Source organism: Nymphalis io, chromosome 30, assembly GCF_905147045.1.
Source record: "Nymphalis io chromosome 30, ilAglIoxx1.1, whole genome shotgun sequence".
Lineage (NCBI taxonomy): Eukaryota > Metazoa > Arthropoda > Insecta > Lepidoptera > Nymphalidae > Nymphalis > Nymphalis io.
The window spans coordinates 3,891,931-3,995,446 of record NC_065917.1 but is presented as its reverse complement, the minus strand read 5'-3'; the positions used below and the strand labels follow the sequence as shown (position 1 = coordinate 3,995,446).

The window sequence follows — 103,516 nt, the reverse complement described above, 5'->3', positions numbered from 1 at the left end:
GAACGTTGTGGTAAAAAATATTCAAAATCATGGCGGATATAGAAAAATATACAAATATGCGTTCTGTTTATTACGAATTATCCAATTAAAGTTTTCGAATAACATTATCCAATACTTAAGTAGAGTACTAATATCTGAGCAATTACCCCTAGGCTTATTATTATTAAATAGAAGAAGTCCAATTAACTTATCACAAGATTTAGACTCATAACCACCGAGAAGCACAGCAATCTCATCAAATTTAATTCGATTATAAGGTATAAAGTATGATATAATGCAAAGAATTACATAAAAAATATAAGAATATAAAAAATATAACGATTGCCTATAATAAATTAAGTAAGTAAAAAAAATATTAAATAACGAGTTAACGCTTATGAAATTTTTTTTAAAGATTCCTCAGATGTAATGTGGAGTACCGGCGAGTTATCTGTTCTTCGTACCATAATCGTGCAATTCCGGACCCAACAATAGACATAACCTTTTTCCTTAGAAAGACGTTTGGCTTCTCTCAATAATGCTTTGTTACGCGTGGAGAGGTGATCATTAACATATATTTGATTTTGCACCCCTGGAAATCCAATGTCAGACGCCTTGATGCTTCCTAATTTGCGAAGTGATGACAAGAAATCATCCTTTTTATATCGAGCCTGCATCTTCACAATAATAGGTTTAGGCTTTTTAATGTCTAATTCATTTTTGGTGGCTACTCGAGTAACAAAGTCAATGTCAGTGTCAGGGCACAATTTAAAGTTTGATCTTTCAGCAAGTAATTTAACTATATTTATTAAATTCTCACCCTTTTTTTGAGGTATGCCATTAATCTGTATATTAGAGCGCCGAACCCATTGCTCATTCTTACTGTGGCTTTCCTTTAAGTCCTTGATCAATGTCTTTAAGTAATTTAATTCCGCTTGCAAACTATGGATTTTACATAATTCGACCTCAAAATTATCTATTCTTTCATTAACACTTTTTACAGATGACTCGATGTTTACAATTCTTTCAGTCCACTTCTTGACCGTATCAGTAACTTTTTTCAATTCCTCAGTTATAAAAGTTTTGAATGACTCGATAGTTGAGCTTAATCTTTTAAAACGCTCATCGAAATGAGACATTAAAGAGTTTGCATCAACGTTTAAAATAGAATGCTGTTGAGACGCGGTCAGCTCCTGGGGACTGCTTTGACCAATCTTTTTAGAAATTTTACAATTAGGACACTTCCATTTGGCCTTATTCATTGGCAACATTTTCTTAAAATCATCTTCTGATAATCCAATACATTCGTGATGGAAGTTACCTTGACATCTAACGCATTTAATAGATACTTCAGGTTTTAACATATCCATACATTGTTTGCAATCCATTTTGTTTTATAATGTGAGGCAGGTAAACAAAAAGAAACACTGCATAAGTATTACTTTGCTTAATAAAAATGTCACGTCCAAAACGTCGTAAGCGCCGTGTATTCCGTGTCGCTTACGCGTTTTATACAACACACTGGCCACTCCACTAGTTTACACCAATTATTTCGATATTTTCGTTAATTTTAAGTTTTAATGTTTATTATTTTAGTTTTTATCAAGCACATTTAAACTTGAGTATCTAATACACTTTAAAATAGTTGTTCACTTCAAAAATATATCTTTTAATTTGTTATAATTAATTAATTAGTACGAATGGGTAGACGACGTATGCGTATCGTGCCGATAATATTTATCGACACTTACGAGCGAAATTAGCGCTTTTGCGGAATAGTCACTATTAATATGCGTCACTACACAGTACACTAAAGCGATCAAGCGCAGCGGTGATTTTGAATCGCATCTCGATAGTGCGAGTTGTCGTAGGTCATGAGCACATTGAGTTATTAGAATTATTTGATAATGTTTTTGTTTATAACATCTGAATCCTTGAGTTTATTTATAATTTTACATAGTTAGTTTACACTTTTCACAGGTAATAAGTAAATGTAACTTTTAAAACCAGATTCGAAATTTAACCACAATAACTAAAAAACAACGGAGCGTAATGTTATGCGTCTGCGAGCTCAATTAAGTACAGATGGTCTAGTGGCCTTTTTGGGAGCACGAATCATAATTTTAGAATGGAGGTAACTACAGTCGATTGTTCCGTTCAATAACTTATAAGGGAAAACGCTATCGAAGAAGCGTCTTCGTAACTTGGCAGCTTTTTAGCTAATTTTGACTATAAGATAAATGCCATAAGGACCTTTTTTGTACACTTTCAAGCCTATTCTTGTAAATATCGTAGTGAGGATTCCATACAATGCTACCGTATTCTAAAATACTGCGAAATAAAGCAGTGTATGAAGTAGTTTTAGTCTGAGGCTTTTTAAAATCCCTACAATTACGTATGTTTGAAACATGAACAAATGTCATTAATAAAGATGTTAAACAGTAAAGGCCCCAGGTGGGATTCCTGAGGTACTCCAGAGTGAGATATAAAGTTGGATGAGTAGCCATTGATAACCACAGTTGATTTGCGATCGTGGATTATCTCCACGACACCAGTTAAGAAGAGTGCCCGTTATACCAATCGATTCGAGTTTTTGCAACAGTTTATGATGATTAACTTTATCAAAGGCCTTACTAAAGTCGGTATAAATAGAATCAATGGGGTTGCCACTATCCACCGCCTCAGTAAGGTCTTCAACAAACGAAACAAGGTTAGTTGTAGTAGAACGGGCCCTCAAAAAACCGTTTTGTTGCGGTACAATGGTCTGTTTTGGTTGTGATAAGATACATGGGTATACAAGAAGTTCGAATATTTTACCAAACACTGAGATTACAGATATCGGTCTATAATTTTCTACAGAAGCCCTATCACCTTTTTATGCAATAGTATAACCAAGGCTTCCTTCCAAGCTGAGGGGTAGACAACCGTACTCAATGAACGGTTGATGATTAAGGTAAGACTTGACTAATTCATCAACACACTTGGTAACAAATAATGCTGGTATACCATCCGCACCAGCCCCTTTTGAAGAATCTAGACCTTTTAAAACTTTAAGGATTTGACCGGAAGAGAATGGTAGAGACAACTATTAACAGTTAAGGCTTTAACAGGATTAGGCTGAGTAGAAATAGACACAGAACGATTAAAGACCGAGGAAAAATGTTTAGCAAAGAGATTACTTATATCCTCATCCTGGGTGGCCGCATTAGAATTGTAATTTATTTTAATTAGGTATGTGTTAATTGCCTTTTTTCAGTTTAACATAGGACGAAATAAGCTTAGGATTTGACCTTAATGATAACTCAAGACGCTCCAAGTACTTTGAGTAGGAATCCCATAAAAGTTTATTGCATCTTTTTCTTAATAAATCAAACGTTAGAATATCACGTGGATTATTTTATATTTACGTATTTCATATGCATATATATTTTTCTTTAATGCAGTTAATTAGCCCGTAGCTAAACCAGAATAAATATTTATTACTACAATGACTTGATTTAGATACATGTTTCCGAATTAGAACTTGTAATTGTTCATAAAATACTGCAACCATAAAGAATGCCTCGTGCAAATAACGTGATACGCATTTTTACAACTCGTACAACACAGCGAAGCATTTAATACGTTAAGGCAACCGGCGCATTTATTTCGTTCATTTTTAATTAAATTAACTAATGGAAATAAAATAATCACGAAACTGTTATACATATAAATATTTATTTATATAATCATAAACTAAAGCCATTCTCTGGCAAATATTGCATGACCGGCAAGAATGACTGCTGAGGATCACCAGTTTGATTCCCGATCTTCATTTTCTTGCAGAGGTACCTCTTAGATTTAATATTTAAATGTACCTGTAATCAAAAAAACACATTGGTCACAATTGAACAAACGAGCTTATTATTAATTTTCTTATTAAACATTTGAAAAAGAAAACTTTGTTGTATGAATATCGTTAATGTCTCTTTCAAAGATTTATATTATATATTGTTCTCCAATGGAGTGATTAAAGGTAAACAAACCTATTTACATATTCTATACAATTTGCTAATATCTCTGCTGCATTATGCACTGCAAACAGTTCTCGATATATATTTTTATTATAGAATAAATTGGCGGTCGAGCAAATGGGCCTGATGGTAAGTGGTCACAAACGCCTATAGACATACAGAGTAAGAGATATTAACCATCGCTTACATCTCCAATGCGCCACCAACCTTGGGAACTAGATGTTATGCCTTGTGCCTGTAATTACACTGGCTCACTCACCCTTCAAACCGGAACACAACAATACCAAGTACTGCTGTTTTGCGGTAGAATATCTGATGAGCGGGTGGTACCTACCCAGACGAGCTTGCACAAAGCTCTACCACCAGAGAATAATACAAAACTAATCTACTTATATACACTTTCGATTTACTTCCAAAATTAAAAACGCAATTCAACAATCCACAATGAACACCACAGATTATTAAGATCTCGACCAGTGACGTCATATCAAGTCAGGGTCACAGTTGTTTATTTATCTTTACAATGAAATCGACTATATAAGAACCCATATATACTTCCTTCTAAACCAATTAGTTTATAAAAAGTACACTCCAAGTCATTCGTTCATTCATTTCGCTCACCTGTCGATGATGCTTGTACAAGTTGGACTGTTGCGAGAATGTCGTCGGACAGAACTCGCACATGTAGGGCCGCTCGCCCGTGTGCGTCCGGATGTGGGACTCGAGCTGAACTTTCGTCTGACGAACGAAAACGAGAACTTAATTAATTGTATATTGAAGGATTTTAGAGAAAAATCATAATAAATTAAAAAAAAAATCAAATTTATTTGTATTCATGTTTTTATATTTTATAACTGTAATATACTAAGTAGACAGTTTTAAAATAATTCTAAATCGAGGTCTATTTCGGTGCGTGACTAATTTCCGCCCGTGCATGAGCGGGTGGTACCCACTCGAAATTGCACAAAGCCATGCCGCCATATAAAAATTAATAAGGACGCACATTTCTTCACTTAATTATTCGTTCACTATTTAAGATTATTAACAATAAAATTACGATTATTTTGCCGAAACCTTAAACAATAATAATAATGTCCTCTTGTCAAGAATCCTCGACAGAAAATCCTAATATTTTTTTCTTGTTTCCGACCTAAGGTTTAAGCTCAGGATCTGCGGCCTTGTACCTAGACACTAGACCACCGAAGTCTATAAGACAGATTTTTCAAAATCAAGCTAACAATACACACATTTGTAAAATTTTAAAATTCTCACCGGAAATCCCTTCCCGCAATGGTGACACATCCGGTTATTCGGCCTCCCCTTGTGCACGGCGCGGACGTGTTGCTCGAGACCGACACGATTTTTACTCGGCTGATATGAAATTAAAAATATAAATATATAAAAACTCGTCGCTCAGAGAATGCATTCATGCACAACTGACAGATGTCAGGACCACAGATATAAGACAACATAGACATTTAAAAAAAAGACAAGATAGACGTTAAAAAAAAATGTTTTTTATTTATTTAAATTTAGAACATTATTATAATTCATTATAAGTTAACATAAGTACAAAGTTTAGTTAGTAGGGCAAACAAGCTCCACTTTAAAGTTACATCGTACGTTCGATAATCTGTCAGAAATGCGTCCTCCTAACTGCCAGAGCGGATTGAACTTTTGAACAATTTTGATCTTAAAATGACACGACGTCATCCGCTCGACCAATCTGTGAATACCACAGATTACTTATGTGGTATTTATTGTTGATTCTTTAAATAATGACGTTTTTATTATCGGCAAGTTTTATATCGGAACTGTGGAAGTAAAATTAAAGCGGTTGTACGTGGTTTAACGAAATAGTGTTGTGTTATAAATAAAGATATATTAATCGAGAACTGTTTGTTGGTACAGCAAGCTATTAGCAAATATTTAATTTAATTTAATTCGACTCAAAACAGTTTACTTCCTATTTAAACCGGACAACCGCAATGCTGTTTATACCTGTAATTAATTATTCTAATACAACTAGACCATCATATATATATATATATATAAGCTATTATTTTTAATATTATTTTATTATTTTAAGGACTATAAATAAATAAACTTAAGGTTGCTTTGTATCCAAAGAAACGACATTTAAAGTTTATTATTCCGTTTTTCCTCTCAATTCCTTATTACTTTTCATTTTTTTTCCCTTTTCTGGCATGTATCTACGTTACTTTTCTTACTAAATAATTTTTCTTTTTAAACATCGAATCTTTTGTTAAATGTCATTTCTAATTTTTTTTTTATTATCATATATAAACTATTACACAAAAATTAAATGCCAGTATCAATGCAAACTAATCGAACATTAAAGAAATATAAATACAATTACTTCTTTACATACTACTTCACTATATATACTTTTACTAATTGTTTTCTCTCATATATATATATATATATATATATATATATATATATATATATATATATATATATATATATATTTTACTACGCCTTTAAAGGTATCTAGGAATCTAATCTAGTGTGCAATGAATTGTCGAGGAATCGCTGACTTTGATAGTACAATTTATATTAATTTCGGAATCAGAGATCAAACAATAGTGCTGCTAATTTACTGGTGGTAGGGCTCTGTGTGAGCTCGTCTGGGTAGGTACCACCCACTCATCAGATATTCTACCGCAAAACAGCAGTACTTGGTATTGTTGTGTTCCGGTTTGAAGGGTGAGTGAGCCAGTGTAATTACAGGCACAAGGGATATAAAATCTTAGTTCCCAAGGTTGGTGGCGCATTGGATATGTAAGCGATGGTTGACATATCTTACAATGCCAATGTCTAAGGGCGTTGGTGACCACTTACCATCAGGTGGTCCATATGCTCGTCCGCCTTCCTATTCTATAAAAAAAAATATGTAAATAAAAACCCTAGAGTTAGATAATACTGTAAACAAATTGTGTACATGTATCTTTTGCGTGTGTAAATAAATTATTATTATTATTATTATATAGACTGTTCTAAGAGGATAATTCCTGTGATGGTTGTGGGTTTACCTTGTAACATATCGGGCATTGGAAGGTCCTATGGAGGTGTTTCTCTTCTATATGATCCCTCAGCTTCGTCTTGTCAGCGAACCTCATGTTACAGTGGTCGCAGATGAACCTACAAGTACAATTCATATATATATTAAGTTGGAAGTGTGTACACTCCCGTGCCTCGGAAAGCACGTAAAGCCGTCGGTCCTGCGCCTGAACTCTTTCCGGTCGTGTCGGATTGCCGTCCCATCGGATTATGAGAGTTAGGGAATAGAGAGTGCACCTGTGTTTGCGCACAGACTTGTGCACTATAATATCTCCTGCGCAGTTGAAATCGGTCGGAAATCTGGAGGACATAATTAAATACAAACTTGTATTTAAAAAAGAAAGAGCATCTACAAAATTTCTTGTCGAACCCTCTCGGTAGAATCCACATTCCGAACCGGTGTTACCGCTTAACGAATCATAACTTGCAAAAGTCTATTTGAATAAAAATACTTAAGATTTGATTTTTATATTTGATATTTATAAATGTGGAGACATTTTTAAGAAAAAACTACTCTACCAATAAACGTATATATATAAAACTTATACCGGATGACGAAGACGGTTGGTATTGGAATCGGTGGTGGGGCTTTGTGCAAGCCCGTCTGGTTAGGTTAACCACATCAAATATTCTACCGCCAAACAACAATATATAGTATGATTGTGTTCAGGTTTGTTCCTGAGTGAGCCAGTGTAACTACAGGCACGAGGGACATAACATCTTTGTTCCTGATGTTAGTGGCGCGTTGCACATTAATATTTCTTAATGTGCCAATGTTTATGGGCAGTGGTCATTAATCCATGTTTATTATTAAAAAAAAACTTCCACGCTTCGACTTCAACTGACTGATGTCATGAGCCAGTCACTTTTTACCTAGCTACCTGCCTAGGACCTGGATGTCTACATATATAACCTAGTCACTACAACGCTGCGTTCAATAACAACTAGGAACTAACTTGAGCTGATCGTGCGTTACGTGCTTCAGGCTGTTCCTGAGGTGACGCTGTAACGAACAGACAGACGAAAAGGCGATTTCGCAGGACGCGCAGTACGCCCTCTTCGATGGACTGCTGTCTTTATTCTGTAAAAATAACAATATTTTATCACGTACATATTTTGATCAATATTAATACTTGTGTGGTAGGGCTTTGCGCTAGCCCCTCTGGGTGGGTACCACCGTCTTCTCTTATATTTCACCGCTAAATTTATATAGTATTGTTGTGTTGTGTAATAGTCGAGATGGCCCAGTGGTAAGAACGCGTGAATCTTAACCGATGATCGTTGGTTCAAACCCGGGCAAGCACCACTGAATTTTCATGTGCTTAATTTGTGATTATAATTCATCTCGTGCTTTACGGTGAAGGAAAACATCTTGAGGAAACCTGCAAGTGTCTAATTTCACTGAAATTCTGCCACTTGTGTATTCCACCAACTCACATTGGAGCAGCGTGGTGGAATAAGCCTGTGAATGTCCCACTGCTGGGCTAAGGCCTCCTCTCCCTTTTTGAGGAGAATCCATACCTTCTCCTCAAAAAGGGAGAGGAGGCCTTACCCAGCAGTGGGAAATTCACAAGCTGGTACTTGAATTGTTGTGTTACGGTGTGAGCGGTGATTGAGCCAGTGTAACTACAGGCACAAGGGACATAACATCTTATATATATTCTGTATATATATTTATTTAGGATTACCGACATGACATACAGTAATAATTTACAAATTAGGTGTAAGGGTAAAAATTATATGTTTTACGATTACAATTTAAGAAATATAATATATAACTGGTATTAGTATCTACGGCCAATGGTGACCACTTACAATCAGGTGACCCATTTACCAGTCCGCATACCTTTTCTTTTTATAGAATAGGAAGGCGGACGAGCATATGGGCCACCTGATGATAATTGGTCACCAACGCCCATAGACATTGGCATTGTAAGAAATGTTAAACATCGCTTCCATCGCCAATGCGCCACCAAACTTGATAACTAAGATGTTATGTCCCTTGTGCCTGTTATTACACTGGCTCACTCACCCTTCAAACCGGAACACAACAATACCAAGTACTGCTGTTTTGCGGTAGAATATCTGATGCGTGGGTGGTACCTACCCAGACGAGCTTGCACAAAGCTCTACCACCAGTACGGTACCAGTAGAATATCAGATGAGTTGATACTCAGACGGGCACAAAGCTTACCATATAAGTATCAAGCGACAATAACTCCAAAACATTTTTTTTGGATTTGTTTAATTTTAAACTCACCTGCGTGTCATGCTTCTCCAAATGCCGCTTCAGGCTCGTTTTCCATCTGAATACTTTATTGCACACCGTGCAGGGGAACTCGTTCTGTGATTCGTGCACCGTGCTGGAATCATGACACAGTATTGAATATATTAACATTAATATCAACATAAACTAACGTGGTTTCGCACCGTAGACATGTGTCCGCGCATTTTAACAAAATATATTGTTTTGTCGAAGTGTATTAATCTCGAAACGTAACAGCCTGTGAATGTCCCACTGCTGGGCTAAAGGCCTCCTCTTCCTTTTTTGAGGAGAAGGTTTTTGGAGCTTATTCCACTACGCTGCTCCAGCGCGGGTTGGTAGAATTCACATGTGGCAGAATTTCAGTGAAATTAGACACATGCAGGTTTTCTCACGATGTTTTCCTTTACCGTACAGCACGAAATGAATTATAATCACAAATTAAGCACATGAAAATTCCGTGGTGATTGCCCGGGTTTGAACAAAATCGGTTATCGGTTCAGATTCACGTGTTCTTACCACTGGGCCATCTCGGCTTAATCTCGAACAGATATAACAAAACCTGTCACACGAGAACGAAGCCGCGGTCGTATTTCACAAATATTATATATAATTTGTGAAATCGATTTGTAAATCTGAAATCGGATAAAAATCAGTTAGCGTTAAAAACCAAAAACGCCCATGTCTAATATATATATATGTACATAATATATCCGATTTCGGTAACGCCTAGCCTCACCAAATCGCTTACGCTCAGGCAAATATAGTCTTTAAGTACTTAATAGTAAGGTCGATGATTGTGTAATAGATTTCCATAGCAGAACCAACAAATCGAAATCCGAATCGCAAAATTCGCGCTATCCTTTTTATTCCGCTTTATGCCAATCGGTTAGAAAGAGAGAAAGCTAATTATATATCACGCAACAATCAGTTTGCGTTTGGATACCATACACGATTCGTTTGGTGATACGAATCGATTTGTGTTTGAAATCGGATTTTGAATTCGTTTTGATATATCGGACGCATGCATAAGTATATACTAGACTAGCTGACCCGTGCCCACTTCGTTGGGCGGTAAACATTCATCACAAGTAAATGATTAAATTATGACTATGGTTCGGTTAGTACTGAGTGCTATGATTGATTTCCTGACTGCCAAAAGTCGCGTTGGCCGAACATTAATAAAATTGTCTCGCGTATTATTGATATTTTAAATTATCTCTTAAACAATGCAACCAAAAACATACGTAAAAAAACCGAATGTTATCTCAATAAAATTTCCTTGGTGATAGAGCAATTTATTTCTAAATAGACTGATGAATGAATGAATGAATGACGTGTTGTATATGAAAAAAAACCGTCTAATAGAAATATCATTCGATAGATTAGGACACGCACGCGGTTCAATACCTACGTCGTATTATCTCTTTGGCCATTGGTCCAAATTATATGCAGTAAAAGGGAAAAGTCTTTTGTGTTACACACTTGAGACGATAAGTTTACTTATTTTGATAATAATTCATAATTGCTGATAATATAAACATGACGTAAAATGACCTTAAAATTATTATTTTTTTAATATAAAAAACTACTTTTTGTGACTTAAATATAAAAGTTAGACATATGCTGTCGCTGATTTTTTTGTAGGCATTATCAAGCTCTACAACTTTTCTCTAGAACTCAATTATATCTCTCATCGTTAAGGCAGCGTTCGTAAGAAACGTTTTCGTTCGACCGTTTTTACTCCGACTTTGCAAATCCGACTACCACGAAAAAGTCTTTTCATTCTTCGGGTTGATATATAGCCTATGACACTCACAAATGATATGGCTTTCTATTGATAAAATAATTTTCTGAATCGGTTCAGTAGACCCAGAGATTACCCCCTACAACCTCACAAACTTTACCCCTTTATAATGTTAGTACAGATAGACAAATCACAATTAAAAATAGTAACTGTAAAAATGAACTTGGCGAATGGTGTTTAACGGTGTCTAAGTCTATTAGTTCGAACACACTTACCGACATACACTATTGTATAAACACTTGCCGTTTAGCTTAGCTTAGCCCCGACTTCGTACGGATAATTTAGTTTTTTTTTTTTTTTTTGGTAAGTGGTCACCAAACGCCCTTAGACATTGGCATTGTAAGAAATGTCAACCATCGCTTACATAGCCAATGCGCCACCAACCTTGGGAACTAAGATTTTATGTCCCTTGTGCCTGTAATTACACTGGCTCACTCACCCTTCAAATTTGCTGTTTTGCGGTAGAATATATGATGAGTGGGTGGTACCTACCCAGGCGAGCTTGCACAAAGCTCTACCACCAGTAAAACTAATAATATAGTAATAATTAATGTCATTTTTATAAAAAACGACTTCGCAAATAATATTTAATTTAAGCACAAATTTGATCACCATTAAAAAGCTTATAGTGAGTCAAACCTTAAAACATAGGCATATGCTATCGAGAACTTTTTTTTAGAACTTATCAAGAGAAACAATTCCGTCAGACATGATTGTTGCGTAATTTTAACCGTTTACGCAGCACACGCAACGTTATTTGTCAAAAGGAATCAATTTTTCAGTTTTTGCAACATTTTTCATTAATGAATAATGTCCACTCGTATTGGTCGTAGTGTAATGTTATATAGCCTATAGCCTTCCTCGATAAATGGGCTATCTAACACAAAAATAATTTTTCAATTGGAGTCAGTAGTTTCTGAGATTACCCGGTTCAACCAAACAAACTCTTCAGCTTTATAATATTAATATAGATACTTACAGGCGATGATTCATGAGTCCAGCTCGATGGCTGAAGGTCTTGTCGCACTGCGAACACGGCACACGAGCCTTGTGCGTGTCGCCATGGATCCTATGACTATCTATAGACCTAGAAAAGAATGATTATTAAATGTAATGTATCAAGTTTTATCAAAATCAATTCAGCCAATTAAGGTCTTTGATTTAGAAAGGCATTCTTTTGAGACTAAGGGAAAAAATCTATGACTCCATTAAAACACACCCTAAGTAGAATCGACATTAGTTCGGAAGTACTTAGGACCTTCTTAAATGGATTATTAATAAAAAAAATTATAGAGTAGGCGAACGTCGCTGAAACTAGCCGAGAGAACTAGCCGACAGATGACATTCCTGATTTTTAAATATACTGAATTTGAAATATACTTTTTTTACATTTTCATTTCAAACGCGCTCCCCTCACAATGTCCCTTTACAATTTAAAAATTAAAAAAAAGTGCTTAAAATTTCTGCGTCACTATCTCTTTTGGGTTTATTTTATTGACTTGCATACAAAATTTCAAGTTCCTAAGTCAACGCGTTCAAGAGTTATGTAAGCAACAAAGTACAGTACACTTGCGTAGAAAAATTTAGGCTCAGGAATGTCATCTGTCGGCTAGTTCTGTCGGCTAGTTTCAGCGACGTACTAGGCGACTGGTCAATGGGTCACCTAATAGTAAGAGGTCACCACCGCCCATAACGATTGGCATTGTAAGAAATTTTAACCATCCCTTACATCACTAATGCGCCACTCACCCTTGGAAACTAAGATGTTATATCCCTCGTGCCTGTAATTACACTGGCTCACTACACTGAGCCTTACTGTTTAACGGGATAATAAGCGATGACTTGTATATACCACCACCACTTGGTGATAGGGCTGACATAAGAGTAATATTTCTTATAGCACCATTATCTATGTACGGTGGTGACCACTTAACATCGGGTACCCAAAATTATCGAAAGAACCGTCACATACAGACATGGCAAAGATGCGTTGCTATTTTATATGTAATGTCACTCACTTGGAAATCATCCCACATATGTTACACTTGTATTTCTTCAGAGAGATCTCGTGTCTCTTGTAGAGATGCTGGTACATCGCCTTCAAGTCTGATGAGCGTTTCTTACACACCGAACATTCGTACCTTGAAAAACAAAAATTATATGTAATCATAAAATTATTTGTCCTGTCAATCAAACGCACAGCAAAAACTGAGTCTTGGAGTTTGAGCAATTTTTTTATATTATTAATAAATATATAAATGTTTTTTAAACTATGTTACAAAAACAAAATACAACGAAAACGCCAAAATGGCCCAGTGGTAAGAACGCGTGAATCTTAACAGATGATCGTGGGTTCAAACCCGGGCAAGCACCACTGAATTTTCATGTGCTTAATTTGTGATTATAATTCATCTCGTGCTTTACGGTACAAGAAAACATCGTGAGCAAACCTGCGCGTGTCTAATTTCACTGAAATTCCGCCACATGTGTATTCCACCAACCCGCACTGGAGCAGCGTGGTGGAATACGCTTCAAACCTTCTCCTCAAAATGGGAGAGGAGGCCTTAGCCCAGCCGTGGGACAATCACAGGCTGTTACTATATATATATATATATTGTAAGTGTGCTTAAATAGAATCTGTACTCCTGCCATCGAAATCGTATATATGTACATACCTCTTGGTATGCCTCCTGTAGTGCGCTGTGAACGCCTCCACTGTTGATATAATCGTTTTACATATTGAACATATATAATTCCCGGGAATCTGAAAAGATATATATATATATATTGAATTCCATTTATATATATATGCCATTTATATATAAATATATATATATATATTTGTTGTATAATCTATGTGGAGTATACTGTATGTTTCCCAAATATAATAAAAATAAAATAATCGGAAGCGCTCGTCGCAATGGCTGAACCCTGGAGACCCAGCCAAATCCTTCCCTAAACGAAAATTGACTCAAAAAAAGTCAGTGTTTGTTGGACTAGCGCCGATGTTGTTCACTACAGCTTTCTAAAATCTAGCCAAACGATTACGGCAGATATTTATTGTCAGCAACTGCAAACCATGAAGGAAGAACTAGCCTGCTAAACAACCGATATTGGTCAATCGCTCCAGGCTACTGCTGCTTCACGACAACGCAAGACCACACACAGCACAATAAACAACCACTAAGTTAGATGAGCTACAATTGGAATGTCTGCGACATCCACTGTACTCCCTTGCTCCAACAGATTACCATTTTTTCCGGAATGTGGACAACAACAAGTAAAAAAAAAATTCAACTCCGATGCGGCAGTCTAAACCGCCTTCAAAGAGTTTATTGATTCTTGCCCCCATGGTTTTTTTAGTAACGGGATCAATGAACCACCTATGAGATGGCGAAAGTGCATAGATAACAACGGTGCCTACTTTGGTTCGAATTAAACATATTTTACAAAGAAAAAATTACTTTATATTTCTCCCGTACAAAACGGCAATTTCATATGTAAGGACCTAATATTACTACAACAATTGCCAAGCGGCGCGGCAAAGCATTATATATACATAATATTATTAAATGTTAGAAAAATACAATTTAGAAGAGGGTATCTGTGAAAACTCTGCATTATTGTAGACAGAGAGAAGAGGTATGAGTGAGTGAGTATTTATTAATATTTATTTTATTTATTTATTTTTTATTGCTACTTTTTATACAATTAACTTTAATAAAAATATTTTACATAATAATTATACAGTTTGTTTCATATTTATATATTTGTATTATTTTGTATTGCTTTGAACATGTATTTTTAATAGTCTCTTAAAGTGATGCTTGACTTTTTGCTTCTTTAATATTTTTTGGTAAATTATTAAATCGTTTCGCTCCGTCCAACATAATATTTTTCTTCCCATAGTTAATAGTACGAGGTTTTGATAGTTTTATGTTATTAGCGTTTCTTAATTTCATTCTTTGTGATTGTTGGTTTTTATTCAATTGTATTTCTGTGTGTATATTTTTATCCAATATTTTTTTGATTAGTATGCAAATAAAGTATTGAGAGTTTTAGAGACATTCATTATTTTTGAATCTTTGTAATTTTTTTGTGTTGATGTAAAAAAGTCGTAATAAAAAAGTATTTTTACGAATTTGTTCTGCTTAACTTTTGATTGCGCCAAGTTTGTTGGGGCAGCTGTACCCCAGATTTCTATTAAATAATCTAAATGTGGTTTGATTAGGGAGTTATAAATCGTATACTTTACTGGAATCCATTTAATGATGTTAATTTTGTCGAAGTTAGGTGGCTATCTAAAATTAATCCTAAATACTTTTATTCCCCTACTTTATTTATAACTTGATTATTTATCATTAATGGCTTGTGGTGTGTTATTTTCTTATTATTGGCTGAAAAAATTATATAATTTGTATTAATTGTGTTTATTGTTAGTAGGTTATATCGGAACCAGATATTTATTTTTATTTTTTTATAGAATAGGAAGGTGGACGAGCATATGGGCCACCTGATGGTAAGTGGTCACCAAACGCCCTTAGACATTGGCATTGTAAGAAATGTCAACCATCGCTTATAGCCAATGCGCCACCAACCTTGGGAACTAAGATTTTATGTCCCTTGTGCCTGTAATTATACTGGCTCACTCACCGTTCAAACCGGAACACAACAATATCAAGTATTGCTGTTTTGCGGTAGAATATATGATGAGTGGGTGGTACCTACCCAGACGAGCTTGCACAAAGCCCTACCACCAGTAAACAGTGTGTAAATAGTGACGCAGAACCGAACCTTACAAAAGTGAATTCGAAAGAAGAATTTTCGGGCGCGCTAAAATAACATTTCGCAGCAAACAGAAGCATTATGAGCAGGATGACCATATAAGGGATGAAATGAGTGAAATACGCCAGCAAATCTAATATTATGTCAACATTAACATCTATAAGTAACAGTCAACATTAACATCTATAAAAAATAGATTAAAACTGACCTAACGTGCTTAAAAAATAAAAATAATAATATCCCGGGACATTATTCACACACGGCCATCTGATCCCAAAGTAAGCTTGTACAGAGCTTGTACTATGGAAACCAGGCAACTGATATACTACATATACTACTTTTCTTTTGTAAATACATACTTACATAAATAATTAAACCCAGCCTCATGACAAACAGATATGTTCATGCACAAAAATGTCTGTCCTGAGTGGGAATCGAACCCACAACCTTCGGCGTGAAAGGCAACTTACCACCCACGCCAACCGGCCCGTCAATATATCTCTAGAGAGTAAAATAGAAAACCATCGATCTTTGGTTGGAAAATCAGATTCATCTTCAGAAAAACATTCTTATAATATCAGTGAAAATGTAATAACAGAAATTAATGAACGGAAATTAAGAAGTAAAAATATAATACTTGTTGGAATTCCGGAACAAGTTGACGGACGGACGAAAGAATTGAGAAAGATAAGACAGAGGTAAGTAAAACCTTAAAAAGAATTGTTACAGAGTGTCCAGAACCTGAAAGAATCTTCCGGGTTGGAAAATATGATCCTAAATATAACCGTCCTATTAAAATAATATTTAAATCAAAAGAAACAACATTAACCCCATTACGCAAGAAGAAAAGTCTAACTGATTTAAAAATATGTTCCGATCAGACACCTTTACAGCAAATTTGCTTTAAAGCTTTTGCCCCGTATATGCTCACTTATGATTTTATATACAGAATTTTGATGAAATTAGACACATACAGGTTCCTCACGATGTTTTCCTTCATCGCCAACGAGTTTTTTTTTTTAATTTTTATACTACCTACGTACACTGTCTAATGGATAATCCGAACCTTGGACCTTGGACCTTGGACCCACCGATTTATAACAGCGAGGGAATAGTGCACTTGTGTTTGCGCACAAAATTGTGCAATACATGTCCTGCAGTCAGATCACCACACAACTACAAACCCTACCTCATGTTTCTTCGAATGATGAGCCCTTTGTGATGATGCACAGTTGAACAGAATAAGGCACGTTTCACACTTGTACTGTGCGCGTACGAAGCTCTCTCTGTTCGCGATACGTGATCTCTCCGTTTGCATTTCGTCGTAAGTGAGATCGACGGTTATGAACTTCTTTTTAGTCTGGAAAATTGCACAAAATAATTATTCATACAACTATAAGACCAACACCGCGTCAGTCTGTATGTCCGCGGTAAACTCAAAAACTACTGAACAGATTTTCATACGGTTTTCATCAATGGACGGAGTGATACATGAGAAAGGTTTAGATGTATAATTCGTTAACGTTTCTTGTAAATTTGCTGAAATATCACGATGATTGTTGAAGATGTCGGAAAAATCGTGCCGACTGCAAGCTTTACTTACGTGCCGTGTAAACGAATAGAGTTATATATAATACGATATAAACATTTTATATAAACTCTTAATCTGACCGTGAAAACCCTCGAAATTTTTTTTCGAACTGTCTAGTTGCTGTTGGCCCTAACGGCTTCTACAGCGTCACCGGGCGGGATGGGGGAATTGAACTCAGCCAGATATTGGGAACCACACGAGGGTCTCAAGAGAAACGGAAACCCTAAGGGCGTCTCCTGTGAGGCCGGACCTCGACTTAGGACGCCGTTGAAGTCGGGAGGGAAGGACGTGTGCATTTCAAACACCGTCATAGCGTCGACGGGTCGTAATGAATGAGGGTCGTCGACCCCGCCGGTGGGGTCGATGTGTGTTTATTCTTTAACCTATCGTGTTAATATTAGCCGATGTATTCTTATCATCGGGGGCGATAAAAGCGTCTTTAGGACGCCTACGGATCGATAAGGGACCGTGAAAACCCGAAACGGATAGCTCATATATAGCAACGGATTTTATACTATACGAGACGAAATGCTCGTTGATCGGATGAAATAGTAAATACGGCCGGTAGAAATTGGCTATCCAAAGCCTAAAGGATATCTGGCATACCTTGGAAGAGGCTTTTACCCGAAGGGGCTCCTCACAAACTATGTATAATATTATGATATTTGTTAATTTGTAGTATTCCTTTTTTTATTATATATAAAATAAAGTAGATTCCTAAATAGATTGTTTTTAGTCTTTATTATGTTACGTGGAAAGAAATAAAGCTTTAATATTATTATACTACACGATACGCGCCACTCATTAGGAAGTAAAGGTGCGACGTCACAAGGGAGCGTCATGCCGTTCGCCGACACGGCATACGTCCGATACGCGACAATTCATGTTTCAAAAATAAATAAATACTAACCTTTTTCGGTTTCTTTGCGGACGAACCTTCGTCTTTATCAGCGACTTCACTTAATAAAGATTTAATCTCTTTATCCAAATCATGTACATCAATATCTGAATTGCGGGAACCGTCCATCGAAATGTCGTCTAGAAGAAATATTTATATAAAACTATTACAAACGAAGGCTTAAATCTTTATTAAATGAAACGAACGTTTAAATGACGTCACCTGATGGTCAGTAGTCGGAGGTCAGTGGTGGTGTAAGGAATATTAACCATCCATGAGCTTGAGAACTAAGATGTTATGTCCCTTGTGCCTGTACTTACACTGGCTCACTCACCCTTCAAACCAGAACACAATACTAAATATTAGCCAATCGGAACATATCTAAGGATACAAATATACAGAGTGAAAGCGACGCAAAATACACAAAGACATGTGTGTAAAGGCGTACGGGCGTGCTTTCATGTTTTTTTTTTATTATAGAATAGGAAGGCGGACGAGTATATGGGCCATCTGATGGTAAGTGGTCACCGACGCCCATAGACATTGGCATTATAAGAAATGTTAACCATCGCTTACATCGCCAATGCGCCACCAACCTTGGGAACTAAGATGTTATGTCCCTTGTGCCTGTTATTACACTGGCTCACTCACCCTTCAAACCGGAACACAACAATACCAAGTACTGCTGTTTTGCGGTAGGATATGTGATGAGTGGGTGGTACCTACCCAGACGAGCTTGCACAAAGCCCTACCACCAGTAAATAACATGTACGCATTATTGCGTGTGAGCGCGTCGATATAAAAATATGTATTTACTTGAAGCAACTTGTCGTGCGTGTGCGTTTGTGTGAGTGTATGTATGTGTGTTTGTCTTTGTGTATGTACATCCTATTCCAATCGAAGATGAACAAACCTTAGATTTAGCTCTGCTATATTAAGCACGCTTATATACAACATTATATTAACCTTCTCCTCAAAATGAGGAGAGGAGGCCTTTAGCCAAGCAGTGGGACATTCACATTCTGTTACGGTATATACAACATTATAACGTCATTTTTTTTGGTATTCATAATGAATATCACAGATTAATCTCCAATTATATAGTTTCAAATCAGTGCTACAGCCTATATATATGTATATATGAACGTGTGTGTATGTACGTATGTGTATATACGTGAACTGTATACATATTAGTATATATACAATGTGTGTGTATATTATGTATGTATGTATGCACATATTACCTGTGTCCATTTCCATTTTTAAATCATCAATCCTCAAAAATTCATTTTCAACTTTCAACTCGGGTTGCATTGTTGAACTTTTGTTTAATGAGTTCTGCGAATGAGAAATATTATTTATAATAACAATATTTTTATAATTGAAAACATCGTAAGAAAGCCTGCGTGATATAATAATAATATCCTGGGACATTATTCACACGCGGCCATCTGATCCCAAACTAAGCAGAGCGCGTACTATGGAAACCAGACAACTGTTATACTACATATACTACTTTTCTTTTGTAAATACATACTTATATAGATAATTACACCCAGACTCAGGACAAACAGACATGTTTATGCACACAAATGTCGGTCCTGGGTGGGAATCGAACCCACAACCTTCGGCGTGAAAGGCAATTATCTACCAACCACGCCAACGGGCTCGTCAAATTGGGTACATTTACTTAACTTTTACAAGTTTTAATATAGCATACTTACTCTTTTCTTTATTTGAGTTTTCATTCCATTACTTGTATGTAGGTCCGGCTCATTTTTATCACCTAAACTTAATGTCGAATTTTCACTAATATCGTTTGAATTTTTTCCCGAATCTGTAACAGAAAAAACAAATTACATATATGTAGCTGACTTCATCGACAAGTGCAGTAAAGATTTATAAAAAATATGTCGATGCGCATTTTTAAATAGGTAGGCGGACTGGCATATATGACCATTTGTACACTCGATGGTAAGTGGTCACCACCCGCCCATGGATTGGCACAGTAAGAAATACAAACGCCTACCCATTGGAGCGTAGTGGAATAAAATTTAAAACTTCATATTTAGCTTAATTGGTGGTAAGACGTTGGACACGCCCATCTATGTAACACCAATTTAAGAGAACATAAAAATATATATAGATTCGCATAAATGAGAGAAACAGGTGAATGTTCTATAGACGAGTCGCTTATTTTTGCTTTATCTAACATCGAATGTATGGAGAGACAATTATAGATCGGAGAGACGATTATAGATCGGGGAGACGATTATAGATCGGGGAGACGATTATAGATCGGGGAGACGATTATAGAACGGGGAGACGATTATAGATCTGGGAGACGATTATAGATCGGGGAGACGATTACAGATCGGGGAGACGATTATAGATCGGGGAGACGATTATAGATCGGGGAGACGATTATAGATCGGGGAGACGATTATAGATCGGGGAGACGATTATAGATCGGGGAGACGATTATAGATCGAGGAGACAATTATAGATTGATTGAATTATAATTTGCGGCCCACGTCACGTCGCGTCGTCTTGTGCTCACCGCAACCATCTTAAATTATTATTAAATTAACATACATACACCCTATTACAATCGGAGTTATTTATTTATTTATTTATAATAGCACACTTACAACATACATATAAATCATTGTAAAGATTAATTTATACAACAATAATAGTATATCTAATATGCATGTCCATTACAAGTGCACATAGCACTTCCAGATACAATCTAATCAAATTCAAATTAAAAGTAACAAAAAATCATCAGTAATTTTTAAAAAATGTCAAAATTAAATAATAAATAATGTCATTGTTATAATAAAAAATCAATTAGCGAAATTATAATAAAAAATTATTAAAAGTATTAATTAAAACTAATCATGCATTTTATAATAATTAAATAACTTATTTCTAAAGATTTAGGGAGAGTCACAAAAAATGTAAAAGCCGAGATGGCCCAGTGGTAAGAACGCGTGAATCTAAAGCGATGATCGTGGGTTCAAACCCGGGCAAGCACCACTGAATTTTCATGTGCTTAATTTGTGATTATAATTCATCTCGTGCTTTACGGTGAAGGAAAACATCGTGAGGAAACCTGCATGTGTCTAATTTCACTGAAATTCTGCCACATGTGAATTCTACCAACCCGCATTGGAGCAGCGTGGTGGAATAAGCTCCAAACCTTCTCCTCAAAAAGAGGAGAGGAGGCCTTTAGCCCAGCAGTGGGACATTCACAGGCTGTTACGGTTACGGTCCGGTATCGATTTAACGATATTGTTATATTTATTACACAACCGTACTAAGGGAGCTTGTTTACCAATGGTCTTTACGCAAGGAGTATGAAATATTTTGTGTGTGTACTTCTGTGTGCCCTGAACGGAACAGATATCAGTATTCTTTCAATTAATTTTGAGTTTATTAACTTATAGTTATTTAGGAATTTAAGTGGTAACAATTCGCGCCTACTGCGAAGACAAATCATATTAAATTTTGCCAAGTGTTGTGTTGTGTACTGTCTGTGCGAAAAATCCTTTTCATGATAAGCAAGATGTTTCGTAAAGGCTCGTTGAATACTCTCAATACGCTGAGAGTTTTTTTTTTTTATAGAATAGGAAGGTGGACGAGCATATGGGCCACCTGATGGTAAGTGGTCACCAAACGCCCTTAGACATTGGCATTGTAAGAAATGTCAACCATCGCTTATAGCCAATGCGCCACCAACCTTGGGAACTAAGATTTTATGTCCCTTGTGCCTGTAATTACACTGGCTCACTCACCCTTCAAACCGGAACACAACAATATCAAGTATTGCTGTTTTGAGTGTACGCTATAAAATGGATTCCATATAACACAGTCAAACTCAAGACAGCTACGCACTAATGAATTGTACAAGAGTAATTTAGTTTTTCCTGTAAAAGCCTTGAGTGTTTCGCTTGATGAAACCAAGATTTTGAGCAGCTTTAACAACTATGTTATCAACATGAGTTGCAAAGGTTAGACGCCTGTCAATAGTGAATCCTAAGTCTTTAATTTAAGTTGGAATAAAGGTAATCAAACCTTATATTAACAAATTGCATGCGATTTTCTAATTGTTCTGCTGTATTACTATAAACAGTTCTCGATTAATTTACCATTATTTATAATACAACACTATTCCATTTAACTAGTTATAACCAGATTAAACTAATTTTCGAAGTTCCGATTACAAATCCGCGGTCATTGAAAACGCCATTTTCTACGAATCCATGGTGAATTTCATAGATTATTGAAGATCTCGACCGATGGTATCGCGTTAATTGATATCGGTGACCAATGATATCGATGTAAAAGCTGTTCATTTGGGTTTAATCCTCTTGTGGTTGGAATACGCTATAAATACTTATTTATTAATTTTATTAACTTAATAACCCGATCACCTTTTTTCAGAACGTCATTCGGTTTTTTTAAAAAAAATGTTGCTATGGCAACTATAATAACGAACGTCAGAACGTGTCCATGGCAACGGAAAAATAGCAGTTGTCAAATTAGAAAAAATATTAAGACAAATATAAATTCGATTACTCATAAATTGCTATCATTATTACCTCCCGACATAACATCCTAGTAGCCAAAGTGGGCATTCACCATCAGATGACTCATTTGCTCATTTAAATAAAGAAGCCCAGCAGTGTAAATGCTAGAGACCGTTACATAAAAGTCGATACAAACCGTTCTTCCATTCAATTTTCACTTCTTTCAAATCCGCTCGCAGTTCGATTGCGACAGGATCTTTCTGGAAACGCGCATTGGTTCTCTGTCGCGATTTATTCGTTCTTGTAACGTTCTGGAAAATCGTTTTCCATGTGTGAACATCTTAGCGATGACGTCAGTATAAGATTTGTTATTGTAAGCGCGTTAGTGTGTGCGTGAGATCGGTACACGAGTTCACACATAAATTCTCGTGAGTACCTTAACACACACATAATTTTTTTTATTGTTCACTGACACATTATAGACGTAACTTTTTTGTGACAATTATATTATACACAGATAATACGATGACAGGAAAAAAAGCAAATTTATTTTACTTCCAAAATTCCTGCAACGACTTAAATACCACAGATTATAACAATGTCATGTCAATTCAAGGTCATAGTTAATTATTTGTCTATACTCCTCTCGTGGTTGGAATAGAATATGCTTGAATCATAGGAATGAGATGGAGTTGTTTTTACCTACCTTCTTTTTCTTTCTATCCATTACAACATCACAGAGCACCGTTTGTATTGCCATCTCTGGTTCCGTATCCGATACGTCGGTTGTGACGTCACCATTTTCTATTTCATACTTATTTATACCTGAAAATTATATCGATTTAAGCAAACATGCCTTTATCCATTTCTTTTTGTTCATTGAACACAAGTTTAAGATAAAAAAATATATATTTTTTTTATATTAGGATCTCCAACAAGGAATACACATGACAAGCTTTAATATAATATGCGAGTTATAAATCTATGCGCTCCCGCAGTTACAGGAAACCACAGCACAGATAACTCAGTAACAGCTAATAAAAATAGTGAAATTAAAATTAAGAACTTAACAAATTAAAAGCGATATGACTTAAAGAACTAAAACAAAAAACATAACTTATGTTAAATGACTAAATAATATTAAAAATTTGAAAGCAAATCTGTCTGTCACGCTTTAACGACTAAACCACTAAGCCGATTACGATAAAATTTTATATGAAGCAAGATCGAACACCAAGGAAGGACGTAGGCTACTTTTTTTAAACCTACCTCCCCCCCTTACTAGCGAAAACTAGAGTATATAACTCTTATTACAGATATAGTCAATTCGGTCAAGGTTGTATACAAGATGTTTTTTGCACACACTAGCAAACAAATGCTAAAGCTAAGCCCACTAAAATTTCGCAAGCTTATAAAATGTGTCACATGAAAATCTCCCGTATGTGTATCCTCCAACGCACATTGGAGGCTAAACGCCAAGACTTCTCCACAAAAGGAGAGGCCTTAGCCAAATTTGGGGAATTTAAGACATAATTTCTACAGAAACATCCAAAATAGTTTATAAATTCCTCACCTTCACACCTCTCTACTTTAACTAGCTTGACATCGTTATTAGGAGCTATGGATACTGGGTCGTTGACGTGGACCTTCAACCTTGGTGTACGAGAGACATCACTCAGTAAAAATTCGTTGAGATTCTGGAACATTGAAAGAAGAAATTTGGTACAATACAGTAACAGCCTGTTAACATCCCACTGCTGGGCTAAGACCCCCCCTCCCTTTTGAGGAGAAGGTATGGAGCTTATTCCACCACGCTGGTATAAAATACACATTTGGCATAATTTCAATGAAATTAGACACATGCAGGTTCCCTCACGATGTTTTCCTTCACCGTCAAGCACGAGATGAATTATAAACACAAATTAAGCACATGAAAATTCAGTGGTGCTTGCCCGGGTTTGAACCCACGATCATCGGTTAAGGTTCCAACCACTAGGCCATCAAATTTGGTAAAACTATACAAATAGTAAGTCAAAATATATTTTTATTCGAGCAGGTGATTATAAGCACATTTGTATCATCCACCAGTTCGGAATGTAGATTCTACCAGCAAAAAACTAAATAGTTTCTCTTTTTAAAAATCAGAAAATTAAATGTAATAATCATATATTTACTGGTGGTGGGGCTTTGTGCAAGCTTGTCTTGGTATGTCTCGGTATGGTTGTGTTCCGGTTTGAAGGGTGAGTAAGCCAGTGTAATTACAGGCACAAGGGACATAACATCTTAGTTCCCAAGGTTGGTGGCGCATTGGTGATGGTTAACATTTCTTACAATGCCAATGTCTATGGATATTGGTGACCACTTACCACAGGCCTATATTCCCAACCTATTCTATAATAAAAATAATAAACAATGAACATAACCAACGACTAACTCCAAGTTCTTCTAACATTTATACAATCCTGTACAGTATAATAAGATCAATCTATTACAATGGTGACCTTAACTAGAGAGGTAATGGCTTAGCTAAGTTTGATGAATTTCTATCCAACAGCTTAAAAACCATTTTTTGTGTTTTCCGGTATGAAAAGTAAGGTAGGTGTAATTACACAAGGGACATTAATTCTTAGTTCCCAAGATTGGTGGTGCATTGCAGATGTAAGGAATGTTTAATATTTTTTTTACAGCAACAATGCCTATGGACAGTGATACTTAACCATCATGATGTCAAATTGCAAGACCGCCTACCAGTTCTAAATTAAAAAAAACTGATTTTGAAATTGGAATGGTTCTAATTTTATTTTTATATAATGATGTGTCAGTGTAAAAAGTTTTTATTTATTTCAAAATATATTTTACCTCGGTATAAGTTTGTAATATCCTATAAGAGTCCTTGACTTGTTCTCTGAATGATAACACTTTCTTCAGAACTGCATCACACTCCCAACAAATTATTGGAACCACAGTTTGTATATCATTGAGCTGGAATAATTTAATTAATGTATATGCTTTAATCACAAATTTATTTTACTTTCAATAATAATACAAAAATAATACTTTCAAAAATATACTTTATTGCACACACATTTTGAATCGTGAAATATGATGCTTTTATTAATTTTGAGAATTAGAATATTAAATCAAATAAGCATAATGATTATAAGCCTTGCTCTCAATGGGCAATAAAAAAATAGCAATATAGTTAGCAAAGACATGATATAAGTCTAAGAAGATAAAATAAGATAATATTAAAAAAGAACCTTTGCTCTAGATCCCTATACTCCGAAAGGTAAACAGATCTACAATTAAAACGTAAAATAATTTATACCAATGTTGTATATATTTTTTACTTACTTGTATCTCGTTCAGTATATCCATATAATATTTTTTTAATTTTTCATCTTTAACTTCATGTATAGATCTACCAACACAGAGACATGCTGTACACAGCAAATTGGTTTTAATATCATTTTTATGATCCATTGATATAATGTATATTCTCACTAACGCGTCGATTTAAGCGAGTAACTTTAAGAATTATAACAAAAAGAAATACATTTCATTCAAGTAACAACCCATTTCTTTTGGCTACTTTCTCTTAAATTTATAAATAAAAAGTAAATGAAGTAATTTACACAGTTCTATTAGATTATAACGTAAATTTTATAGAGCTTTATACATGTTTTAGATATACTGTTACTCTTTAACGTTTTACATCAAATAGCATCGCAGATTGTTTAATTTAAAAAACAAAACAAATCTAAATATAATGATACCACCAATATCGTTTTAGCGTTGTACTATGGCTTATACTGTAATTTGTTTTACCGATAAATCAATATTTATGAGCTAGCCTCAATCATTGATAATACTAATTTATTAGTTATAAATGTAAAAGAAAAATATTTAAAATTTTAGGTATATTGCATTTCAAAGTATTTTTATAAATGGTTTACGATTCTGATCCTTATTTCGAACTATTCGAATCGACTAAATAAGTTCCTTATATATGATCTGACAGACGTTTAAATGTTGCCAGTTTGCAAAATTATTATGTATTTTTGTTCTTGCATATCCGGGTAAGGCGGCCATTTTGTGGTGTCGTTGTGGCATTAAAATATTCCTCTACCAATTTCGTCTATTTTACATGGGAGTATTACTTTTTGTTTTGATTGATAGATATTCAAGTTAAGTTGATTTTATAAAACTTTTTTAATTAAATAAAAATGGAGCAAGATGTTGACACTGGTTATAGAACATTTTGCTGTACTTGCTTAAGTTCAGATAGAAATGTTATTTCTATAAATGGACTTACGCAAATCTATCAAGTTTTCAGATTAATAATGTATGATTACGCGGGTGACCGGGTAAGTTTTAAAATTATTAACAAACTTATTTTATTGAATAAGTTACGTAAACAATTACATAAATATTTAATAAACGTATTTATATAATTAATTTAGGCCATAAATTAAATTTAGTCGCCGTTTTGTTTATAAATAATAAATCATAATAAATTTTGTACAAATCTTTGACGTAAAATATAATTCAAAGTTAAACTGGTTGTTTTTGTCATTGAATATTGTTTTCAAATAACTTATTAATTTAATTTTTTGACAAATGGCGCCGAAAAAAAAAATCAATTAAATTATCAATTACAATCTTACAGTAAAGATTACTATTTGATAACTTATATTTAATAATTGAAATCATGTACAATTTTTTCACAAATATACCTAATTATTTTTATATTTACATAATTGTAAACTTACAGAAAATGTTCTAATAGGAATTGTTATATGATCATTAATTATATGTAATAATTTCAACATCCATTAAAAAAGTAACAGCTGGGCTATAAATATAAGTATAAAAAGTTCAATCATACTACATTCTATTATAAAACTTTTGTTTGCTCTATACACACCAATAAACTTCCAGTGACTTTTCACACATTTTCTCATTCAACGCCATATTTCAGCCATTTTACACAAAACCACAATGAATTATACACTATATAACCTTCCACATGAATCAGTCCATTCCTTGGCAAACATCATATGGAGCTCCATTCCATAGTTATTGGGTTTATTGCATTCAGACAGACAGACATTCTTGTATAATATGTAATGGTGTAAAATTATGTATAATGTTTTATTTAAATTCCAGTATGGTGATTCAATAATAGAATTAGATCAGCTAGTTTGTTGGGAGTGCCTCGCTCTCATGAAGAAGATAGCGCGTTTTAAGAGACAAGTTCACAATGCTCAAGAGCATTTGCGAGTTCTGGCCATGAGCCACTCTCAAGAGGTATCCTTAGTTATTACATCGGTGTTAAATAATGCATTATTTTGTGAAAGTTGGCAGTTCTGTCATGACTTTTTAGGATATAGGTTGCCTTTTAATTGTGCTTTACACTCAATTAGAGAGTATTAGTGATAGTAAAGACAAAAAACATTTTATTTTTTTTGTATTATATGAGTATGTATATTTTATTTAATACAAACAAACTTGTCGATTGAAAAGAAATAATTTGGATATAACGGAAGAAATAATTTCAATGTAAACTGCTAATTTTAGTGAGTTAAATTATTAAGAAAAAATCTGTTTAATAAAGCTTTTAATTAATTCAAATAATATTCAGTATATTTATTGACAAAATAGCTGGAAAAGTTTGCAAAATATCCTCGACTATGTTAATTTGAAAGTTTATTGATATAATTAATATCTTAAATTTCAGACAATGGACCACACATACATGTCCCAGTCGTTATCGTCCCTTGAATGTACGATAAAGACGGACTATGACAGAGTTTATGTCAATTATACAAATGAAATTCAAGAAAATATTATAGAAGATAAGGAGATACGTTCTGAGTGGCCACAACACTATATAGCAATAAGTACCGCACAAAATGTCAAAAATGAAAGCTATGACGTTGCTCAGGCTCTACGTGATCATATCACCTTGGGTATCGACAACCAAGTGATGGGGGGTGAGAATACACTGTTATTTTAACTATATCTGTTTAAATAGGCAAAGACAATATAGACCAGTACCTTTTTCTTGCCAGTATAACTAAAAGCACAAAGAACATAACATCTTAGTTTCCATGCTTGGTAAAACATTGACGTTGTAAGGTATGGTTAATAATTCTTACTGCACCAATATTATGAGTAGTGACCACTTATTATCGGGTGACCCATCTGCTCGTCTTATATTATATGTAATATTTTTAACAATGCCTATGTCTAGTCTATGGTAACCTTTTACTATAAGGTTATTATATTTGCCTATAAATTTAATAAAAAATAAAAAAGTATAGACAATAGATGTCTATAATTTGTCGTTATTTGTAACTTTTGCGTAAATTTAACTACTATTTGTGTCTTAATATTAAACATATGTTTGAAATTTATTGTTAATTATATATATATATATATTCTAATGACATATTTATTAATTTCAGTACCGGAAATAGTATTAGAAAATCCAGTAACGGGTGTGATGTCCCACATTGTGGTCGGTACAGACGGTCTCGTCACGAGTGATACATTCACTGCTCAAGCTGTTAAAGGTGAACTACCGGAGCTTATAATAGAGTGAGTATTTTAAATTAGAGCTTTAAAATAGTTTTCCTTTTTTAAATTAAGTAGGCAGAATGGCAAATGGTAAGTGGTCACTACTGCCATATACTTTAAATTTCTTTAGAATTGTAAAATCTGACAAAAAAACTATATAACTCTTCTAGCAAAGCTACCTAACAAATGCCCAACTCATACGCGGTGGGAAGCTAGTTTCTAATATTATAAAGAGATTTGATATTCATATATTTGTTTATGATAGATAAACTAAAATACTACTAAATATGAGGCTAGGATGCTATTGAGAATTTTTGACTGAAAAACTCGATAACTTTTTATTGGCCCAACCTGGGATTTGGACACAGGACCTCCGGGCCTGAGGCCTTACATCTAGCCATTAGACCAACGAGGCAGTCAATTATATTCGCAATTATATAGCAATAATATTACCCGAAGTATCAGAAGTTTCTCTATGAAATATCTACTAGGGTAGATAATTGTTCAAACTGGATAGCTAGAATTATATAAAAAAATAATTGTCATTTTAATATAAAGTGATAAAACATTTCATTCCAGCCCGACCACAACAGCAGATACAGTTATAATAAGTCAAAAACCGAAATTGTCAAAACTAAACGCTCATAAGGATCTGAAATCAGGTTACATGACGGAGTATATGTCGGAGGCAGACATGCTAGCAATAAGGTAAGAAATTGTAATGTCGCGGACACACTTGTGTGCTGTGACAAAGGGATTGCGTTACTAAAGGACACGGCACGACATGGAAGACATTTCATGGCGTTATTGAGACTTTAAATGTATAATTCCTGCTTCCTCCTTCCTCCTTAAGTCCACGCGAGCTGGTTCTCGATGTCACCGCCTAACTGTGACATCAATTCCATCGCGAACAAAGAAATTTGGCAACTCCTTTCTTTGTCGCACTTCCAAAAAATGGAATTCCTTACCAGCTCACGTGTTCCCCTACTCATACAACCCGGGTTCCTTCAAACGAGGCGTGAAGAGGCATCTTGCGGGCCGGCAAGGCGAAGGCGGCTAGTGCAGAACGTTTTTCCCGTCTGTACTGGCCGTCGTCGCGTTTGGACTCTACTACCACTTACCATCAGGTGGAGTAGAGTCATTTGCCCTCCCGGCGAATATAAAAAAAAAAAAGTGAAAAAACTATATATTTTATTTTTAAATAGAATAAGTAGGCGGAAGAGCATTGGCCACCTGATGGTAAGTGGTCACCAGCGCCCATAGACATTGGCATTGTAAGAAATGTTAACCATTGCTTTTTCCGCATTCGCAATGTAAAGTATGATTAATACTTCTTACAGCAACAATATCATCCATCTGTATTGTGCCTATGTTATAACGAAAATAATACTTCGATTTGAATATACGGATACTTTTAATTTATTATTATTATTTTCAGAGAAGAATTGAAACAGAAGGTCCAATACACGAGCACTGCGTACAAATGTGAGCTCTGTATCATAGGGTTTTATACGCAGCAACAAGTCGAAGATCACTTCATAGCGATGCATAGGGAGGTTCGTTTTGTATTTATATTTATGGGGGTGTGTAATGACCCATCCTCCTCACTGAGATCATGAATTGAGCCACTAGCCACTTAGGAGTTCAATAACGTGTCCGAGAAAAGAATGTATTGACTTTGCAGAGTCGAAATCTTAGTGTTATAAGTTTGTCTTGAATTGTATATTAGTAACAGCCTGTTAATGTCCCACTACTGGGCTAAGGCCTCCTCTCCCTTTTGAGGAGAAGGTTTGGAGCTTATTCCATCACGCTGCTCCAATTCGGGTTGGTAGAATACACATGTGGCAGAATTTCAAGGAAATCAGACACATGCAGGTGTTTTCACGATGTTTTCCTTCACCGTCAAGCACGAGATGAATTATAAACACAAACTAAGCACACGAAAATTCAGTGGTGCTTGCCCGGGTTTGAACGTCACAATCATCGGTTAAGATTCACGCGTTCTAACCACAGGGCCATCTCAGCTTGTATTGTATGTTATGTATATATAATTATTGCTATATATATTAATTGTATTATAAGATTAATGACTGCAAATATAGTTAAAAACATCCCGTGGGGGGGGGGCTGGTGTTACTTATATGTAATTTTTTGTACTCCTGTCAACGTGTATGCGGGTTGGTAGATTTAAATATTCCAGACTTTCAACACAAATTAAATACGCGTTCATCATTTACTTCATGACGGGCCGATTGGCGTGGTTGGTAGATACTGAGCTTTCACGTCGAAGGTTGTGGGTTCGATTCTCACCCAGGACAGACATTTGTGTGCACGAACATGTCTGTTTGTCCTGAGTCTGGGTGTAATTATCTATATAAGTATGTATTTACAAAAAGAAAAGTAGTATATCAGTTGTCTAGTTTCCATAGTACGAGCTCTGCTTAATTCGGGATCAGATGGCCGTGTCTGAATAATGTACCAAGATATTATTATTATTATTTAAGATTCACGAGTTATAATATTTCTTTTCTCATTACAGAAACCGGGCCACGTGACGTGCAAAGTATGTTACGTGTATGTCCAAGAGTCGAAATTGGAGGAGCACACGCACAGTCATTACTTGAGATACGTGTGCAAACTTTGCAACAAGACGGAGACCAGTGTTAAACTCATTACTCTACACGTCCGAGCGCACATGGTTAAGCCGACGCCGAACGCTGTCATACAGATCGGTGATGACTACGAAGGGAAGGTGTTTATCATTTTTTTTTTTTATAGAATAGGAAGGCGGGCGAGCATATGGGCCACCTGATGGTTAGTGGTCACCAACGCCCATAGACATTGGCATTGTAAGAAATGTCAACCATCGCTTACATAGCCAATGCGCCACCAACCTTGGGAACTAAGATTTTATGTCCCTTGTGCCTGTAATTAATTACACTGGCTCACTCACCATTCAAACCGGAACACAACAATATCAAGTATTGCTGTTTGTATTATGTACAAAAAGTAATATTTAATAATATAATTGGTGGCCCATATGCCAGTCCGCCTGCCTATAACATAAAAAAAAACAACTTTCCATATAAATCATTCCATTCATTGGTGAAAACCATATGCAAATCGGTTCGGCAGTTATTTATTTTATCACGTTCAGCCAGACAGATTAGTTTCACAAGATTCTAGTGGTAAACGAGGTAAAAATTGTTAAATAAATAAATATATCTATAAACAGGTCCGTAAGAAAAAGAAAGAACCGGAGAAGATAAAGGATGAAGACAAAACACCTCCAACGCCTGGAGACCTCAGGAAGCTGCTGTCGAAGACGACCATAGTCGGATACAAATGCTTGGAATGTGACATGTTCTTTAAGTGAGTTTATCAATGTTTGGGGTTTTTTTTTATTGTTACATTCCTGTTAATAATTACTCGGTGGTAGGGCTTTGCGCAAGCCCGTCTGGGTAGGTACCACCCACTCATCAGATTTTCTACCACCAAAGAACAATATTGTTGTGTTCCAGTTTTGAAGGGTGAGTGAGCGAGTGGAACTAAATGCATAAGAGATATAACATCTGAGTTCCCGAGGTTGGTGGCGCATTGGCGATATAAGGAATGTGGTGACCACTTACCACCAGGTGGCCTACTTGCCAGTCCGCCTACCTATTTCTTAAGAAAAACAAAAATGATGACCTCGACCATTTCTCAATGAAAAATAGTGAATTGTATATTATCTTTCTCAAGTGTGTTCCTTTTTATTGATAATACACTCTTGCCTTGTTTGATATTCAGATTGCACTGCTCAGGTAATGACAATGATTATATCTTTCTGACCGATTTCGACCATGGTGGCCAATCTCAAGAGTGTGTGTCTGCAAACACAGTTGTGTGTGACATCTGTGTGTTTCCTCACTCTCACCATAAATATTATTATTTTTATGATTTACATTAAAATAGTTTTAAATTATCAATGCGCTACCAACCTTGAAAACTAGGATGTTACCATGTGTCTGTGTGTGTGTGACATAATTTAATATGTATATTTGATTCCAGAAACTCCCGGGCTCGTAAGAATCATGTGGCCCGTTTCCACAGGGAGGGCTTGCAGTGTGATCATTGTAAAAAGAGATTCGTCAATAGGACCACTCTAACCACACATTTAAGGTTAGTTTTTATATGTTTATTTATATATTTAATAAGTCAAACATACAATATATATAATGTCCTCCAGACCGATTTCAAGAGAGATTAGCCAACTATGCAGGAGATATTATAGTGCACAAGTGTGTGCGCAAACACAGGCGCACTCTCTATTCCCTAACTCTCATAATCCGATGGGACGGCAATCCGACACGACCGGAAAGAGTTCAGGCGCAGGACCAACGGCTTTACGTGCTTTTCGAGGCACGGGAGTGAAAACACTTCCAACTTCCAGACTCCGGGCTGCTACTGAGAGTTTTCAGACAGAAAAACCCAATAACTTTTTATTGGCCCGACCTGGGAATTGAACCCAGGACCTCCGGGTCTGCGGCCTTATATCAAGCCACTAGACCAACGAGGCAGGCAGAATATATATAACACACATATATACATACATGATATTCATTCATGGAATAATTTCATTGAAATTCTGCCCCATGTGTATTCTACCAACCCGCATTGGAGCAGCGTGGTGGAATAAGCTCCAAACCTTCTCCTCAAAAGGGAGAGGAGGCCTAAGCCCAGCAGTGGGACATTAACAGGCTGTTACTGTAGTGATATATGTTAAACATTATTACACATTACTTTGATAAACTCACCAATATAAAATGATCGATGAGGTTTTTGTTGTTATATGTTTTGTTTAATGGTATTGGTAGGCGTACGGCCAAATGGGCCACCTAATGTTAAGTGGCCACCGCCCTTAGACAGTGGCGATGTAAGTGGCTTATATAAATATTTGTAAGCGGGATAGCCCTTTCTGGAGGATTTGCAATGGCCCACTTGACCCGTTTTCCAGTCTGCCTGTCTTTTAAATAAATAACATCAGCTTTAATCTCCAGGTTGCACGAGGGTCCGCTGCCTAGAGAGGAGTGTCCTATCTGCCACAAGATGGTCAGGACGATACAGATAAAATATCACATCCAGAGGCACCAAAATACGAGCCGTTACGAATGCAAGGACTGCAGTAAAGTATTCAGCCACCTAGCAACGTATCAGGCACATTTGAAGTACTCGAGGCCTCATGCATCGGATCAGATATTCAAGTAAGTGTTTTTTTTTCTGTATTAATGTATATGGGGTAGGTGGACTGGCAAATGGGAGACGGGATTGGTGTTTATACAGTACAGTACAGTAACAGCCTGTTAATGTCCCACTGCTGGGCTAAGGCCTCCTCTCCCTTTTTGAGGAGAAGGTTTTAGAGCTTATTCCACCACGCTGCTCCAATGCGGGTTGGTAGAATACACATGTGACATAATTTCAATGAAATTAGACACATGGAGGTTTCCTCACGATGTTTTCCTTCACCGTCAAGCACGAGATGAATTTTAATCACAAATTAAGCACATGAAAATTCAGTGGTGCTTACCCGGGTTTGAACCCACAATCGTCGGTTAAGATTCACGCGTTCTAACCACTATATATATATATTTGTTGGTTATTTACATAAGCTCTCCAGGTTTTATTTTTTATAGAATAGGAAGACGGACGAGCATATGGGCCACCTGTTGGTAAGTGGTCACCAACGCCCATAGACATTGGCATTGTAAGAAATGTTAACCATCGCTTACATCACCAATGCGCCACCAACCTTGGGAACTAAGATGTTATGTCCCTTGTGCCCCGTAATTACACTTGCTCACTCACCCTTCAAACAAAGGTTAATAAGTGCCATGAAACTTTTGTATTTTACTGCAACGCTCCACCACCTCTGCCCATAGTCTTGTATCCTATTCCAACCACATGAGGTGAGAAGAACACAAATAAACAACTTTGACAAACTTGAAATGACGCGATATCATTGGTCGAGATCTTTTATAATCTGTGATATTCATAATTTATATTGTATTTTGAATGTCGGTGAAGTTTTTAGTGTTTCATTTTAAATAAAGAAATATTAAAATAATATAGCAGAGCTATTATCAAATCGCATAAAATAAGTCAATCTAAGGTTTGTTTATCTTTATTCCTTCGAATGTAATAAGAAAAATAAAATATAGTTTGGGCACCCATGCCGGTAGATTTGAAGTGTGGTCCGTTGTGCTACTAGTAAATAATCCTTATATATAAAATATAAGTAGCAAAATTGATGCGAATTTATATTTGGCAGTTTGAAACGAATCATAGTTTAAACGGGAGCATATCAATATTAAATATTGCTGTTTGGTGGTTAATATATGCAATGAGAGAATGGTTACTGGTGGTAGAGTTTTGTGCAAGCTAATCTGGGTAGGTACCACCCAATCATCAGATATTCTACCGCAAAACAGCAGTACTTGGTATTGTTGCGTTCCGGTTTGAAGGGTGAGTGAGCCAGTGTAATTACAGGCACAAGGGGCATAACATCTTAGTTCCCAAGGTTGGTAGCTCATTGGTGATGTAAGTTAACATTTCTTACAATGCCAATGTTTATGGGCATTGGTGACCACTTACCATCAGGTGGCCCATATGCTCGTCCGCCTTCCTATTCTATAAAAAACAAAAAAAAAAGTCGAGTGAGCACAAAGTCCTACCATCAATTGCAATCTATTTTTTTTTTCTTTATGTACATATATACACTAACACACACATACACACACATGCCTACATAAAATTAAATAGGTTATTTTAATACAATACACAGCTTTCATTGGTGTTATCATAAAAATTTGGTGTTTTTTTTTTTTTTTTTGTATAATAAGACAAAACACAGTGAACGCTTGTTTTGAATTCAAGGCTTGTATAGGAATTGTAAACAAAACTTGCGTATAAATAAATAAATTTAAGGTCAGGATCGGCCCTGGGTTCATCTATCAATCTAGGGCATATTTTGCCAAGCCAGTATGATAATTTTTTTTTTTTATATTTCGGTTTCAGATTTCCGTGTCCGATGTGCAATAAAGGATATCCAACGAAGCAAGCGATGCAAGATCACTTCAACTATCAACATTTGGGCAAGACTTCACATAAATGTCCGGTGTGTGATAAAGTGAGTCCATAGTGTACACTGTATTATATATATAGTAAAAATGAAATTTAACTAAATGGATACTTTAAAAAAAATAAAAAATTCAAATTACACAAATAAATTGTATAAAAAATTATTTATCACTTAAAATATATTAACATTTTTTTTGATTTTTCAATTTTTATATATTATTTTTACATATCAAAAGTTGCCAGTAACTAAATTAGTTTATATATATATATATAAACTATATATATATATATATATATAACAGTAGTGATGTACAGACAGACATTTTAGTAGACAAATGTGATGGTGATGAGTTTGAAATTAAACATATAAATTAATTTAATTTCAAATATAATGTTGTACGAGTTTTATACCATTTATCGTAACTAACATTGAGAAGAATAGTCTACGAGGTAGTAGAGAGTAATGGGGGGGGGGGGTACAGTAACTGCCTGTAAATGTCCCAATGCTGGGCTAAGTCCTCCTCTCCCTTTTTGGAGAAGAAGGTCCACCACGCTGCTCCAATGCGGTTTGGTGGAATACACATGGCAGAATTTCAGTGAAATTAGACATATGCAGGTTTCCTCACGATGTTTTCCTTCACCGTCAATCACGAGATGAATTATAATCACAAATCATCGGTTAAGATACACGCGTTCTTATCACTGGGCTATCCGGGCTTTTATGGGGGGGGGGGGATATGACGTCATAATAGAGCTTCATGCTTAACAGATAAACTGATGAAAATGATAACTCGTTACAGCCTATAGCGTCTCACAAGAACGTCGAAAGGCACATGATGAGGGTCCACGGCGAGAAGAAGGTGAAGCCGAGGAACCACGTCTGCCAGCAGTGCGGGAAAGGTTTCACGGTGAGTGTTATCTATTTATTGATGGTCAGATGGACTATATTTAACTGCCTCGTTGGTCTAGCGGCACCATGAGGTTCTGTTTTGGTTGTCAATATTTCACGGATGAATCTTGAAGTGAGTTGCTGCGATTATTGCTCGATGCTCGATTGCTCGATGTTCAAACTCAAATTAATCACAATAAAACTCGGTGGTGTCTGGGTTTGAACGCGTGATCATCGATTGAGACTCACGGGTTTTAACCACTTCTATCTCGGCTCAAAGAAAAGACACAAACACACATATTCATACATACTTATACTTACTGGTGGTAGAGCTTTGTGCAAGCTCGTCTGGGTAGGTACCACCCACTCATCAGATATTCTACCGCAAAACAGCAGTACTTGGTATTGTTGTGTTCCGGTTTGAAGGGTGAGTGAGCCAGTGTAATTACAGATATAAGGGACATAACATCTTAGTTCTCAAGGTTGGTGGCGCATTGCAATGTCTATGGGCGTTGGTGACCACTTACTCTTAGGTGGCCCATATGCTCGTCCGCCTTCCTATTCTATAAAAAAAAACATACATACGTACGTAGATACACACACACACACTATTCATTAAGGTTAAGCTATTTGTACTGTCACTAAAGCTTACTTGTTTTTGGTTCCTATATAATATAGATTAAGTGCTTTGTATGTAACACAATAATTATTTTTTTAATTCTATATATAACTAAAATATATAAAAAAGTGAAATATTTTTATAAAAACCTCGAATTATAAAGTTGTTATCTCAATTACTCTTAAAAATCCGAATAATCCAATTGAACAAAACGGCGGTTTTAAATCGAGATTGTTTTTTTTTTATAATTATATATATATACATTGTTTCAGGATAGAAAAGCTCTGACGCAACACGAGGTCATCCACTCCGGCGAGCGCCCTCTCTCCTGCGACATTTGCCAGCAAACGTTCAAGCAGAAAGCCTCTCTATATACGCACAGAAAACGCGTTCACAAAGTGTTTCCAGCTAAACGAGTCGTCGAATTTATGGACAATAAAAGTGATGTATAGGCTATTTTTTTTTTTTTGATAAAAATCTCTTTGCGTGTGATAATCAAATTTCAAAGCTCTGGTATGAGGAGTAAATGGATGGGAGATAAACAAACCTTACATTTACATATTCCATGCGATTTGCTAATAATTCTGTTATATGCCCTACAAACAGGTCTCGATTAATATATATTTATTTATAATACAACACTATTACACTTAATTACTTGTATGTATTTTAATTTTACTTCTAAAGTTCCGATAACAACTTAACTGACAAACACCACAGATTATCAAGATCTCGACCAGTGACGTCATCTCAATTCGAGGTCACGATTGTTTATTTGTCTTTGCCATGATTTCTGCCATTGAAATCGTCTGTATATCGGTTGGGACTTATTTTATGGGATGTATAGGAGGTGGTAACTGGTAGTCGGGTTTTTTTTTTTTAATTACAAGAGTAAACATTACGTTAACAAATAACATTATAATATTTAGTGAGTATTTTTTTATATTTTTATTTTATTTTATTTATTTAAGATTCACCAGTGGTAAATACATCAACACGTACAAAGGTATACAATTTTAATACAACTTAAAACTAAATGCATTACCTATTAAGGTGAATACCACTTGCAAAGATAAAGTTGGAGATGACAAACTTATAAATAATTAATTGTTAGTAAATCAAGGTTAAAAATGACAAGAATTAACAATAATAGTAAAATAATAAAATACAAATATAAACAAAATAAATTAGTTAGCTGACAATTTTGACAATATTTTTTTGTGAAACTTGTACAATATTTTTTTGAGTACAAGTGAAAGGTATGATTTAAATAATATAAAAATATGATTGAGTGTAAAAATTGAATTCATTCTTTCCAAGGAAACATTCTCGAAGTGTAAAACGATGTTACTTCCCAGGAACAGCTTCACTGACTCCATACCCCTCCACTTCCATTCCATATCTATTTTCATTTGTTTTCTAAGTTGTTAGTGAAGTTCATCTAGAATGCTGTTTAATATTCCTAGAAGCTGGCTTAGTGACGGTACTCTTGGGCACTTTTCTTTTTTAGAACTCCAATCATCCCGATCTTGGGCAGTCCGCATTCATTCATAACGGTGAGTGTCCACGTTTAGACACCGTAAGTTCTTACAGGTAGGACGTACTGATTAAATACCCTGGTCTTGTGCCGGGCAACTTGTATAGTTTGGCCCAGGTAGAGAGCCATTTTTGACCACTGATCTCGGGGATACATGTTCGTTTGCCATAATTTTGGTCTTTTCAATGTTCATCCCGAGACCTACTTGTCTTGAAGAATCGCTCAGGCTGTTTAGCATCTCTTCCAAATCCTGCAGAATCACCGATGATGACAATGTCGTTGGTAAATTGCAGGTGTGTAATATGTTGGCCATTTATATTAATGCCGCGTCCGTTCCAATCGTACGTCTTGAGGACGTCCTCCAATGCATTGGTAAAAAGTTCCGGTGAGATTACATCTCCCTGTCTTACCCCGCGATGCAATTGATCTTGTACCAATTGCATCGCGTTTGGACTCTTCTACCACTTACCATCAGGTGGAGTAGAGTCATTTGCCCTCCCGGCGAATATATATAAAAAAAAAATCGTGTGTAAAAAAATGTTGGTGGCGTCGTCAATGTCCTGCTTGGTTTCCAACATGGCAAATCAGTTCTGTAGTTCCAGCTGGAAGCTTTCGCAACCAGCTTCGACCTTGGGCAGAGTTGGTCTAAGAATCGACTTCATTAACCGAGATCGTTTAATTTAGTTTTAATATTCATGAAATGTAATGGAGCGAGCTATGCTCGCTCCATTACATTTAGTAAGTATCTTTGAAGGATAAGATCAGAAATGAGATTATCCGGAAAGGAACCGGAGTCACCGACATAGCTTGCAAAATTAGCAGGCTGAAGTGGCAGTGGGCTGGTCACGTATGTCGTAGGACCGATGGCCGTTGGAGCAGACGAGTCCTAGAGTGGAGAACGCGAATCGGCAAGCGCAGCGTAGGGCGCCCTCCAGCCAGGTGGACCGACGACCTTAAGAAGGTGGCGGGCACCAACTGGATGCGGAAGACGGAGGACAGGGAGCTTTGGCGCACCTTGGGAGAGGCCTATGTTCAACAGTGGACAATGATTGGCTGTTGATGATGATGATGATGATTCAGGGTGCCTCTTACCAGGCGGTGATCACTTCCGGTGTTTATCCTGTTGATCACGGAGACATCCCTGAATATTTAGCGCTTATTGGATAAAATGAAGTCGATCTCATGCACCGTGGAAACTAAGATATTTTTTCTTTGTGCCTGTAATTACACTGGTTCTCACCCTTCAAACCAGAACACAACAATACCAAGTACTGCTGTTCTGCGGTAGAATATCTGATGAGTGGGTGGTATCTCCCCAGACGAGCTTGCACAAAGCCCTGCCACCAGTGATAAAGCAGAAGAATTTATGTATGGGTGTGACCATTTTGTTGTACCCTTGGTTCAGTTTAAAGACCTATTCTTCTCAAAATTAATTACGGTTAACGCTCAAAATAGGTCATGCATATTTCATGGTCGGTATATTTATTTAAATTAGCTTAATTTCAAACTCATCACCGTAATTGTCTACTAAAATGTCTGTCTGTACATCGCTACTGTTTTATATATAGAATAAATTGTTATTGTTACTGGCAAGATTTTTTCTGTAAAAATAATGTATAAAAATTGAAAATGTATTATAAAAATAATGTTAATATATTTTAAGTAATAAATAAGTTTTTATACGATTTGTTGTTTTTTTTTATAATTTGAATTTGTTGTTTGTTCTTAAATCTTCGTTTAGTAATAATAAATCTGAAAAAATAGTGCGTTTTAAGCGCCAATTGATTCCAAACATACAATTTCCGATGAAGAAAAAATACCACTACTAAGGTTGAAAAAATAGGGGATGTATTTTTCGTCAGCTCAATTTTAATTTGAAGTGTTGTTTTTTAAACAGATAACTATTATTTATCGTGATGTGCTAAATATAATGATACTGGATGGCTCGATTTAATGAAGATCAAGCTTGTCATGATCATGAGCCGAGATGGCCGAGTGGTAAGAACGCGTGAATCTTAACCGATAATCGTGGGTTCAAACCCGGGCAAGCACCAGTGAATTTTCATGTGCTTAATTTGTGATTAAAATTCATCTCGTGCTTGACGGTGAAGGAAAACATCGTGAGGAAACCTCCATGTGTCTAATTTCATTGAAATTATGCCACATGTGTATTCTACCAACCCGCATTGGAGCAGCGTGGTGGAATAAGCTCCAAACCTTCTCCTCAAAAGGGAGAGGAGGCCTTAGCCCAGCAGTGGGACATTAATAGGCTGTTACTGTTACTTTACTGTACTGTTACATGCTTTACGGTGAATGAAAACATCGTGAGGAAACCTGCATGTGTCTGATTGAAATTCTGCCACGTGTATATTCCACCATCCCGCATTGGAGCAGCAATGGGACATTCACTGGCTGTTACGGAAGCTTGTCATGATGTAGCGGCCATGTTAAAATCCTTAGTGCACCTCTACCTAACGAAACGAAAATGTTCACCACTTCTAAAGGTCAAATATCTTTCTTACCTTGCTTTATCATTAGGCTGTTCACTGTAGGCCTTGATTTGACAGTGAAAAAAAAAAAAAATTTTTTTCGTCGAGAAATTTTCAGTAAAACTACGATAATCTCGTTTCGCACTTGATTATGAGAGACTTCTAACCTTAAATGTTATCAAAATTGACGTTGCTATTTAGATATTCTTGTAGAGATCTTAAAGCTCGTTAAAGAAATATATATATATACATATATCTTGTTTACTACATAGCCAACATTCATTAAAAAAAAATCATGATGATATTTTCAATATTAACAAAAAAGTGTCATACCAATTTGCATCTGAAAGATTTAATTCAAACAAAAAGTTTAATTAAATAATAGCTTGTAAATACGTAAATAAAACAATTATTTGTATTGAATTTGTAAAAGTATATTTTATTATACCATATCAATAATTTAAATCAAGGCACCGTTTGGTTACAATATAATACGGTAGAAATTTTACAAGAGAATTACAGTAATAATGCACTTTCATAAATTTTATTTCTCATGAGAACTGTTTTTATACAACTTAAAAAAAAAAACATTTGTTAGGTTTCACATAAAAATTAAATTGCTTGAAATGAGAAAGAAATTATATAGAGACAATTGAATCATTATTATAACAATCAAAAATATCGGAAATATTGTACCCTTAACAATAAATTAAATAAAAAAAATCCTTTTGATTGAATTGAAATTGTTCGTATTAAAATAAACCTGCAGTATAATTAATATTATAATTGTATATTGAATGAAAATGTACATAATATTATATTTAAATGTTACAAAAATATACGGTTACGAAAATTTTGGCGCGAACATACTGACGTTTGACATTTCAAAAACTTTTTTTTTTCTAAATAATATACATTAAATTAACATAAAAAATATAATAAAATAAAAATGCTTTCTATATAATATCTATAACTAAAATTAAATGCTTCTACAATTAAAACTATATTTAATTAGCACCTATGAATAAAATAATATCATATTTTTATATCATGAAACAACGTAACTTTTTTTGTACCATGCACATTAACAGATAACAAAAGAAAAAAAGATGTGCCTATGTTGTGTAACATTGACTTTAAAATGTTTAATACAAGTGTTGCTTGGACAAATTAAAACATTCTAATAATGTTTCCCAATTCGGGAATGAAACTGATATAGAGCTTATTCTAATAACAGGATAAAAGACAAATAAACACTTTGATCTTGCCTTGGCATGACATGTCATTGGCTATATGAACTATGAAAAAAAAATTGAATGATGTCAAAGTTGATATATAATGCTTGGTTTATTTATCTATACTCCTGTCATTCGAATATAATGTAGAAGAATGTAATAAGTGTGTATAAATAACTAACGCCATCTATGTGTTCATGGAGTTATATAATAATGTTATTCCCTACTTCCTTTAACACATTTCCGTCGCTTATAAAATGTTTTCCAGCATCCCGATAACTAAATTTTCACAGATGAAATAACTTTAATCTGACATTTTACAACCTGTTACAAAATTGTTCAGTCCTTAAAATAAAATATAATTTTATTTCATTTTTAATTAAATAGTGTATTCCAGCCATTTATTTACTTAAATGTATGTACTAAATATAATATTATATAAAGAATAATTTTATTGAAATTACATATTATATTAACATTAATTGACAATAATTATCATTAAATGATACATTATTATATATAATTTAATATCACTCATTAATTTGTACATCGCGTACAGAGGCAGTAAATTTAAAGAGATTAAAAAAAAGGTTCATTCTTGAAAGATCATAAATAAATCTTTGCCTTTTGGTGGGAATGACGGATGGGCTTGAGTGTAGTCTTGCCAGGATTATGAATACATTATAAAAAGAAACTAACTCAGTAATTTTTATCGGTATTAATTAATCATTTGGTCCGTGGTTTCGTTTGCTTATAAGAATCAAATCTTCTGTCTAAAAAATCTACAATCTCTAGAAAGTTCTATAGAAAATATTATCCAACTTTTGCTTAGGTAAACTTAATAAATTGAAAACTGAGATTTAATAATAGTGAAGTTGGAAAAGGGAGGGTGTTGACCTCCCTTGCCTGACTGCTAGTATCTGGATATATCAATAGATTTGGTCCCTTTTGTAATAGTCCTTCATGAGAAAAAAGTTTTTCCAGGATGTTTTGAACGACAATTCTTTTTTATTGAAACAATTCACCTCTTAGTAAGCCATATCGCTTACATTACAACTAATATTGATGTTAAATTTTTTGAAAATATATCAATAATGTTCCCCACATTCTATCTGTTTTAGTTAAATATTAAAAATATATCTCTTAAATTCACTAAGTCTACATACTAAGCATTACTTAATAATAGGTTTAATTGCAATTCACCATTCCATACAATATTCCAAAGACTGTAAATTATGCCAATGCCAATTATGCCCAACCCACGAGGTTGATATTTTAGCCATCCTTACTACTACTTATTTAATTTTTTTGTTAGAATATTAAATGATATTATAATAAAAATAGTATTAAAGGGGCATCAGCTTTTTAGGTTGGTTTGACCGACCTGACTATTCCACTCGAGCTTTTATCATGAATCAATCAAGTATATCTGCCTTCACAATAAATAACTTATGATAACTTTAGATTAAAGAACCACAATTAAACCCAAGGTAATTATTGTCATTATTTTTAAACAACTTACCGAGCAATTCTGAATTACAGCTGCCTGTTTTAAATATACCAAAAATATTACATATTAGCAGATTTATTTGTACTACAAGTAGGGCAGTTTTTGATCTGATCTTCCAAAAGCGCGACACGTTTTTGCAAATGCATTATCGTTGCATCCTTTTGTTTCAATTGTACTTTAAGGGTAGTTATCGAGTCTTCCAAAGCACCGTAAACGGCTTGCACTTCCGGTTGATAACTGAACACTTGGGGCGGTTCATCCAAGCAAAAAAATTCTCTGACAACCGAATGATTTGGAAGCTTATGTAAAATCGCGTTTACAAATGTCTGCAAACCTCTAACCCTTTCTTCGAGGAACGCTGGTTGAAAATTATCCCTAAACCAACGTTTGCCAGGCAACGGTAAGAGTAAGTTGGGCTGTTCGCTTTTTATACGATTGTATAACCTGACAAAATCAGTATACCTTCTAAATACAAGCCAGGATTGATCACGTTTGTCATCTTCAACTTTCAACTTGTATATCGTGAACCTCGCTCGTTCTTCCATCACTTCATAACCAACAATTGGTATACGAAGTGACTCAAACTTTTTAATTTCACTCCTATGGAGACTTAGGTCTACGTTGCTTATACTACTTTGTACGGTATGATTTTCTCTATAGGCATCCGTTATATTACCCATTGACTTATAATGATTTCTTGCTTGTACCACAGATCTTGGTGATTCTAGTATTTCATTATCAGATTGAGTTGATTCTGTGTATCTCGACTTGTAGAAATTATTGAATTTTGTGATAGCGTCTGGATTTGATCCATCTTCACTGGACGTTGACGATATTTCATTGTTCATACTATCTCTCGGACGGGTATCCTTTAAAGTTATTAATTTTGATTCAATTTTTTGTACTGTTGCCATGTTTTGTACTGCGTCTGTAAATATAAAATATATAATTTACTAACTACAGACTAATTTACACTATCAACATAGAGGAGAGTTTGGGAGAAACTATGTTTCGTCTGAATTAAAAATATATTTTTAAGATAGTCTGTTTACACAATAACAACCGCAAGAGTCGTAGCGCTCTTGCTACGAATAAGAAGAAGCCTGTTTATTGAGAATAGTTACAAGACTATATCATTTCATGCAACAACCCTAAGGCATGTTCAAGTAATGGTTACTTTATCTGGAAACTTTACTTGTATTATATATTTTACAGATCATGCATAAAGCATAATAATAAATTCAATGATCTTGATTTATTTTTTATGCCATTGAAGGAAATAAAATGTAAAATAAATTGTCACCTTGAATAGAATTTGTATATTTGTTATTTTTTACAAAATTATTTATTAATGTGGTCATACCTCATAAATTTTAATATTAAATAAATTAAATAATCTTAAATTTTTATTTTTATTTGTTATTATTTTGCTATGTATTTTTGATTTAATTCTTTGTGAAGACTTGAGTGGTATATGTTTTTTTTTAATGTGATAAATATTTTTGTATATGTCATAACTGTTTGTCTTCCCAAGATAAAATAAATAAATTAAAATAATGAGAATATAGAGATTAAATAAATGTTTTATCTCAATGCTTAGCCGAAGTTTGCAAATATTTGGCCTTGGTCAGGCCAAAAAAAGTCCAGGTCATGTTAGATTTGCCATCTCATTATATTAAGAGATAATAGAATTCACTAGAGTGGGTGCACGCACACTTATTCACCACTATATTATGTCAAACCAAAATGATCATATGTATGAAACAGGATTGTATAATTCTAATTTGATGTGAAGCAAAACTGCTATGGTGGGAATCCTCTCATCGATGAACTATTTGATTTCAGTATTATTTAAATTTTTATTTTTTTTACATAATTGAAATTGCTGTATGAATTTCAATAACAGGTTTTTTTTTGTGCTTATAATATTTTTCTGGAGCACAAGTCTTTCTAATATATTATAATAATAATAATGTCCTCCAGACCGTTTTCGGCCATGGCGTCCAATCTCAACAAAGATTAGCCAACTACGCGGGAGATATTATAGTGGACAAGTGTGTGTGCAAACACAGGTACACTCTCTTTTCCCTAACTCTCATAATCCGATGGGACGGCAATCCGACACAACCGGAAAGAGTTCAGGCGCAGGACCTACGGCTTTACATGCTTTCCGAGGCATGGGAGTGTACACACGTCTAACTTTCAGAATCCGGGCTGCTAGTAAGAATTTTCTGACAGAAAAACCGAATAATTTATTGGCCCGACCTGGGAAAAGAACCCAGGAGCTCCAGGCCTGAGGCCTTACATCAAGCCACTGACCAACGAACAAAGACCAATGAGACAATCATATAATATATAATTGTATTCATAGAATAGTATAGATACATCTAGCTTAAGTGTTGTCAGGTTATATTAAATTGTACCCTGGGATGTAGGATTATCTATGTATAATTGAATTTGATTACATCATGAGATATTACATAGCTTCATAGGATGGGTCCAACTCCTCCCATTAATCTTGCTTCTTAAGCCTGTCAATTTTATTTAAAGTCATATTTGGAAAAACAAAAAATCTTTTTAAAAATTTCCTTTCTTAAAAAAAAAAACAGATTATATTTAATTTTTATCAATTCCAAATTCAATAAGAATTTTTGTTTCATTTGTTTTAATTGTTACATATTGTACAATGGATTTATATGAGCAATGAGTAATAACCTTCACAGTATATTATAGGACAAGACACTTACTTATTGTAGACTCCCAAATTAAGACAATTTGAATAGATTTATTTAAGCCAACTTCTTTCTTCGCGTAACACACAATAACGTATCACATATTTATATTCTTTGTATATAAGCAATAACATTTCAATAATTTAGCACCTTTACTGATATAAATACGATATTTTAAGTATATTTGTTATAGTTTATTGTAAACAATATTGAGATAATTAATAACGATGATAAAATCAAACAGCACCACGAAATGACAACACAGAACTACAGATTAAATAATATATTATTTCCTTTTGTGTATCTGGTATCACGAAAATCGATATCAATATTGTAATGTTAAAATTTATTACACGGAAGAAACTAACATTTAAGGTACAGGCCACGCCTCTACCGCCTCTATATTAGTTTACATCGAATAATATATTAAATTTGTGCATATTACCAGATTCGATTACATAAATGTATGTTTCTTTTACAATTTATTATTATGCCATGCCCAATATAGTTTATTATCAGTATTCGACAAAGGTTCGTGATTTCATTTCATACTTAGCGTAGTAGTTTGCTTAATCGCAGACTATTCAGGCTAACTAAAATATCGTTAGCGTTAGCGTTCATATTCGTTCAAAAACAATAGCATTTTTTTTAAATTATAATATGACCAAGCAGACGGTTATAAGAAATGAATTTATATCGCGATAATACGAAACACATAATTGCCCATTAATTTGGCCATAGCATTACACCGTTGTAAATAATAAGAAGAGCTCTCTCCAGGTGCACCTCCTTCGTAAGATTAATCTGATGTTTGAATTAAAAATGAATATTTATTCACGGTTATTAGGTAGTTTCAAATTGACATTCGTTAAATTTGTTTTGAATGTTACTAAAAAAACACTTACTAAGCATTTTATTAAACACACATATTATTCATGAACTACTTCCAGTGGAGAAGAGCGCCTACAACACGCTTTGGCATCTTATTAAGAGCAGGAAAACTCTATCGGGAGCGTAGACAGAGAAACTTATAACTTTGTTTTTTGTTATACCTCTGTCTATGTACCGAGCCAACCATGAACCAATCAGAAGAGAGTTGATTCGGCCTGTTATTATGTCAATGTCAATAACATGAAAACAAAACGATGTCAGAACAGTCGGAATTATCGAAAATTGTAACAATTACATGCAAACAGCAAGTTGTTCGCGCGGTTCGTTTTAATGTAGACGGTTCTTATTGTTTAACTTGCGGTGCTGATAAGAAAATAAAACTCTGGAACCCACACAGTCAACTATTACTGAAAACTTATGGTGGGCATGCGAATGAAGTCCTTGACGCTGCCGGTTCCTGTGACAGTAGCCACATTATATCATGTAGTTCTGATAAATCTGTTATATTATGGGACGTAACGACAGGACAACCTTTACGACGCTATAGAGGACACGCAAGCTCAGTAACATGCGTCAAGTTCAACGAAGAATCCACAATGGCTGTATCTGGTTCCGTAGACAACACTGTATGTTTTTGGGACGTTATCAGTCGAAGGCAGGAGCCCGTTCAAATATTAAAAGACGCAAAGGACACTATAACCTCTATACAAGTTACTGATCATGAAGTATTAACTTCATCGGTAGATTGTCATATGCGTTTGTATGATTTGCGAGTGGGAAAAATGTTCTCAGATTATATTGGTCATATCATAACATATGGCAGTATGACACATGATGGCCAGTGTTATATATTAAGTTGCACAGATAATACAATAAAGTTGTTTGATAAAGATTCCGGGGAAATATTAAATACTTTTTCTGGTCATGATTCTAAAGACTTTTTGTTAGAAAATGCAGTGAATGAAAAAGATAGCCATATTATCTCTGGTTCGGCAACTGGAGAGATATTTTATTGGGACCTGGTATCTAGTAGATGCATACAAAAATTAAGACAAGGATCTAAACCAGTGGTGTCTTTAAGTCACCATCCTACTGATAATTATTTGTTATCGTCTAGTGAAGATGAAGTTGTTTTATGGGGTGTAGCAAAGGTTGATAATTAAATATTAATAGACAATAGTTTCTTTTTTAATATCCCATATTAATATTTATGTATTAAGAAAATATATCTCCCTTTTTAATGTTGTTAAATTAAGTATATTTAAATAATATATTATTTAAACTGTTAAAGTAAGATAAACCTAGGCGGCCTGGTGCATACACATATGCATTTTAAAAATTCATTCATTTAGAACCTGAACAATTTGTTACAACATCAAAATGCCATCATCCTTGTAAACTAAGGTGTTATCGTCTTGCTTTTTAAGATACACTTAAAAAATGACCAAGTTCAAAATTTTGCCAATGAAAAACATAAGTAATCTACAAAGTCATAAGTAAGATTACTTAATAATATTTCAATCAATCACTCAGTTAACTTAGTAGCTTGGTTTAAACGATTTATGTTAATTATATATATTCAAGTCTATAAAAAAATATTGCTGTCACATTGTTATCTTTTTCTTACTTGACGATTTTTTTGAAATTATTAACGAACTACAATATTACATATATAAGTTTCTGTACTCAAAAGTTGGTATAAGATTTACAATTATAATGTAGGAAAAACGTCGCTGTTTTAATCAGTCATCATAATAAGATCACGAATAATTCATATTATCGCGACGACAGCACTCTTTGTATGGTAGCAACGCTATTCTAATCTCGCGACGCCGATTTCAAAAATGATCAAATTTATATTGTTTCCCGCCAAAACTATACCAAAGCATAAGTGTGATGTGTGGACATTGCACAACGTCGTTACTATACACTACACTATGTATTTACTTTTTCTACGTTAGGCAAATATAGTAGTTATGATTATGTACTCTGTGTGTTGGGCCAATGATTTTGGCAAAAGTAGTTATGTTTGTTTTCGGCTTATTTTAGCCCATAGAAAAATGCTGTACTATTTGGCCGATTTACTGATTATAACTTATAATATAGGTACTTAAATGTAGTCGGTTAAATCCTCTTTGAAATACTTTCACAATATTTTCGTTCAAGATCGTTCGGGCTCGGATATTTATTATTTCTCAGTAAAATTATAAATAAATAAAAAAATATAATTATCCGCAACGATGTATTCATAAGTGTAATATAAGCCTTAATTTTCAAATATCTAGTTGAGTTTGTATTTTTCAATGCTTACTTTTCAAATTTATGTAATTAATAAAACATAAGTGATAGCAATGCGTAAAAATATTTTGTTTTCAAGCTGGTTGTATCATTAATTTTGCATAGGAATTAATAATCGATTTCACAATAAATTATTTTAACATTTCGATTGCTAATGGAATGTCTACACTTGCAATGTAAAATTAAAATAGAGCTGTTATAGATAAGGTACGACCATATCATTATTATTAAGCTATATGCTTAAAAAAATGGAATTAACAGCTTAATTTAATAATAATGTATTTTTTTTTGTTCTGAATATCTCGGGAAGTCTGTATTTTTCCATTTGCTTCTCTGGAATTTTAATACTAACACAAATCTTTTTTAAGGCTGACCTTACTTAAATTATGATATAAAATTTTATTTTAATTATGTATGGTTTATAAAAATGTAATATCCTAATGAACTTTACATTATTATCTCAATGTAGGTTAAAATCCACAGATAAATAATAAACAGTTACCAAAGGCAACTTACATATGTCAAAGTGCGTCATCCCGCTCTGTGCTGCATTTACAAAAACAGTAAAAAAATCTTAATTTTTTATAAATGAGAGACAGAATAAGAAGAAATGGGCGCTAAAACTGCGGTTAAGTTACGGAATAGAGGTGCCGCATATAAATGTGATCTCTGCGGACGTAAACTTATGACACCTGACGCGCTCGTTGTGCACCAGCGTACCGCGCATAATATTATAACAAGAAGAACTAAGCCTAAACAGATCATTAAACCCATGAAATCATCCAAGGTTGAAGTTAAAGAGAAACCCGTTAAGAAAACACTTACACCACTGAAGAGTACATCCAAAATCAGTGATAAGAAAGTAAAGGAAGCCGACAAAAACGAATCGATCACAGATGAAGAAATCCCTGAAAGTAAACCTGTTAAAAAGAAGAAAACAGTCGAGTTTGAGTGTCCCAAATGTTTTAGAGTGTTTTTGACGTATTTTCCAGCGCTTAAACACATTCAAAAGTATCACTGTGTGAATAGACAGGGGACGAAAGTGTACGTACCGTTTTTCTAATTTTAATTACCATAGATGTGTAGTATCATAGACTAACGCTCCGTTTTAAGTAATTTTAATTTAAAAAATATTCAAATCACTAATTAATATTTTGTTATCTAATACAGTGATCTTGTAACAATAATTTAAAAAGTTAAATTAATACAAGAATTTTGAATGATATAAGTATAGTTATGTATATAATTGACAATATGAATATATTAAATATTTTACAGGCCACCAAACTCGCCCAGCCTGATCCAACCAGTACGTATTGAGCTGTGTCTAAAATGTAAACGAAAAGTTAAATCAATACAGACTCACATCTGTGACGATACCGTTAAAGAGAAAAGTGAAGGGCAAGTATTTATTTGCAAGGCTTGTGAGGAATGGTTCCCTAATCTGAAGAGCTTCGACACACACGTATTGTGTCTACATGGAAATGAGGTAGAGAGCATGTTCTTCCCTACGAACGTAGGTAAGATATTTTTTAAATTCTATATGCATAATATTTATTACATGAACTAGTAACTGAATTACTGACCGGGAAATATAAATTTAATATAATCTATATAACAATATGAATAACATTAGATATATTATGTAATACGAATATGTATTTAAAATTTTTAATTCAAGGAGCAAAATAAAACAAACTAAAAATATCATGGAGTCAAGCCTCTGGAGATATAATAACAAAAAAAAAGCAAATGCATTTTTATCGTTGGTTTTATAGCACAAAACATATCTTAATTAGTTTATATGTAGTAGATAATACTAAAATCCGTCGAAGTTTATCAGTGAATGAACTTTAAAAATTAACTTTTTCTTGAATTCATAAATGTCTATATGTTGCTAAAGAATCGCAGAGAATTATACTAGAAACAGTCATAATAATCATTAAATAACAATATTACAGTAACAAGTGGCGGCTCCTTAAATCTATTTATTTCATTTTTAGGAATCAAACAGTACAATTACACAGAAATAATAAATAACAATAATAACACATAAACCAATCAAGTTTCCACTAATATCAAATATAAATAAGAAGCAGAAAGTAAATAGGGAGACAAAAATGATTAAAATTGGAACTTTAAACAATTATATACAAAATCAACCAGTCCAAATCAAAAAAAAGGTTAAATGAAAGTCTTATGTTAGGAATGGGTACCAATCTAACCTACGTCTTTTTTGTCATTATACTTAATGACTACTATACTTAGCTCAAACCTTACGCTTAACTGGAAGGGAAAATGAATAGTGTGTCGGAAACATCATCCCTAATATTGTAAGAAAAAAATGGTGTAATTGTATTTTAAAACTATTAAACACTTCTAATGTGAATAACACTAGAGAGCTGTACTTTTTTAGCCTCTCTTAGTACGTAACCGTCGTGATGTTGAGGTTATCGGCCTTTGAAATCTTGTTGTTAACAAATCAGATTTAATACATACATTAGTATAATACTCAGATTAGCATTCAAACTTTGTACTAGCCTGTATGCGTGGGGTCACCTGCTCATCATTTGGTAGTTAGCTAAGTACCAAATATTTATATTTTGTATAACTATGTTTCAACAAAACGAGATAATACATTTAAAATTCCAAGTTTGCAAAGTACCAAGTACCATTGGAAATAGTCGTTTCAACTTCTTGACATCTAATAGTCCAAGTTTGTAGGTATTCACTTTGTACAATAATTTTTTTAAATTATTAAATACGTAGTTGGATATTATTGCAAATGTCTATGTGTGATAATCACCGCCCACATACATTTGTTATGTGAGAAATATTAACACCACAAACCTTGGAAATTAAAATGTTAGATCTCTTGTAGGTATAAAAGAATATTAAGTATTAATGCTTGACGGTAGAATAAGTGATAAACACGGTAGTATGAGCAAGCGATCCCGTGACGTCCCCCGACAAGACGGAGTGGGTACCGCTGGTTTTTTAGTGGGTATTCCGGCGCCTTCAGCGCCGGCGAGTCCCACATACCCCCCCACCTCATGTGGGGGAAACACATAAGTGTTTTTCCAGCGAGAAAAAAAAAAAAAAAGAATAAGTGATAAAAGAGTGGTATCTTCTCAGAGGGTCAGGCCCTATCGAATTAAAAATTCCTTAATTATTTTCAGAATTCACAAAATGGAAAACGGAAATGGAGGTTCAAACGAACGCCAGTTACGCGATCCTTGACAAATATGACTCGAAAAAGTATTACCATTGCAATTCGGTCAACGAAAACAATGAAAAAACAAATAGTACATATTTCTGCCCATCGACAATTGTCATACAAGAATTCTCAAAAGGTATTCAAGTACATTTCTACAAACAACACTTTAAACACAACTTCATAGATTATACGCTATCGGATAAATATAAAAAGTATTCAATAACTTCATTTTTGAAACGTTCCGAGGAATATAACAGTCTACCAAAATTAAAAAGTGACGACAATGACATGTATTTACAATTCAAAAATTTAATGGAGGGTATAGTAGTCGATGCCGCTAAGATAAATGTAACAACTTTGAAAGTTCTTGTAGGTAAAGCATTAGATATGACATCAATTTTGACCAATTACGATGAAGAAGTCGATGACAGTAATGCACTAGATGTTCATAATGTAAGTCAAACGATGAACGACTCACAGATAACAAAAGCACTCGAAGAGAATAATCTGAACACTGGCAAGCGGAAAAATAATGATAAAATCGAAAGTGCTACAGATATTAAAAAAATAAAATTAGACATAGTTAACGAAGAAATAGACAATGACACGTCATCACCGAAAATTTTAAATTCGTTTTCATTAGCAAACGACTTAGACGCTATTAATAAATTAAATAAAGAGGATAGTAAAACAGAAAAAATAGATAAAATCAAAACCAACGATGCAGAACAGAAACCGATGAAACAATTGAAAGATCTGAATCAATCACCGTCTTCCTTCAATGATTCGTACAAGGATTTCGTTGTAAAAAACTTCCCTTCAAAAGAGGCAGACATAAGGACACGCAGCAGACTTGGTCGACCGGTTGTTAAAACTAAAATAGGGCAATTTAAACCTAATTTATCACCGAAGTCACCTGTTAAAATAGAAGCTAAAAAAATTGAATCAGATAAAGCGACCAGACTTAGTTTTGACAAACCTAAAGTTGATTTTGAATACGAAGTCAAAGAACAAGAAGAGGGTTGTAACATATTAATACTGAAAATATAATTATATGTCTTTGTATATATTGATATAATGAATCGACTGGTTTTTTCTGTATTACGTTGAATTATGTAAAACATATTATTACCTATTTTTGGACCTCGTGATAGGTTAACATAGAACTTTTGAGTTACTTTATGGTATTTTATTCGTTTACAAATGTAAGGCTTTTAATTATAATATTTAATTAAGTCGGTGAAACAGTTTTTAAGTAATGTCAAAATCATAAACAATACATTCTGTTAAGTGTATTTTAAACACATACCATTACTTCTTAATATGTAATTATACATTTTACGTAAAATGAGTTTAATTAGTGGATAATTTGGAGCCAAACAAAATTTGTTACTCGGTAATGTTTATTGATAATTGTAAATTTAAAAATCGAACGGCTGTTTATAGTAAACATAGTTGTTAAATGTATATGAAAAAAAAAAACATGTATCAAATTATTATTAGTAATAAATGTGTTGTTTTTTTTTTTAACTTTTATCGCGATCAATGATTGTCAAAATTAAAAAAATTATATATGTCAAATTACAGTGTTTTAAGGTTAAGTTCGTTTTTTTTTTGTTAAAATATATTAAGTAAATATAATTTTTCTTATAAATAAAGTAGGATGTATGGAATATTGTAATTGTTTTTTTAAGGTATGGAAGGTTATTAATGTATTTAGTGTTATGTGATGTTTTTTATCTTATTCCAATGGCAGAAAGAAAAATAATCCATAGATTTACTGATTCCATGCGATTTGCTAATAGCTCTGCTTTATTAAGCACTACGAACAGTTCTTGATTAATAAATTTCAGTTTATAATAAAACAATATACTACATAACCACTTGTATCAACTTGAACTTTACTTTCAAAGTTCACAAATCCGCAATGAACACCACACATTTAAATCTCAACCAATGGTGTGACGTCATATCAACGTCGAAGTTGTTTATTTTCACATTTGCCATTGGATTAGTCTATGCTAAATTACCATTACAGTTTATTTTGTAAAACACATTTTCAATATATAAAAAAAAAAGTCTTATTTACAATTATAACTTTATCAAGTGACTGAACAACGCCCAGTTACTATATTAAAAAGGAAAGCGATTCGTTTTTCTTACGAATGGAATAGTATTATTTATTATTTAATTAAACTACTGCCTTGTTATCCGTAGGCAAAACGAATCGTTTCTAAAATATAATAACCAGCGATTTGTAAATAGTAAACTTGCTTTTTGCCAACCCGCTAAACAAGTTAAAACTGGGGAATTTTACTCGATCAAATGATTAAGCGATTTGGACTTTGTCTCTCAAATGAAGCGACAAAAATTGCCCTAAAATTTAATACATTTCATTAACAGCTTTACATATATATATTTTTTGTGAGTGACAAGTTAAACAGTGCTGTCTTATTCTTTCGAATGTTAAATCTATGTTTACAGAAAGAGATCATTGCTTAACTGAACAACTGCTAAATCTACATTAACAATAGTTGGTCAATTAAAATCGTTATTATAAGTTTTAATAATGTCAACGAAAACAAAAGGCATTCTTTATCTGATTTTAAAATTACGGAATGAGAGGTTTAAAATTATGGATTGTTTTGTTCTGTTTATATTTTGTATTAAATGTATAAATTTTATTGTAAACTAGAGTCGAATTTTAAAAAGATTACTACAATTGTTACTTTCGTGCACTTTTAATCGATTAAAGATAATTAATAAAAAATATTTTCACGTGGCAACATTAGATCAAATTGTAAAGGTATGGAGGAGGCTGGGAAATTGTTGAAAATATAAATTATAAAACGTTTTTGTTTTCTATCAATTATTATAAGTGTATTTAGGTTAATATCAACATATACAAATATTATCAAAAATGAACTATTTTTGATAATATTTGTACGTATCTTAGTGACTAGGACCCCTTGAAGGTTAAAGTTTTGATTTCCTGTTAGTGCAAAAGTTCGTTTGTAAAATTATCTGAACTCTGTGACCATGAAACCTTTAGATTTGATTGAACATATACATATATACATACATAGAAACGAGAGAGAGGGGGGGGGGGGGTGTTAGATACCCATATCTATCTCTGTACTTTGATAAAATGTATAATATAAAATTTCATGACGATCGATTGAGCAGTCGATTCACTTTTGCATTATAATATTATATATCTGCTGTTATATGGCAACATTGTTTTTATTAATAAAACAGTTCAAATTTATATTTCTTTATTCGATGTAGAAAAATAACACTAATTAATAATTAGAATAAAAACTACAGACGGCTCGAAAAATAAAGTACCTAAAACCCTAAGAAAAATAACTTTATTTTCTGTCATATATTTGTCGGGGAAGTATCGACGAATATACGATTCTGTTTTTTATTTTGTGTGTAACTTACGACCTTTTACTTTATGTGTCAGCGTTTCAATAGACATTGTTATTGTAAGGTGTGTTAAACCAATTCGATGCCAAATATCACATTTTATATCCTTTTCGTCAGTAATTTCATAAATAGTTCTGTCGCTGAGAAGCGTTCATGACGTCTGTCTGTTAGCCATGACATAAACAGTTGACAATCGCGTGTGAAGTTTGAAAAAAAGGGTCTTATTTGTTACTTTATAACATTTCTAACTATGTTTTCGTATTTATATTGTTCGTTAAAAAAACTTTTGGCAAGATGTTATAGGATTAATGATTACGATTACAATGTGTAACCAACAATCACGATTGCAGATTAACTTTCGTTCTGAAGAGGGCGCGAGAGGATGATACCCTGCGGCACTTACTCGACTATTTTTTTGATAACTTTCTTCAATCTGTAATACTCATTGATATGACAAGGAATGATAATAATAATATTTTTGTCATTTACTTTCCGCTCTTCAAAGTTACGTCGTCTAGTTAGATCACGGACATGCCATGAACGCTTTCTCTCAGCCACTGTGTATTCAGTGTGAATAATAATATGATTCGAGGGCGTTTTAGTCGACTACGGAGGTGTTAATAATATTAATGTATCGCAGTTTATAATCATTAAGACAGAAATACATAAAGATAAGAATTATACGAAACGATTATTTATTAGTCTTATATATTTTTTATTAATTTGATAATTAGTAAGAATGTTACGTGTTGTGGTCATGGAATGATTAAGTGCTAAAAAAAATATAAAATTAATAATATAACTGTTGATAATAAACAGTCGACACAAATGATCAAGTTACACAAGTATTAGAAATTTTCATTGTACTAATATTATTTTCATAGTATATGACGTCAATGCATGTACAAAATGGCGGTTTGATGTATCTAAAGATTCTTGTGATGGTACTCCGTAGTCGTTTGTTTCAAACTGTTTTCATATAAATTAGTATTATTTTACTGTTTTACGAATCGTTATGAGTAATTAATATTATTAGTATCTATTTCGATGTTTGTTAAGTTATTGGAAAAATAGTCGATTAATTTCGAAACGGTTTCAATGAGATTTCAGAAAAATATACACGTTATATATAGAGTGTATTTGATGATATTTAATTTTATTATGCACGTCTAAAGATTATGACATTTTGGAAGCAAAATTACAGATTATAAATTAATAGTTGAGACTAAGCTTAAAGGTGCATGTATCAGTGTTTTTATCGTGTGCTTAACACGATAAAAATGAAATTCGGTTTAAAGTAAAAAAAAGTAGCTAATAATATTAATAGTTTTGTTTTATTTTGTACAAATTGCATTGAAATGGTTTTCGAATCGTTGAAACTAAATTATGTTTTGATAATTCATAAATGTAAAAATGTATTATTGACTGTTAAGTGTTATTTTGTATTATAATTGTATAATAAAGATTCGCTTTTTATCTATAGTCATTTTATTTAAATGCATGAATAAAAAATAATTAAGGGGTCATGCTGCCTGTGGAATGCTTCACTGGCTTTGATTAAAGCCTTTTTTTTTATAATATAGCGTCGTAAACAACATAAGTGCCACCAAAGCGGCAAGTTTTGATTAAAGCCTCCATTGTTTATGTATGAGTATGACAAATCTAAGATATTTACATCTTTTGGCCTTAGCTATATAATTATGTAAAATGAAAAACAAAATATCTTTATTAGAATAGGTGTTCACAAGTACATAATAAAATTAAACGGTAATGGCCAAGGTTTACGAACTGATCAGACCAATGAATAAAATGACAGAAATTACAATTAATATTATAATATATATCTATATCCTGCAAATAAAAATATACAAATACTATTTACTTTTGTATCATCTATATTTACATATTAACTTATTGATAATTACGTTTAAGCTTGCAACATTAAATGGAACTGTCAAAGCGTCAAATTATGTTTGAAAACAAAAGTAACGGATAGTGTATCAGATAAATTCGATAAATAATAAAAACTACAATTTATGATTAAAAATTACAATTAAAATAGTGATCTAGTGTTATTTTATTTTAAAATAACAGTATAAATACTGTTACAATGCAGTCAACAAATAAAAACAGTAAGTAATGTTTAAAATTTAAACTATTGAGAGCATTACGATATTGAATATGCTTTTTATTAAGTTTTAGAATAAAATATGATTTAAAATAGATAAGAAATGATAAGAATGGAAAATGCGCGAAATATTAATTAGTAAAAATACAAAACAATAATTAAAATATTATAAATTATATAATTTAGACGAATATGATAAAGTTTAATTGTCGGGTGGTGTTGCTGGTATTTATTAAGAGTGTAAATGTAAATAAATGCCTGCATAATTACTTATTTTGATTGATAATGTCTCTCGACCGACTTCGGTCACGGCGGTCAATGTCAAGAGTGCTGCCAACTGCGCAGGACATATTATAGTGCACAAGTGTATGCGCAAACATAGGTGCCCTCTTTATTTCCTCATTATTATAATCCGACGGGACAGCAATCCGACAGGACCGAATAGAGTTCAGGCGCAGGACTAACGCCTTCACGTGATTTCCGTGGCATAATTTTTTTTCATATCAGTTAAGTCAATAATGTTCAGTAACAGCTTGTGAATGTCCCACTGCTGAGTTAAGGCATCCTCTCCTTTTTTTTTGTGGAGGTTTCGAGCTTATTCCACCACACTGTTCCAATGCGGGTTGGTGCAATAATGTTCAATTGCTTAAAATTACAAAAAATACTTAATTTTTATTATTTGTACATATATGATGTATAAAAATATTATACTTTAACCTATAATCAATATGAATTCCAGAAATCAATGAGCTACAACTGATAATAAGCAAAATGCCTTTGGAAGTGTGCTCTGTGACAGTTCTGCCAGAATTTGGAGTGAGATGGCGAGAGATGACGCGAGCAGTACGCAATTCGAGACTCCCTATGGCCCCGACTAGTGTAGCAAGGGTGCTGTGCAGACATGTCGGAAAGTCATTACCAAGTGAGGAGATTGCTGAAATTGTTGCCAGGCTGCGGTTAAAATGTAAGTTGTTAGTTATATATTTTTTTTTTTTAAATTACTCAATATTCATTGTAATACTAAATATATTGGACAAAATATGTAGATTTTTATCTTTGGTTTGGCTGCAATCCCATAATTTTTATGTCCTTAATCTACACATAATATGTGTTTGCATTTCATTATGTCGAATATTAGTAAGTCAAAGTCGAATTCACCTCATGACGTGTATGTAATTTATGTCTTCCCGAGGAGAGCTGGACACCGTGGTAAAAACGTGTGAATCTTGACCTTTTAATTTGGTGTCAAACCCGGGCAACCACCACTGAATTTTCATGTGCTTAATTTGTGATTATAATTCATCTCATGCTATACGGTGAAGGAAAAAATCGTGAGGAAACCTGCTGTGTCTAATTTCACTGAAATTCTGCCACATGTGTATTCCAATAACCCTAATTTGAGCTGCGTCGTGGAATAAGCTCCATACCTTCCCCTCAAAAAGGAAGAGGAGGCCTTAGCCCAGCAGTGGGACATTCACAGGCACGTCGCTGAAACTAGCTGACAGAACTAGCCGACAGCCGAAATAAAAAAAAAAAATGCTTAAAATTTCTGCGCCGCATTTTTGTGATTACTATCTCGTTTGGATATCTTTTATTGACTTGCATACAAAATTTCAAGTTTCTAAGTCAACGCGTTCAAGAGTTAGATAAGCAACAAAGTACAGTACAGTCGTGTAGAAAAGTTTAGGATCAGGAATGTCATCTGTTGGCTAGTTCTGTCGGCTAGTTTCAGCGACGTGCACAGGCTATTACTGTACTGTACTGAATTTTAGTATTGTGTGGAAATCACTATGTGTGAGAGGAGTTTCTGACATGTCTGCCCACTAATGAGCGTTGAAGTTCCAAATCTTATAAAGAGAAGAGGAGAACTTAGAAGAAACAATATATATATAATATCCTGGGACATTTTTCACACACGGCCATCTGATCCCAAATTAAGCTTATACAAAGCTTGTGCTATGGAAACCAGACAACCGATATACTACATATACTACTTTTCTTTTGTAAATACATACTTATATATTATATAGATTTTCACAAATTAAATACATATTCTTAAGATAGCTGTATTGGTCCAGTGAAGAGACGAATCTTAAATTCTTAAACCAATGATTCTAAGTTCAACCCGAGCAAGCTATACTGAATTTGCTTTCCGAGGTGTGGAGTGTGAAAACTGCTAATTCCCAAACTTCAGTATATTTAATATATAAGTGAGCTTGAGTATATGAGCTTGCAAGTATGTTAATGCAAGATCTATTTAAATTCTCATCATCATCATCAGAAGCATCAGCTTGATTCTCCATTTTGCACATACATATTTATTGTTGGACCACCTGTCCAATGGCTATCAATTATTTGACATATGTGACCAACCCAGTAAATATTTTACTGGTGGTAGAGCTTTGTGCAAGCTCTTCTGGGTAGGTACCACCCACTCATCAGATATTTTACCGCAAAACAGCAGTACTTGGTATTGTTGTGTTCCGGTTTGAAGGGTGAGTGAGCCAAAGCTCTCATAATAAAGAAATTATCAATAAAGTTTTTTAACATGTTCGCAGTGGTAGCGATGCAACGTAGGACCTGGCATGTTATTAAATTGTCAGAGCAGTTATCTGATGAGCCTGTTAATGTGATGGCGAGGCTGTTACCAACGAGAGTTGTGCACGCTCTCCGTGGAATCAAGAGTCACAGATTCATGAAACCAGAGGTAAGTACTTCTCTCCTCTTGAGAAAATTTTGAGTTTCCAATCGGGTTGTTGGTTATTGTGGAGTTGAAACCTTGGTGTTAATTGTTGTTGGTTCTATCAAAATGATCCATGTCCATCGGATTATGAGATTATCCTCCCTATATGATAGTCTCCCATCAGAATGGCTGCCGAATTCAAAATCTGTCAAAAAGTATGCCATAGTACATGATTTATGTCGTTTGAGGAAGGGAAACATGAGGGAACCAACATAGAGGAGTCGAGGAGCGTGGTAAGGCTCCAAATGGTAAAATCAATCACTGAGCTTTCAGCCCCATAGTATACATTTATAAGCTGTCAGCATTGGAACTAGAAACTCCTTACTTATAAACGTTGCTTAGCTCAGTTGAACGATGCTGCGTCTTCGTCTTTCGAATGTCAAATCAGTAATGAAAGATAAAGATAGAGAAAAAGAGAGAGAGAGAGAGATGTATTTGATTTGTTCTAGAATTTTCTGTTTGAATGTTTCAGGTGCAAACGGTGAAACACGGTGATTTAATATATATAAGTATTCAAATGATGTCCGATACGAGGGAGGGGAGTGTGCTGTTCGTGGCGACCCCACCAGGCGAGCCGGTCGCCTTGGTCAGTTCACTGCGTTCGAATTTGCTTCGCGCTTGCGTACAAGGTCAGTATAATTTCAACAGCAAAGGAGTAAAAATAAACATACCTTAGATTTACATATTGCGATGCGATTTTCTAATAGCTCATATATATTATGCACTAAATACAGTTCTCGATTAAATATATGAAATAAATAAAATTGAAATGTATGTAGGTGATTTCAAAATAACTCTTCTTAAGTTAATATGCCCGAACCCATAAAGATAGGCGGAGAATCCGTTATCAAGACGGAAAAGTTTAAATACCTCGGATCCGTACTGCACGAGTCTGGTACAATCGACCACGGCGTCACAGCTCGAATAAACGCAGCCTGGGCCAAATGGCGGGAAGTCACCAGTAATCTGGATACCGGTGAAATTAAAGGGCCTTGTGTACAAGTGCATCATCCGACCAGTCTTATTGTACGGCAGCGAGACGTGGCCAGCTCTCGCGAGACACGTTCAGCTACTTCACGTCGCGGAAATGAAGATGCTGCGGTGGATGTGTGGCGTTACGACTAGATCGCATTCGTAACGAGGACATCCGAGGTAGCCTTGGCGTTAGCGATGTAGCGGATAAGGGGCAGGAAAGCCGTCTGCGTTGGTTTGGCCACATTAGTCGCAAACCGCAAGACTATGTTGGAAACACGTGCCTGGACTTTGTTGTCGAAGACCAAATACCGCCAGATTATATTGGAAACCGATGCCTGGACTTTGTTATCGAAGGCCAAATACCGCCAGACTATATTGGATACCGATGCCTGGACTTTGTTGCCGAAGGCCAAATACCGCTAGACTATATTGGAAACCGATGCCTGGACTTTGTTGTCGAAGGCCAAATACCGCCAGACTATATTGGAAACCGATGCTTGGACTTTGTTGTCGAAGGCCCTAGATCCCGCGGCAGGCCCAAGAAGCGCTGGCTCGATGTCGTGAGGGACGACACGAGAGAACACGGTCTCACTAAGGAGGATGCTTTAGATCGGGCAAAGTGGAGGGATAGATGCAGGAAAGCGGACCCTGGAGTTACTAGGCCGGGAAAACGCTAGGCAGAAGAACAAGAAGATGCCTATTTGCGAGTTACCCGTCATTTTAATAATTAAACCATTTTATATTGTGTAAAAGCTGCAATTTTTGAAAGATTTTCGTCACAAACTGAATTCCATTCTGGTCAAGCTCGGGGTTGCTAGTTAATAATACAAAACTATTCCACTTCACACATTTACATCATGAATACCACAGATTATTTATATATTGACCAATGGACGCCATGTCAGCTTAAAGTTACTTTATTTTTAAATTTATTTTTATAATAATGTTCCAGGACTCGGTTACAAGAAGTACGAAGATGCAAGTTTAAACGGACGGGATGTCCACTCGCTACTTCGCATTTACAATAGAAATCACAACGAACACCCAGACTTTCTGGCCAACCTCCCCGAGTACAACATCCTCCCGATCACAGCCAGAAGTGGTATAGACTACACCGGTAGGAAGATGGATGAGGAGTACGCTAGCCAGATCCTAGGATCGGATCCACCACAGCTGGCCAGATTGACAGTTAGCTCCGAAAAAGAGTTCTTTGCGCCTGAAAGGTATGTAGTATCTGGAGTTAAAAAAAACCTAATATATAGTTTATGAACGCCCGCGTGTTTAGTAAGGTATAAAATTAAGTAATTAAGTAACAGCCTGTGAATGTCCCACTGCTGGGCTATGGCCTCTTCTTCTTTTTGAGGAGGTTTGGAGCTTATTGCACCACGCTGCTCCAGTGCGGGTTGTGGGAATACATATGTGGCAGAATTTCAATGAAATTAGACACATGCAGGTTTCCTCAAGAGGCTTCCTTCACCGTTAAGCATGAGATGAATTATAATCACAAATTAAGCACACGAAAATTCAGTTGTGCTTGGCCGGGCTGGAACACACGATCATCGGTTAAGATTCACGCGTTCTTACCACTGGATCATCTCGGCTTTTTTCAAACTTTTCTACGGATTTTAAAATATTTACAGTTTTTTTGTAATTGTATGTTTTCATGAATACTTATAAAATCGTTTGCCCTGGCTGACTATTAACGCACAACCAAAACAGTTGAAATTCGGAACATAGGTTAATTTGAAAATTTATGTATCCACTAAGAAATGTTTTTTGGGAATTTAGACATTAAGGGAGGAAATGGAAAGGGTCGCTTTATAGGAATTTTACTCGTACAGAATTGGGACGAGTATTTGTATGAATTATTAAATATCGAATGTTAAAATTATAATTATGTTTTTTTTTTCTAGATTGAATAAGAAAATGAAATTGACACTCCAGTTGAAAAGCGAAGACATTGCAAAGACTTTACAGTTTTGGGCGGCAAAAGGCGCCATCTTGCCGACATCTGACCTCTTTCAAATATTTCATAAAATAAAATCGAATAAAATACATATAGAAGCGGACGACGAATGATTTAGTTATATTATTTAAAAATTGGAATTAAATATTTGTTTTAAAAATTCTGTTTTTATATTCAATGAAATTATTAAATAAACGCATTTTTTTATAATTTTTTTGTCAATCAATTTTCTATCACATATTTTGTACATAGAATAAGCTTGCTATATAAAGGTAAAGCCTGCGCAGGTTCAGCTCAGTATATAATCCATGTGATGACATTCGCGAAGAGATCACGTGTAGGACCTACTTTGCGTGTTTTATAATAATAATAATAAGAATCCCCCGGTGGAATCAACTTGTCGTGGTGCCCTCCCCCCTTACGGGAAGCAGGTATAATTAACAAGGTTAACCATCTATACTACACTTTCTACCCCTTTAGGGAGATACCAAATTTACAATCGCATCTGACACAAAAACAACCTTCCTACTAACGATCCCAAAACCCTTTTTTTTGGAGAAAAGTTTAATCGAGTGTACAATTTGCGGTCGCTACCCGGGGCACATCTGGAGCGGATGCTGGATGTGTCAGCATGCGGTCCATCGGCGATGAGAAGGTGAACAGGCAGGCTTCCATCGCAAAGTCTACTACGGCCGATGACAGTTCCTCAGGAACCCGGGTTCCTTCAGACAAGGCGTGAAGAGGCATCTTGTGTGCCGGCAAGGCGAAGGCGGCTAGTGCAGAACATTCTTCCCGACTGTACTGGCCGTCGTCGCGTTTGGACTCTACTACCACTTACCATCAGGTGGAGTAGACATTTGCCCTCCCGCCAAATATAAAAAAAACCCTTATCGAACCACTTCAAGTAATACATCCCATACGAGTGTTGCACAAGAGACGCTTTATGTCGAACAACTTGTGCCCACCGTTAGCGCTAAGCGCAAAAAATGGACGCAAGACATGAATGACTTCACACTGCGCACTTATCTATCTCACCACCGTGGAAACAGATATTGCAGCTTATTTATCACCATTACATACAAAATTTCTAGAAAAATATCCTCATATGCAAGTAAGCCGACAACGAGTTTATATTGTTCATTATCAACGACGTGCAAATATGCGTAACAAATTGTTGCCTTAGGTTACTATTGAAAATATATATGAAGTAGGATTCGATTTACAGACATTTAATAAAGAATTGCGATCCACTCAAAATTATCATTTCACTCAAAACAACACACCCTTAACTCAAACACCAGGACACACTCGTATGCCCTGGAGTAAGGAACATAATGAAGCTAATAATAATATATACTATCGAGTTACATTCATGGAAACTAATTTAACAGCATATAGGAAGCAATTGCATGCGAATTTTATCGAGATATTCTGGTCTTTCGCATTTATCCGAACAAAGAATAGCAGATCAACGAAAGGCTATTATTAATAATAAATATATTAATAATGAGCGTCTTGAACAAATTAAACAAAATATAGCTAAAGATTTACAATTAATACATAGATTCAACAGTCAATACTAATTTAACAGAAAATAATTCCGAGTTAATTAATAAAAATTTAAATAATAATCACACTACAATCCATCATGCGGATACGCTGTCACATTTACAACAGCCACAAATAATAAATGACGATATAGAGAAAATATTTAAACAAACATTTGAGTATTATACTAACACAAATCCTACTAATCGGTCATTTATACCAAAACAAAAGTCATCAAGGAAATTAGCGGTAATAGTAAATTATTTTAATCAAAAAATTCTACCCGAGTACATAAATAAAGAAACAGAATTTAAATCACTACAAACAATTATCTACTGTGGTGCATGGACGGCAGCAAAAGTAAATGGAGCTAAAATACAAATACCACAAAACGCGACTGCCAGCATCGGGAAAGAAAGCCAAAGTGGCAAATAAGACTAGAAAGAAATGTAAAAGACTTAAGGAGTAAAATAGGAAGACTAACACAATACATGGTAGGTACTAAACACGGTAATAGAAATAGAAAACTAACAAAACATGTCAAAGCCATCCTTGAACATTATAAAATTCATTTCACGCACGAAAACATGAATACTACTCTATTGCAATTTTTAGACACACTTAAACAAAAACTTACAGTTACCAGTAGTTGTCTAGCCAGATATAACAAATGCACTCTTCGTAAAACACAAAATACTAAATTTATAAACAATGAAAAACAATTTTACTGTGATCTAAAGAACAACAGTACTAATCAGGCGTCTACAAACTCAACTAATTCAGAAAATTCTGTCGATCCGGAAGTATTACCGAGTTGCTGGGCAAACATTTGGGAAAACCACGGAGTTACGGAGCAAACATTTGGATGGGTACCCATAACAATAATAATGAATGTAACGAACAAAGTAGATATAAGGAGACACAGCAAATGGTATTTGAATTCATTTCATTAGAAACTTAAAGAAATTATATGAAAATTGCATAACTGGAAAACGCCAGGTTCTGATAATATTCATAATTATTGGTATATGAAATTTACATTCGTGAATCCATACTTATACAATGTCATTAATAGTTTTATTAAAAACCCAGAATCAATGTCAAATTATATAACAGCCGGAACAACATATATGATACCAAAAAATAGATCCGATTATACCAGTCCATCAAAATATAGACCTATAACCTTCTTACAGACAATATATAAACTCATATCTGCATGTTTGACTCATGAAATACATAATTATATCGAAAAAAATAGAATTATCACAGAACAATAAAAAGGTTGCCGAAAATTAAGCCAAGGCTGTAAAGAACAATTGATTCAGTAGTATTGAAACAAGTTCAAATTAAGAAAAAAGATTTACATACCAAGTATAGATTACAAAAAAGCATTTGATTCAGTACCACATTCCTGGCTAAAAGAAGTACTAAATATTTACAAAATACATTCACAAATAATATCTTTTTTACAAAATACGATACTCAATTGGATTACTAGACTTAGAATTAATACAACGAAAGGGTTAATCGAAACTGCACCTATAAAAATTCAACGAGGCATATTCCAAGATGACGCTCTAAGCCCTCTTTGGTTCTGCTTTGCCCTCAACCCACTATCTAATTCATTAAATACAATGCACGAAGGATACCAGTTACTCATACCCACAGGCAGACAAAATATTTCACTAAATCACTTATTTTATACGGATGTCATAAAACTTTACACTTCTACTCAAAAACATTTAGAAATTATAACAAAAACTATTGAACGGTTTTCACAGGACATCTGTATGGAATTTGGTATAAATAAGTGTAGAATCAGTTCAGTAAAAGCAGGTCGATTTGAGAGATACAGTTATTTAACAGAAAAAGGAACACAAATCGATTCATTAGATGAAAATGAAACTTACAAATACTTAGGTTATGGATCAATCAAAGCAAATTTTACAAAAGGAAACAAAAATAAAAGTTAAGCAAGCATTTAGGCGTAGAATAAACTCTATATTAAAATATAATTTAAATCCAAGAAAATTAATAAAAAGCCATCAACACCTACGCCGTAGCCACATTGACATATTCTTTTGGTATTATTAATTGGACAAAATCTGAGTAAAGAAAATGCAACGTATAATAAGAACTACCATTGTAGTGTATAAAAAGCATAGAAAACATCATCCCCGCTCGTGTATTCAACTCACAACACTTTCTAGAAAGGATGGAGGAAGAGGCCTTATTGATATTGTCAATCTCTAATAAGCAAATAGCCACATTGCAAGAATTCTTCCATAATAACCATAAAGCTACATCATCAACTTTACATAAAGCTATAGTAGAAAACGATAACAAATTTATACAATTAAACTTAAAAGACACTAGAATACAGACAAATGAAACTTTAACTGACAAACAAACAAAAATAAACGATTGGGCCCAAAAGTCACTACATGGAAGACACTATCAGAATTTAAGCCAACCCAACGTCAACAAACTTGCGTCGAACGAATGGCTCAGTCGTGGTGTGCCTTACTTGATACAGAAGGCTTTATTATAGCAATACAAGATCAGGTTATTGAGACACTCAACTATCAAAAATATATAGTAAAAAATTCCACCTTACGGACAGACATGTGTAGGCGATGCAATAGCTCTTCTGAAAACATACAACATATTACTGGTGCATGTAAAACAATAGTTCAAACTGATTACAAGCATAGACATGACAAGGTCGCCTATATAATACATCAAAAACTAGCTTTAAAATTGAAGCTTATAGCTCCTTAGAATCGTACAGCTTATTATAAATAGAATCCTCAAGCAGCTTTAAAAAACCAAACCTTCGGACTATATTTTGACACAGCTATCTTAACCGATAGAACAATACCTTACAATAGACCGGATATCACTGTTATAAACAAACTAAATAAAACTGGATACGTAATAGATATTGCTATACCAAATACTCATAATTTACAAAATTAATACTCATATTTCTGAAAAATTAGCAAAATACACAGAATTAAAAGATGAAATAAGCAGAAATTGGCATCTACAAAAAGTTACTATAGTACCGATAATTCTTTCTACTACAGGCAATCTATTATCCCACAACAACTTCACCAGTCACTTAAAGCTCTTGATTTACCTCCACATACGTTTATTCAATTACAAAAAGCTGCTATATTGAACACGTGTAGGATAGTAAGAAAATTTATGCAGTCAGACAAAGATCACACTACATTGCCAAACATACAGATTATTTAAAATTTTCAATTAGGACCCAGATGATGTTCACTTGACTTTGGTCCGTGATCATTAATTTACAGGTGTATACCGAGATTTGAAAAATTAAACAAGAAAAATAATAATAATATCTTTTTTTTTCAGGCATCAAGGCCCATACTTTTGGTACATGATTACACATTCAATACATTCAAATCACACATTAATAATTACATAACATACATTAATAATTAGAATAAGAATCACTAAAATAATAATTAAAATATATAAGAATTATTATTATTATTTTTTATATGCCCCGGGATGGCAAATGACTCTACTCCACCTGATGGTAAGTGGTAGTAGAGTCCAAACGCGACGACGGCCAGTACAGTCGGGAAGAATGTTCTGTACTAGCCGTCCCCGCCTTGCCGGCCCGCAAGATGCCTCTTCACGCCTCGTTTGAAGGAACCCGGGTTGTAAGAGGAGGGGAACACGTGAGCTGGTAAGGAATTCCATTTTTTGGTAGTGCGACAAAGAAAGGAGTTGCCAAATTTCTTTGTGCGCGATGGAATTGATGTCACAGTTAGGCGGTGACATCGAGAACCAGCTCGCGTGGACTTAAGAAGGAAGGGGGAAGCAGGAATTAGAGAGAATAATTCCTCAGAGCACTCGCCGTGATACAGTCGATAGAAAGCGCTCAGTGCTGCTATCTCGCGACGCAATTGTAAAGGTTCAAGGGTGCTTGTGACCTTTACGTCGCCAATAATGCGTACTGCACGTCGCTGCAACCGGTCCAAGGCCTCCAGTAGGTACTTAGCGGAGCCATCCCAAAGGTGCGAGCAATATTCAACGCAAGACCGTACCTGTGTTTTGTATAACAGGCACAGTTGTTGTGGCGTGAAAAAACGCCGCACCTTGTTCAGAACTCCGAGTTTACGTGAAGCTGTTTTTATAATAGCCTCGATGTAATCCCTTGGACTAAGGTCGCAGCGAACGTCCATCCCCAGCATGGCGATTATGCTTTGTATCATCAGCGGTGTGCCACAGAGGGAGGGATGAGGGTAAAATGGTGACTTTTTTGCTGTGAGAGCGCATACCTGTGTTTTCTTGGCATTAAACTCAACAAGATTATCAGAACCCCATTTGACGATGAGCTCTAACGTCCTATCGAGTTCAATGACAAGATTCTCCCGCCTCTCCTCAGTTTCCGCCCGTCCAGCCACTGCGCGCCCGTGGTATCCACCATGCACTGTACTATCATCTGCCGGTAACTTGGAGAGAAGACTTCTGTGCCAGACCCTGTCGAAAGCCTTGGAGATATCGAGGCTGACAGCCAACGATTCTCCATGCTTGTCGATAGCTTCACCCCAGGGGTGTGTTACGTACGCTAGAAGATCACCTGTGGACCGTTTTGGTCGAAACCCGTACTGACAATCATTAATTAGACAGTGATCTTCTAGGTAATGGATCAGTTGGTTGTTTAGAATCCGTTCCATCACCTTACAAAGTACTGAGGTGATAGCTATTGGTCGATATTTGCCGACATTAGCTCTTCTCCAAGCCTCCGGCACACATCCCGAAGAGAGAGAAAGTTGGAACAGGCGCGTTAACACAGGAGACAACGCCGCCGCACACTTCTTCAGCACAATGGCTGGTATTCCATCGGGACCGCTAGCTTTCCGTATATCAAGTGATTGCAGCTCCGCACGCACATCACGTTGCCTGATTTTGATGTCAGGCATCGTGTAGCCACATGAAGGTATTGTTGGTGGCTGCGCACTACAATCATCGATCACAGAGTTGTCGGCAAAGAGTTTAGTCAGGAGGTCGGCTTTCTCCTGCGGACTGTGAGCTATCGATCCGTCCGGATTTCTGAGCGGTGGCAGCGAAGGTTGGCAGAAATTGTTTTGCACAGACTTGGTCAGACGCCAGAAGCTACGGGAGCCCCTAGGATGCGAAATAAGGTCATGACCAATCTGTACAATGCGCTGTGTATCCGCTCTCGTATATGCCTTCCTACTAATGCAGCCGTTGATCCACGCGCGATATGCCGCCTGCATAGATGATACAGCGTCGGCACATTCACGAGTGAACCAACGGTTACGCGTACCCTTATTGATGAGATCTATACAGCCTGAAATTAAGGACATCAAAGCCACGTATGTTACAGAAACTCAATTAGAAGAATATAAAAGAAACTTTCAGGTTTCAAAATCTGTTTACTCACCTCCATATGATGACATTAATAATATAAACACAAAGCGAGGTGCATACACGGACAGTTGTGCTGTGAATATATCACACAGTGATACAACGGCATTTTGGTCAATTCTTCACTTCAGATTCATCTTCTAAAAGACAAGAAAGTAACAATAGCTGTATTGTAGCAAATAAACAGACTGTGTCAGATGAGAATAGTGGTGTGATGATATCGCAATTGAAACTTATGTTGGATATGATGTATTATGGTCTGATCATTTTCCATTAGTAATTGAATGCAATTTAGATTATATTATAAACATTAAAAAACAAAATGTCAAATGTAATATTCCAGTAATTTGGAGTGAAATGTCTTCGGAACAAGTTCGTGCTTACAAAAACAAATGTCATGAAAAATTACGACTTATTGATTTCCCAGATGACTTTAGAATTTGTTGTGATTATGAATGTAATAAATTAAACCATAGACTAGTCATAGATAAAATGTACAATGATGTTATTAGTTCAAAGTGAGTCGATCATTCAATATCGGGAAAGAAAAACACTTAAAAAGTTATTGGCTGGAACAGACATGTAAGCGACGCGCATTGTTAAGCCCGGAAACAATTCTTACTATGTATTAATAATGGAAAGCCTGTTGCGGGTCGTTTATATGAACAAATATGTGAAGCTAGGAGAATATTTAAATCACGTCTGAAATGGTGTCAAGATCATCAAAATCAAATTAAGGGTCCGTTCACACAGACCGGCTCGGAGAGCATCGGCCTGCTTTTTTCTTTTCACACAGACCGGGTCGTATACGCTTGGAATTGGCCGGAGCGGAGCCGCCAACTATTTCACATCGACCGGCTGGAAGAGATCTGAAAGCGGGTGCGAGCGAGAAAGAGCACGCAAGCGGAGCCGGTCGGCTCCTTTTATTACTTCACACGAAGCGCGTTCAGGCATTTTTAATGACAAAAAAGGTGCAAATGCAAAAATAAACTTTACTACAATCACTCAAAACACTGTTTCCAACGTGATAAAAATCTGCTCTCCTCGCCGAGCCGGTCTGTGTGAACGGACCCTTAGATGGATATTTTAGCTTCACATCATTCCAACACAGACTTCCACATTTTTTGAAAACACTCAAATAATCTAAAAAATAAACCTGGCATTCCCGTGAGCGTTGATGGTTATGATGATGGTATGTGATGGGGTTGCGTTAGTGACTTTTTTGTTAAATCGCCTCTAAGTTCTGCAAAGTCTACACTTAATTCTCAGTCTGGAGATAAAATTAGAATAAGAGTTACCACCTTTGACATTGCACAGACAATAAATAATTTAGCTAGAGGTAGATCTCCTGGTCATGATGGTCTCAACGTTGAGCATCTACAACATGCTGGTCCTCGTTTGCCCATAATCTTGGCAATGTTATTTTCCTTTTGTCTATCTCATGCATATTTGCCAAGTAATATGATAAAAACAATAGTGATACCTATTATAAAAAATAAAACGTGTGATAGTTCAGAAAAGAATAATTATAGACCTATATCACTAGCTACGATAATTTTCAAAGTTTTTGACAGTGTACTCAACAATCAAATTAATAAATATTTTAAGCCAAATGATAATGAGTTTGGTTTTCGATCTGGTCTCTCGACTGAAACTGCAATATTAAGTTTAAAGCAAACCGTAAAATACTATACGGACCGTAAAACTCCTATTTATGCATGTTTTCTCGATGTGTCGAAAGCATTTGATTTGGTTGCCTATGATATCCTTTAGACAAAGCTGGAACAGACACAAATACCATCAGAGGTTACTAGAATTTTAAAACATTGGTATAGCAATCAAATTAACAATGTCAAATGGGATAGAGCGCTATCTCGATCATATAGTTTGGAATGTGGGGTAAGGCAAGGAGGGCTAAGCTCACCTACGCTCTTCATATTAACGAGCTCATTGATATACTCAGTAACCAGCATGTTGGTTGCCATATTGATGGAGTTAACGTCAATAATATCAGTTACGCTGATGATATGGTTTTGCTTAGTGCATCAGTTTGTGGTTTAAGAAAACTATTAGCAACTTGTGAAGGCTATGCCAAAACACATGGACTTATATATATTGTAAAAAAAGCGTGATAATGATATTTGAAAGTGGTAATATATGGCCAAAAATAATACCTTCGGTAAAAATTAATAATATGAAGTTGACTCAAGTTTTCCAATTTAAATACCTTGGCCATATACTAACCACCAGTCTCAAGGATGATAATGATATTGAAAGGGAGAGGAGAGCATTGTCAATAAAAGCTAACATGATTGTCAGAAGAATTGGGCGTGCTTCAAGGACTGTAAAATAAAACATTATTCCGCGCTTACTGTACCTCTTTTTATACTTGTAGTTTGTGGGCTAATTATACATTAAAATCATACAATGCTCTTTGTGTCCAGTACAATAACGCCTTTAGATTGCTGATGGGTTTGCGTCGCTTCTGTAGTGCTTCAGGGATGTTCGCTGAATTGAATATAGACTGTTTTTACGCATTAATGCGTAAAAAGTGTGCATCCTTGGTTCACAGGGCGCGGGCCAGCTTAAACAAAATTCTAATCATGGTAGCTAACAGACTAGACAGTATATTTATAAATCGCTGTTGTAAAGTTTCGCCTGGACCAGTAAATTGTATAAGTAGTAGATACAACAATATTTATATCAAGTGTTCACATTCCATTGCCCGTTCAAAACATACCTTTTATGTCCCAATGTGTAGAACGAACTATGCTAAAAATCGCTTTTTGGCATGTGACAATTATAATAAACGCTACTCTAATATAGATATATTTAAGGAAAATTTATTTAAGTTCTTAGAAGCCTTAAAAAACTGTATTTGTCATTAATATTTCTATATCTTTATTTGTTCTGCTTTTTAAATCACATTTTAAATACTTTTCATACATTTTAATTGTTAAATAACTTGTTATTGTCAGGTTCATTCCATGTTTGAATGTAAAAGTGGAAACTTTGTTGGCTTATGTGAGACTTATTTTGTTATCAAATGTTTATGTGTTATATTATGCTGTATGTTTCCCTAATATAATATATAATTAAATAAATAAACTACAGGCACAATCTTTAGTGCCTGTAATTAATAACATCTTAGTAACCAAGCTTGGTGGCGTAGTGGCGATGTATGGGATGGTTAATATTTTGAAGTGGTAATGTCTGGGCGATGATGATCACTTCCCATCAGGTGACCCAGCCAGGTCTAACAACCAAAGACACCACCATACCTATTGACACCATAGGTTAGTTGCCGTCAATATGCGCTTGCATGTGTAGTGATGCAAGTGAGCCAATCCCGCAGGCATTAAGAATACCGAGGAATCTGCCTATAAATTATTCACGACTAACGATAGTCTCGTTAATACAACGATATTTTTTTTAACGCTGGAAAACGCATTAATCGTTTCCCCCGTGGTAACTATATTCTTTTATAACTATTTTCGTATTATAAAATTGTAATCCTATGTGGCCTTACTTCAGTAATGAGTAATAACTGTACAACCAATTTTGTAACGCTGTTGATTACAAGTAAAAATGAATAAATAAATAAACAGTTGGGGGTATGTGGGGCTCGCCGGTGTCCCAGGCGCCGAGTGCGCCCTGAACATCGGAATACCCACTTAAAAACCAGCGGTACCCTTTCCGTCTTAACGAGGAGCGCCACGGGATCGCTGCGCATACTACCGTTACGCTCTGACGGAACCACAGATAACATAGGAAGTACAAAATAAAACACAATGTAGCAACTTAAATATTTATTTAGAAATTTTTTTAAATGCTAATTGAGACCGAATTTCGAATTCACATAAACAACAAACGATAGTGCTGAAATTGTTATTGATATTTATAAAACTAGCTATCCTTATCAACACAACGGGTGTGAAAGAGATAATAGATAGAATAATGTCAAATTGTTTTATAATTGATTCCAATGACTTTTAGTGTTAGGGCCTTTGCGCAAGCGCGCCTGAGTAGAGTCCACCCACTCATCGCGTCTACTGCCAAACTTTGTGTTTAACAAAAATTTTAAAATCTCGCATGTGTGGCCATCGCTTTATATCTGGTAACGATCAATTTATTTGAACACTATCGAAAGCCGGAATACTATTATTAGTTTTGTTCCAATACGAGATTACTATCCGACTACGCTACAAAATACGTATTATTGTAAATTAAAAAATTATATAGAACAATCGCAATCATGATAGTATTGAAAGTTGAAGCAAATTGTCTTCGAAGTTTAATAAAAGTCTTATTTCAATGGCAGGAAGTGAAAAGACAAATAAAAAAATTGACAATTGACATGACATTGGTCGAGATTTAATTATATGTGGTTTGTTATTGATTCTTGAATGGCGTTTTGAATCGGTGCAGTTGTCGAAACTTTTGAAGTAAAATTAAAGTGACATGAAAGTAGTTAATTGTAAGTGTTGTATTATAAATAAATATATAATAATCGAGAACTGTTTGTAGTGCGTAATATAGAAGATTTATTAGCAAATCGCATGAAATATGTAAATCTGAGACTTGTTTATCTTTCTCCTTTTTAATTGTAACAGACAAGACATAATCCAATAAAATAACTACTGCGATTGCATTTGACAAATAGTATAATAACGTCACCAAAGATTCAAGATGGCGGCGGCCGCCATGTCGGAAAACATTTTTTGAGCATCTATACTTAATATTGATTTTATAGTCGGATTAATTAATTCATTAATATTAAATATATCATTATAATTAATATATTTGACAACCTTTTAAAGAACTTAAGAACTAATATTAAAACTAGACCGAAATGTTAATTTCAACTAATATAAGTTTAACATTTGAAATATGTAAGTATAAATAATAATCTATTCTTAAATTAAAAGCATATATGTACCTCAGAGGTATATTTTATTAAGTGCAAATATTTAAACATTGATGAAAAGCGGTTTAAAATTATAGCAACTAAGTACATGCGATGGAAGTAAAATAATTTTGTCAGAAGCGATTTAGTTCTTGAACGTTTCACTTAATAAAAAAAAAAACACTGACAGATTAAAAGGCGGGAAAATTTTCTACCTCTTAGAAAAAGACTACAATTTTAATAATATTGTTTTAACAAAAAAAATTATTACAATGTTTAAACCTGATATTTATGTACTTATATTATTAAATTTCTTACGAATTATCTTAATTATTTAGCTTCGTATTTTATATAAGTAGAAAAAAGTGTATTTTGAGTCAGTCGGTTTATGATTTTTTTTTTATTTCACAAAACAAATTTGCTTTATAACGTTAGCAATTATTAACAGATAAAAAAAAGTAAAAAAAGAATATTATAAAGATATTGCACAGATAATATATATTTATAAAAATAAGTAATATTTTGTTAACCCATCTATTTACTGATATAGATGTTATGACAATATTAAAAAAAAATATTGTCATACATTTACCAACACTAAATTTTAATTTTAATAGATGCCAAATCTTTATTAAAATTAATATCTACTTTTAATAAAAAAAAAAAATAGAACACAAATATAGTTTTAATTATCGCATAATGTTTTTAAACGCATATATACTTAAAAACATTGTGTAGCGAGTGCTTAGTTAAACTGATATCTCCCTCTGTCATTATTGATTTGACATTCGAATGAAGAAGACACACTATCGTTCAACTAATCATCCGCTAAATAATATTTATGGATGACTAATTATAATTTTATTAAAATTAACTATAAATATTATATAAATAAACATATAACTTTTATGTATTGTACATTTTGTTAGAAAATGTATTTCAAAGTTTAATATTGGGTGATAATAATAATAATATCCTGGGACATTATGCACACAAGGCCATCTGAAGGCCCAAACTAAGCAGAGCTCGTACTGTGGAAACCAGACAACTGATATACTACATATACTACTTTTCTTTTGTAAATACATACTTGTATAGATAATAGGCATGATGACTGATCTTGAAATAACCTTCTATAATGTAGGTAAACGTCTACTATTACTGAAAATAATTTTATTTCAGTAATAAACTAACTGTTTACGCAAATAATTGCATTTTCATTTACCTATTTCAATTTTCGCTCGAAAACACCCGCAGGTGTCATGGCGCATGCAGGTGACGTCACGCCTCAGTAAACGACAGTAAATGTTGTACCGTGTCTATACTTAACGAAGAAAGGCAGAGAGTATTGTGTATTTTTAAGGTTAAAAATGAATTCCAAAGTTTGCAAGTGGTGTGCGGTCCCTCTTAAAAATACATTTGAATAGCAACCAGATAGAAGAACAATCTACAGAAGCAGAACGACCATATATAAGTAAGCAACGAAAGATGACGGTTCTTGAAGAACGTGAAAAGCAATTAAAAGAAAGTATGGTTACAGAACATTTTAAAGAAATTGCTTAAAAGTAAAAGTTCTTACTGGTTACAATATGAGGGCTCTTCATAAACGAGTAATACTATATTACTAACAGAAAAAAAAGCTATGATAACAACAAAGATAAATAAAAATGTACTTACAAGGATGAAGATGAGCAAAAGTCTTTATTTGATGAAAGAAAATCTCCTAAGATCAACAAATCCTGGGAAACTTAGAGGAATTTGCATTAACAAAACCTTGTTCCATCATTGATAGATCTTGGATGCTTTATTTTCTTCACAAAAACACGAATGAACACAACGACTCAACTAATTAAATTATGCAAAATTAATTTTGAAACGCGTAAACACAACAACTGTTCAAGAGAAACGGTGATAGATACAGAGGCGTGACGTCATTCACTCTGGTATTTCAAATAAAATGGCCGATTGCAGAATTTTATACTTTTATTTTATTAAAAATCTTATTGATCTCAATGTGAATGGGATTAAAATGATTCTAAAAAATGGGATCATTTTTTAGAATCATTTTAAAATAAGTTTCTTCTCTAAAGTCGTTTATTTTTTAATTCTTTAATACTGTCATCATGCCTATTACACCCAGACTCAGGACAAACAGACATTTTTATACAAACAAATGTCACAAGTATCTACCAACAACGCCAACCGGATCATCAAATATGATATAGATTCTGAGATACATCTTTAAAAATGAATTTAATTCAGTAATAAAACGATTACATTCGTTTTTTAGACAAAACAACATACCTGATATATTCATGTCACAACAGGCAATGTCAGTTTTGTGTCCTATGTACGTAACCTACATTGCCTACATGTGAGTAATCAGATAATAAAAAATAGCATAACCTTTCTCACTACACAAAGGTCAGACAGAAGAAATGGTACATATAATGGTAGTCTACCTCTTCTGGGTCACCAACCTTTGTGACTCGAAGCGTACTTGTATGAAACAGAATCAAAAGCATTATATAGACGCTACATACAATAATGACAACAATTTATACTCAAAACGGTGATAGACGTATATCATGAGTGTAAGGTTAGCCGGGGGAGCCATAAAGGGTATCAAAAATGGACTTTTTTATTTGATTAAATGAAGTCAATTTAGATAATCCCGGTGCAAGAGATATTTTGATGGGATATTTCTTAATATTTTCTGGCCATTAGTCTTAAGATATTTTTATAATTATTATGGTTTTCTATGGAATTTCCTAGTTTGCTCATTTATCTGCCTTTATTATTTTTTATAAATAATGCCTTTAGCGAGTGTCTTGTTAAGCAATGACATCTCTTTCTGTCATTATTGATTTGACATTCGAAAGAAAAAAACACGGCTTTGTTTATCTCATCACTCTCTAAATTATATTTATATGTAATGCGGCAACTTTTTAAAAATAATGATTTTTGCTTTTTTATCAAATGTCTGATACTTCCGTTATATTTTAATTTATACATATGGCAAAACAATTACTCATATCTATGTATTACCAGAAAAATCAAATACACCTCAATTACAAAAAAGGAAAACAAAAATCTGTTGCTTGATTGAAATTGCACAAAAAAAACCTAACCCAATTACTACACACTTGCTACATTTCCTCTGATATTTCAGTGTTTGCAACTGTTTAACTTCAGAAACAAAAATAACAAAACAATTGATTGTTTACAACCAAAGTTACTTACAAAAACTTAAACCAAACTTTTGTGGATATACAGCTTTTAGGACGTAAAATTAAAATCGATCCGTCAGTAATTTAAAAAAAAACGGTACATTTACTCGAATACCAGCGAAGCGCTCGCGTACGACACCGAGGAATCCTGCATGTTCATACATTGGGAAGACTGGGCGTACTTCAAGAACTTTAGTGACATCGATGGGTTGGATTGGTTCTGTAGTTTTGCTATCGCCTGGAAAATGTAGGCATATATAATTTTAATAAATTGGCCACTAAAAATATACTATGTATGAGGTATGTATACTTACTGGCGGTAGGGCTTTGTGCAAGCTCGTCTGGGTAGGTACCACACACTCATCCGATATTCTACCGCAAAACAGCAGTACTTGGTATTGTTGTGTTCCGGTTTGAAGGGCGAGTGAGCCAGTGTAATTACAGGCACAAGGGACATAATATCTTAGTTCCCGAGGTTGGTGGCGCATTGATGATGTAAGCGATGGTTAACACTTACAATGCTATGTCTATGGGCGTTGGTGACCACTTACCATCAGGTGGCCCATATGCTCGTCCACCTTCCTATTCTATAAAAAAACAAGTATATCACCATAAGTCGCTTGTCAACATTTCACGGGTGAGTGATGACTCCTTAGAGAATAGCACTGCTGATGGTTGATCATCACCACTTAGACATTTAAAATTTTAACCCTTCCATCGGCAATGCATCAAAAACCTTGGGAACTGAGATGTTATGTCACTCATGCCCAGGGCGGGATTTGCGGGATTCATTAGGCAGTGTAGGCAACTGCTACGGGCCCCACATCAGCCCAGGGCCCATACGCAGAAATTAGGAATTGAGTTTTTTAAATTCCTTGTTAATGAAATTGTTGAAGCAAAATATTTCTCCTATTTAAAAAGAGTGATGCCATACTTTCGTAATATATGTAGTAATATAATATCGTAATTATAAATAAAATTGTGTTGTTGTAGAAACAACAACTCCCTCCCTTTTTGAGGAGAAGGTTTTAGAGCTTAATCCACCACGCTGCTCCGTTCTGTCTGTTAATGCGGGATGGTGGAATACACATGTGGCAGAATTTCAGTGAAATTAGGCACATGCTGGTTTCCTCACGATGTTTTCCTTCACCGCTAAGCACGAGATGAATTATAATAACAAATTTAGCAGTGTGGTAGAAAAAATATATTTTGGGAAGTTAGAAAATGGTAAAGGGGCTCGAGACGTGTATTGCCTAGAGGCCGCTTCATGGTCGATCAGGCACTGCTCGTGCCTGTAGTTACACTGGCTCACTCACCCTTCAAACCGGAACAAACAATAGAAAGTTCTGCTGTTTGGCGGTAGAATATCTGATGAGTTGGTGGGACCGAGCCATATGCTCTTGCACAAAACCACTACATAGTATTTGTATATACGCGTGGGATTGAGTGAGTGTGCGTGTGTGTCTGTGTGCTCCCCCCCCCCCACACACACACACACTCACTCGTATTTGAAATTCCATCAAAATTATATTATCATATTTACTAGCATTACAAATTACCTGTAAAAGAATTCCAATAGGATGTCTACCGCAGATAGTGTTGCCATATTTAACTAGATAATCTGTAAAGGCGTGGGGATCCATTTTCTCTATGATATCCATACCCTGAAAAAAAAAAAACCACAATCGATTAACAATGGACTTTTTTGATATCTCTTTTATTTACAATTATAGGTAATATACAATAATAGAATTGTATATTTTTTTATTTGAAATGGCCTGGGAGCGATCATTTTATTCCCAAACCGTCACATATAAAAAAAGCCACGTGTCCAGCTGTGGGATTTTGTCTATATTACTTTTACTATTTACATTAGTGAAGCGTATATACAAACATTATAACGCGTATATATATTAAGGTATACCTGTCTATCCAGCCATTCGATGCTCTGGTGAATCTGCCCCCTGGAGGGATCACGCCACGTGTATCTGAACCTTGGACCCCAGTGACAGAAGTCGGACGATATAACAATCAAGTTCTGAGGGTCCGCCAGATACGGAGCCAGGATCGATCCATACCTGTTTAACAAAATAAATGAATTAATAACCAACAGAGCAGATGTGCTCACCAACTCAACTTTTGAGTATCGTATGAAATGTCAAATTATATGTACCAAAGTCAATATAATCATTTAACTGCCTCGTTGGTCTAGTGGCTTGATATAAGGCCGTAGACCCAAAGGTCCTGGGTTCAATTCCCAGGTCGAGCCAATAAAAAGTTATTGGGTTCTTCTGTCAGAAAATTCTCAGTATCAGCCCGGAGTCTGGAAGATGGAAGTGTGTACACTCCCGTGCCTCGGAAAGCACGTAAAGCCGTTGGTCTTGCGCCTGAGCTCTTTCCGGTCGTATCGGATTGCCGTCCAATCGGATTATGAGAGTTAGGGAATAGAGAGTGCACCTGTGTTTGTGCACACACTTGTGCACTATAATATCTCCTGCACAGTTGGCTAATCTCTCTTGAGATTGGCCGCCGTGGCCGAAATCGGTTGGAGGACATTATTATTATAATCATTTTAGATATGATAAAGAATGGCACACAAAGCACACCTGTGTGTTTGGACAAAACATATATTATAAACAAGAAATGAAGTCAAATTTGCCTTCAAATGTCAAGAGGCAACAAGGAATATTTCAGATATTAAAACAATTATTTATTGCTATAACATTCGGCAAAGAGAGTTATTGTGAATTTGATGATGATGATGGTGATAACGGTAATGGTAATCAATCTTTAGGATTATGATAATTCTCCTGACAGATTTCATTTAAGGCGACAAATTTCAAGGGAGACTAACCAACTGCTTGGGATATTCCTTTTTTATAGAATAGGAAGACGGACGAGCATATGGGCCACCTGATGGTAAGTGGTCACCGACGCCCATAGACATTAGCATTGTAAGAAATGTCAGCCATCGCTTACATCATCAATGCGCCACCAACCTTGGGAACTAAGATGTTATGTCCCTTGTGCCTGTAATTACACTGGCTCACTCACCCTTCAAACCGAAACACAACAATACCAAGTACTGCTGTTCTGCGCTAGAATATCTGATGAGTGGATGGTACCTACCCAGACGAGCTTGCACAAAGTCCTACCACTAGTGTTCATAGTACAAATATGTATATTACACTATATTTTCTCACATAATGCGACACGACCGAAAGGGTTAAGGCGTACCAGCAGCATCAAGTGCTTTTCGAGGCAAGGGTACCCATTTCATCGATCCAACTAGACCAACGGGGTGGTAAATTTTTGATTAATTATTTATATACTAAAAAGCCGAGTTGGCCTAGTGGTTAGAACGCATGAATCTTAACCGATGATTGTGGGTTCAAACCCTGGCAAGCACCACTGAAATTTCATGTGCTTAATTTGTGTTTATAATTCATCTCGCGCTTGACGGTGAAGGAAAACATCGTGAGGAAATCTGCATGTGTCTAATTTAATCGAAATTCTGCCACATGTGTATTCTACCAAACCGCATTGGAGCAGCGTGGTGGAATAAGCTCCAAACCTTCTCCTCAAAAGGGAGAGGAGGCTTTAGCCCAGCAGTGGCACATTAACAGGCTGTTACTTTAGTTTTTATATACTCACATTGCTTCCTTCTTCGGTGTTAGCGATCCAACTAGAATCGGTATGATCGTGAATCCATCTTTATATCTATAAGAAAAGAAAAATAATATTAATTCAAAACAATAATACAATAAGATTGTTATAATTCAGTTATGTATTTTGATTTAATTATTTGTGAAGACTTAATTGGTATATGATGTTTTCTTAATGTGATAAATACTTTTGTACATGCTATAACTGTTTGACTTCGTGGATTAAATAAATAATAATAATAAAAAATATATATATTTCCTCCTAGCATCGTATCACTTCCAACACGAGTAATGATAATCAATCCTTAACACGAACAGTTCTCGATTAATATATATCTATTTATAATACAACACTTTACACTTAACTAGTTATATACACTTTAATATAACTTCCAAAGTTTCGATAGCAACTCAGCTGATATTCAAAACGTCATTTACGAATCCACAATGAAAACCATAGATTATTTATAACTCGACCGATGACGTCACGTCAGTTAAAGGTCACATTTGTTTATTTGTCTCTACTCCGAGTATCATAAATTAATGTTACAACATCACTAAAAGATACAATATGGTAAGACTTTGTGCAAGCTCGTCTCGGTATGTACCACCCGCTCATCAGATATTGTACCGCAAAACAGCAGTACTTGGTATTGCTGTGTTCCGGTTTGAAGGGTAACGAGCCAGTGTAATTACAGGCACAAGGGACATAACATCTTAGTTCCCAAGGTTGGTGGCGCATTGGCGATGTAGGTGATGGTTAATATATCTTACAATGGGCGTTGGTGACCACTTAATATCAGGTGGCCCATATGCTCGTCTGCCTATATAAAATATATGTTTACCCGCGGCTTCGTCCGCATGTTAGGTAAGGAATTTGATATTAGGGGAAGAGATTGTTTCAAAAAGTTACACTATGTCCTCCGGGGTTCAGCTTGCTTCATACCAATCAAATATCATCAATATCGGTTCAGTGCTCTAACCGTATCAGACTGAGTTACTTTCGCATTTATTATATTAATATATATATATATATATATATATATATATATATATATATGTCAGAGATAATAAATTTAAACGGGTCTACGACGTCACTTATTATTGATCTCTCGGTCTCTCGCTCTCAGGACAGCGCCAGCGCCGGACGTGCGCACTGACTGATTTAATACTAGACGACAATGGTCACCATTAAAATGGCAATCCATTTGAATCCGCGACATATATATACATATATATATAAATATAAAAAGTCAAGATGGCCCAGTGGTAAGAACGCGTGAATCTTAACCGATGAACATGGGCAAGCACCTCTGAATTTTCATGTGCTTAATTTCTGTTTATAATTCATCTCGTGCTTTTCGGTGAAGGAAAACATTGTGAGGAAACCTGCATGTGTCTAATTTCATCGAAATTCTGCCACATGTGTATTCCACCAACCCGCAATGGAGCAGCGTGGTGGAATAAGTTCCAAACCTTCTCCTCAAAAAGAGAGAGGAGGCCTTAGCCCAGCAGTGGGACATTTACAGGCATTTTTTACTATATGTATATAAAGATGAATTACTCACTCTTCCATAACTTTGGCTATATAAGGAAGGTGCATTTCGATCGAATGCTCGTCTTCGTCCGTCTGTGCGTCCATCCACTCGAATTGTCTCGTCGCTTCCAGCTCTGCGTAAACTGAAAAATCAATTATTCCTATTAGGTATGCAAAACTTTATCTGAAGTGCTGGTGAGCTAGTAAGTAATATATAGGAGCGCTATCAAAAATAGATTTCAAATATTAATTTTCTTATTCTTCCTTCTAAGTCCCACCATTACTGTCGACCAGCTGATGTTACCACCAATCCATTAGCGGTGGCCGATTGCTGTGATAGGATAATAGTGACAATACTAATAAACATTGTTTGTCGAGTTGTTAAACAATGCTGCATCTCCTTCTTTTGAATGTCAAATCAATGAAGCCAGAAAGAGAGAAACCTTTGTTGTGATAAAAAAAAAAACATTTCGTTAAAGTCACAAAAGTGTTCCAATTCAACTTACTCAATACTTACTTTGTTTGTCAATAGTAAGGTCGTAGAGGGGTGTCTGGTATTTATTCATGTAAGACAGGGCGCAACCCCCCAGCCGGACGTGGTGGGAGGGGCCGAGGATGAAAATACGTTTACTGTAAAGGAGAAATATATTTTTAACTAACAGCCTGTGAATGTCCCACTCCTGGGCTAAGGCCTCGTCTAAAACCGAGATGGCCTAGTGGTTAGAACGCGTAAATCTTAACCGATGATCGTGGGTTCATATCAGGGTAAGCATCGTGCATGACGTTAAGGATGGCATCGTAAGAAAACCAGCATGTGACCAATTCCACTGAAATTCTGCCACATGTGTATTCCACCAACCCGCATTGGAGCAGCGTGGTGGAATAGCTCCAAACCTTCTCCTCAAAAAGAGGAGAGGAGGCCTTTAGCCCAGCAGTGGGACATTCACAGGCTGTTACGGTTACTGTTGTTTGAAGAGTGAATGAGCCAATGTAACTACAGGCACAAGGGATCTAACATCTTAAATACCAAGGTTGGTGATGATTATTATTACTCACAGAACCAATGTCTATGGGCTGCGATGACCACTAAACATCTAGTGGCCCATGCACATACATATATGAACTCAAAAACATTACTCTTTTTTTGTGCAGTCGAGTAATTAATGACCAATTTGAACTGTTATACCCTCTTCTCTTCACATTGAATGCAATATAACAATTTTCTTTTTAAAATATTATAAATAGTTATTCTTACACGACAACTGGACTTATTTGTCTATAGGCGAAAGCTGCGCACGCGCCGCAGTAGGAGTAGCCGGCGTGACTGAAATTTAAATTAAACATACATTAATATGATATTTTTGTATTTCTTTGAATATAACAGGAAGGAATGCTAGAAAATATCACAAGGGATTAGGGGAGGGGAAGATGTTAGGTAAAATATATATATTTTATTGTTGTGTGTGTGAGTTGCGTGTGCATGTGTGTAATTTAGTATCTAGTTGTGTTTAGTGTATTAATTTGTATAATTACATTTAGCCAGGCAAATTATAAATATAGTAACTTACGGCGCAATTATTGCCCTAGCTGGTCCATGAGTGAGGTCAGCCTTCGACAGCCACAGGTCCAGCTGTCTTGATAGTTCAGAACCTTGGAACATAATACAATTACTATAAGTTGTATCATTTTTAACCAACTTCAAAAAAAGGATATGATCAATTTTTCACCTACATATGTATCCCCAAAATTGATGTTGTCATATGAGAAAATAAAGAGTACAAAAAAAATGTTCGAAAAATATATGGTTGTCTAAAATTTTCAATAATGATTATAGTCAAATTTACCCCAGAACTTATTTATATAGCAGTAACAGCCTGTGACTGTCCTACAGCTGGGCTAAGATCTTGTCTTCTTTTTTTGAGAATGGTTTGGAGCTTATTCCACCACGCTGCTCCAATGCAGGTCGGTGGAATAGACATGTGGCAGAATTTCAGTGGAATTAGACACATGCAGGTTTCCTCACGATGTTTTCCTTCACCGTCAAGCATGAGATGAATTATAAACACAAATTAAGCACATGAATATTCAGTGGCGCTTGCCCGGGTTTGAACCCACGACCATCGCATAAAAGACTCGCATTCTTTTGTAAATAAATTAATTAACACTATCATTACTATCTAATCTCATGTTCATTTAAAAACTTTATACATCAAATTGTAAAGGGAATTAAAAAAAAAAAACTCCTCAAGTACGCCACATACATTTAATAAAACAAAAAAATAAAATTAAATAATCACAAATATGTATCAATCATCATTATCCATAATCGTCGCAATTTTCTCCGAGACATCTTTCAACAATCTTTCGCTGAATTTAGGGAATTTCGTTTCAAATTCAGCCTTGAGGCTATCGAGATCAAACCTATCTCTCTCTAACTCTTCCAAAGTCATCTGTGACTTCTCATATTCTTTGAACTTATTTATATCTAAATTTGAATGATTCTTTATTTGATTCAATCCTTCGATAGCGTCGTTAACAGCATCCAACAGCTGTTTATGACCAGATTCGTCATTGTAACCAAAATCAACATTTTTCGTTTCCAATTTATCGAGGGCTATTTCTTCTGTTACAGACAAATCATTTAAAATGCTCTCTATATTAGAATTTTCCGTCATATTGTAAAATGTTGAGCAGTCCTTATTTTTCAAGTCTAGGAGTCTGAAAATACAAATATTAAATATAAAAAATAGTAACAACTTGTAAATGTGCCAATGATGGGCTAAGTCCTCATCTGCCTTTGAGAAGAAGGTTTGGAGTTTATTCCACCAGGCTGCTACAAAGCTGGTACACATGTTGCAAAATCTCAGTGAAATTAATACAATGTTTTTCTTTAATATAGAGATGAATTTCAACAAAAATTAAACAGAAAAATCTAGTCTTGCTTGCCTGGGTTTGAACCCGCAAACATTAGTAAGATTCACACATTCTAACCACTGGGCTATTTCGATCCACCCGTTCTTTGAATGAGAGAGTAATTAAAAACACAAGGAACATGACTTGATTGATGTTTATTTTATATATATTATACAGTGCCAATATCTATGAGAAACCCACCACACTACTCTATTAGAAAACTTTTGTCTGCTTTAGATTTATTTCTGAAATTTGCTAATTTTTCAAGATGTCACTTTTGAGTGCTGAGTATGAAATTAATTGTAAACACAAATTTCAATAGTCTTGCAATGAGGTGATTTTTTTATTGCTATTGATGAGCCAAGTGTTTAAACTACCTAAATAACAGGTTTCAACAACCGTATGCTACATAGTTTTCTATGTTTACTTACCGCTTCTGTTCAACAACAAAATTAATATCTTTCAAGCGTCTATTCGTTTTATCTAGCTGGTCCATTGTCTTTTGAAAACGATCAGCCAACTGCGCCATCTGTATGTCCATCTGTGTCTCCTCTCTTTCAATTTTTTCCTCCACGAGACAATCTTCTAACATCGCACGTAAAAATTTTCCATACGCAATTTGACGATATTCCGCATCAAAATCGGGCATAAAATTTTCCACTTTGCACATCGTTATATCAGCGTCTCCTATTACTGTCGCGTTTTTATTAATTTTTGGTCTCGAAATCACATTTTTTTCCTTAATCGGCAGTGGTTTCCGTATTGCACTTGTAGTAGCCGTATTGACTGTTGAAGCTGTCGAAGGACGCTTCGATCGAATATTTTTAGATGGTGGAGCAAATGTCTTGTTTTTATCCATTATAAAAATAATTATATCGTCTTTAAAATGCGAACGAAACAATTATTGTTTATAAATTATATCACCGTTGACAGATATTTGAATAAGTGTCATGGCGACGAGACGAACTACGTTTACGCTTTTAAGTTTTTAATTTGATTTCACAGAAAAAAAAATACGAGTCAATTGGAATAGTTTATTTAAAAAAAAGAGAAAATGTAAACAAAATATTAAAACACTTGTATTACATTTTTTTTATAATAATAATGTTAAAGCATTCGTTTATTTCTGAACGATCATGTAAAAAGTCAACGTCATGTCCATTTTTAGGCCTTAACATTTGAGCTACCTATTTATTTTTTTAAATTTAATAATTTAATAACAATATAATAATATTTATCATTTACAATATTTAGGAGATTAAAATTTTACTAATAGTTTATTCATAAGATATTAATTTTAATATTTATTTCTTATAAACGAGAAAAAATAAAAAACAAAACTAAATTTATAATGTTAGGCAGGTATTTGAAAGCTTTGTCAATTATTATTATAATAACCTTAGTCTTTTAACCTTATATCAACATAATTCTATTGGAAAAAAGTAAAAAAACTCAAATAGAAACTTTTATGATAAAATGTATGAATAGTTTCCTAGTCCTTTGTTTATTAAAAATATATAATTCCACCTACCATTTTCCGTATACCAGCTACCAGCGTGAGAGGCATTGCGACAAGTCATTTTTATTAAACAAACTTATATTTTTAAAAAAGCAATACAAAATAAAGTTACTTCACAACACAAAGCTCAATGGCTTAACAGTTTCTTTAGTGCCAAGAAGCACAGATTATTTCACCACTTGTCACTTACTTTCATTTCACAACCTCAATAAAATATCAATGGTTTGATGTAGGTCTTTGACGTTGAATTAAGTACCTACCTACACAATACAATAAAACATCAAAAGATGCACAGATGCTATAAAATGCGAACATAAAAAAATAGCAAATTTTATGTATAAAATTCTAAAACGTAATATTCAATAGGTACATAATATTCATCTAAAAATAATATTATTATTATCCAAAGAAGCAGCGATGTTTATGGCAAATACGAATATACCATAAGGATTTTAAAAAGCAATTCATTTTAATATTTTTTATCTTTCAATCCAATATAAAATAAAAATATATAAAATATAAATTCTTCAATATATATTAATATCTATATAATAAATAAATATGTATTTTTTATAGTATAGGCAGACGGATGAGCATATGGGCCACCTGATGGTAAGTAGTCACCAACGCCCATAGACATTGGTCTTATAAGAAATGTTAACCATTGCTTTCATTGCCAATGTGCCACCAACCTTCGGAACCAAGATGCTATGTCCATTGTGCTTGTAATTACACTGGCTCATTCACCCTTCAAACCGGAACACAATATTACTAAGTACCGCAAAAAGAAAAATTTAAGTGTATGTCTGTGATTTCAAAATAAAAACCACTTTTAAAGTTAATATGGCTATTTACAAGATCTCGGTAGCATGCGAAAGCGATCCCGTGCCGCTCCTCGTTAAGACGGAAAGGGTACCGCTGGTTATTTAGTGGGTATTCCGGTGTGGACACCGGCGAGCCCCACTGTTCCCGTGGGAGAAACGCGTAACGCGTTTTTCAGCGATAAAAAAAGGCTATTTACAAGTTACCAAAATTAAACAAAATTTTTAAAAATGTTAGTCTGTCTGTTTGTCCGGGCTAATCTATGAAACAGCTTAAAAAATTCAAATTGAAATACTTTAAGATGTATTTCAAGGTACCGTGTATTCTTTATTTAATCGGTTGAGTCTATCAAAAGTTATAAAACCGTACGTATTTATTTTTTTATAATATATGTTGTGGCCATTAGTTCATAGATGCGGTGTGCTAAATACGTCAATTTGTGAATCGCGGTGTCCAGATTTTCCAGAGTGGAGTGACCTTCTGCCATACATAATAGCACTCTGTCATGGTTCTGATGTCTTTTCATTTTATTGTTTTGAATTTTTTCAGTTATTTCAATTTAACATTGATAATATTAAATACGTGGCTTAAGGTTAAGCTCCGTTGTATTATTGTCTATTTGTCTTAAGTAAATATTTTCGTTTTGAATTTTACAGATTACTTTTTACTTTTAAGGTTACTTCTTCCTTAGCTTGTAGGGCTTAAAAAAGCTTGCATTAAAATTTTAATGTTAACCTTTTTTATAGTTTAATTAGATTAGAAGATTTGTATTTTTTCTCTATTACTTGCCCTTGGGTAAAGCAGTAGGCTTTACTCAAGGGCAACGAAGCGTGTTCGCGTGTAAGTCATGCCAAAGATATCTTTGTACTAGCAAATTTAAATACTACACTAAATATTGTATATAAGGAGACATTACGATAATTATGTATTACGATAATTTAGTATTCATCACTAATTGCTAGAATAATAACAATCGCACTAAAATCATTAATACAAAAGCTTATATGTTGTGAACATTAGGTATTTCTTTTTATCTCGTTTATCTGGATTTTCGATTATGGCGCGGGCCAAGCTGGTCATTAATATTATTTTGTTAATAATCTGGCCATGTCTATGGTTATTATACGTCTTTTTACCGATAAACTGTCAGATTTGATATATTTCTGATTAGTGACATTTAGAATTTTAATATATCAAGTCAGTGAATTGAGCAACAACCTCACTTATGTTACAAAATTTTACCGAATTGTGTAAACTTTGTCATAGAAATTAAACTATTTAAATATTTTAAGTAACCTAACTATTGTATTTATTTAAATTAAAAAAAAAGTGATTTGATACCTGATCTTTTAAGAACAAATTTATTTAAATATTTGTACAATAAATAAAACTAATATTAAAATGCTGACCTCAATGTGTAAGTTTTGGACTTTTATTTATATATTTGTTTTTTTTTAAATATACTGCCATTATTCATATTAAAAAAAATATAGACTATAAAACATTTTATTTCAGTTTATAAAGGTTTTTATAATAGTTTATGTAAATACTCAATAAACAAGAATGACTAAACGAAATATGTAACATAAAAAAATAGTACTTATTGAATAAATATTTTTTCTTTGGAAGAATATTTATCTATTATTATTAATATTGATTTTATTATTTTCATTTGCCATTTTAAGCCACCTCGAAAATGAAAATTTTTATTTAATATTTTGAAACAATTTTTGTGTAAAAGTTATGATTTTTTTCTAGCCCAGTTTTTAATGTTTTCATTATGTTGATGATTTATAAAAATAAATAATACCTCTGACTTGTTATTATGCATTTATACATAATTTGCTTTATATACTTTTTAAAAGATATTTAAAAATTCCAAATATATAAAAGTAAATACTATAAAATACTACAAAAAAAAGTAATATGATATATGGAGTAAGAAATGATATAAAATGAAATTATTATAAAATGCATGATTAGTTTTAATTAATCCTTTTATTAATTTAAATTATGATATTGGCAATTGATTTTTTATTATAACAATGACATTAGATACACATGTATATTAGACATGCATATTAGATATACTATTATTGTTTTATAAATTCATTTTTATATTGCTTTATATGTATATTGTAGCTTTATATGTAAGTTGCTTTTACAATAAATAATTAAATTATTCCCAAGGTGATTACATTAGCAAAAACATTGATAAACTGTTTACAGCTTATACTTAAATAAAAAACACAATTTAAAATGGAAATTTTATAATAATCGTTCTTATATATTTTCATTAAGTGCAATGAAAAAAATATTTAAACTTGGCTGTGTAACTGTAATACCAAAGTCCACAAAGGAAGAAAAAAAAACTTGAATTTATTCATTTAATTTTATATGACTTATTTAAAAAAAAATAATTAATAGCAGCACACTTGACAAAGGAAATTAATTTTATCACCAATGCTTAAAATAAATCCGTTGGCAAATGTGCATGTAACATTTAACTACATTGTAAGCATCTATTATCAATTTATCTTTTACATTGTTATATGGAATTTGAATGGCTAAGGTATCTAATTATACATCCATGACATTAGATTATTTTTATTCTTAATATTTTATTATCAATTTAAAAAGCAACTCAATAGTTAGCACAATTGCCATATATAATAATAGTTAATTAATAACAGTTAATCCAGATGAATACCAAACAACGCTTTTGTGTCCATAAGTTATTTGTTTATCAGTATATTAGTATAACCGCATAAAGTAAAGATCAGTAAATGAATTAAGAATGTTGTATTATTGTCATGTTATGCAAGTTTTTTTTTTATATTTACGATAAAAATTTATCACGGTATAATTAGTGTTTTAGTGTTTCTTCTTTAGATTAATGTTGTTACTTAAATGAATTTGCGGTAATTAATCTAACTTTAATTTTTATTTTAGTTTTAAGTAAAAATGTAGTTTATTGGTGCAGTTTTATGTGTCTGCGCAGTAATTGGACTTAATTATTATTACAGTACAGTACAGTACAGTAACAGCCTGTTAATGTCCCACTGCTGGGTTAAGGCCTCCTCTCCCTTTTGAGAAGAAGGTTTGACGCTTATTCCACCACGCTGCTCCAATGTGGGTTGGTAGAATACACATGTGGCATAATTTCAATGAAATTAGACACATGCAGGTTTCCTCACGATGTTTTCCTTCACCGTCAAGCACGAGATGAATTATAAACACAAATTCAGCACATGAAAATTCACAGAACATTCATTCGTCCACGATCGTCTGTTAAGTTTCACGCGTTCTAACTCTGGGCCATCTCGGCTTATTATTCCTAATAAAAAAATAAAAAGAAATTGTAAATTTAAATGTTAAATGGCTATTCCAGATCGACACAGCTCAAGAATTACATCAAGATGTTCGAATCACGTTCGATTACTGACTCAAAGTGTAGAGAAACCGAAGACAGCTATTATTATGTTAAATATGGGAGGACCAAAGACAACAGATCAGGTACGTTTAGGTAGGGAGAAAAAATAACTTTATCTATGGTAAAACACTTCTAGATGATTCAGAGATGATTATGGGTTAAAACCTGCGAACAGTCTGCTGTCTTCACCAAGAAGTATTGGAGCTGTGGTTAAATTTAATTCAAAACCTTTTGCTCGAAATTGGAGGTTTTGTCTGGTGATGGGCTTTGTACAAGCGTCTGGGTAGGTACAACCCTCTCATCAGATATTCTACCGCAAAACAGGAGTACTTGGTATTGTTGTGGTCTGGTTTGTGAGCGAGCCAGTGTAATTACAGGCACAAGGGATATAACATCTTAGTTCCCAAGGTTGCTGGCGCATTGGCGAAGTAAGCGATGGTTAACACTTCTTACAATGCCAATGTCTGTGGGAGTTGGTGACCACTTAGCTTTAGGTGGCAAATGTGCTCGTCCGCCTATCTATAATATAAAAAAAGGCGTGGGATAATCAGAGAAGCTCTACAGTTTTCACGTTGATAATGTTCGGTTTATAAAATGGGACGTGAAAACCTCTAAATGATTTCCTAAGAGTAGATGAAGTCTAACTAACAGCAGGGAAATCCTAATACTATAAAAGCGTAATCGTGTTTGTTACGGTCTCACGTGTATATCAATTGATTATCATGAAATTTTGCATACACGCTGTAAGGGATACAAATATGGAAATATGGACATAACGCTTCACAAGTGGGCGAAACCCCTGGCGAATTAGTCGAGCGGTATTTAAAGCATCGTATAAGCATGCTTTAAATACCGCTGGACTAATTTCAAACCCGACCTTCTGCTTCGTTGTAATAAGCATTTATGTCAACTATTCTATATATTCTTAATGATCTATGTATTTCCAGGTACCTGACTACCTACTCAGGATAATGACAGATCGCGACATGATACAGCTGCCGGTTCAGAGCAAACTTGGGCCCTGGATAGCCAGTCGACGATCAGAGGAAGTTAAGAAAAAGTACATGGAAATCGGAGGGGGATCCCCTATTTACAAATGGACAGATTTACAAGGTGATTATAGTTTAACGTCAATAAAGAGGGTAGATTTTTATCCGATGCATATATAAATTAACATAATATACGAAAAAAGAAGGTGTACCACTTTATTTACGCGAAAGAAAGTGAAAAAAGTATGTCTGTAATTTCAAAATCAATAACTTTTTTTGAGTTACTTGCAAGTTACTAAAAACATTTTTAAAATATATATAAAAGTTATAACAATTATAATTTCACGTTAATAAAACATACTTTACGAAATTCCTCCAGTATACGATGAAAAGCGTTATTTTGTCTTCGTTAATATTTTTAGTTTTTTTTTTAAATTTATATATCTTTTTATGGTGCAATGCTGTATTACAAATTTAACTCGGATAAAACCAAATCGTGTGCTCTACACGTAAATAATGTGACGTAATGTGTGTATGTATAATATGTATATAATATAGTATAATAATAAATGCATTACAATATCAATATCTTCCATTTCCTAATTTAAATATTTAAAATGAATGCGACAATATTTTACTTGGTTGCCGGAAAGTGTGGAATGATGCAAACAACCGCGACTTTCATTTGAACTATCGTTTTTTTCGTATTATTTTTATGTAATTGTTTTTAAATCATTAATAAATACTTGTGTCCGTCCAGTGGTCGATATTCGACATTCATAATTAATTAATATTACGTCCTTACATATGAAATTGGCGTTTTGTACGGGAGGAATATAAAGTCATGTTTTTTTGTAAAATATATTTAATTAATTATATAAATTAAGTATGCACCGTTGTTATCTATGCACTTTTGCCATCTCATAGGTAGTTCATTGATCCCATTACTAAAAAAAACATGGGGGCGAGAATCAATAAACTCTTTGAAGGCGGTTTGGACTGCCGCATCGGAGTTGTATTTTTATAATATATATCCGTGATTCTTCTATATTATTGATGTGAATTATCTATTGGCGCGCCTTTGAGGATAAGACCTGCCTATAACCTCGTATGCCGAGTCGGCAAACGGTCCCCTCCGCCGTCGATTTCAGCCACGGCGACCAATTTCATGAGAGGTTAGCTAACTGCGAAGGACATATTATAGTGCAGAAGTGTGTGCGCAAACACAGGTGCAATCTCTATTCCCGCACTCTTATTATCCGATGGGACGGCAATCCGATACGACCAGAGTTCAGGTGCGGAACCAAAGGCTATACGTGCTTTCCGAGGCACGGGAGTGTACACTTTTAACTTCCAGACTCTGCTGTTACTGAAAATCTTTTGACGGAAACACACAATAACTTTTTATCGGCCTCACCTGGAGTTTGAACACAGGACCTCGAGATCTGCGGGCTTATATCTAGCCGATAGACAAATGAGGCAGTTACATAGATACATACATATATACAAGCGACTTGTATACCGTGACGGCAAACGGCTTGAAGCTTTGTTGTCGTCATGTGCCCTCTCCGCCGTCGCTTTGTACTCTCTCGTGTGTGCGTGACGCGTATATCTACTATATACTTCGTTGCTATGTACTATTACAATAATAAGAAAAAACATATATATTTCGTTAAAGAAAATCAATTTCTTTTATTAAATTCCACTCCATATTTATCCTATCGGTACCCCTTAGCGTACAGATGTTATGTTGTTATTTATATTTCAATTCCAATTCGATTCACAGGAACGCTCCTGACGAGGGCACTGGACCAGATGCTACCAGAAACAGCCCCCCATAAACACTACATAGCTTTTAGATACGTGCCCCCATTTACCGAAGAGGCTTTAAACGCAGTGGAAAAGTAAGTTCTTTACCACTTTAGACTACATTAGTTATCGCCCGCGTATTGGGGGGAGGGGCAGATATAAAGTATATAAAAGTAGCCTTTATCCTTCCTTGGGGTTCGAGCTTGCTACATAACAAATTTCACCAAAATCGGTTTAGTGGTTTAGCCGTTAAATCATGACATACAGACAGAGCTACTTTTGTAATATTAGTATAAATTTTTCAAATGAGTAAATTTCAAAGTCATTTCAAGTGTTTTTAAATAAAGCTTTTTATACTGTACAGGATTATATAAATGATAGCTTGGTGTTAGTGGAGTATGGTCATACGGGATATATAATTATAATAACTGTCTCGTTGGTCTAGTGGCTTGATGTAAGGCCGTAGACCCGGAAGTCCGGGGTTCGATCGCCAGGTCGGGCCAATAAAAAGTTATTCGGTTTTTCTGAAAGCACATTCTCAGGAGCATCCCAGAGTCTGGAAGTTGGAAGTGTGTACACTTCCGTGCCTCGGAAAGCTCGTAAAGCCGTTGGTCCTGCGCCTGAACTCTTTCCAGTGAGGGAAGAGGTGCAGGTGCACTCTACCTGCGTTTGCGCACACATGTGCACTATAATATCTCCTGCGTAGTTGGCTAATCTCCCTTGAGATTGGCCACCATGGTCGAAATCGGTCTAGAGGACATTATTATAATTATAATTGTATATTACTATTACATTTATATTATTTGATTGTTGAAAAGAGTAACTGTTGAGTTCTTCCCCGTCTCGGTAGAATTTACATTCTCGATCTCGACCAATGATATCATGACAATTCAAGATCAATCAAAGTTGTTTATTTATCATTACTTCTCCTGTCATTGAAATACACTGGCTCATTCACCTTGTAAACTGGAATACATCAATGCTGTGTATTGCTGTTTGGCTGTAGAATATATATTCTCATTTGTTTTCTTTGTTTTTTTTTTTCAGGGACGGCGTAGAAAGAGCTGTAATATTCTCTCAATATCCTCAATACAGTTGCGCTACCACCGGATCGAGTTTGAACGCCATTGCAGATTTTTATAAAAACAGGTAAATAAATATTCAATTGATCGCGCAATCTAAATATGGCCGCCGATGACCATAGACATTCACGCACTGCACCAAGTGTCTTCCAAATGCGTGTCGGTCTGTATCGGTTTTGAAGTTTGAAGACATTTTACTGCACTGAATGTAGCGTTTGTGTTGGCAGCATATGTACAAGGCGTAGACTGAAAAGCAGCTTAGCTGAGACTCCGACCTTTTCACCAAATTATTAAATATCATATTGTTTTATCATCCCAAAATGCAAATTGAATGGAAACACATCGCTACAGCTTCGACCTTTCTGATTGTCATATGACGCTGGACGGTGACTTGTCTGTGCTTCCAAAGACAATAGTCTTCAAAATTTTTAATCTTCAACATTGCATCAAAATTATACTATTTAAAGGTATAATAATTGTCTATATTGGTTTTTAAAGTCGTTTTGTTTTTTTTATATTCAGATCATTGCCAAATATTAAATTTTCACTAATAGAAAGATGGGCGACGAATATCAATTTAGCAAAAGTGTTCGCGGAAAGGATCAAAGAGAAGTTACAATTGTTCGATGGGAAAATAAGGGATCAAGTGCTGATAATGTTCACTGCGCACAGCTTACCGTTAAAGGTAAGATTGGAATTTAGATCAATGTGGTTTCGTCAGCTTAGGAATAATAATAATAATCTTTACGAGTCGGTTGGTGCGGTTTGTAGATGCCTTTCACGTCGAAGGTTATGGGTTCGATTCCCATCCAGGACAGACATTTGTGTGCATGAACATGTCTCTTTGTCCTGAGTCTGAGTGTAATTATCTATATACGTATGTATATTTATATAGAATAGAAAACTAGTATATGTAGTATATCAGTTGTCTGGTTTCCATAGCACAATCTTAATTTGGGATCAGATGGCCTTGTGTGTATAATGTCCCAGGATATTATTATTGTATTTTTTAATATCTTTTTTATACAAAGAAAACAAAAAACAAATATGAAAGTAAAAACAAAAAAAAAACCTCTGCCAAGGTTTAATTTTTTTTAATAATTTTAATACAGGCGGTATCCCGAGGAGATACGTATCCCCACGAGGTAGCGGCATCCGTATCCGCGACAATGGCGCAACTCTCCGTGCCCAACCCGTACCGGCTCGTGTGGCAGAGTAAAGTCGGACCGTTGCCATGGTTACAACCGTACACGGACGACGCAATAAAAGTAAATCCTAAATATGTATATCTGTTACATTTTTATATTCAAGAAACAACTCGTTTGCTATTCGATAGAGTTGAATACGGTTTGTTTTGAATTCCGATTGCTGTCACTAGATGGCGCTGTTTTCATTTCTAACAAATATCAATAAAATTTTTACTGCGATTATTAAACCATAATAATGTTTATATTTCAATTAAATAGTCTCATAGACAACCAACTGTTAATTTGTAATATTTAAGGGTAATCCCTAAAATATTTTAATTCCATTTTTTTTTTCGAATATAATTAATTTTTTTTGACGATATATTATTCTTTTTCAGGCGTACGCGAAGCAAGGCATCAAACACATGATCCTTGTACCAATAGCGTTCGTTAACGAGCATATAGAGACATTACACGAACTTGATATAGAATACTGTGATGAAGTAGCTAAAGAGGTAATTCTTTTATTTATTGTATCTGTGGCACAATTGCCCGTCTATATTATTAAAAAAATACAATTTCAATGAACATCAAACGCGCCGCAGCGCGTTCTATATAATTATGATAAGAGGACTTAAAAAACAATAAGCGTCAAATATTTGGACACAGCAACAATCGTCACTATAGCATGACGTCACATGAGAGCGTTCCTTGTTCATGTTTCATGCAAATATGGACTCTTAAGTGTTATGTAGTCACTTCATTTTCCTTTACCACACGTAAAATAATTGAAGTAAAACGTAGTTTTGGGGGAGGGGGCGGTGTTAGGTTTAAAAAACTAGCCTATGTCCTTCATTGGATTTCAGAATTGTTTCGTATCAAATTTCATCAGAATCTGTCCAGTGTTCTAACGGTGAAAGCGTAACGGGCAGTTACTTTCGCATTTATAACAGTAGTATTCGTATTGCGATATATGGATTTGTATTCCCTGAGGTTTGGTGGTAAAATTTGAGTGTTACGTGTATAATAAATGCTTATTTTTTTCAGGCTGGTATCACTCAGATCGAACGTGCATCAGCTCCAAACGATCATCCGATATTCATCGCTGCAATGGCGGATGTTGTCGCGAAGCACATTAATGACGGCCCGAGCGTCTCAAGACAGTTCCTATCTAGGTAAGATATAGACTAAGGAAGTGTGTGGATGTATATCTTAAGATCTTGGTCTCGAAACTTTTCCAGTAAAGGTTTTTTTTTTTTGGCAAGTAATCGTCAGTATCAGCACGGAGTTTGGACGTTGGTAACTTGTATTCCTTAGATATTACATTAACTGATAATGGTCGGTTACACAGATACATATAGCAGAGCCAAGCCACCTTCGCAAAAGCAGTTACTTGCTATGCATCTGTCAGGATAAAGTATCCTCACAGTTACATAACAAGTGGGTAATATGACCGTTTACCCATTGGCTTAGTGAGTATACACGGACGTCAAAAGGTCACATTGTATACTACGGTATCAATGCTTGCAACTGCTTTGAAAATAGGTCGAAATGAATTTTAGAGATATTTTAGAGATGGATAGTTTAAAGCCGTTGATTCTCTCGTAAATGCAATAAATTTTTGACGCTTATTCAAACAATGAAATTATAAAAAAAAAAACTGAAAGAGCCGTGGAATGTGGAACTTTTTGTCAATTATGACAAAATAAAAAATTTCATCATCCAGTCTCAAAATAGTAACTAAGTTTTTAATTTTAGATGTCCACACTGTGTCAGCGAAAGGTGCAAATCGTCAAAGGAGTTCTATAAGAAGCTATGCAGTTCCACAGATTATATCCAGCCCGAGTTGGCAGCTACTAAAATATAGATAAAATAAATTAACATATACATAAAATTGCTTTGTTTTTTTTACAAATATATTTTTAACATTGTTGATGACAGTCTGAGAAACTTTTTTTACTCAAAACCAGAAAAGAATATGCATGTATAGGACCTACCACTATAACTGAAAAAAGTTTTATTTATCCAAAATTTATGAAAAAAATTCGCCAAACAAAATATCTTATTTTAAAGTCGGTTAAAAATACGAAAATCTTTCGGTCCTTATATGATGTAGACTGCTAAGGATTTTTTTGGAATTTCTCGTCTTATATGTAAATAAAGAGATGAAAAAATTTGTATTGACGTCGATTTATATATGACGTCTATGCTACTTGTAATTAAAAATAATAAGTTATTGGGTTTTTCTGTCAAAAATTCTCAATAGCGGAGTCTAGAAGTTGGAAGTGTGTACACTCCCGTGCCTCGGAAAGCACGTAAAGCCGTTGATCCTGCGCCTGAACTCTTTCCGGTCGTGTCGGATTGCCGTCCCATCGGATTATGAGAGTTTGGGAATAGAGAGTGTACCTGTGTTTGCGCACACACTTGTGCACTATCATATTTCCTGTTTTTTTTTTCAATCTGGTGTTTTAATAATTAATGTTTAATTTATTTCTTTAAAAAATATATGGATATATAGTGAAATACGAGAACTATACTTGTATTTGGGAACGCTTTAGAAATTCGCATCTCGATTTAGGTGGGAAGTGGGATTGAGGGGTATGCGGGGGGAGGTTTACAAATCCCCTGTACCACTCCCCTCCCGCGGAAACCCATGGTTAACGAGATATTCATTAAAATTTTAAGGTTTAGTCACCTCCGAACTATAATTTCCTATCATTTAAGACTTTAATAGTGTCGAGTTAAGGGGGAGGGGGAAGGGGCGCTAACTCCCCCTCTCCCCTATTAATTAATATTCATACCTACTCTGCCTTAGACTAGTAAACATGGGCCGATTCGGTTCTGGCACTCCTTCCTCCTTCCTTCCGAGTTTCCTCGGGGGCGAGTGGTACCCCTCCCCCCATACCCCTCTACCACATTTCCCACCCAAAATCGACATGCGAATTTCTAAAGCCAATCCCTTGTATTTTACTGTATCTATATACTCTGCTGTATTTCCGCTGTACCGTCAAATATACGAACTAATGTCACTAAATACTAACATAATCCCACATAGACAATTACTAATTACTTGAGCATATCAACAATCAAATATTAGACATACATACAAGTGTGAATGAATTGAATAAGACGTTAAAACCACATAAAACACTGTTCTCGATTATGTCATCGCTTTCTAATTATTCACTAAATTCACACGCGCATCACGTAATATTGCACAAATAGATTCGCGCGTTTAATAGTCAACTGTCAAGTTTTAATGTCGTTAAATTGCGATATTGTTGCGAAGGTATAAATTATTCATCCAATTATCGATATCATTATTTCATTAAATTAAACTGTTTTTTATATCTAAAGGTTAAATTTGTAAAAATTACCTATTCAAATCACTTTTTCGTTTTGAATTTCGGGTTACAATTGTTTTTAATTTATAACCAATGATATTATACATTTAAAAACGTTTGTCACTGAGAATTTACAAACAAAATATATTTTTGTCTTTAGTACAGTAACAGCCTGTTAATGTCCCACCGCTGGGCTAGGGACTCCTCTCCATTTTGAGGAGAAGTTTTGGAGCTTATTCCACCACGCTGCTCCAAAGCGGGTTGGTAGAATACACATGTGACAGAATTTCAATGAAATTAGACACAGGTTTTCTCACGATGTTTTACTTCATCGTCAAGCACGAGATGAATTATAAACACGAATTAAGCACATGAATATTCAGTGGTGCTTGTCCGGTTTTGAACCCACGATCATCTCGGCTTCTCGGCTCTTATTTTTGTCTCATAAACTATTATACAGCCAGACATGAGACTTAGTTATTAGCGGTCTTACTTACAAATTTCGTGGCTTAGTTAAACACTGACATTCTCCCTTTCTGTAATCATTGATTTGACATTCGAAAGTGGCAGATAGGGCTTTATTTAACAACGTTATAAGTCAGGCCATGGATTTCCTTGGGAACGGTTCGGATGGTGTGTTGATTTCCGATCAATAAATGTGGCATAGCTTAAGATTTCACGGATATTTAAAACTTTGCTTTGCTTAAACCTCATGTTATCATGGTGTGATATACTACCGCAAAACAGCAGTACTTGGTGTTGTTGTGTTCCGATTCGAAATG

At 34.6% G+C, this 103,516-nt stretch overlaps 9 protein-coding genes across 14 annotated transcripts; 5 read left to right on the top strand and 4 right to left on the bottom strand.

The window, feature by feature from the left end:
- Positions 1-374: 374 nt before the first annotated feature.
- LOC126779846 (uncharacterized) lies at positions 375-1,367 on the bottom strand. Its single transcript, XM_050503969.1, has one exon. It carries the CDS (start codon positions 1,365-1,367, stop codon positions 375-377), a length of 993 nt encoding a protein of 330 aa, XP_050359926.1.
- Positions 1,368-3,685: 2,318 nt separating this feature from the next.
- LOC126779922 (PR domain zinc finger protein 5-like) lies at positions 3,686-26,767 on the bottom strand. Its single transcript, XM_050504111.1, has 18 exons — positions 26,310-26,767; positions 25,815-25,937; positions 24,529-24,652; positions 23,662-23,780; positions 23,152-23,266; positions 20,145-20,257; positions 19,665-19,758; positions 18,433-18,560; positions 17,121-17,291; positions 13,822-13,910; positions 13,165-13,287; positions 12,126-12,233; positions 9,337-9,439; positions 8,033-8,157; positions 7,049-7,157; positions 5,265-5,363; positions 4,614-4,730; positions 3,686-3,836 (listed from the first exon to the last, which is right to left on the bottom strand). Exons 1-18 carry the CDS (start codon positions 26,436-26,438, stop codon positions 3,708-3,710), a joined length of 2,118 nt encoding a protein of 705 aa, XP_050360068.1. The 5' UTR covers positions 26,439-26,767; the 3' UTR covers positions 3,686-3,707.
- Positions 26,768-27,052: 285 nt separating this feature from the next.
- LOC126779932 (zinc finger protein 62-like) lies at positions 27,053-84,433 on the top strand. Of its 2 annotated transcripts, XR_007670419.1 has the most exons (14): positions 27,053-27,322; positions 28,125-28,265; positions 28,696-28,951; positions 29,426-29,558; positions 30,117-30,245; positions 30,976-31,093; positions 32,077-32,289; positions 32,773-32,909; positions 33,588-33,698; positions 34,577-34,780; positions 36,591-36,702; positions 37,454-37,561; positions 38,434-38,767; positions 84,418-84,433. XR_007670419.1 is itself a non-coding variant. In XM_050504138.1 (13 exons), exons 1-13 carry the CDS (start codon positions 27,182-27,184, stop codon positions 38,611-38,613), a joined length of 1,983 nt encoding a protein of 660 aa, XP_050360095.1. In that variant the 5' UTR covers positions 27,053-27,181; the 3' UTR covers positions 38,614-41,284. The 2 variants fall into 2 exon arrangements, 1 of the variants encoding a protein (XP_050360095.1); XM_050504138.1 differs by lacking the exon at positions 84,418-84,433 and having other exon boundaries at positions 38,434-41,284.
- Positions 42,889-47,919, bottom strand: LOC126780082 (sorting nexin-16). 2 transcript variants are annotated; one of them, XM_050504345.1, is made up of 2 exons: positions 47,680-47,919; positions 42,889-45,860 (listed from the first exon to the last, which is right to left on the bottom strand). In XM_050504345.1, the coding sequence occupies exon 2, from the start codon at positions 45,844-45,846 to the stop codon at positions 44,992-44,994; it is 855 nt and encodes a 284-aa protein (XP_050360302.1). In that variant the 5' UTR covers positions 45,847-45,860; positions 47,680-47,919; the 3' UTR covers positions 42,889-44,991. The 2 variants fall into 2 exon arrangements, with proteins under 2 accessions (XP_050360302.1, XP_050360303.1); XM_050504346.1 differs by having other exon boundaries at positions 42,889-45,854; positions 47,676-47,913.
- LOC126780074 (WD repeat domain-containing protein 83) lies at positions 48,761-49,734 on the top strand. The gene has a single exon (XM_050504335.1). It carries the CDS (start codon positions 48,810-48,812, stop codon positions 49,716-49,718), a length of 909 nt encoding a protein of 302 aa, XP_050360292.1. The 5' UTR covers positions 48,761-48,809; the 3' UTR covers positions 49,719-49,734.
- On the top strand, positions 51,376-55,498 carry LOC126779949 (uncharacterized). The gene is made up of 3 exons (XM_050504166.1): positions 51,376-51,897; positions 52,132-52,373; positions 54,033-55,498. Exons 1-3 carry the CDS (start codon positions 51,464-51,466, stop codon positions 55,118-55,120), a joined length of 1,764 nt encoding a protein of 587 aa, XP_050360123.1. The 5' UTR covers positions 51,376-51,463; the 3' UTR covers positions 55,121-55,498.
- On the top strand, positions 59,506-65,441 carry LOC126780059 (uncharacterized). 3 transcript variants are annotated; one of them, XM_050504316.1, is made up of 6 exons: positions 59,506-59,634; positions 60,370-60,594; positions 62,189-62,337; positions 62,846-63,002; positions 64,301-64,571; positions 65,262-65,441. In XM_050504316.1, exons 1-6 carry the CDS (start codon positions 59,613-59,615, stop codon positions 65,425-65,427), a joined length of 990 nt encoding a protein of 329 aa, XP_050360273.1. In that variant the 5' UTR covers positions 59,506-59,612; the 3' UTR covers positions 65,428-65,441. The 3 variants fall into 3 exon arrangements, with proteins under 3 accessions (XP_050360273.1, XP_050360275.1, XP_050360274.1); XM_050504318.1 differs by lacking the exon at positions 59,506-59,634 and adding an exon at positions 59,856-59,876; XM_050504317.1 differs by lacking the exon at positions 59,506-59,634 and adding an exon at positions 60,024-60,252.
- Positions 76,093-90,274, bottom strand: LOC126780076 (protein MEMO1). Of its 2 annotated transcripts, XM_050504337.1 has the most exons (9): positions 90,081-90,274; positions 87,205-87,286; positions 86,892-86,960; positions 86,154-86,266; positions 85,668-85,779; positions 84,089-84,154; positions 82,359-82,512; positions 81,994-82,098; positions 76,093-80,672 (listed from the first exon to the last, which is right to left on the bottom strand). In XM_050504337.1, exons 1-9 carry the CDS (start codon positions 90,127-90,129, stop codon positions 80,538-80,540), a joined length of 885 nt encoding a protein of 294 aa, XP_050360294.1. In that variant the 5' UTR covers positions 90,130-90,274; the 3' UTR covers positions 76,093-80,537. The 2 variants fall into 2 exon arrangements, with proteins under 2 accessions (XP_050360294.1, XP_050360295.1); XM_050504338.1 differs by lacking the exons at positions 76,093-80,672; positions 81,994-82,098; positions 82,359-82,512; ... (3 more) ...; positions 86,892-86,960; positions 87,205-87,286 and adding exons at positions 87,881-88,354; positions 88,981-89,393.
- A 1,825-nt stretch (positions 90,275-92,099) lies between these two features.
- LOC126780011 (ferrochelatase, mitochondrial) lies at positions 92,100-101,277 on the top strand. Its single transcript, XM_050504252.1, has 10 exons — positions 92,100-92,307; positions 94,282-94,406; positions 95,271-95,436; positions 97,099-97,216; positions 98,169-98,270; positions 98,726-98,888; positions 99,316-99,471; positions 99,789-99,905; positions 100,438-100,565; positions 101,149-101,277. The coding sequence occupies exons 1-10, from the start codon at positions 92,292-92,294 to the stop codon at positions 101,255-101,257; spliced, it is 1,200 nt and encodes a 399-aa protein (XP_050360209.1). The 5' UTR covers positions 92,100-92,291; the 3' UTR covers positions 101,258-101,277.
- Positions 101,278-103,516: the final 2,239 nt, after the last annotated feature.

Coding starts and splice junctions, on each gene's coding strand:
- LOC126780082 (XM_050504345.1), bottom strand. CDS start 45,846: ATGGCAACAGTACAAAAAATTGAATCAAAATTAATAACTTTAAAGGAT.
- LOC126780074 (XM_050504335.1), top strand. CDS start 48,810: ATGTCAGAACAGTCGGAATTATCGAAAATTGTAACAATTACATGCAAA.
- LOC126779846 (XM_050503969.1), bottom strand. CDS start 1,367: ATGGATTGCAAACAATGTATGGATATGTTAAAACCTGAAGTATCTATT.
- LOC126780076 (XM_050504337.1), bottom strand. CDS start 90,129: ATGACTTGTCGCAATGCCTCTCACGCTGGTAGCTGGTATACGGAAAAT. Junction 86,267..86,891: donor CAAATAAGTCCAGTTGTCGT/GTAAGAATAACT, acceptor TCTCCTTTACAG/TAAACGTATTTTCATCCTCG. Junction 82,513..84,088: donor ACACCGAAGAAGGAAGCAAT/GTGAGTATATAA, acceptor TTTGTTAAACAG/GTATGGATCGATCCTGGCTC.
- LOC126779932 (XM_050504138.1), top strand. CDS start 27,182: ATGGAGCAAGATGTTGACACTGGTTATAGAACATTTTGCTGTACTTGC. Junction 31,094..32,076: donor TCATAGCGATGCATAGGGAG/GTTCGTTTTGTA, acceptor TTCTCATTACAG/AAACCGGGCCACGTGACGTG. Junction 32,290..32,772: donor GTGATGACTACGAAGGGAAG/GTGTTTATCATT, acceptor ATCTATAAACAG/GTCCGTAAGAAAAAGAAAGA.
- LOC126780011 (XM_050504252.1), top strand. Junction 98,271..98,725: donor GCAGATTTTTATAAAAACAG/GTAAATAAATAT, acceptor TTTTATATTCAG/ATCATTGCCAAATATTAAAT. Junction 100,566..101,148: donor TCAAGACAGTTCCTATCTAG/GTAAGATATAGA, acceptor TTTTAATTTTAG/ATGTCCACACTGTGTCAGCG.
- LOC126780059 (XM_050504316.1), top strand. CDS start 59,613: ATGCAGTCAACAAATAAAAACA. Junction 59,635..60,369: donor GCAGTCAACAAATAAAAACA/GTAAGTAATGTT, acceptor TATGAATTCCAG/AAATCAATGAGCTACAACTG. Junction 64,572..65,261: donor GAGTTCTTTGCGCCTGAAAG/GTATGTAGTATC, acceptor TTTTTTTTCTAG/ATTGAATAAGAAAATGAAAT.
- LOC126779949 (XM_050504166.1), top strand. CDS start 51,464: ATGGGCGCTAAAACTGCGGTTAAGTTACGGAATAGAGGTGCCGCATAT. Junction 51,898..52,131: donor AATAGACAGGGGACGAAAGT/GTACGTACCGTT, acceptor AATATTTTACAG/GCCACCAAACTCGCCCAGCC. Junction 52,374..54,032: donor GTTCTTCCCTACGAACGTAG/GTAAGATATTTT, acceptor AATTATTTTCAG/AATTCACAAAATGGAAAACG.
- LOC126779922 (XM_050504111.1), bottom strand. CDS start 26,438: ATGGATCATAAAAATGATATTAAAACCAATTTGCTGTGTACAGCATGT. Junction 23,267..23,661: donor TGGATAGAAAGAAAAAGAAG/GTAGGTAAAAAC, acceptor ACGATTTTCCAG/AACGTTACAAGAACGAATAA. Junction 8,158..9,336: donor TGGAGAAGCATGACACGCAG/GTGAGTTTAAAA, acceptor TTATTTTTACAG/AATAAAGACAGCAGTCCATC.